At 48.5% G+C, this 118,564-nt stretch overlaps 1 protein-coding gene across 5 annotated transcripts; it reads left to right on the forward strand.

Annotated features, from left to right (window-relative positions):
• The first annotated feature begins 7,890 nt into the window (after nucleotides 1-7,890).
• Nucleotides 7,891-93,982, forward strand: CAPN13 (calpain 13). Of its 5 annotated transcripts, XM_066378586.1 has the most exons (23): nucleotides 35,963-36,069; nucleotides 36,379-36,611; nucleotides 44,805-44,883; nucleotides 46,859-46,974; nucleotides 54,372-54,508; nucleotides 58,769-58,943; nucleotides 59,837-59,911; nucleotides 64,545-64,630; nucleotides 68,986-69,060; nucleotides 70,140-70,285; nucleotides 71,449-71,591; nucleotides 73,655-73,666; nucleotides 75,869-76,071; nucleotides 76,977-77,013; nucleotides 77,382-77,438; nucleotides 80,599-80,656; nucleotides 80,754-80,812; nucleotides 82,114-82,182; nucleotides 84,279-84,354; nucleotides 86,566-86,694; nucleotides 87,768-87,823; nucleotides 88,372-88,426; nucleotides 93,540-93,982. In XM_066378586.1, the coding sequence occupies exons 1-22, from the start codon at nucleotides 36,018-36,020 to the stop codon at nucleotides 88,396-88,398; spliced, it is 2,100 nt and encodes a 699-aa protein (XP_066234683.1). In that variant the 5' UTR covers nucleotides 35,963-36,017; the 3' UTR covers nucleotides 88,399-88,426; nucleotides 93,540-93,982. The 5 variants fall into 5 exon arrangements, with proteins under 5 accessions (XP_066234685.1, XP_066234684.1, XP_066234683.1 ...); XM_066378588.1 differs by lacking the exons at nucleotides 35,963-36,069; nucleotides 73,655-73,666 and adding an exon at nucleotides 7,891-8,046 and having other exon boundaries at nucleotides 71,449-71,603; XM_066378587.1 differs by lacking the exon at nucleotides 73,655-73,666 and having other exon boundaries at nucleotides 35,961-36,069; nucleotides 71,452-71,603.
• The last annotated feature ends 24,582 nt before the right edge of the window (nucleotides 93,983-118,564 follow it).

Here is a 118,564-nt window from a genome sequence, read left to right on the forward strand (position 1 = left end):
CCTCTTTCTCCCCAAGGTCGGTTCACCACCAAGGTTGGTCACGGACTTTTCTGGGCAAGTGAAAATTTCCCCACCAGTTTACCAAACGTCCTTCTTCTGTCCTCAAGCCATTATGTACCAACTTTGAATATTCCTTATCTATAGCTTTCTCTACCCATTTGTCACCTTTCAGGAAGAACGAAGGGTTTTTCATAAGACCCCCTGGGTTAGCTAAAAGTGAGGGCGGGGTGTACGGAACATGCCAGCCCTCCCTAACTTACCACATGCATTAACTGACCTAAGCCTTCTTGCCTCAAATTCCTCAGAACTTGTTTATCAAAGAAGGAAGTAGGAATCAGAGTCCCATATCTTTTGTGTTTTTTGTTTTGTTTTGTTTTTAGTTTAGAAATTAAGTTTACTGGGGTGACATTGATCAACAAGAGTACATAGGTTTCAGGTAAACATTTCTGTAGTATTTAAACTATTGATTGCATTGTGTGCTCATTACTCAAAGTCAAATCATTATATGTCACCATATATCTGTCCCTCTTTACTCCCTTTCCCCCATATCTTACCACTTCACCCTTTGTAGTCAGTCCTAGGACAGAATATAGCCCTGACCCTTGGTGGTCAGTCCTAGGACAGAATATAGCCCTGACCCTTGGTAGTCAGTCCTAGGACAGAATATAGCCCTGACCCTTGGTGGTCAGTCCTAGGACAGAATATAGCCCTGACCCTTGGTAGTCAGTCCTAGGACGGAATATAGTCCTGACCTTGGTGGTCAGTCCCAGGACGGAATATAGTCCTGACCCTTGGTGGTCAGTCCCAGGACAGAATATAGTCCTGATCCTTTATAGTCAGTCCCAGGACGGAATATAGCCCTGACCCTTGGTGGTCAGTCCCAGGACGGAATATAGCCCTGACCCTTGGTGGTCAGTCCCAGGATGGAATATAGCCCTGACCCTTGGTGGTCAGTCCCAGGACGGAGTATAGCCCTGACCCTTGGTGGTCAGTCCCAGGACGGAGTATAGCCCTGACCCTTGGTGGTCAGTCCCAGGACGGAATATAGCCCTGACCCTTGGTGGTCAGTCCCAGGACGGAATATAGCCCTGACCCTTGGTGGTCAGTCCCAGGACGGAATATAGCCCTGACCCTTGGTGGTCAGTCCCAGGACAGAATATAGCCCTGACCCTTGGTGGTCAGTCCCAGGACGGAATATAGCCCTGACCCTTGGTGGTCAGTCCCAGGACAGAATATAGCCCTGACCCTTGGTGGTCAGTCCCAGGACAGAGTCTAGTCCTGACCCTTGGTGGTCAGTCCCAGGACAGAATATAGTCCTGACCCTTTATAATCAGTCCTAGGACGGAATATAGTCCTGACCCTTGGTGGTCAGTCCCAGGACGGAATATAGCCCTGACCCTTGGTGGTCAGTCCCAGGACAGAATATAGCCCTGACCCTTGGTGGTCAGTCCCAGGACAGAATATAGCCCTGACCCTTGGTGGTCAGTCCCAGGACAGAGTCTAGTCCTGACCCTTGGTGGTCAGTCCCAGGACAGAATATAGTCCTGACCCTTTATAATCAGTCCTAGGACGGAATATAGTCCTGACCCTTGGTGGTCAGTCCCAGGACGGAATATAGTCCTGACCCTTGGTGGTCAGTCCCAGGACAGAATATAGTCCTGACCCTTGGTGGTCAGTCCCAGGACAGAATATAGTCCTGACCCTTGGTGGTCAGTCCCAGGACAGAATATAGTCCTGACCCTTGGTGGTCAGTCCTAGGACAGAATATAGCCCTGACCCTTGGTGGTCAGTCCCAGGACAGAATATAGTCCTGACCCTTGGTAGTCAGTCCTAGGACAGAATATAGTCCTGATCCATGGCAACTCCTCAGGCTGCAATGACAGTGACCGCCCTCTGAGTGTGCTTTCATGGACCAGTGTGTCCACTGAAGGAGTTCACCCTGAGGGAAGCTGGAACATCCAAAGGGGCAGAGCAAGCCCCCAGGCGCCGTTCCCTGACACAGGCACACATCTCAGAGTGTTGGCTCCTTCAGCACACGCAGGACTTGGGTGTCTCCCGTCCCCCTCCACCACGGCCACCCCATCAGAAGACCCAGATGCGTTCATCTCCTTTCAGCCCACCTGTGACCAAGTTCCACATTAGTAGCAGAGCTCATTTCTCCTTGGCCAAATGCTTCCATCTTTCTCAGTTTAGCAATATGTGCCAGGCTCTAATGCCCTGGACTGGGTTATCACCTTTATCTTTTCTATTAGTGTCTGTGGTTTCCACCTTAGAAGTCCCAGCCTCTCTGCTAACCTGGTTCTCTTCAACATCTACTGATTAGGTATATGTCTGGCTTACTAAATCATAGCCACCATTTACTGAATAGTTACTAAGTACTAGGTTTAGTACTAAACAATGTATCTGCCTTTGTTTTTTGTTTTTTTTTTTTAATCTCATGATGCCTGATAAGTTAGATTAAAATGTTATGGTCAGGAGACCTGGCCCAAGGTCTGCCTAGGGCCAGCTGGTAGTGTATCAGTTCTTTTTTTTTTTTTTTTCTGAAGTTGGAAATGGGGAGGCAGTCAGACAGACTCCTGCATGCGCCTGACCGGGATCCACCTGGCATGCCCACCAGGGGGCGATGCTCTGCCCATCTGGGGTGTTGCTCTGTTGCAACCAGCACCTGAAGCAGAGGCCATAGAGCCTTCCTCAGTGCCCGGGCCAAAGTGTATCAGTTCTTTATGCAAGAAAATTTCATAACATGAGTCCAGGTGATCGTGAAAGTTTGTTACAGCTGGGGACCGTGAAACAAGGGCCTAGAATAGAAGAAACCTTATGGGAAGGAAATGAGCCTGCACTGGGGGGGCTCAGAGACAGGTCCCGGGGGACGAGCTGACACTGCGGCTCCCCACTGCTGCCCTGGTTGCAAGTCTCATGAGGAACCTTTAAGTTTAGGAATTATATGAGGGGAAGGAAGGCAGAAGAGTGGAAGAGAGAAGAATGGAAGGAGGAAGAGGGGAAGGAGAAGGGAAAGGTGTGGACATGCTCTCTGAAGGAGAGTATGCTTGGTTCTTTGTTTCAAGCGTCTTTAAAGACTGGGGCTCTAGGGGTGGTCTTAGGGAAGGATTCCAACAGAATTTTCATAAGTTGTATGCTGATGTGCCAACATGAGATTTATTCCCTTAACTTCATCCATCCTTAGGTGTGGTTGGCACAGATGGTACTAATTGGATTTCTGTTATCTCCATGAGTAGGGTGGTTTAATAGCTTAAACTTTAAACTATTTACCCTTTGGGTGGGGAGAAGAACCCCATTTACACTTGGTTACAGAAGACAGGATTTTGTGATTCAGTAGATGGCTGTGAACTGCTTGGCTGGCTGTTTAATTATCTGTCTCAGTTTTGCTATTTCCCTACTGTCCTTTCTCTGCGTCAGTGTGCCAGGCTCTAATGCCCTGGCCTAGGCCATCAGCTTCTCCATTCCATAAGTGTCTGTGGTTTCCACCTTAGAAGTCCCAGCCCCTCTCCTAAGCTGGTTCTCCTGAAATTCTACCAACCGGGTATATGTCTGGTTTACTACAATAAATCATAGCCCTCATTTATTGAATAGTTACTAAGTGCCAGGCTTAGTACCAAGCAATTTACTTGCCTTTGCTTTTTTAATTCTCACAATGCCTGATGAGTCAGGTTCCGTCAACATCACCATGTTGGCGTTGAGAAAGCAGGCTGAGGGTCAAGTGGCTTTTCCAGAACTCCCCAGTCTGTAGGGCGGGGGCACTTTGATTTGAAAACCTGTGCGATTATAATGCTTCTCCTGAAGGTAATGTTAGATTTTTGTCCTGTTTTTTTAATTTTTAAAATTTATTTATTCATTTTAATGAGGAGAGAGAGAGAGAGAGAGAGAGAGAGAGAGAAGTAGGGAGGAGCAGGAAGCATCAACTCCCATATGTGCCTTGACAGGGCAAGCCCAGGGTTTTGAACCAGTGACCTCAGTGTTCCAGGTCAATGCTTTACCAACCAAGCCACCACAGGTCAGGCTTGAAGGTAATGTTAGATTTGTCACCTATTGCTGCTCTGAGTCTGAGAATGTGACTTGGACAGTTTATTATCTGCAAACTCAAACTCAAGCTGGGAGAACCTCCATCACCTCATAGTTTTAGGCACTAACAAAAATCACCTCGCTTTGTTGACTTTGCTGCTCCACACACAGAGGAATGAAATCTGTTAGATGATCTGTTTATCTATGTGGCAAACACTGTGTACCCGCTTGCTCTGCCACAATAGTCCCTGTTGTTATATTTTGTGGGGACATTTGGTTTAATCTCTTGAATCAACACTGGGTTTGTTTTCTTATAAAGAAAAAGAGGATGGAGCCTATTACAACGAACAGGATTGGGGGCAACCTGGAGGACAGTGATGGGAGGGGGTTGCCAAAGGCGCTTTTTTCAGGTCCCAGTAATGCTGTGTGTTTTAACTGCGGGGCTGGTAACTTGGGTTTGACCTTGTGAAGGGTCATGAAGCTGTCCACCTGGGATGCGTTCTTTCTCACCACTCTCACTCCTGCCCGGACCACCGCCACCCCCATCCTCTCTTGGTGGGCTCCTCATCTGTCACTCCTCAGCAGGATTTCTCATGAGTCCTCAGTCAGGAAGGGGTCTCCTTGTTCGGGGTTCTCATAGGCCTGTAAACCCCTCCACAGCACTGATCACAAGTGAAATTATCCAGCTCTGTTTTTGGCTGTGGGTTTCATGTGTGTCTCTCACTAGACTCTAAGCCACCGGGCTGTCTGTGTCCACTGGCTCTGCTGTTCTGTCTTCCGGGCCTGGCTCAGGTGACCACTGTGCAATGGTTGGTAAGGAATGATGGAGGGGAGAGAAACAAAGCAGATGGGGAGACAAAATAGAGAGAGGGGGGGAAGAAGATGAGAAGAAGGCAAAGGGAGGCAGGGGGACAGATATGTCTCCCAGGATCTGGTATTTTGAGGCATGGCTGGAGGTTGGAAAAGGGGAGCACTGGTTAGTGTGTTAAATGAATGAGTAAAGAGTCGCCTGAGGCCTGATCAGGCAGTGGCGCAGTGGATAGAGCATCGGACTGGGATACGGAGGACCCAGGTTTGAGACCCCGAGGTCACCAGCTTGAGCACGGGCTCATCTGGTTTGAGCAAAGCTCACCAGCTTGGACCCAAGGTCACTGGCTCCAGCAAGGGGTTACTGGGTCTGCTGAAGGCCCACGGTCAAGGCACAAATGAGAAATCAATCAATGAACAACTAAGGTGTCGCAGTGAAAAACTAATGATTGATGCTTCTCATCTCTCTCTGTTCCTGTCTGTCTGTCCCTATCTATCCCTCTCTCTGACTCTCTGTCTCTGTAAAAAGTAATAATAATAATAATAAAGAGTCTCCTGAGGAAGAAGTCTTTTCAGCAGACGATAGAGTGACTGACTCACTGTGAACAAGCCTGGCTCAGGGACCACAGTCTACATTCATGCGGGAGGGCAAGGACCCTGAGCCCAGTCTAGCTCAGACTTTCTTTTGGTTCAGAGGACATTGCTGTGGGACAGAAGAGTTTTCCTCTGCCCTAAAGGTTCTTTTGGATGGTCTAGTAATCAAATAAACGTGAGGCAGATTAACAAGAGCAAATAAGCAGATTTAATACATACTGATATATGGGAACCCTGCACACATGAGAGACCTCACATGAATGAGAGGTTCAGAGATAGAAAGGGTGCAGGGGTACATAAGATATTCTGATCTGGGGATGAGGGATGGTGCCTTGGGGGCTTCAAAGAGTCCTTTCAGAATGATAAGAAGAGCATACGTTTAATAAGTCAAAGTTTGTTCTGCCCTATAGATAGGTCAAAAGAGGTTATCTCTGGTAATGTATTATGTTCAAGACCCCTAATTCAAGTCTTCTTTGTAGTTAAGGGAGGGCAGAAGTTTCTCTTGAGCTGTGCCTAACGTTGCCTTTAGCTCAAAACAGTCCGCATACCACAGAGGCACACAGAGACTCATTCTGAACCCCCACATTGCAAAAAACAGCAATTTCTCTGTGTTTCTGTGGCTCAGGAAACACAGAGCACAAGGCGTGAGCCATTGTTGCCGGTGGCAGCCTTGGGAACGGCCGTGATGCTGGCAGCACAAGTGTGGGGTTGGCCACAGCACAACGGTGATGACAGCATCTGCCGAGCACCTGAGGTGCAGCCCTGGTGGCCCAGGCTTGGACGGACACAGCAATTTCTGCACATTTGGCAGTGACAGTAGAGGCCTCAGCTGCCCTTGTGACACAGAGGCCATTGTATGCAGTGAAGGCAATCAAGCCTCGGTGGAAGGGGAGGTGAACCCCACCCGTCTCAGAGCTGATGCTGCCAGCCTCGGGGGGAAGGAATCTGAGGGGCATGCCGTACTTCCTTCAGACGCAGAGGAAGTCAGTCCACCTAGAAAATGTCGGCCAGAGGTTACACGGTTCCCAGCCCCAGGCTGGAACTCTCTAGAACCCCTAAACCACTGAGAGACAGCTTCTAAGGGGCACGTAGAGCCAATGAAGCCCCCAAAGTAAACAGCCCCTTGGGTTCATGAGCAGGTAGGTCTTCCTCACCAAAGCCATCTTACAGCATAACTATCACCCAGAGAACACTCCTTTGGGAGATATTCCCCCTTTTTAACTCAAGATTCCCAAAGACTGTGGTGGAGCAACAGCTGCTCTAAGAGGAAACTTTTTTCTGTGAAATGGGAGAAGACACAACCATCATCAGTAAGCAGGAAATTGGTTTTCCTTAGGCACTGTCTCAAGATATACTTATGTGGGTAGGGCTTTTGAAATCATTTTCACACCATTTTTTCCTGAAACTATGACTTTCAAACATTTTTCATTGCATACCCTATTAGTAAAGTCATTCTGAGCACATTCCACAAATATGTGTATTTATTCATTCATTATATTTATATGGTAGTGTGTTTATTGCTCACTGGATTTATAGCCAGTGTCCTAACAGAGTGTGGCCCCTGGGAAGGAGGTACCCCAGGAAACAAATGTGAGGAAGACAAGTCTAGCAATGTAATCTTCTTTTTACAGATTAGTAAACTGAGCTTCAGAGCGGGAGGGGCATGCTCAAGTCAGAGAGCCAAGAATTGTAGGCTTGAGATTAAAACCCCAATTTCAGTCACTGAATGACCCCTCCTCGCCCGTGGTCCTGCATCCCAGGGGTGTGGGAGCACTTCAAGCGCTCTGATTCTTCCTTCCCTGTTCCAAGTGCCATCTCTTCCCCCCCATCTCAGTCTGGGGACAGATCCATCCCATCTCTCCTAGGGGATGACCACATTCCTCTCACTGACCTCGTTCATCATTCTCTCCCGGAACAGAGGGTGAGCCTCTCCACCAGGGTCTGCAGTCAGGAAGCCGCTGCCTTCCACGCCTCATTTCTTTCTCCCCGAGCCTCCCCAGGCTTCAGGGGTTAATGTATTCAGCAATTATTTGGAGAAAGATGCTTTCTCCAGCAGAAAGATGTGAATTACTCTGAGTGGCCACTCTTGATCTGCAAACATGTGACAATGTCACTTCCTGTAGGAGAGAATGAAGCAGGTAGGGAGGTTGCTTCCCCAAGTGGTTTTGTAGAAACACCAATTCCCTGAAGTAAAATAAAGAAACTGAATATCTGCAAACACGGAGAAACCCAAAACCCAGGCAGCCAAGAAATCAGCAGCTGGGGGCTCCAGGAAGTGAGAAGGGGGGGAGGAATCAGGGGGAGACTGCCCTGGGGCAGAGTATGGGCAAGATCTTGCAGGCAAATCCAATATCCTCTCTGTGGGAGGGGCCCAATGCTTGCCGGTCGTTGTTTAACTAAGGTGGGGCAACACCTGGTGTGCCTATATAAGGAAGAGCCCAAGGGGAAGAAGCAAACAGGTCCCAGGGCTACCCGCACTTCCCCTCCACCCCTTCTCCAAAGAGACTGCCACTCTCCATGCCCCAGGCTGCTGCTCAGCGTGGGTCCTGCCCAGTCCTCTTCCGATCCCTGCAGGAATTCTGCTGACACCGACTGCTGCATCAGACCTACCTGTCTAGGAAGCAGGTAAGATGTGACTGGTGACCTAAAAGGGAGTGCTCAGTGAGTATGAATTTCCCCAGAGAGCATCTTAAAATTATGCAGATTTCTAGTCTCCACCCCCAGAAATGTGTATTCAGTAGCTCTGAAAACTGTGTGTTTCTGATGCAGTGGTCCAAGGATAAGCTTTAAGGAAACCCAGGGCAAAGGATGAGTTACTCCCTAAGAGAAGACAATCTAAACCGCACATTTCATACGGTGAGAGCCTCTCTCAGTCACTGAGTCCCCTTTGCTTTCTGCTCCTTCAAAGCCGCAACCGTGAGGGCTACAATAAACATAACTGATACCCCGATGGCAGGAATTGTGTCATCTTTGTCACTCCGGGTATAGTTTCTGACACATAGTGTTTGCTAAGTATTTGCTGAAGGGAGGAATGGTGCCCAGCCCTTGCCTTTTGTTTTCTAATGATCTAGCTTAATAATTATATGAACAAAGTTAAAGAATCTGGGTTGATCACAAAGACTGATGGCCACCACTGCAGAGGCTCAGATGCTCCTACACCCCTCTAGTGCTTCAGAGTCAACGCATGTGCCTCTAGGGCTGCTAGTCCTATGATCTCGGAGATGCAGTTCTGCTCCCAGGGAGCCAGAGCTCCAGGCTCTGGGTAGACCAGCTGCCCAGATTGGAATAGTGCAGATATTATCCCCCTGTAGTTCCAGTTGGGTTAGGACCTACCGACAGCCCTGTTTGCCCTGAAACACAAACAGAACTTTGCTGATCCCCATGTGGCATTAACTGGGTCTCCAGTCACTGTATCCGCCTGAATTGTCCCACCTGTACCCCTGCTGGACCCAAACTTTTTGTGTGTGTGTGGGTGACAGGTGCAAGAGGACTCAATTGTTAGCACATTGATTGATGACAATATAGTGATCTACCAATCATGTCACAAGGAAGAGTTATGTGGAACATGAGTTCATTATCCCCAATTCGTAGATGAAAAAAAAAATTTCCCTCATTTGTAAATGAGGTATCTGGCGAGTGACTTGCTCCTGAACTGATAACCAGATGCAAATGGCAGAGCTAGAGTTATATTGTTCCTGGTGTGCTGCCTTGTCCCCTGGTTAGTTGCTTATGTTTAGTGAGTGACTCACTTGGAAGAATGCCTTAGTAGAAAAGATGCTATCTAGAAATTAGCAATGGATGACCCACTACCGGCACCGAGGGCTTACTCTCTGACCAGCACTGTGCTTGCTTCTGTCATATGTGCTGCATGACACTACTGTCTGGGCGTTTTACGTGAGCTCTCTGGGTCCCAGTTTTCTCATCACTAAAATGTGGTAACAACCACATCTGCCTCATGCAATTATTGAAAAGATTAAATGAGATAATCCATGCAAAGTACTAGGCAGTGCCTGACACACAGTTAATGTTCCCCCAAATTTAGTTATTACTATTGATAACTAAAACAAAGCTTGGGGCAAAGCTTAAGTGCTCATGCCTCACTGGGAGGTGCAATGGAGGGCAGTGAGGGTGAGGGGAATGAGAAAGGAGGAGAATGGGAGGCAACACAAGGAGATGTGTCACCTTCACAAAAAGACATAGCCGGCCACTTGGCCAAAGCAGGACATCTGTGGACTAGCTCTGCAGAAACACCAGGCCTCAGGATAGTCCACCTGAAAGAGGTTGGGGAGGACGCGAGAGAGGTTCCATGCTGTCTCCTGTCTTCCACTGCATGAGAGTTAATTCTTCAAACCTCTGGTTTGTGCCATCTGGCCCCCTTGGCATCCACTGGGAAACTAATTCTGGAAGCTGTTGCTGGGAGCTCTTTGATACAAAGTTTCTATGATCAAACATGTGTGTGAGTGTTGCCTCCTGCTCTCCCCTCCTTGCGGAGTCGTGATTCAGACTGATTCAGTCATGATTCAGTTGCATATGAAGGCTCTGAGAAAGCCTAAACAAAAGCACTGGTCAAACTGAGTATGCCAGCACCTTCCTTACAGAACGGCTGTTGGAAGCACCACATCGGACCCTGGCGGCCCTGGGTTCAGTCTCTCTTCTCTCTGGATCCCTGAATTCTCAGTGGATTCTTTTCTACCATACACTGTGTTTTGCTTTCTGAACAAAAAATTTTGCTTTAATGTGAGGCCATGCATGCTTACCAGTCTGCAAAACTGGTTCCCCCAATAAACAACCAGAAAGCTTGACCAAACCTCATTTCCTCCATTTAATAATTAATATGTTGAACAAGGCGATCCCTAAGGGGCCTTTCAGCCCCTTGTAATCTGTGACACTCATGTTGAAAGGCAGCTGAAGGTCATCTCTTCCTGGTTCTGCATTGCCTCAAAGACGATCTATTTAGTTAATAAGGACACACAGTTTTAAAGAGAAGGCATAGGGGCGTAGAAGCCAAGGCTCGCCCACCTCCAGCAGCCTCCCCCCCCCCCAGTTGTGCTTAATGAGGGCAGTATCTTGTACTCAGGGAGTGGGCCCGAGCGCTGGGCTGCCTCAGTCCTGGGGCTGGAAGAGAGCCGGCCCTGCGGTCAACATGCTTGCTCGACCACATCAGCCTCAAGGGATCTTTAAAACTGAGAGTGGCCAGGACCTCTGTTTGATCTGTCTCTGAGAGGATGGTCCCTTGGGCGGTACTCTGGCCTCTGTTCACTGTCTGGGTCAGCCCTCTGTGCCCACCTCCCTGCTGGAGGATCAGGCCTCACCAGGACCTCCCATGCAGCTCAGAGAGCTGAGCAGCCCCCATCACAGCTGGCCGGTGGACAGAGACCCCGAGGGGCACATCTCCATCAGAACTGTCTGCACACCTGCCTTCAGGAGAGGCAGCTAGTGACCTACATCTGGATCCAGGTAGCTCTCACGTGCCTGGAGTAGGAGAGGTCAGAGGAACGTTCTCCTCGTTCTTAGCCAACTATTGTCTTCTCCCCACTCGAATCCATATCCTATGTGGCTGCCAAGCAACTGAGTGACATCATTCAATGCCATCCCTAGAAACTCCAGCTTCCTTTCAGAAACTAAAGTTAAGGGATTTGCTGGTGGTGTTGCCCAGGGGAGAGATTCAGGGCGGCGGACTTCAGGATGGGCTGGCTCCCGGGCCACCTCCACGGGCTCCTTCTACTCCGAGGCTGCCCTGATCCCGCGTCACCGTCTCCTGATGCGGTTCGCGAACCCTGTCTTCTCCCTTAGCCAGGTCACTTTATCCAGACACACGGGACTGCGCCCTGGCCCCTGCCTGCCTCACCCTTTCTGCCAGGTAGCCCAGGCAGCAGGAAGAAGGCAGAGGTTTTCTGTGGCAGCGTCTCCACTGTCTCAGGCAGGGGCTCTGCAGGCATGGTCCTCCCATCTCGCCTGCCCTTCCTGTCTCCTCCCCAGAGGCTCCCAGACCCCCTGCTCCTCTGTTACTTCCTCTCCTCTGACCCTAGCCCCCACCTCCAAATGCTCCCTCCTTCGCCTTTGGAGTTTTTAGGAGTGGGGGTGGGAAAGGATGACAGAAGGAGCAGGAATTCTCAGAGGCTTAGAAGCCCCCCACCAGCCTGCTTTTATCCACATCATTCACACGCACGCTCACACACACTTCTGTTCTGAGTTCATCCTTCTTCACGATGCTCTTCGACAGATGTAACTCAGAAAGCTCTTGTTTTGCAGAGACTTTCTCCTCCTGCAGGCCTCGCCCTGTCCCTAACCCCAGCCCCACAAGTGTGACCCCATTTGCCTGGGTGGCAGCTTGTTCTTAGAGAAGTCGCAGAGCTAGGAAGTCAGCCTGGGCCTTCTTGGGGCATAGCACCCTCCTACGTCCCCAGGCTGTTTGGAAAAGGGAGCGTGCCCCTTAGCCGAAGTGCTTGGCTGCCTGTGCTGCTGTGGCTCTCTGCTCCCCCCGCCCCCCCCCCCACCGTGGCGGGAGGGGCCACCACAGAGCCAGACCAGGCTCCCAGGGCAGGGATTCCCCTCTGCAGCCCCGCAGGCATGAGATGCCCAGAAATGGCCAGGCACAGACTGAGATGCCCTAAGTCTCTGGGCCAGAGGTCCAGCTGCTGGGGTCCTTTTCTCTCCCTGTGCCCTGGCTCTCACCCCTATCATGGCAGCAGGGATCTGCAGAGAGCCCCAGCAGGGGGTCTTGACCTTGGCACGGTTTCTAGGGGGTACCTGGCGGTTTCTAGGGGGTACCTGGTGAGCTCACATCTGAGGGGTCAGAGGCTCTGTGATATTTGGGCAGTTTCAGCACCAGAGGATGCTGGGCCGGCATGAAAAGGCCTTTCACTAGTGGATTTTGTCCTTCCCCCCCATCTGGGCTCTCTCATTCCTCCCTTTATTCCTCAAGAGCTCCACCTCCATTGACTGTCTCTGTCCATCTGTCTGTCTCTCTGCCCATCACTGCCTGAATCTCTCTGTCTCTCTCATCTGTTTTTCTCCATTTCTTTGTCTCATTTCATTGAAAACCTAAAAAAATAGGCCAAGAGGATATCCTTCAAGAATAAATTATCTAAATATAATATCAACTTCCAAAAAAAACTTTTAAAAAAAAAGGCACACTGTTTTTTTTAATTTTTTTTTTTTTTTTTTGTATTTTTCTGAAGCTGGAAACGGGGAGAGACAGTCAGACAGACTCCCGCATGCGCCCGACCGGGATCCACCCGGCACGCCCACCAGGGGCGGCGCTCTGCCCACCAGGGGGCGAAGCTCTGCCCCTCCCAGGCGTCGCTCTGTTGCGACCAGAGCCACTCTAGCGCCTGGGGCAGAGGCCAAGGAGCCATCCCCAGCGCCCGGGCCATCTTTGCTCCAATGGAGCCTCGGCTACAGGAGGGGAAGAGAGAGACAGAGAGGAAGGAGGGAGGGGTGGAGAAGCAAATGGGCGCTTCTCCTGTGTGCCCTGGCCAGGAATCGAACCCGGGTCCCCCGCACGCCAGGCCGACGCTCTACCGCTGAGCCAACCGGCCAGGGCCTAAATTTTTTTTATTTTTATAGACTTTATTTATTCATTTTAGAGAGGAGAGTAGTAGAGAGAGAGAGAGAGAGAGAGAGAGAGAGAGGGAAGGGGGGAGGAGCAGGAAGCATCAACTCCCATATGTGCCTTGACCAGGCAAGCCCAGGGTTTCAAACCAGTGACCTCAGCATTTCCAGGTTGACGCTTTATCCACTGCGCCACCACAGGTCAGGCAAAGGCATACTATTTTTAAAGATTTTTATTTATTGATTTTACCGGGTGGGGGAGGGAGAAGTGTCAACTCATAGTTGCTTCACCTTAGTCATTCCTTGTTTGCTTATTGAACTGTATGTGCCTTAACCGGGCAAGCCCAGGGTTTCAAACTAGTGATCTCAGCATTCCAGGTCGATGCTGTAGCCACTGTGCCACCACAGACCAGGCCCAAAAGAACCTTTTTTAAAAAAAAGGCCCTGCATCAGCAGGGTGAAAGGATTGAGGGGGGGAAAAAAGACAGAGAGAGAGAGAGAGAGAAAACTCATAGATGTGAACAACAACGGGTGATTGTGGGGCAAGGAGGTGGAAGAGGGTATGAGGGTCTAAATGCACAGAGACTTGATGAGGGGGATGTATACAATATGGCAGGGGTCCCCAAACTTTTTACACAGGGGCCAGTTCACTATCCCTCAGACTGTTGGAGGGTCAGACTATAAAAAAAACTATGAACAAATCCCTATGCACACTGCACATATCTTATTTTAAAGTAAAAAAACAAACGGGAACAAATACAATATTTAAAATAAAGTACGAGTAAATTTAAATCAACAAACTGACCAGTATTTCAATGGGAACTATGCTCCTCTCACTGACCACCAATGAAAGAGGTGCCCTTTCCGGAAGTGCGGTGGGGGCCGGATAAATGGCCTCAGGGGGCCGCATGCGGCCCGCGGGCCCGTAGTTTGGGGAACCCTGCAATATGGTGTACAGAGATGTGCTGTAGAATTGGACACCTGAAACTTGTATAATTTTGTTAACCAGTGTCACCCTAATAAATCAACTTTTAAAAATGAGAATTTAAGAGAAAAGGGCCTAACTCCACACCCCTGGCGCTTGCCTGAGCCCTCTCTGATTCGCGCCCTGGGAAGTGAGCAGTCTGGAGCCGGGGGCTCCCTGGGCTGTATCTCTTAGACCCACATCATAATTTGCTACTTAAGTTCCAACTTCCCAAATCCCCTTAATTTGCCTAAGAGGAAGCTTGAATTAGCTAAGTGGGGAAGCGCATCCTCTCTTCCTGGATGTAAACAAAAACCATTGCCAGAAGTCCAAGATCACTCTAAATATCACAGTGTTTCTGGGACACATACAGTTCTAGAACCCAGGAAGAACACTCTGCCTTGTCTGTCCCCAGAGTACAGCCACAGACAGTGCACTCAAACTCCCTAGGCCTCTTTTCGTAAGCAAATGACAGATCAAAGAACTTTGGGGACAAGAGAAGAGGATCCTTGCTTGCAAAGACACATTTCATTTGTTTGTGTTTGCACAGCATGAATCCACATTTAACGGAAAGGTCCCAGTGCTATCCATGATTTGAGGCCTCAGTTGCCCCTTCTGCAAAGTGAGCTCCGTGTAGCCTTTCTCTGAGGACCACTCTTCTAAGTCCACAAACCTCACTGGTGGCTTTCAAGCCTCCAAGGCATGAAAACTCGCTGAGATGATTCTGCAGTGGGGGCGCGACCTGTGGAAAGCGCTGGTCTAGGCATTACATTCTATTTTAAAACCTGATATTTATGTCATTCTCATCCTTAGGCCGCCTCACACCAGCTTTCTTTGAGAAGTAGTCACGAGTCCTGTCCTTCCCAACTCTCAACAGATTTGCACAGACAAAAATTACCTTTTTCTCTTTCTTCCTCCCTCCCTCTCCTCTCTCTCCTCCTTCTCTCCTTCCCTGCTTTTCTCTCTCCCTCTTTCCTGCCTGCATCTCTTCCTCTTTCTTCTTTGCTCTCTCTTTCTCTCCCTCCCCCTCTCTCCTTCTAAACCCCTCTCTCTCTCTCCCTCTCCCTCTCCCCCTATTCTCTCCCTTCCTCTACCTCCCCTTTCCCTGGTTCCCCCTTCTCTCTCTCCCTCCAAAGCCCTTGGGTGTGCCCAGGTGGCATATAGCTAAAAGTAGTTTGCATGGGGCTTTTTTTTTTCCACTAGAGAGCAGTTAAGTGCCTTATTTTCTCCACTTGGGTGGCTAAATTATTCTCAATGTGTTAAACAGTGTAATTAAACACATACACAGGCGAGTGCGCCGGCCCCTTCCCCCACCCTTCCTTGCTCCTTGTCAGCAGAGAGAGTGTCGGCCCCAGCCTTCAAGCTCTGTTAGTTTTAATTTGAGTTGTGGAATTAGTAATGGGTTTTGCCGGAACACTGCTGTGGGAAATAGATCGCTCCTCGTGCGGGACTTGGGCACCATTTTAAATGAGTATTTGTTAAGGGGAAACCATCCCTTGTCGTGTTCTACTACATTACATCAGATTTATTTCCATTGTTCTGCAAAACACCAGCCAGGGGAGGGCTGGGAGCACCACTCCTGGGCAGGCAGCAATGGAACAGTTGCTTCCCGTTTCTTAACTGATTGACAACAAAATGCAGATAGAACCAGCCTTTGTTCCCGGGATATACTCAGCTCGTCCTGGACGTGCCAGCAAGCCCTGCACCTGCCGCTGTGGGGTCTGGACAGCTGCTGTCCTTGTCCTATCAGATCACTGGCAGAAAGTGACTGGGTCCATTGGTGGTGAAAATACTATGTTGAAGAAAAACAGTTGAGTGGAGAGAACCCTACAGGTCACAGTTGAAGAGGATCTGCCCACTTTAAGGATGCTGTTATACCCCTTTTATAATCATCCAACCTCAGCTTGACTATTTTATTGAAGAGCATGCATGCCCTCCTTGGTCTGCGGTCATTCATCATAATAACAGCTGTTTTCCTCAGCATTGTCCAATAAGGCAGCCACTAGCAGTGTGGATATTTAAATTTCAATGAAAGTTAATTAAAATGAAATAAAATTGAAAATTCAGGTCCTTAGTTACCCTTGCTATATTTCAAGTGCACAATAGCCTCAGGTGGCTGGGTGGCTACTATATTGAACATAACAACTCTGGGTACCTGGAGAAACCTACTACTGGGAGTCCAGGCAATGATTAGCTGATGCCTGGGGTGTCTATCACCTGTTATAGGGCCCATGCCACTGGGCTCAAGTTCAAGGCCAGCTCACCTGGGGAGATTCTGACAGTGCAGGTCACAAGAGCTACCACATAGGGTTTTTGTTGTTGTTTTTAAGAGAGACAGACTGACAGACAGGAAGGGAGAAAGATGAGAAGCAACAACGCATAGTTGTGTCATTTTATTTTATTTTTTATTTTTTTATTCAGTGAGAGGAGGGGAGGCAGAGACAGATTTCTGCATGTGCCCTGATCAGGATCTACCTGGCAAGCCCACTAGAAGGCAATGCTCTGCCCATCTGGGGCATTGCTCCATTGTTCAGCACCTGAGCTCTTCTTAGTGCCTGAGGTGGAGGCCATGGAGCCCTCCTCAGAGCCCAGGACCAACTTGCTCCAGTTGAGCCATGGCTGCAGAAGAGGAAGAGAGAGAGCAAAAGAGAAGTGAGAAGGGGAGGGGAGTAGAAGCAGATGGGTGTTTCTGCTGTGTGCCCTGACTGGGAATCAAACTCGGGACATCCACACGCTGGGCCAACATTCTACCACTGAGCCAACCAGCCAGGGCTAGTTGCATCATTTTAGTTCATTGATTGCCTCTTATATGTGCCTTGACTGGAAGGCTTAAGTCAGTGACCTTGGACTCAAGCCAGCAATCTTGAGTTTTAAGCCGGTGACCTTTGGGCTCAAGCCAGAGACCATGGGATCATTTCAAAAATCCCACGCTCAAGCTGGCAACCCCCTGCTCAAGCTGGTGAGCCTGTGCTCAAGCTAAATGAGCCTGTGGTCAAGCCAACAACTTCCGGGTTTTAAACCTAGGACCTCAGCATCCCAGGTCAACGTTCTATCCATTGTGCCACCACTAGTCAGGCCCACATAGGTTTTACTATGTCCCATCCCAAGCCCTTTTCTAGAATCTTTTCATTTAATACTTATCTAGCGCTGTGAGTCTGGTTTTATTAACACCAGCAGCTTCCGGGGTCCAGCCCCGGGGGGAATCCAGGGGTCCCACAGGAAGAGACGGCATTGGCACGAATCGAGTGAGAGAGCCAAATTCTTTTTTTTCTCTTTATTCTCTTGTTAGCATTTACTGCCAGGTATCTCTGCCAATGGCTGGTCTAGCTTTATTTTTATACACACACACTAAGTTACAATCACAGGGTATTCAGAATACATTGATTAATCATTGTTTTTGTTTCACTATGGTTACATATTTCTAGGTAACAGTTAATTCATTTCTATAAGCTATAAATCAGGTGGTAAGTCATTCAAAGTGCAGTTATAGAATAACTTGAATAGCAATAACAATATTGGTACAAACTTCTAAAAGGTCAGTACTGATTAATAACTCTACCTCACCTAAGATTCTATTGTCTAGTCAAATTTTATTTATCTACTATATTCATAGACTAGTTAAGTTCTAACTTTATTCTTCTCAGAGTGTTCCACCACCTGCAGGTCAGGTATGCAAGAGGAAAGGAAAGTTTCTTTACTCTACCACATGAAAAGGCTGGGGAGGTAAAGTAATGAATTAAGTGAAGGCTGAAAGGTGCTTCTGTGTATAGTTACTGTTTCCTACCTATTCATAAGTCACAATCTATTTTTTCTAACATGATTAATAAGAAGAAATTCTCCTACAAACTTAACTTTTTAAGAGGGATATCATAGCCAGCCTCTTATTTCTCTGAGCCCAGGCCAAGGGGCTTAACAGGCTTTTCTGTAGAACTCACACCCTCTGTCTCATTTCCAAAGAAATTATTACGAATCTACAGGGAAAGCACGGTCCTATTATCCCTGTGCCATAAATGATAGCACACACCCAGAAAGGGGGGATATAAGGCCAGATTAATTCAAAAAGGTCAAAAGGGGAAGTATCGTTGTGCCTTTCCTCTGTGGTGACTTTGTCAACCAGCAGCCATTGGTCTTCACTGCGGTAGACTTTGTCAACCAGCAGCCATTGGTCTTCTCTGCTGTGACTTTGTCAACCAGCAGTTTTTGATCTTCTTCTGCTGTGACCTTGTCAGCCAGCAGTTGTGGATCTTCTTCTGCTGTGACCTTGTTAGCCAGCATTTGTGGATCGGCTCCCGACATCTCCCCCTTTTTTATTTTTTAAATAAAGCTTTTGTATTTTCACCGCTGTTTCCCTGAGACCGTTGTTTAAGAGTTGGAGGATGACTGGAAGGACAAGAAGAGCGATAATTACCACAGCTATTATTATGCCTATATCAGTAGCCAAAGAGGTCAGGCCATGCATAGAAAACATACTTTTTATATTTTCAACAAATTGATCAGCTACTTCTGAGGCAGAAACTAAAGAGCCTGAATGTCGTAAGTTTTGTATCTGCTGATGTAATTCCCTCAAATCTAAACTAATATCACTATTATTCCATACACCTAACAAATGATTCTGTATATTATTCCATGCTATGATAGACTGATTGTATTCTAAAGGAGTCACACATATCCACTTGAATCCTGCATGGCATCTAAGAGTCATTCTAGCCCTCATAGCTAACAGCTCAGTACCAATGTGAATAAAAGCCTCCTCTAAAACATTCATTTTTATTTCTAACTTTCTATCTATAGTCTCCTGTATTGCTAATGCAAGAGATATATTACGAGATAAACTATCTACATGATTTGCAGTATGAACCAATTGAGCTAAAGCAGTGGTGGAAGCAGCTACAGATTCTATAATAGCAATAAGAGCAGTAATTCCTAAAATTAATTCTGCAATAAATCGCTTTCCTCTATGGCGATCAAGCGCTTCAGAAGCAGCCTGTAGTGCATGCACCCTTGGTCATCATACCAAGGCTAAGACAGACTAACAGGTAACATCACATAAGGCGGCTGCTGCAAAATAAACATGACTTGAGCTTTGGTGTCATAAGATAGACAGTTTGTTAAAACACAGTGAGGGCAGGAAATGCTAAACATCTTTATTATATGTGGCTTAAGTGTCTGTTTGTCGCCGATAGCTTATTGGTTGCTTGCGTAACTGTACTAGCCAATGGGGTGAAGTTGCCACGGCTGAACGCAAATTGAGCGGGTCAGGGGGAAGGTGAACATTTGTTTGCATTGGCAGTCATCTGTTTTACATAAAAACTACGTCTTAACGTAATTTCTTTTAAGAATGCCTCCTAGAAAATACAGCACTGAAGAGGAGAGAAAAGGAGCTAAAGCTGCACAAAAACGGATTTCTAGACAAAAAGAAACCACTGAGCAGAGAAAGACAAGGCTTGCTTCAGTCGCAGAGCAAATGCGTCTTTCTCGGCAAAATGAGACTGATGAGCATAGAGAAACAAGGCTTGCCTCAGATGCAAGACAAAAAAGCCTGTCTCGACAAAATGAGTCCCTTGAACAAAGGCAGGAGAGAAATGCAAAAAAAAAGACAGAGTAATGCTGACCGAAACGCAAAAAGGATTAAAACAGTTTCAAACAGAGAAACTTTAATTTTTGCGTGTTGGCATTTTTTTTACCTGAGCCTGCATTTGGACATGGTCAACTTTATGTTGCCTGTTCAAGAGTTCGTGAAAGAACGGACGTAAAATTAAAAATAATTGATGGTCCTCTGCAAGGCGAGCTTAAAAATGATGGAAAGATCTACACAAGAAATGTTGTGTATAAAGAGATTTTTGACATGTGAATTAACATTTTATTATTTAAATCACCTTTATTTATTGAGCTAGCGGTGGCTCTTAAGAAATGTACCGCCAGTGGTTTCCTTCATTGCACTCTACTTTAAGCAATTAAGCAAGTAGAAGGGGGAAATCCCGTGGGGCACTAAGCAAAGGGGCATCCTCGCCGCCTGCCCTGGGTAATTCAGTTTGAATTAGCAGACACCTTTGCACAAATCATTTTAATTACAATTTATAATATCTAGAACAGTGGTCATTTCGTATGACCGCCGGGCTTTCTAGTAGAATTATAAGTGCTAATAGAAAGATTACTGTCCATAGTAGCAATCAAGAGTACATAATGAGTCTGTATACAAGCCTGAACAAAAATATTCTGAACAGGATAAGGGTGAGGCCTAACCATATAAGCAGGTGCAGCAGCTGCAATTAGCTGCCAAAGCTTTGTTTGATATCTGGTGGTTGATTTATCCTGGTAAGTCAGCTGTGCAGGTATTCATCCAGTAGACTGCCAACGTGTGATGATTTTATTTAAAGGATTATATTTATTTGACTAATTGTAAACGTCTTTTATTTCCTGCACTAATTTTCTATAATCATATTCAAAATAAGGACTAGACCAATCTTGCACAGTGAAATTAACAGCACATACAGTATAATTCATATAATTGGAATATGCACATTCTTGCCATGGGGGGGAAACCAAGTCTGTTCTCCACAGACCACCAGTAAGGCTCTTGAGTTGCCTTTTTTGGAGGATAAAGTTTACATGGGTGAAATCCCTTAGGAGGCAACATAACAGGATTACACTCATGGGGGTCAGGGCCTCCAGGCATTAAAATTATGAGAGACCATAAGTCTCTTGTAATGTGTCAAGGTTTATTACTTTTAGGAGAGTCAGTCAAAATAGTCTTAAGTGTAGTAGGAAAACATTCAGAAATCTTGCGAGTATTATTAAACATAAAACATATAGGTACATTATCCGTTTTTCTATGGAATGAGAAATTTGAATTAGTTTTATGCATAATAAAAGAACTAGATAATGCTCCCAAAAACTTAGTATGATTATTAAATACAGATATATCATCTCCTCCCCAAGTAACAGGCTTAACCAATGGTGGATTTGGAATATAAGCCCATTAAGATTGTTTTGTCCAATAGCCTCAACATTAAGTACCTGAATTGAAAGTACAGCTAGCATAGCAATAAATATATTAGCAGGGTTACGATATATGTTTTGTTGATGACAAATTAAATCAGCTCTTTCAGACAATGTCCTCAACTGGTTCCAGGTTGGTGGGTTGACAGTTTGAGTAGAGCAAGCCATCCGTTGACCATGATAGGGAGGTCGTCCAGCTTCCTGTAGTGACAATCGCTGCATCATTCGAGTAACAGGATCATACGGAGAGTTCCTTGATGGCCTTTGCTGGGAGGTCACTGGTGACATGGGTGGCACAGGAGTCTCCTCCGGGCTGGACGTATAAGGAGGATGGAGATGAAGAGGGGGCAGTGGCGGCAGCGGAGACCTCCAATGAGACATGGCAAATTAGCCGGTCTAGGATTCAGAGAGGCAAGCCAGCATCCCATGGAAATACACAAGCACACCCTCTCCCCCAGGTCAGAACCACATCTGGCCCCTTCCACCGACCTGTCAATAAATCCCTCCACTTTGCCACTGGCTCAGGCCCACCCAGATCCAGATTCCAGTGTCTCAACATGCGAGTGTGGCCTTGATAGTCTGAATTAAGATTGTTAATAACAAACAAAGCATGATTTAAAAGCTGATGTGGGGAACTATATTTTAATTCACCTTCCTGTAGTTTTTGAATTTGCATTTTCAGAGTCTGATGAGTCTTTTCTACTATATCTTATCTCTGTGGATGGTAAGGGATGCCAGTAATATGTGAAATGTTAAAAGTGTTACAAAACCTTTTAAAGGCAGGCTTTAGCTCAAATGACCTTTCTTTTCACTCTTGCTCAGATTTTGTTGAGAGGTTTGAGGCTTCTTATTTGTCTATATAAATCTTTTCTGTATATCTGGAGCTATTTGGAAAAAGACAAAACAGTGTTATTAGCTGGATCAAACAAAAGAGGGTAAAAGTTTGCAGGAGAAACAGGTTCAGCATCTCCTGTAGGATTCCAGAGTCTCTCAGCTGTTGAATAATCCTGTATATCAGCATTCAAAAGAAATTTTTTAAAGTAAGAAGCATGATAAAGAAGATTTGCAGGAGTTCCAGTATATGACTTTCCTATATTCATAAAAATATTTCTATTCCATTAATTAACAGGCAATTTAAAGAACACATTAAAGCTGGAAAATTCTAGTGTGACTTTTATTATTTTCCTATATTAAAAAAATCTACACCTTTGTTAGGTAAATCTACTCTGCTTCATGCTCTGCAGCAGCAGCAAGCAGCCTGAAGCTTGAAGCAGTTTAGTCAAAATTAACAAGTCTTTAGGATTCATATTTCATATTATTTAAATTTAAATGAGCGTGCTTTACTTGTTTCAATTAAAATTATAAATTTGTAGGGATGATATTTTTATAATATTAGAGCCAGCATATTCAATTTTTGCATGCAAGAACTTAAAAAAATCACATTTAGATAACATTAAACAAAGACCAAACACACACACAAAAAAAACAGACAAAGTAGACAAATCAGACAAATTAGAGAGAAATCCAGGATTTTAGAGATTAGAATATGGCCTGCTTGATTTTTACACAGGGCTATTTTGATTAGAACATTAAGGATAGAAACCAAACAGAACTCTCTCTCGAAAAGTTTCGAGAACGGCCGTTTATGAGATTCTGTTTAGCCACATCCAAACAGGTGTTCCCTTTACCCTTTTTTCAGGCATAGAACAGGAAAGAAATAAAATGAGTTTAGAGAAAGAGAAGAACAGAAAAAGCTGTAATTTTTCCAAACTCTTAAGTTCTTCTATTTACTAAAGAAAATCAGATAATAACACAACTTTAAAACTCATCTCAGTCTCTAATCAGTCTTAAATTCTAATAGCTGCTACAACCGGCAGCCGAAATCCCTCCATTTCAACCCCCACAAGAAGGCTTGCTTCTCATATTTTGCATTCCAAAGCAGGTAATTTTCTCCAGATAAACAGGCTTTAGCAACTTGTTTCCAATCATAAGGAGTTATCCAATCTCCATAAGGAGAAACTGTTTCCACCAAGGACGTATAAGGAAAGGTGGGTCCATATTGGCTGCAAGCCATTTTCAACTCTTTCAATAATTTATAAGGAAGCGGCTCCCATGTAGGAACCCCCTCATCATCAAATTCACCAGCTGAAGCCACAGGAAAACATAATGCCAAATCAGTTTCTCCTTGGTCGCAAGAAGCTTGAATTGCCTTCTGCAACCCTGTTAACCCTGATGATTTTTTCTTTTCATTAACAACTGGTGATTGTACTGGTAGAGGCAAAGACATTTTAATAACCTTATTTTTATCCTTTTTGTCAGTCTTGGGGGGATATAATATGGGCAAGACTGTTTTTGAATCCCAATCCTCATTATCCCTATTATATTTAGTTGCCTCATCTTCTAATTCAGCCTCATCAGATGGTGATAAATGATCTTCATTATCATCCTGATGTTTACTTAATTTTAAAGAGGCCATACCATAATCTGAACTATCTTGAGATTGCCTTCTATTTCTAATTAATGGAGTCTCTTCTTTTGGAGGAGCAGTTGCCTTAGAAAATTTATGCATCTCATGTTCTAGATCTAAGGCATCTTTAATCAAGCACCATAAAGCAAATGTATCAACTGGGACCCTTTCTGGTCCATGTATCTCATAATAAACTTTTAAATCTTCTCCAACCTTAGCCCATGTCTCGAGACTCAGCGTCCCCTCATCTGGCAACCATGGAGAACATTCTTGTGCAAAATGCAGAAAACAAGCTACTTGTTGAGGGGAAACACTAACTCCTTTTAGGTAAAGTGTATACTGAATGACTTCTGTAAAGAGTCTTCTTTCTTTAGACTCAGTATGGCCCATGACTTCTAAAAACTTAAGTTCTGTAATCCTCCACCTATCCTCACCCTGTCTTCCTTACAGGGGGGTCTGCAGCACCCTGAGTGGAGTCCTAGCTGTCCCGCAAAAACGAGGGGGGCCTACCTGTGGGTCCCTGTTCGGGTGCCAAATGTCGGGGTCCAGCCCTGGGGGGAATCCAGGGGTCCCACAGGAAGAGACGGCGTCGGCACGAATCGAGTGAGAGAGCCGAATTCTTTTTTTTCTCTTTATTCTCTCGTTAGCATTTACTGCCAGGCATCTCTGCCAATGGCTGGTCTAGCTTTATTTTTATACACACACACTAAGTTACAATCACAGGGTATTCAGAATACATTGATTAATCATTGTTTTTGTTTCACTATGGTTACATATTTCTAGGTAACAGTTAATTCATTTCTATAAGCTATAAATCAGGTGGTAAGTCATTCAAAGTGCAGTTATAGAATAACTTGAATAGCAATAACAATATTGGTACAAACTTCTAAAAGGTCAGTACTGATTAATAACTCTACCTCACCTAAGATTCTATTGTCTAGTCAAATTTTATTTATCTACTATATTCATAGACTAGTTAAGTTCTAACTTTATTCTTCTCAGAGTGTTCCACCACCTGCAGGTCAGGTATGCAAGAGGAAAGGAAAGTTTCTTTACTCTACCACATGAAAAGGCTAGGGAGGTAAAGTAATGAATTAAGTGAAGGCTGAAAGGTGCTTCTGTGTATAGTTACTGTTTCCTACCTATTCATAAGTCACAATCTATTTTTTCTAACATGATTAATAAGAAGAAATTCTCCTACAAACTTAACTTTTTAAGAGGGATATCATAGCCAGCCTCTTATTTCTCTGAGCCCAGGCCAAGGGGCTTAACAGGCTTTTCTGTGGAACTCACACCCTCTGTCTCATTTCTAAAGTAATTATTACGAATCTACAGGGAAAGCACGGTCCTATTATCCCTGTGCCATAAATGATAGCACACACCCAGAAAGGGGGGATATAAGGCCAGATTAATTCAAAAAGGTCAAAGGGGCAAGTATCGTTGTGCCTTTCCTCTGCGGTGACTTTGTCAACCAGCAGCCATTGGTCTTCATTGCGGTAGACTTTGTCAACCAGCAGCCATTGGTCTTCACTGCGGTAGACTTTGTCAACCAGCAGCCATTGGTCTTCTCTGCTGTGACTTTGTCATCCAGCAGTTTTTGATCTTCTGCTGTGACCTTGTCAGCCAGCAGTTGTGGATCTTCTTCTGCTGCGACCTTGTTAGCCAGCATTTGTGGATCGGCTCCCAACAAGCAGCCCATTTTATATGTAAGGAAAGGAGGCTCAGAGATATTAAGGTCATTGCTCAAGCTCATTCAGTCACTAAGCAATATCTGGATTTAAACAAGTTTCAACCTGATTCTACATGCTCTTGATCACCATTCTGTAAAGTCTTTTTTTTTTTAAGATACAAAATCATTTTCAAAACAAGAGCATAACCTTTGGGGTCAGAGAAGCAGCAAGGGGAGCCTCGTTGTGGGACTGGAGGTGGATAAGCCTCTGCTCTCTCAGACCAGGGTTATCCTGGAGGGCTGGGTAGCAGGACTCCAGGGCTGGGTCTTAATCTGTCTTTCTCCCATTAAACATTTCTAGATTTCCAACTTCTCAGGAAGTGATCTCTAGGTTCCTGGTGTGTTTATCCAATGGCATGTTTGTGCCAATTAGAAAATGTCCCCACCTTTTCCAGGTGGACTGTAACTGCATGCCCGGAAACCCCGTTTGTGAGCAGACAGCTTTCTGGCCAGGTGCCCCATGCTACTCTAACGCCCTTCTTTGGGTACCATTCGTAGTGTTGATGCACCTCTGGAAATGCAGCCTGAGAACTGAACACAGTGCGTTAGAGGTCCAGGTGGGGTCAAGAGCATCCGTGTACAGGGCTATGGCGTTATCCTATCTAGAGCAACACCTTCTTGCTGCCACAGCTCTTCACATTGTGTCAGATCTTTCACCAGCTTGCCTCGTTTAAAATAGGAAGTCAAGTAAGCTATCCAAAATACTTGTGAAATGAAATTTAACCAAGGCAGACTCATTATTTACTCTCAGAGTTAACTTTTCCATGTGAAGACAGATTTACAGTTTCCTTGGTTAAGTGCCATCTTTTTTGTTTTTAGATCTTTTTTATTTTGATTTTGCAATCTGCTTGGTTAATTATTCTTCCGTTCTATCATCAAAAATAATGAAAGAATTGAAATGTATCTTCAGTTTCATTTCAATATCTCTATCCAGGATCAAGATAAAAATGGTAAACAGGATGGGGCAAGGAACAGAGTTCTGTGACTATTACAGTACAATAATTTCCAGATAAACCAGAATCTCTCATCAGTGATCTCTGGTTAAAACTGTGAAGTCTATTTACTATCCCCTGCTATACTATATGCACTGTACTTCTGCTGTACAATACCTACCAGTCTAGCAGTCTAGTCTGGTTTCATCCTCTTATATATAGAGAATAAAGGGAGAGTTTATCAACTACTTTTTAAAAATCAAGATTTATATATATAATATATTACATATATTATATATTTCATATGTTATATATGATGTACATGTTAATATATATACATATACATATAAGCATATAGTACCATATATATCTATATGGCATTCTCCTGTTTCTCCAAAATAGGAACTCTATTTTTGGAAGGAAAAAAAAAAGAGAAAGGAAAGTTAATGGTTTTGGTAAGGCTATTTTTGCTTCTATATAGAAATACAAAATTTACTTCCTAAATACTCAAAGTGTTTCTTTGCAAGTGTATTTCAGAATTTGGCTATGAATATTGCACTTCTTTTTTTTTTTTTTTGTATTTTTCTGAAGCCTGAAATGGGGAGAGACAGTCAGACAGACTCCCGCATGCGCCCGACCGGGATCCACCCGGCACGCCCACCAGGGGCGACGCTCTGCCCACCAGGGGGCGATGCTCTGCCCCTCCAGGGCGTCGCTCTGCCGCGACCAGAGCCACTCTAGCGCCTGGGGCAGAGGCCAAGGAGCCATCCCCAGCGCCCGGGCCATCTTTGCTCCAATGGAGCCTTGGCTGCGGGAGGGGAAGAGAGAGACAGAGAGGAAGGAGGGGGTGGGGGGTGGAGAAGCAAATGGGCGCTTCTCCTATGTGCCCTGGCCGGGAATTGAACCCGGGTCCCCCGCATGCCAGGCCAACGCTCTACCGCTGAGCCAACCGGGCACTTCTTAAAAGTATTATAGAGCTACAAAAATTTTAAAAAATTAATGCTTTGGACAAATAAACTTACTGCCTTAAAAAAAAGAATCTCTCATAATTTCTTAAGTTCCCATAAGAATTAACATTTGGCTTAGTTTATAAAAATGAAACTTCTAAGCAAATATTCATAACACATTCATATTTATACAAAGTGAAGAATATCTGTGTTCATCAAAGACTGTCAAGAAAGTAAAAAGAGAAGCCACCAACTGGGAGAAGATTCTTGCCACACATATGACCACCAAAAGATGACTCCCCAGAGTAAATAAAGAATTCCTACAAATCAGTAAGAAAAAGACAACCCAACAGACAAATGGGCATAAGATATGAAAATTCATTTGCATAAGAGGGAATATGAATGAAGAATGAACATCTTGAAAGATGCTTTATCTTACCAGTAATGAGGGAACATAAATTAGGATTGCAGGGAGTTGCCACTATTTCCCCACCTAATGGGTACAAATAAGGAGCCTGCCAGTGCCAAGTGTCAGTGAGGATATAGAGCACTGGGAACTCTTTTACATTGTTATTGAGATTATAAATTGGTAAAAACCTTGGAAAATTGTTTGGCACATTTAGTGAGGTTGAAGCGTACATATCCTAAACCTAAGAATTCTTGGTGGTGTACCATTTTACATGTCCACCAATGATATGAAAGTTCTAGTTGTTCCATCTCCTCATCAACATGTAGTATAGTCAGTATTTTTTGTTTTACCCTTTCCAATGAGTGTGTGGTGCTATCTCATTGTAGTATTAATTTGCATTTTTCCGATGACCTATGATGTGGAACAATTTTTCATGTTGCCTGTTTTTATGTTTTTGGTAAAGCATTTGTTCAAATCTTCCAACTATTTAATGAGTTATCTTTCTATCATTGTTGATTTATAGGAGTTCTTTGTATATTCTGGATACAAATCCTTTGTCTGATATATGTTGCTAATTCATCTACCCCAAGTTTGCAAGTATTTTCCCCTGGGCTTTCTTCTAAACATATTTAACTTTTTTATTTCTAGGTTTATTATCTTTTTACTTGGTTTGGTGTCCAGGATATAAGGGTTCTGTATGTTTTTTTTATTTTCTATATGGATATCCTGTTGATATCCAGCAACATTTTTTGAAAGACATTTCTATTCCCATTGAATTACTTTGGAAACTTTGTCAAAATTAATTGACCATTTATTTATTGGTCTATTTCTGGATTCTCTACTCTGCTTCCTTGATCTATTTGCCTACAGATCTCTATTGATCTATCTTTTTGCCAATACTATAACTTTATAAGTAGTGTAGTCAGGTTGAGGAAGTCCTCCAAATTTTTAATTTTTAAATAATTCTTTTGTTATTCTAGGTCCTTTGCATTTAGGTGTAAATTTCAGAGTAAACTTTCCAATTTCTCAAAAAAAAAAGAATTTTTAGTTGGGATTGTATTGAATCTATGTATGAATTAGGGGAGAATTGCTGTATTGGCAACAGTAAGCCTTCCAATCAATGAACCTGATGTATCTCTCCAATTATTCAGGTCTTTAATTTATTTCAGCAATGGTTTGTAGTTTCTGATGTAGAGATCATGGATGTCTTTACTTAGATTTTTTTTCCCAAGTATTTTTTCTAGTACTGTTATTCTGTTGGATTTCCAGTACAATGTTAAACAAAAGTGTTGACAGTGAATACCTTTGCCTTAATGATGATCATCAGGGGAAAAAATATATACTTTTCTATTACTAAGATGATGTAAGCTGTAGATATTTCATAAATGCCCTTCATTAGTTTGAGGGTACTTACTTTTTCTAATGTCCTGAGAGTTTTTATCATAAATATGTTTTGAATTTTGTCAAATAATTTTAATTCAACTGTTTAATATATTAATTTCACTTGTTGATTTTTTTTAGTCTTAAACCAACCTTATATTTCTGAAATTTACCCAAGTTGGTCCTGATATATTGTTTTTTTCTTTCCTTCTTACATTACTGGATTTGATTTACTAAATTTTGTTATGGATCTTTACCATCTGTGCTCATGAGGGATGTTGATGTGTAATTTTTTTGGGGGGGAGCATGAAGATTCCTTTATGAGGTGCTATTGGGAGTGGGAGGCTGACCTGATAAAATTAGTTAGCAGTGTTTCCCTTCTGCTCTACTTTCCGAAGGAGTTTGTGAAAAATTAGTGTTTTGTTTGACCTTGAAGGTATAATTCCAGTGGAACTATCTGGGTCTGGGTTTCTTTGATATGGTTGGATTTATGTCTGTTTTTTAGTTTGTTTATTCATTGTTTTCCCTTTATTGACTTCTTTTGATTATTGAATATGTTTTAGTATTCCATTTTAGCATAACTATTGGTTTTCGACTATATTATTTTGTTAGTGGTTGTCTAGGGATTATACTATACATTCTTAACCTTTCTCACTCTATTTTACCACTTCATTACATACCCCTCAACCTCCTTTCACTTTTTTTATGTTATAGTTGTTATATGAATTACATATGCATACATTAAAACCTCTGTAGACAAAATGTTATAATTTTTGCTTTAAACATATACATGTAAATATTTTAAAAAATTAAAGAGGAGAAAATAGTCTTCTATATTTACTCAGGTATTTATATCATTCCTAAAAATTCAATTTTCTGTGTTATGATTGCTTTCAAATTGAAGAACTTCCTTTATCATTTCTTCTGAAGCATGTCTTTGCATGATGAATTCTCTTAGTTTCTCTTTGTCTGAAATGGCTTTATTCTGATTTTGTTCCTGAAATATATTTTCACTGAATATAGATTATCTGATAATTTCTACATCTAAATCATTGCAGAGTCGGCACCTGCCAATTGTGTTTTCTCTTGAGATTGGGTCACATGCTCTCAGTTATTTTTATTTTGAGTAGTTTGGGGTTATATTGGACAAAGTGAGTGTTCTGCTCTTTAGACTTTGTGTTCTGTGAGAATCTCTGGAGAATGTTGATTTTATTTTTTAATGTAGTTCAGTCAGTAGAACTAAGTTGTCTATGCACCCTAGCTCATCTTCTGTGGGCAGTGATAAAATCTCAGTTTATTTATTTTTTACTAGATAGAGAGAAAGAAACATTGATTTGGTGTTCCACTTATTTATGCATTCATTGGTTGATTCTCGTATGTGCCCTGACCATGGATCACACCCTCAACCTTGGCATAGTGAGATGATGCTTCAGCCAACTGAGTTACCTGACCAGGGCCTCTCAGTTCATTTCTTTTAGCCTTTGCCCTGTGGTTTGGATCTGTCCCACATGGCCATAGTACAGATGGGTTAGGCTGAGGTTCGTGCAAATTTATACCCAGAATTAGAAGATCCTATTTCCTAGCCCTCTTCCTTCTTGGCCTCTCACTGCCAGTTCCCAGTAGGACTGTGGCCTTATAAAGAGAGAGGGAAAGAAGTCTGTCACTCTCTCTGCCATGTGAGGACACAGAGAGAAGGAAACTATCTGTCGGCCAGGAAGAGTCCTCACTAAACCCTGACCGTGCCAGCATTCTGATCTTAGATCTTTAAAAAATTTTATTATTATTATTATTTTGTGTGTGTGTATTTTTCCGAAGTGAGAAGCGAAGGGGGGGGGGGAGGCAGACAGACAGACAGACTCCTGCATCGGCCCAACCGGGATCCACCTGGCAATCCCACTAGGGGGCGATGCTCAGCTGGGGCATTGCTCTGCTGTAATCTGAGCCATTATAGCGCCTGAGGCAGAGGCCATGGAGCCATCCTCAGCGCCCCGGGCCAGCTTTGCTCCAGTGGAGCCTTGGCTGCGGGAGGGGAAGAGATAAATAGAGAGAAGGGAGAGGGGGAAGGGTGGAGAAGCAGATGGGCGCTTCTCCTGTATGCCCTGGCCAGGAATCGAACCGGGGACTCCTGAATGCCAGGCAAACGCTCTACCGCTGAGCCAACTGGCCAGAGCCCTGATCTTAGATCTTTAGCTTCTGAAACTGTCAGGAAATGCATGCTTTCTGTTTAAGTTCCCAGTCTCTAGGTTTGTTTTGTTTTCTGTTTGGTTTTTATTTTTTCAGCCCAGGCAGACTGACACAGTCGCCCAGGTCAGCAGTAGGCACGAGAAGGACTGAATCAAGCTTGTTCCAAAAACACGGAGAGGAGCAGAACACGCTGCAGAGCCTCCAGCCGCACCTCTCTCCTTTGTGTCCTAGTTCTCAGTCCTGGTGCGTTAGCTTGCACCACTTCTTACATTAAGAACTTTTTATCAACTCTTCTTGCCATTTTTTTTTTTAGCTCTTCCTGTGTCATTTTTCTTATTCGACCCAAGAGATAACCCACCAGCAAGACAGATTTTTATCCTGAGTATCAGGTAGACCTTCCATCCCTCTCTTTCATTTTTTTTTTTTATTAAGGCAGCAGAGTCTTTTCCTGCCTTTGTTTATCTTGCAAAACGAGGCAAGTAGAATAGAGAAGATAAGAAATAAGCCAAAAAAAGCCCTCCCCAAAGTGACAGGCAGGAAAATTGGTTTGCCTTTTCTGCTGCACACAAAAGAGAAACATTTCATGTTCTGTAGGTCCTTCCTGCCTGAGAAAGGGAGTCTGCGTGGACACAGAGAACAGACCGACAGCCGCCAGAGCGGAGGGGTTTGAGAGGCTGGGCGGAGAAGGTGAAGGGATTAAGAAGTACAAATCGGTAGTTACAAAATAGTCACAGAGATGTTCAAGTACAGGACAGGGAATCTAGTCAGTCATATTGTAATAACTAGGTGTGGTGCCAAGCGGGTACTCAAATTATCATGCGGATCACTTTGTACATTCTATAAATGTCTAATCACGAAGCTGTACACCTGAAACTAATGTAAAATAATATTGAATGTCAACTGTAATTACAAAATTTTTAAGTGAGTCTACAAGCTGACAAAGCCATAAGCAACTGGGAGAGAAAAGTGAACCTCGTAGGCATGAAGTCTGCTCCTAATGGCGACTCTCCTCCTTCCTGCCTTCTTTTTCCTCATCAAGATTCTTCCCCTCCCAGAGCAGCGGGCCTCCTGCAGCATCAGACACCACGGGCTGCTGCCTGCCCCCGGAGCCCTCCCCCTTTCCCTCTCATTCCCCTCCCCTTCCCCTTTCCCCTCCCCTTCCCCTTCCCCTTCCTCTTCCCCTTCTCCTCCCCCTATCCCTCCCCTTCCCCTCCCCCTTTCCACTCCTCCCCCTCCCCCTCTCTTTCTCCCTTCCACCTAGCACTCTGCTCTATGGGTGAAGAGGTGACACACAGCTGAGGGCATGGATCTGATGCTTCTCCCCTGGTTTTTACCCTGCAGACCCCTCTGAGCCCAGCCTGCCATTCATACTAGCAAGTCCTCATGAGGGGGCTTCTGCCCAGTTCTCTCTCTGTGGTCACCATGATGACAGTCATACTAATAACCATCATTTACTGACCCCTTTCTATTTACCAGTCACAATGATAAGAATTGGACAAGCATGGTTTTATCCGAGTCTCACTCCTCCATGCTGTGCATGTTATCACCATATCTATTTACTTTACACATAAGGAAAGTGAGTCTTAAAATGGGATTCCTGAAGTCAGCCGGTTCACCGCCCAGTCAAAAGTGGGCAGTCAGGGCCCTGCAGACGGCTTGGGAACAGATCCCCCAATGTAGGACCTTTGCGAGATTCTGATGAAGTCAAGCCAAATTCTTTAGGCTCGTTTTTACATACTGTGAAGGGCTGCTTACTAGCCTTCCCATAATTGTGCCATTAAGGGTAATCACCATTTGGTTATCATAAACTAAAATGAGCTCACCGCCAGAGCTCAGCACACACTCTAATCCAATATTCTACTGAGAGGTGAGTGGCCTGGCAATGCTGTCTTAGCTCCACTGTCCCAGACATGTGCAGAGCTCAGAGACCCACAGTTTTCACAACTCTCCACCATCAGGTGTCACTGCTTTTGTCTTGAATTGACAGTCAAACTGAGTACTGGGTTTTTTTGTTCTTAAATGATACCTTACCATTATTTCAGTTTTATCACTATTTATATTATTTGTGTGGGCTCCCCTTTTAACCCTATCATGAGTGGTGAGGTATATTGACATATTTTCTTTTTAATTTTTTTTTAGATTTTATTTATTCATTTTAGAGAGAGGATACACAGAGAGAGAAGGGGGCAAGAGCAGGAAGCATCAACTCCCATATGTGCCTTGACCAGGCAAGCCCAGGGTTTTGAACCGGCAAGCTCAGCATTCCAGGTCAACGTTTTTACCCACTGAGCCACCATGGGTCAGGCTTTTTTTTTTTTTTTTTTTCAAATATTTCACTTTTTAAATTTTTTTTAGATTTTATTTATTGACTTTATATATATAGAGAAAGGCAGGGGGAAGAGCAAGGAAGCATCAACTCGTCATAGTTGATTCTCATATGTGCCTTCACCCAGCAAGCCCAGGGTTTCGAACTGGTGATGCCAGCATTCCAGGTCGACGCTTTATCTACTGCGTCCCCACAAGTCAGGCTATTGACATATTTTCACCTGTTATTTTTCAAGAACTCCACTGAAATATTATATTAAGCTAACCCAAATGAAATTGCCTATATTTAACCATCTTTACCTTAGGTTAAACCATATGAAACTGACTCTAGTTAAGTACTGTTGACCTACAAAAATGACAGTTTCATGTGGTTCAACCTAAGAATTCAAATATAAATTCTTACCTCATTTTCTGGACAACTGTGTGCGTCATTCCCTCCTAATATGTGGGTACAGTGCCACTTCACAGGCGATATTCACAGCCTTTGAATTTGTGCTATTTAAATAATTGATAACATACTATTATTTTAAGTTTGCATATTTTTTTTCCATGAGCTGTTTATTCATGTTCTCCTCTCGTTCTTTACCATCACCTGATTCCTTTTCACTATGAAGTGGGGATGGATAGGGCATGTGGACCTTGGGGTCTTTTGTGCCATCTAGACAGATGCTGGTCAAAGAAATTTAAGAGGTACATCTTCAAGGGCTGAGGGGGTTTTTCACATCCAACAACTAGTAAGTGTGGTTTCAGGATTCAGATGGAAGTCAGCTTGTCTCACTGATGGAGGAAACCATGCGTATTTCAGTAAATGGCAAAATTATACCTCTCTAGCTTCCTGAGCAGAAAAGCCCAGACTTCCTTCAGATCTCCTCAGGGCACCACCATTTATGGAGTGCCTACTGTATGCCAGTCACTCCGCTTGGTATGTTAGGTGAAACCTCATTTAATACCACAACAAACCTTAGGGCATAGGTATTATTAATCCGTACAGGAGAAGAAATAAGTTCACAGGCTTGAACGCTAACTCAGTGTTGGAGAACTGGTGATGGGTACAGGAAACAAACTTCAAAACGCATCTAAATGTTCGCCACACTGCTTTTTTTTTTTTTTTTTTGTATATTTCTGAAGCTAGAAACGGGGAGAGACAGATAGACTCCCGTATGCACCCCACCGGGATCCACCCGGCATGCCCACCAGGGGGCGATGCTTTGCCCACCAGGGGGCGATGGTCTGCCCCTCCGGGGCGTTGCTCTGCCTAGACCAGAGCCACTGCAGCGCCTGGGGCAGAGGCCAAGGAGCCATCCCCAGCACCCGGGCCATCCTTGCTCCAATGGAGCCTCGGCTGCAGGAGGGGAAGAGAGAGACAGAGAGGAAGGAGAGGGGGAGGGGTGGAGAAGCAGATGGGCGCTTCTCCTGTGTGCCCCAGCTGGGAATCGAACCTGGGACCTCTGCACGCCAGGCCGACGCTCTACCACTGAGCCAACCGGCCAGGGCCTGCCACGCTGCTTTTTGTTTTTTCTCTCCACCCTTTGCCCCCTATTCAATTCATCATCAAGTCCTGTTGGTTTGACTTATAAAATGGCTCTGGAATCTGTTTCTCAAACCATTTCACCAACAACGCTGGAACACTATCTCTCCCATGAACAAATACAGCAGTGTCTGAGCCTGCTCCCCGTCTCGGTCCTTACCCATCCTCCCACGTGGCCTCCAACTTGCTCCACAATTCTGTACACAGATCTGATCACAACCCATGTCTGCAGTGGCCCTGCAGTGCTTGCACAGTACAAAGCCGTTCACAGTCCAGTTTTCCAGCTGCGGAGGAGAGACTACTGTTCCGTGACATGACCGCTGCCTGTCCGGCGAGCGGGATCCGGGCCAGGAGGGAGGTTGCTCTCCACAAACCTCCCTTAGAGACTATCTGGTTGTAACTGCTGTTCGTTCTGATATAAATTAGCACCCCTCCACTGCCTCCCTCCTTGTGCTGGTTCCTGGAAGAGGTTGTTGTCCTGACCGGGTCAAGCAGTGTAATTTCCTGTTCCTGGTAGCAATCTGACACTAGGACCCATGACTAGCCCTCCTTTATCCTATATAAGTCTTTGGCTTCTGCCAAGTGGTGCAGGGGTCCATTTTATCTTGCAGCCTCTCAAGACATGCTTCATGTAAACTTCCCTTAATAAACTCTGTTAATAATTACCAGACTGGAGTGGACAGCCTCTTTCTTTGATCTTTCCCTGCTTTCTACTTACAGATGTAGATTTTCATTTCTAAAAACTTCCTCTGGGTCTATGTATACTAACACCCACCTACCTTCCTGGCCATTTCTGCCAACACTGCCTACCCCAGCCCCCACCCCACCAACCTGTCCAGCCCGTCCCATTGTCTCGAACACCCTTGACCTTTCTAATCTGGCTGCTGAGCCTCCTTGCACTTTCTTCTCAAGGGACCTGCAAGGACTTTTTTTTTTATACCTACCATTTCTCCTCCTGGCAAATTCTTCTTCCTTCAAGACCCAATTCAAAGGTTACTGCCCGTGGGAGAGTCATTCCAGACTGTCCTTGGCACTTCGTAGCTCCTTTATGTCAACAAGACTTTGCACACATTTTTTATTTAGACAGTTTCTGTTGAATGATAGAATGTTGAATGTTGTTATTGAAATGTCTGATCCATCTTTCCCATTTGATAATGAGCCCCTGAAGGATAAAGATCATGTTATATTTATCTTGGGATTGCCAGCATGCAGAAAAGCACCTGGCACAAGGTAAGTACTCAGTAAATATTCATCAATGTACAAATACCCTCGAAGTCTCTGGTGCACGAAGAGCACACTGAGGAGCTGGTCCGTACAGCGGGTGGAAAACCCAACTGAGAGGAGGGATAACTGAATTCAAGTCTGGGCTCGCCCAGCAGCTGGCTCTGTCTCCGGGGAGAGCTCTGATGTGGGTCTCAGCCCCTTACTTGTAAGGGGGTTGCATCTGAGAGCCCCTTCGGGGCTCGCATCGCATCCGATGATGCAGAGGGCTTGACGGCTCATCCCTAAAAATATCTTTTTTTTTTTTTTTCTCACCAGAAGGAAAAGACGTTGGAGGTCTTCCAAGGACAGTCATGGCACACAGTCATGAGCCTCTATCCAAGACCCCTGTCATCAAGTTCAAAGGCCAGGACTTTAACTCCTTGAGGGATCATTGCCTAAGCAGAGGTCTGCTGTTTGAGGATGAGGTCTTCCCCGCTGACGTTTCTTCTGTAGGCTGGCAGCTGCTCTCGGGTAAAGACCCCTACAGCCTCAGGTGGAAGCGCCCAAAGGTGAGAGAGTCCTCCAGGCACAAACCCAGCTCCTGGGCTCTCTGAGCCACCTGACATGGTCCTTCCCTCTAAAAGGAGGACGGGCCTTACACCTGGTTTTCAGAGGTGGCCCCAAGTCCAACAGGAAGGAGAATGAAATTCATCTGACCCCTGGGCTGCAGTGCTGTACCTCAGTGGGGTGAAAAAACCCTGTACCAGGACGCAGGACCCCTGAGGTCTAACCCAGTCCTAACTCTGAGCACATCGCTAGATTATACGCCCCAGTATGCTCATCTGAAAAACAAGACGTAGGCATAAAGGGTGTAGTAGTTGTTCTGGGGGCCTCTTCCGTCTCCATAATTGAGTCAATTTAGCATCACGCTTTATTCTCTTCTCTTCAACTATCATTGTCTTTAGCTTCTCATCTTCTTTTTTTCTGTTAGAATTTACTTAAAGGGAAGACACCATGCCAGCCACTTATATAATAGGATGAATTTAAACAACTGCCCCCCCATCTCATTTTTATTTGTATTTTCAATGTTTCCAAGACTTTATCACCTACAAAAGAATTCCAGACATCAGCTGTAATATTAGGAAGACATTTCAGGGTAACACTCAAACGCCCCTGAATCCCCTACCCCAGCAGCAGATGCCCACTAACTTCACCTTGCAGCAAGGTGAGCCTTGTTGGTTTTTATAGAACCATTCTAGTTTCGGGGCATGAAGCTCCAGAGGACATATAATACACGAGAAAATAATTTAATGTCTAGTAAGCTAATGATTATAATATCAGTAAGAGTTACTGAGCAAATGTTAAATGCCAAGCACTGTACTGAGCATTTTCAGTAAAGTCAAGTTAGGTTATACAGAAGAGGTATTTTCTGATGACATAGGACTCTGGAGGTGCCAACTCTTGCCTTACTCCGGACAGATTTGTAGCCTGGGGGAAGGGGAGGGCTAGTGGGGATCAGGTGGAGCTTGGATGCTGCTTAAAGAGAGGTGGAGTGCTTCAGCTTTTGGGAACCATCCTATTAGCCAGAGGCAACAAGTCCCTAACAATAGCTCTTTTCTCCTGGCCTTTACCTCCTAAGGACAACTGAACAGAGAACTCTAAAGTTTGGAAGGGTTAAATAATTTTTCCCCTTGGTTATTTTCAGAGACTGAGATTCTTTTTGAAAACGTTTTTTCTTTTTTTTCCAGAAGGTGCTAGGCAATAGATGCGAGACCATATTTATTTATTTTTGTTTGTTTGTTTTGTGTGACAGAGACAGAGACAGGGAGAGGGACAGATAGGGACAGACAGACAGGAACGGAGAGAGATGAGAAGCATCAATTCTTCGTTGCAACACCTTAGTTGTTCACTGATTGCTTTCTCATATGTGCCTTGACTGGGGAGCTACAGCAGACTGAGTGACTCCTTGCTCAAGCAAGCGACCTTGACCTCAAGCTGGTGAGCCTTGCTCAAACCAGATGAGCCCGCACTTAAGCTGGTGACCTCGGGGTTTCGAACCTCGATCCTCTGCATCCCAGTCTGATGCTGTATCCACTGCACCACTGCCTGGTCAGGCAAGACCATATTTATAGTGTTTAAGAATTTATAACATCTATTCAGAAAGGGTTGAGGGTTTCTCATTATCTTAGTTCTAGCAGCATCTTAACTTATGATGATGACTTTTGGGGTCAAGGAGAAACTGAGGGAAACAGAAGTGAAATGTCTTACCAGATTCATGCCAGCAGCCTGAAATAGAGGCACCAGGGGCCAAGTGCAGTCTGTTCCCTTTCCTCTTCTACCTGGGGGTCATTTTTTTATTCCAGCACTTTTTAAATGTGTATGTGGATATGTCATCTATCTTTGTGTCCCTTATCACAGCTGGCAGTGCTTACATTTGTATAGTACTTTCTAGAGCTCTCCATATGTCTTCTCTTACTTTGTTTCCTTTGTTATTTTCATTTCATGGGTAATAATGAGTCCCATTTATCATCCGTGTACACGTGCTAGGTATTAATCTAAGCCCTTTGCACATAACATTTCATTTAATTGCCATTGCAGTCCTGTGAGGTATAGATGATATCATCATCCCCATTCAGTAGGTCAGCGCTGTCCAACGGAACTTTCTGCAATGATGGAAAGGTTCAGTATAGTAGCCCCTGGTCACATGGCTTTTGAACATTTAGAATGTGGATAGTGTGACTGAGTGTCTGAAGTTTTAATTTTATTCAATTAAATTAATTTAATAGGGCTTATGGCTACCATATTGGAGATCACTGCAGAGTCACCAGTGTAGGTCAGCTTGAGGGATTAAAATTTCAGCCTTGTCCCCATTTTTTAGTGAAAAACATTTTTCACTTCTCAACTGCAGAATGGGCTATGGGCCTGAACCATATTGTTTGACAGGCGTTCAGAGCTCAGCATTCAGCCCCATGGTGGATTCTGGCCCGTGGCCATCCTAGAATGAAGTGTTTCCTACCTAGGCAACAACGTTCTTCTTCCCAGTAGCCAGAGCAGACTTTCTGAAAGGATCATTTGCTAGAAAAGATTCACCTTAAGACCAAAGTGAGTTCACAAGAAAAGGAAGTGGCTAACAAAGTGGAGATGGTAGAGACGTGGGTGTAAGTTGTGAAATCAACAAGTAACAGAAGGTGACAAAAAGTGAATATGCCAACAGCCAGTTGCCTGTGAGCCAAAGGACTTTGATGCCAATAAAGCCAATCTCTTTAGCAAAAGCAGAAAGGGAGTGACAGCGCTCCTGGCCCAGCCTGAACTCTGGTCACCCTCTGAAAGCACCTGTGTGTGAATGCCAGTATGCTGAACGTGGAGCTCCCTCGTGCAAGCGCGGCACACCATCTGGGGGAATGCATGGGCAGCCTTCGGAGGGAACGCAGAAATCACTGTTGAAAAATAGACCAAGTGCTGTCACAGTGGAGGAGACCCCTCCAGAACGATGCAGGAGAGTGCTGGCTTTGGAGCCACTCCAGGGAGGCTGTTTTCTAAGATTCCAGTAGCCTTTGGATTTCCAGCTAGCTTCTGGTCTTCCTAGTCTAACAGAGAGTGCCCCAGACTTCATATTGGAAAACAGCTCTACAATTCAGAACTACATTCTAAGATCATTTAGTCTGACTAGTGCTGGTGGCTTCTGTATTTGTCAGGGTTCTCAGAGAAACAGAACCAATAAGAGGAGTATATATCCTATGGTGTATAATTAATAGGAAATCTATAGATATGTCCTATTGATCTATTTACTACAAGGAATTGGCTCACATGACTATGGAGGCTGAGAGGTCCCACAGTCTGCCATCTGCAAGCTGGGGACCCAGGAGAGCCAGTGGTGTAGTTTAGTCTGAGTGGGAAGCCTGAGAATCAGGGGAGCAGATGGGGTGGCTCCCAACCCGAGGGCAGGAGAACACCAATGGCCCCCTCAGCAGTCTGCCAGAGGTGGGCAATTTTTCCCTTTCTCTCCCTTTTGTTCTATTTTGTTCTGTGGATTGGCTGAGGCTCATCCACATTGAGGAAGGCAACTGATTTACTGAGTCCAGGATTCAAATGCTAATGTCATCTAGAGAGAAGCACTGCTCACAGATTCACCTGGGAATAATGTTTAGCCAAATATCTGGGCAGCCAAGTTGACACATAAAAGCAACCATCACAGTTTCCTTCTGCACAAATGGATGTTTCAGTGCCATCAAAAGGCCAGTCTGTTGCCTGACCAGGAAGTGGCACAGTGGATAGAGCATCGGACTGGGATGCAGAGGACCCAGGTTCGAAACCCTAAGGTCGCCAGCTTGGTTGCGGGTTTATCTAGTTTGAGCAAAGCTCATCAGCTTGAGCCCAAGGTCGCTGGCTTGAGCAAGGTGTAACTTGGTCTGCTGTAGCCCCATGGTCAAGGCACAAGGCACATATAAGAAAGTGATCAATGAACAACTAAGGTGCCGCAACAAAGAAATGATGCTTCTCATCTCTCTCCTTTCCTGTCTGTCTGTCCGTATCTGTCCCCTTTCTGTCTCTCTCTCTGTCTCTGTCATAAAAAAAAAAAAAGGCCAGTCTGTCTCACAGAATTGGAAAACATTGAAGCTGAGAAGCCCCTTGGTGTGGCCCGTGGGGGAGAGCTGGGTGCTGTGGAAGCCGATTACCTTTCTCCTGACTGCTTCCTGTGGGCCCTGGAGCCAATTTCTGCTTCTCTCAGCATGCTCCCTCACCCTTGCTGGACCTCGGCATCCTCTGAGGAGCTGTGTAAATCCTGAGCTCCACTGCTAGATGACCTGCTAAATCCAAGTTGTAGGACAGGGGACCCAGCCATCTGCATCTCTGTGAAGCTCCTGGTGATTCTGAGTCACACTCTGGGTGGACACTTTGCCACTTACCAGTGACTCCGCTACCTTGGTCTCCCTGGCCCACCTGGCAACAAGGAATCTGCCCAAAGCCAAAACATTACTATCTTCCCAGCCATCTTTACCCATTTTCTCTGTGGTCCTTGTTTCAGGAAGTCAGCCTAACGGATGAAAACACTTCTGGGTATAATTCTGCCTTTCCATCTTTGAGACCCTCCAGCACCCCATGAAAGCAGGGTGGGGAAGGACCGGGCAGCTCAGAGGGCAGGGAACTTAGGTGTGGGTTTTGTGCCCAACTTTGATTGATGTTGACTCTTGACTTTGATTTGAAGTAATTGCCATTTGATATTCCTGACATTAATACATCTTTCTGTTGTTCCTAATTAGATAAAAGTTCTTTTCCTTCATTTTAATTTTTATTACCTGGGTAAATCAGAGATAGCTGTGCATTTATCAAATGCCTCCAAGGAAAGATATAAATTGTCTTCTCTTTGGCCCAGGTAAATGCTATATTATTAGATATCCTGATAGAAAACCACTCTGGCATCCTGAATTTTTATGGAAAACCCTTCTTGGTGGTAGTGGGTTAGTCTTATCATCTATTGTAAGTTCATTTGCTGGGTGTTTTGCCCTGGCTGGTTGGCTCAGTGGTACAGTGTCAGCCCAGCATTTGGAAGTCCCAGGTTGGATTTCCAGTCAGGGCATACAGGAGAAGTGCCCATCTGCTTCTCCACCCCTTCCCCTCTCGCTTCTCTGTCTTTCTCTCTCTTTCTCTCTCTCTTCCCTTCCTGCAGCCACGGCTTGATTTGAAGGAATTGGCCTTGGTCACTGAGGATGGCTCTATGGCCTTTGCCTCAGGTACTAAGAAGAGCTCTGTTGCTGAGCAATGGAGCAACACCTCAGATGTGCAGAACATCGCCGCCTAGTAGGCTTGCCTGGTGGATCGGGTTGAGGCACATGTGGGAGTCTGTTTCTCTGCCTCTCCTCCTCTCACTGAATAAAAACAACAACAACAACAACAACAAAATTTGCTGGGTGTTTAATTCCAGTGAGTTCCCATAAGTGAGATCAGTCTATAGTGTGAGTGTGCTTTTGTGTTGCCTCTCTCAGGCTGGGCTTCCAGGCTATGCTGGCTTCTTAGAATAAATGGTGGCAGTAGCCTTCTTTCTTTCTTTTTAAACACTGAAACTATAAGTGACACTGGAATTATCTGTTCCCTGAAAGTTTGAGACCACTCATTAGGAAGATCAAAGGTCCCTGGAAGCCTTGACAAGATATTGGAGAGATCTTTCTTGATCATTTGAAAAGACTATTCCAGGGTTATGGACCTTTTCAGGTTATGTGCTAACTTGAATGATTTGGGCAATGTTAATTTTCATCAGAAAATCATTGGTACTTTTGAATTGATTAGTATGGAATCTTACATCATGTTTTTATATTGCTAAAACCCCATTGCTACTTCTACTGTGGGTTTGCCTACCACATTTACCAAAGATTGGGTCCATATAAACCTTCTCCCTCCAAAAGCACACTTTATTTGCTTTATTGATTTTGCTAATTTTATTTTATAATTCCCTAATTGTGCTCTTTTATCACTTCTTTCCTCCTATATTTGCCAGGCTCTTTTTTTCTTTTTCTTTCTAACATCTGTGAGTCGACTGCTTAATTCATGATTTTATTCTATGTTGTTTAATAATGAATGGATTTGAGGTTCTGGGTTTTCCTATGAATATGGCTTTTTTTTTAATTCTGCAAATACTGCAGAAGGAGGGAATCAATAGTTATTGAACATATGCCCTGCCTGATGCTGTGCTAAATATTTTACATCCTTCCTCATTTGTAAAATGGAAGGGTCCTTGCTTTGCAAGGCTGTTGGGAGACAGCCCGTGAATAAAGCACCTAGCCCTCAGTAAGGGAATGATAGTGGCAGCAAGTGTCTTGATCGCTTTATCCCTGGAGTCTCCCATTTCACGCACGAGGAAACTGAGGCCCAGCAAAGGAAGGAAGTTGCTCAGGCTCACCCAGGAAGCAATGCAGAGCAGGATGCCAGGCCGGGTCTATCTGAACCAAGTGCGCGTGTACCCCTCCTCTACTGATCACTGGGGGGACCAGGAAAAAGCAGTGAAGAAGAGCTGCACTGGGTCAAGAAAGCTGAGCAACGTTGACCTTATTCCTGGTCCAATAGCCCCGTGACCTCCACCCTCATCTTTAATTCCCATGAGTGGAGTGTCTAGGCATCTGCTCACTGACTGCAGGCCTCCACTGGGACCTTTACTTCCTCTTTCTAGTAGAAGGGGAGGGGACAGTTAAAGTCATTGAAGAACCCCAGTTGTTTTGAAACTGGAAGAGTCACTCCCTCCATAGCTCTTTCCAGCCATGGGGACAGCAGAGGATTGGGCTTGATGCCTCCACCCCAAGGCCTGGGTCCAAGTGCCCCTCTCCTGCCATCCGGAGGACCTGTTATCTGTGGGAAGACAGTGGGAGGAGGTGCAGTGAGTGATTATCCGCCACGTGCCTGCTGGGCCTCCATGTCTGCAGGCAGACCTGTACGCCTTCATTTGCCCCTTGGCGGCTCCACCGGGAAACTGGTAGTTTACAAAGGGCTGGCACGTCTCACACGGGCCTCTGTACAGACGTGGCTGTTGAGCAAACGAATCTATTTCCACTTTGCAGCCCTGTTCTCCGGGGACTATTTGTCAATGTGAAAAGAAATAATACAGGCACAGTTACCAAATTCTGCAAATGTGTGCAATGGGAATCCAGGAAGAGCTGCCCAGAGGGGATGCTAAGGACAGCCCCGCAGGTCCTAACAGGGCAAACTAGAGGCTGCTTCGGCTGGGGCAGGAGCCAGGCGTGGTGTCAGTGTTCCCCCAAAGATCGTGGGAGTGCCTTCGGGAACTTTCACCATCCTCAAGTCTGCCGCAAGCTGCCAGGATTCTCCCAGACATCGCAGCACTGCAGAACCCTCTCACAACCCCTTCCTGTGGCCTGCAGGTGCTGTGTGTGTTGGAGCCTGTGGAAGAACTGGTCACTGAGTTACAGCACCAGAGATGCGGGGCCTGGGGTCTTCCAGAATCAGTCTGTGCGTTAGCCAGGGAGCCACCAAAGATCTGAGTGATACACATCCTGCATCCTGTACAGCAGTGGTCCCCAACCCCCAGGCCGTGGACCGGTACTGGTCCGTGGGCCATTTGGTACTGGTCCGCAGAGAAAGAATAAATAACTTACATTATTTCTGTTTTATTTATATTTAAGTCTGAATGATGTTTTATTTTTAAAAATGACCAGATTCCCTCTGTTACATCTGTCTAAGACTCACTCTTGACGCTTGTCTCGGTCACGTGATACATTTATCCATCCCATCCTAAAGGCCAGTCTGTGAAAATATTTTCTGACATTAAATCGGTCCGTGGCCCAAAAAAGGTTGGGGACCACTGCTGTACAGTACCTGGCTGCGCTTGAATCCGAAGTGCTGACTTCTAAGAGATGACACTTCACAAAGAAAGCTTTATTACGTTTATAAAAGTTTCTGCTAAGAAATATACTTGATTCTTTTTTTCTTCTTCTTGTTTATATCCTCTTAAAACACTGCTTGTTAGGACCAGAATGGCTGAATATTTGAAGTAAGGATCCTGAGACCTTCTGTATGTTCTCTTCATGCAGTTTGCTTATGCATTGATTGCCTGTCTGATCAGTTACATGTACACCCCTGTGACAGCCACCTTCCTGGTAGCAATAAAACCTGAAGAATGGGGCACGGGGAACTTCTAAGCACCTATTTAAGAATTAACCTCTACTTCTCAAAGACAAAGTGAGTGGTGTCTTGGGTACCACTCTGGGTCATAGAGGAAGGAAAGATGCTCATGGCTTTTCTTCCTCTTTCCTAAGGAGTTATTAATGGGTAGATCAGAGCCTCACTTCATCCTGGAAGGTGCGAGCAGATTTGACATCCAACAAGGAGAGACAGGTAAGAACACAACCTCTTCTCTTCTGGCTGTGGATCAGGGCAGGCTGCTCAAAGGCAGCCTCTGGATAGGAAGGGGAGGAAGGAGGGGAGGAGGGAGAGGAGGGGGATGGGGCCCACTCAGACTCTCAGAATTCTGCCCCCACTGCTGAGGGGACAAGGCCAGCCCCCTCAGGCCTACTGTGGACAGACTGCTTGGGCCCAGCTCTGCAGCCTGCGAGTCGGCTCAGCATGGGTGTGCAGAGCTATTTGGGGATGAGGCATTACCACAGAAAGGGAGCAAGTGGGCACACGGTGTCATCTGAGCACTGAGCAGAGAGAAGCAGCAGGAACATGGGAAGCTTCGAAGGAGAGACCGAGAATCTAGCAGCAAGCATTCGTTGAGTTTCTGTAGTGACTGCTGACATTTTGCACGTGCTATTTCCTTTATACCTTGTAACATCCCCATTCCATATACGTGGAAACAGAGGGTTCAGGAGACAAAATAATTTTCTTAATGTCACATATGCCGTAAGTGACAGAGTTGGGTTTGAATCCAGGGCTGTTTGACTTCCTCCCACCCATCAGACAGCCATGGGGCCAAGTTGTTGCTTAAAAGCTGAGCAGTGTGGACAGGAGAGAGGAGGGCTCGCCTTGAAGGAGGGCCAAGGGCAGTATCAGGACTCACTGAGAGAAACCCTGAGTGAGAAGCCCAGGGGTGGAGGGGTGGGCCTACTGGGAGGGCAAAGTGGACAGGGAGTTGGGAGAGAGCCACTCTTCTGAGAACAGACTCTATATCCTTAAGATGTCAATCTACAAGGTATGCCTGCACTTGGTCTTCACCTAATGGAATCTATGGTGTCTTAGGCTATGTTCATAGAAGCCTCCATGGCTGTGTTCAGTGTTGGGGAGAGCCCCCAGAAGCCAATACTCTTCCTGTTAGATCTTTAGTTAACTGATGACAGGACCTCTCTGAGGGCATCTTTGTGGCTTCTGCGCCTACCCCAGTGATGGACACAAAGTGACATTCAAGTAATTGATTATGTTGATGATAAAGGAGGGAATACTCCGGAGAAGGGGATGATTCTCATACTCAAAGGGCTCACTGTGACATCCAAAGAGAAAGTCAAGACCACATGTCCATCAAGAGAGAACCCCTGTGTGGGCTAGAGGGGTCCTGACACAGATAGGGGCTGAGCAAGTATTAGCAAGAAAAACACAAATCTGTTCTCTGAAATGTAGAGAGCAAGCACCATTGCCACCAATGCTGACAACAAAAGATGTTTTCACTTTAACTCTGGGCACTGCTGCAAAATGAGAATCAGAAGACAAGTTGAGGCCCTGGCCCAGTTGGCTCAGTGGATAGAGACTCAGCTGGACATATAGATGTCCTGGGTTCAATACCTAGTCAGGGCACACAAGAGAAACTACCATATGCTTCTTTCCTCTTCCCTCTCCTACTTCTCTCCCTCTTCCCCTCCCACAGTCAGTGGCTCAATTGGTTTGAGCATCAGCCCCAGATGCTGAGGATAGCTAAGTTGCTTTGAGCATGTCAGCCTCAGGCACTAAAAATAGCTTCGTACTCAAGCATCAGCCCCAGATGGGGTTGCCAGCAGATTCTGCTAAGGGTGCATGAGGGAATCTGTCTCACTATTTCCCCTCCTTTAACAAGAAGAAGAAGGAGAAGGAGAAGGAGAAGAAAAGTTGACCTATCAGCTCTTTCAAAAGCCTGCCTGGGGTTCTCCTGACTTCCCTAAAACCACCATCACTTCCACCATCACCACCAGCCCCTCCTTTATCTTGCTTAGAACTGGACCCATGAATCCTTCCTCCAATTCTCCCTCAAATAGAGTTGTTGGGGGTAGTTGCGAGGGGCAGGGAGTACATTTTTCAGAAGGATATATGTGGACTCTGGTAACAAAAACCTGTGAAATGCACAGGGTGGGGCTTCCACGTGTGTCCAATGGAGCTCTCACACTTGGCTTGTGTCCCCTCACAGGAGATTGCTGGTTCCTGGCAGCGCTGGGCTCCTTGACACAGAACCCACAGCATCTGCAGAAGATCCTGATGAACCAAAGTTTTTCCCATCAGTATGCAGGGATTTTCTGTTTCCGGGTACGTGGGCTGCTGGGATGCTCCTAGGTGGTATGAGCACAGGGAGGTGACTGTCCTGAATATTCTCTTGGTCTGACAGCCTGAGACGTGGAAGGGATGCTTACTGTTAGTTACACTGTGTAGCTCCAGAAAGGAAATTGAGCTCATGATCTGACAGCCCATGGGAAAGATGAGTTAACATGTTCTCATGTAAATTTTTGTTAAATGGCAGAAACAATCAGCAAAAAAAAAAAAAATGTCATTAATCAAGAGCCCTGTACATCACTGAGCGTTAGTTTATATCTATTCCTGTGCCATATCTTGCTATGTCGATTACAGTAGCTTTAGAGTAAGTTGTAACATCTGGTAAGATGATTTCTCCATCATTATTCATTACCCTTTTCTCAAAAATATCTTGGTAATTCTTGCACATTTGTTCTTCAACGAGAATTTAAAAATCATTGTGTCTAATTAAAAAGAAAAGCCATCGTGAGGTGGAGTGGAGCAGCATTAAATTTTTGTATTTATTTGGAAAAATTACACTTCTATTACGTTAATGATTCTTTCCAGAAACATAGTCTATCGTTCCATTTATTCAGAACTAGTTTTATGCCTTTCAATAAAATGTTACAGTTATATTTTCATATTGGTGCTGTATCCTTCCTGTTAAATATAGTTTCAACTATTTTACAGTTTTGTAGCTCGTGTGAATGAGATTTCCCACCTCATTTCTACCTAGGTGTTGCTGAAAAGAGAAAAACCACTCCTTATCACATATTAAATTCTATCTAGCCACCTTACCAAATTCCTTTATTTGTTCTAATTTTTTCTTTAATAGAATCTGGATTTTTTTAGTTATCTAATATTATCTACAAATAAAGATAATGTTGTCTCTTCTTTTAATATTTATAGCACTTATTTGCTTTTTCGCCTTGTCTTATTAGTTGAATCCTCACAATTTTCAGTAAGAATGATAAGAGCAAAATCCTGCCTTCTCTGGAGTTTAGTAATGTATTTTCCTGGTACATCATTCTTTAAATACACTGTTGATTGATTTATTTTTTTATTTTATTTTTTTATTTTTTTGTATTTTTCCGAAGTTAGAAGCAGGGAGGCAGAGACAGACTCCCACACGCACTTGACAGGGATCCACTGGGCATGCCCACCAGGGAGCGATGCTCTGCCCATCTGGGGTGTTGCTCCATTGTGGCCAGAGTCATTCTAGCACCTGAGGCAGAGGCCATGGAGCGGCCTCAGCACCTGGGCCAACTTTGCTCCAGTGGAGCCTTGGCTGCGGAAGGGGAAGAGAGAGATAGAAAGAAAGGAGAAGGGGAGGGGTGGAGAAGCAGATGGGTACTTCTCCTGTGTGCCCTGACAGGGAATTGAACCCAGAACTTCCACACACTAGGCTGATGCTCTACCCCTGAGCCAACCGGCCAGGGCCTATTATTTTATTTTTTTAAAGAATTTATTTATTTATTTATTTATTTTAGAGGGGCAGGGAGCAGGGAGCAGGAAGCATCAACTCCCGTATGTGCCTTGACCAGGCAACCCCAGGGTTTTGAACTGGTGACCTCAGCCATCAAGTTGATGCTTTATCCACTGTGCCACCAATACACTGTTGATTTAATTTGTTAAGAATTTTATTAGAATTGTTGCATCTATGTAGAATTGGAGTCTAGTTTTTTAATTATGTTTGAGTTATACTAACTTCTTAAGTGAACCCACTGAGCTCTATGCACTTTGATCTGAAATAATTTAAATCAGGGGTCCCTAAACTTTTTACACAGGGGGCCAGTTCACTGTCTCTCAGACCATTGGAGGTCCGGATTATAAAAAAAAACTATGAACAAATCCCTATGCACACTGCACATATCTTATTTTAAAGTAAAAAAAACAAAACGGGAACAAATACAATATTTAAAATAAAGAACAAGTAAATTTAAATCAACAAACTGACCAGTATTTCAATGGGAACTATGGGCCTGCTTTTGGCTAATGAGATGGTGGTGCCCCTTCTGGAAGTGCGGTGGGGGCCGGATAAACGGCCTCAGGGGGCTGCATGCGGCCTGCAGCCCAGCCTTAGTTTGGGGATTCCTGATTTAAATAATGATGTTAACCATTGGTTATCTTTTCTTTGAAAGTAAAACCTAATAGTTAGATCATCTGGATCTACTTTCTATTTAAATGTGATTTCTTCCAATGTGGTTAGTAACAGTTTATCTGCCTGGATGTCTTATTATTTTCTGGAGTTAATTCTTGAAATTCATGTTTTTTGCCAAGAAAACCAACTGTTCCCTCTATGGTGCCAAATTTATTGCCAAAAATTGCCTATATGATTTTCTAAAAATGCATTTAATTTCTTCTAATCAGTGTTTAAATAAACTTTATCAATCCCAATGCTATATATTTTTTTCTTAATTCAGCCAATCTATTGCACTGGTTTTTGAAACCAGAAAAAAATTAACTTTTAGTTTTCATTATTCTTTCTGTTATTTTTCTCTTGGGGCTTTCTATATAATTACTTTTAATTTATTTTCATTAATTCCTGTTTACTTTCTCTTGGTTAACTTTATTTTTTTAATTTTCTGAATCTTCACATTTAATAGTCTTAGTCTTTTTTTAATTATAAAAGCTTTAAGACAAAAATTTTCTTTGAGATCTTATTTGTATATATTAAGTTTTGATACAGATATCTTATTTTTTAATTTTAATATAATACATTTTAGTTTTGATTAAGTTCTGTAGAGGGTAATATTATGGTTACACAGTTTTAGATTTATTAAATTATGGTCAGAAAATGTAATTCATAAAACCTCTATGTTTGGGGAAATTATATATGTTTTATTGATGGCCAAATCCACCACAGTTTTCATAAATGCTTCATGGACATACAAGAAGAATATATATTATCCAAATCCACCACAGTTTTCATAAATGCTTCATGGACATACAAGAAGAATATATATTATCCAAAGATCATGAGTTTTATATATGGAATAAAGCCTTCTAACTGACAGATTGTATTACTTGCAATCATCTCTCTCTTTTTTTAAATTTTTTTTTTAATTTTTATTTTTTCAGAGACAGAGAATGTCAGAGAGATGGATAGATAGGGACAGACAGACAGGAACGGAGAGAGATGAGAAGCATCAATCATTAGTTTTTTGTTACGACACCTTAGTTGTTCATTGATTGCTTTCTCATATGTGCCTTGACCATCGGGCTTGACCCTTGCTCGAGCCAGCGACCTTGGGTCCAAGCTGGTGAGCTTTGCTCAAACCAGATGAGGCCGCGCTCAAGCCGGCGACCTCGGGGTCCTGAACCTGGGTCCTCTGCATCCCAGTCCGACGCTCTATCCACTGTGCCACCACCTGGTCAGGCTCTCTCTTTTTTTAAAAAATAGAAATTTATTGGCCCTGGCCAGTGGCTCAGTGGATAGAGTGTCTGCCCAGTATATGGGCATCCTGGGTTTGATTCCTAGTCAGAGCACACAGGAGAAGCAACCACCTACTTCTCCCTGCCTTCCTCCTTCTCTCCCCTCTACCACTCCCGAAGAAGCCAGTGGCTCAATTGGTTCAAGTGTGTCTTAAGGCACTAAGGATAGCTCTGTTGGAGCACATCGGCCTCAGGCACTAAAAATAGCTCGGTATTTGAGCATCATCCCCAGATGGGGTTGCTGGGTGGATCCTGGTTGGGGAGCATGCAGTAGTCTGCCTCTTTATCTCCCCTCCTCTCATTTAAAAAAAAATTATTTTCTTACAATTCTGGTGGCTAGAAGTCTGAGATTAAGATATTGGCAGGGTTGGTTTCTTCTGGTCTCTCTCATTTACTTGTATTTTATTTTAGTGAGAGAGAGAGAGGAAGGGAGAGAGATAAGAAGCATCAACTTGTAGTTGTGTCATTTTTAGTTTTTCATTGATTGCTTCTCATATGTGCTTTGACCTGGGGCTCAAGCCAAGCCAATGACCTTTGGGTTCATGCCGGCAACCTTTGGGCTCAAACCAGGAACTATGAGATCATGTTGATGATCATATGCTCAAGCTGGTGACCCCGCGCCCAAGCCGGCTAGCCTGCACTCAAGTCAGATGAGCCGGCACTCAAGCCAACGATCTTGGGATTTCAAACCTGGGACCTCAGCATCCCAGCTTGATGCTCTATCCACTGCACCACCACCAATCAGGCAACAATCATCTCTTTTATATTGGATTATTTTTTTGTCTGTGTGATTTGTCAAATTCTAAAAGAGGTGAAATCCCCCAAAGTTATGGTTTGGAGGGTTCCCCTTACGTTCTCAGATGTTCTGGCTTTGTATTTTTCCTGCTGTATTCATCAGTGCCCAAAGGATTATGTTCTTATTATCTGGTTGTTGGAATCAAGGTCACAAATGGAATCAAGGCCTTTTGTTACATGTAACACTTTGGGCCTGGAATTCCTCTTTACCAGATATGCCTGCTGCTATTCCAGCTTCCTATTATTGACATTTCCCTGTTATAGCTTTGCTCATCCCTTCAGTACCAGTTTCCTTTTCACCATTTTATGTTTTTATATAAAACATATTGAAAGCTCATTGCTCACCATTGTTTCTTTCACCCTTCATGTCCCCTTATCTGGAGACTTTTGTTCTAATTTCATCCTCATTAAGTAGGAGTAGTTCCTTGAATAATTTCCTCATATTATATGACTGTTTTTTATTTGCACTTTCTTAAGAATGGTACTTCAGTTGGACTTAGGATCACACTGAGGAATGAGATAGAAGATGTAGAATTCAGCTGTGTCTGAGATGCCTCGGGGCTAAAAGTGTTGGTTGAGTGACAGGGGGTTAGGAGAACTTGAGGCCCAGGCAGGACATGCTCTGCCCTTCTGGGTGTTGAAGAAAGGCCCACAGCAGGCAGGACATGCTCTGCCCTTCTGGGTGTTGAAGAAAGGCCCACAGCAGGCAGGACATGCTCTGCCCTTCTGGGTGTTGAAGAAAGGCCCACAGCGGGCAGGACATGCTCTGCCCTTCTGGGTGTTGAAGAAAGGCCCACAGCGGGGAGGACATGCTCTGCCCTTCTGGGTGTTGAAGGAAGGCCCACAGCAGGCAGGACATGCTCTGCCCTTCTGGGTGTTGAAGAAAGGCCCACAGCGGGCAGGACATGCTCTGCCCTTCTGGGTGTTGAAGAAAGGCCCACAGTTGCCCCGAGTCAGCTGTAGTGCTGACCTCTCTTCATCCCTTCTCATCACTCTGACCTGGGCACTGCTTTCTGGAAAGGACCCAGTGCCCAGGCAGCTTGGGTGCTTTTCCAAACACTTCTGGTTTTCCTCAGACACTTGGGTGTTGGCATAATGGCACCAGCATGTGTCTTGGTGGGTATAGACGTTCCAGATGCCAGCTTGCCTTACCCAGAGAGGGGAATCCAGAGATACTGGTCGGTGGCCTCATTCTTGACCACCAGTTAGGCCATTTGCCTCCTGTCTGGGAACTGTGACCATATCTGATGTTCCCTTTGTACAGGGAGAGCACGTTTGGTCTCCGTTACCAGTACAGGGAGATGGGGTGAGGGTGACTTATTGGGGACCACCACGGGAGCACATTCAAGCCAGGACTTGCTCATTCTGGATGACCTGCCTTGCTCCTGGGTACTGTCCTACCTGAACGAACCGCTATTGAAAAATAGTTTCTGCTTTTTAAAAAAAAAGTTGGTTTTTTTCCTCATTGATTTGAGGAAGAGAGAAAGGAAAGAGGTGAGAGAGCCGGGGGAAGGGAGAGAAAGAGAAAGAGAAAGAGAAAGAGAAAGAGAAAGAGAAAGAGAAAGGGAGAAGTATCAACTCGTGTTCCACTTAGTTGCTTCTCATATGTGCCCTGACTAAGAATTGAACCCATGACCTCAGTGTGCTGCAACCACACTCTATCCACTGAACCACCCAGCCAGGGCCTACAGTTTCTATTTTCGAAACTATGATCTCACTTTCACAATCTCATCTGATCCCAATCACGGCTCTACGAGGCAGTTCTTAGTCTTACACACACCCCCCCTTTGACAGATAAATTGAGTCACAGAGAATTGTCTTACCCTATGTCTATTGGTCAGATAACTAAAGGCAAAAACCAGGACTGAAACAGTTTCACTGACTGGATACTGTCTACTACACTTTGCTGTCCCATTAAACCCAGATCCAGATAGGACTGTCCTTCCAGCACCCCCTTCTAGGAGCTGGGATTAGCTTTTCCTGGTGCTTCAGCCACGTTTGATGATCTCCCTCTGATAACATCCCAGCAAGCTCTTGACCTCACCCACTGAGGCATCTCATTGCAACAGGGACATGATTCCACACTGTGCCAGAGCCAGCTGCAGAGCAGGGTTCATTAGTGACTGTGAAAACATCTCCTTTCTTTGTATCCACTGACATCTCGGTCTTGGTCTTCATCTCTGCTTTGAAAGCATGTTCTCAGCTGGATGCAACAGCCCAATATCTGGGACATCCAGCTGTGGAAGAGGCCATGTGGATGGCTTCCTGTCTCTGCTGAGCAGATGACAGATCTCTCCCACCTTGCTTTACATCGAGTCCGCCTGTCGGAGACTTGCCTTCATCAAGGCTTGGGCCTGACGCTGGCAGTCCTGCTGCTTATCCAGCACGGGGGAGACCAGCAAAGAAACTCCAAAAGACTGGCTTTATTATGGACTGTCCTCATTTGGCGATGTCCTGGGTGAACCATGAAGAGTTGAATGCTGAAGATGAAAACAGTCTGTTCTGGAGAGGAACATCTGCTTCGCTTGTGCTCTTAGCAGTAGCCACGCCAGCCAGCTTCATTTCTGCGGCTCGGATGGCGGGTCCGAGCGGGGCTGTAACTGCTGCGAAGTCCTCCTGAGCGCTCATCGCTCAGCCTCGGCCTCGGCCCGCGCTGTCCCTGCCACCTGGCATGCCTTCCCCACCTCCTCTCCACCTGCTCAAACGCTGCCTCCTCCCGCAAGCCGCCAGCCCCGGCGGGCTCTCCTTCCCCGCCTCCTCCCGCAAGCCGCCAGCTCCCGCGGGCTCTCCTTCCCCACGACGGCATCTGCACCTGCCGCTCTCCTTTGTCCTTCTGCGTGTGCTCCCCCACCACCACTTTGTGCCCAGCTGTGCCTGGAGAGTCTCATGTATGGAGCTCACAAAGGACTTGCCAAAGCGAGGCCAGAGTGAGGAGCAAAGTTGAACTAGACCCTCAGTCTCCTTCCTCTCTGCTTGTATTTTCCTTGACTAACGATCCCCAGCCGCCAGGAGAGGTGAGATGCCCATCCCTTGTCCATCAGCATGTGCTGAGATTTGTTCTGGACGGAGCTCTTTTTTGTGTGTGGAGATCACATGGTGACAGGGATTGTCTTTGACACAGTTTGAGGGTCCAGGAGCTCCCTTTCGCCCCAACTTTCCTGAGATCTATACTATCTCTCTTGCAGTTCTGGCAGTGCGGCCAGTGGGTGGAAGTGGTGGTTGATGACCGCCTGCCTGTCCTGAACAATCAGTACCTCTTTGTGCATCCTTTCCGAAACAACCAAGAGTTTTGGCCCTGCCTGCTGGAGAAAGCCTACGCCAAGTAAGAGTGGGCGCACCCCCGAGCCCAGGCCTTGACGCTGGCCCCACCTGTGCAGCTGCTGACCCCACCTGTGCAGCTGCTGGCCCCGCCTGTGCCGCTGCTGGCCCCGCCTGTGCCACTGCTGGCCCCGACAGGTGCTTCCCACCAGCCAGCAGCTTTGCTGAATGCAAGTGATGCCCCAGGGAGTGTCAGAGCCTTTGCACCTAGGGGGCACCCTCCACAGATGTTCACTGTGTGCAAGGCTGTGTTGGAGCCCTTGGGAGGGACCCAGAGGCACATAGCAAGGGGTGGGCAGGGCAGGACTGGACAGAGATATGCATTGACAATGTTGTTATTGCATGGGCCTGTATAAGGCCCAAATAAAATACACTATCCTGGTCATAGTCTGCTGAGGGGGCAGAAGAGAGAGAAAACGATTCTGACCTTGGACTCACAGACAGTCAGTCTGAGGCTATACAGAGGAGGTAGAATTTTAGCAGGGAAGGGAGGGGAATATGAGAGATGCATCCCCAACCATAGGAATAATTCCACCAGAGAGCTAGGGATGAGAGAGTTCAGAGTGAGGTCAGGACGGTGGGGGCCTGGTGTGGTCACTGTGAGACTGCCTTTATGCGGGGGCAGGGGGGGGGGTATGGTCCAAACACCGTGATTCAGGGGCTATCTTCTGGGGTCGACAAGCTCAATGACTTACAAACACCCCAGTTCACTTGTTTTACTTAGATTTTGGGGGGGTTCTTTTTATGCAACAGATGTTCTCAGAGGTTTAACCATAGGCGAGGCACCGTGCTTGGCACAGGGGTGCCTCTCAGACTGGCTCGGGTATGTGTGCGCGAGCGTGTCTGTGTGTGTGACGTCACTTTCTAAAGACCCACACAGGTGAGGGACACATTAACCCTGGAAATCAACACTAGGAGACAAAAGGACAGAGGACCACAGCGGTAGTAGAGAGTGTTACCAAATCAGGCTTCCTGAAGGTCATCCTGACCAGCCCCTCATTTTATAAGCGGAGAAGCCAAGGCTCTGACTCGGATGTGATGGCCGGTGTGAGGAGCGAGACTGACCGGCTGAGGTCTTCAGAGCAAGACTAGCCCCTGCCCAATCCCACCGGGGCCCTGAGGAATGGGGCAACCCTCCAGCCCCTGTCCTTCTGGAGGTCACAATCTAAACAGCAAGACATCTCAAGATCTTTTTTTTTTTTTTCATTCTTCTTTTTGAGCCAATTTGTAAAAGAAGTAAAGCAGTTGTTCTTTCCAGTGTCAAGAAGAATGGCCCATTAGGATTTGAGAACAAAGCCCAGATCACAGTCAAGGTTGTTGAACCAATTCATATGTTTGGAGAGGTTAATGCTCATCTAAGCTACTTACACAACACTGCGGTTATCTTTGCAGGATGGAGTCAGGCCTCACCACTCCAGGGCTGTGTTGTCTGTTAGGTAATGGGCGGGGGCGTTGGGAGGGCTGGCAGTTCACTGGGAGAATTAGAAAGCTTGACCCCATTTTGTTAACAGCTGACCTAAAGCAATCATTCAGTTTGAAAAGAAATGGGATACTGGACCCAGAACCCACGTTTCACTGCCTAAAGAAATCTAGCAGAGGATAAAATGCTTCAAACTATTAAGCTGTTTAAAAGCTTTCCCCTCCATCCAAAGAAGGAAGTTATAGAATGGAGGGGTGAGTCAAATAGAATTACAGGGTATCAGAGCTGAAAGTGACTGCGGTCAGCACCAGGCCCTGCCTTCTTTGAGATATGAAGCAACAGGCTCAGAGAGGTGCAAGGACTTGCCCAAGGTCACAGCATGTTTGAGGCCACGCTGCAACGAAGAGAAGACTGTTCTCTCTAGTCACATGCCTTCCATCATCCCTTTATACTGTCAGTCCGATAGAAAAGGATTTGTCCTTTAGCTTCTTTGGAACTTAGTGTCTGGCACACTAAGATCTCTTGCTCAGAGATCACAGCACAAACACAGAGAATCCTCCTGTCCAGATAGGAATGGCCTGCTTGCCCTCCAGGGTATAGGCACTGACAAGTGAATGTGTGGGCTCCAAACTTTCCACTCTCCTTGTGGCTGGGAAGTGTGGAAATGCATTAGTCAAGGCAGCCGATGTAGGGGGAGGGTCTATGTGTGCAGGTTTTTCCTCCCGAAGGTTATAAAATAGAGAGGAGATTAGAGGGCAAGATCAGGTAGACTGCATATGGTCCCTTCTAGAATCCCTGCAGTTAAGAATAATAGCATTTCAACATCCTTGCTGGCTCTTATTTAGATATCTGAATTCTTCCCTCTTTCATATCATTTCTGGAAAGATAGACATGTCCCCAAAATGAGGCTGAAGCGGAGGGATAAGAACAAGGCTCTCTCAAAATTCCTGGGTTCCGGTGACAAGGCATAGTGACAGGCGCGGTGAGCACAGTTCTTGCTGTCTTCCCTTTCTATCTCCTGTCAGCAAAGGGGGCTAAGAATAGCTACCATGTTCCCGAAGCATCCGCAGGATCTGTGAGCTTGTGTTTGTGAAGCAGAGAGAGCTCCTTGTCAGACAGGCAGCCGCCGCTGGGACAGGCTTTGTAGGCATCATAGACAGACAGTGAGACAAGGGCGTGGAAGAAACCGAGAAGGGGGCTGCTGGCCGCGGGTCCTGTCTGCTGCTTTGGGTGTCTCTGTGGTGACTGCAGAATGGTGTGGGTGCCAGACATCAGATGAGGCCTCCGGCCTCTGAGGACCTGGGCCTGAAGTGACAGGCTTTCTGAGTGACTCTGGCGCAGCCCTCTTTGCAGCCAGGGAGCCCCCCCCCAACCCCACCCCCCCGTGCATTGCCAGGAAAGGTTGCAGCACAGGAGGTCACGCTGGTGGACTCAGAAATGGGTTCCAGAACCCGTCTCTGTGCACTCAGGTACCCTCAGCAAAGCCCTCAATCTAAGATCAGGAGCCTGAGTACCGTGGGAAATCAGGAGAGGCAGACATGCAGACCCAGCCGGGCGGAGTCATGGTCAAAGGCAAGCTTTGCGGTTGACTAAGCAAACACCTCAGAGATAAGAGGCTGGTACTGGGCATTCCGCTGGGTTGGAGAGAGGGAGAGAGAGATAAGAGTTAGAATCAGTTTGATAACAAGGTGACGGTTACATGGTTGTTCCTATAGAATGGCCATTTTGTTCTGTGTATCCTTAGCTTTCTTTAATAAAAGACTTCCTAAGCCATTCATGGCATTTGCGCCTGGGATGATGTCCTGCTTATAGTGGCTGCTTACTATATATTTGCTGAGGTGAACTTGTGTGAGTTCTGGGTGATGCCCAGGAGAAGAGAATGGCAGAGTCGAAGACAGGGTAAGAAACGAGAGTCTGAGGAGCTCCCAGACCTGATCCGGCCAACTGCACCTTTCCTGGTGAAAGGCTGCGGACTGGGAGGGAGAGGCTGGTCCAGGGTCCCGGGCTCCATTAGAGGCAGCCACAGGGAGGAGACTCAGGCCCCTGATCCCTGGGTGACTTTGCTTTACCAGAGAGAAGGCTGTGGTAGGACTGTCTCCATAGCCGCTGGCCCGTGAAGCGCTTTGCGTCTTCACCGCTGCCACCTGTGTTGTCTCCCTGACGGTGCTGGTGTGATGAATCTGAGAACGGGAATGGGAAGCCTGGATCGAGGTTTGGACAGAGTGAGAGCGGAGGCTGCTTGTGGCCACAGCAGGCATCAGGGTTAGTGACTGTGAGCTCAGTCACCACAGCAGGCATCAGGGTTAGTGACTGTGAGCTCTCGAGGGCAGGAATGGGGTCTCATTCATCTCCGAATGCTCAGCGCCCGGCACAATACCCCTCATACGGTAAGCACTTGGCACCACTGTTCAGCAGAACAGGAAATAGTGAATCCTCATCATAACACCATCCAATATTTATGATGGGCTCATCATGAGCCAGGCTCTATGCTAAGCCAGCCCCACGAGGTTAAGTAACTTGTCCAAACCAAGGTCAAGTAGCCAAATACATGGTGAGGGTGGGATATGGCTCCCGGCCTGCGGCTCCAGCACCTGCATTCCCGACCTCTACACAATAACGCCGCTTGTGGGGCTGCCCAGACCTGGGAGACCAGGGAAAGGATGGGGCTCAGGTGGCTCGTGGCTAGAATCTCCATCCAGGCGACTGGAAGGTGGGTGGGTGTGGTCCGCCCCTCCGCCCCTTCCTTTACCTGGGAAACATGCAGTGGTCAGGAGTGCAGCCTCTCTTCTCAGAGTATCTCCCTGGAGGCACCACAGGGGTTCTGGTCTGACTTTCCCCTCCCAGGTTTCACGGATCCTACCTCCGCCTGCACTACGGCTACCTCCCTGATGCCCTGGTGGACCTCACGGGAGGGGTGGTCACCAGCATCGACCTGCACTCCTCCCCTTCGGACCTGGTGAAGGTGGTGAAGACAGCTGCCAGGGCGGAATCCCTGATAACCTGTGCCACCCCGGCCGGGGTGAGTGAGCCAGAAACCCCTCTGCCTGGGCCGAGCCGTTTCCCGCCCGGGAGTGTTCAGCCACTGGCTCCTTCAGCTCGGGAGGGAAACGGTCAGAGCCATCAGGGATCACTGATGCTGTGCTTTACCGAGGTCACGTTGTTTAATCCTCGGGACAGCTCTCCCTCTGAGAGAGGGATCGCAGGATTCACGTACAGAAGATGAAATGGGCTCAGAGAGGCCAAGGGGACTGCTCCCCATCACACAGCCAGTAAGTGGCTGCGCAGGGGTTCAGACATTGCTCTCTGACTCCAAAGCCTCAGCCTAGTATTTCCCCGTGACCAGGAGCAATGGGTCCAGAGCGACTGGCAGGAGCCCTTTGACTCTCACAGTTTCTAAAGGCAGCCTCCCAGAGGCAGCATGTCGCACTTGGAAAAGTCTGGACGACTCTCCAAATTGAGTTCGTTCTGAGATGCTTCCTTCATTCACTCTTTAAACATGTAGGCTTTGAGTCACACGTTTCTAATCTGAAATGCCACCCCAAAACTAAGATGCACTTTAAACCCCAATTACACCAGGTGGCAGGCGGGAATGGGGGTTGTCCAGCAGACATGGTTCGTGCTGTCTCATTGATGCTGTGTGACTGGAGGAGCAGGCAGCCCAGGTCCCCAGGACTCTGTGGGACTCTTATCAGTAATGGGGTGTTCTCTTGAGGTATGAAGTGTCAGTGGCCTCAGCCACTCAGCAGCCTTCAAACTCTGCCTCTCTCGAGTCCCAGGAACACGTGCCATTCCACTGTGAGTCAGTGGGCACTTTCCATCCAGCCACGGCTCAGCAGCCGATGAACTGTGCTTTTCTGTTTCTTTGAAGAACCTGTGGAAGTTTAATGCATGATCTGCCTTTCTCCTTTGAAGCCGACAGGGATGGCCTCGGAAATGGACAACGGCCTGGTGAGCCAGCATGCCTACACCGTGACTGGCGCTGAGCAGGTAAGCCTCCCGTGGTTGGGCCCCTGTGTTCTTGCTCCTCGAAGCGGGAGTCAGAGTCACGTGCCTTCAGCAAGCCCGGCAGAGCTGAACCAAGTGCTTCGCACCCTTCTTCCATGGTGGTGCCCGTCATGGACTGCTCATTCCTTCTGTACAGGTGCCCAGTGCCCTCGTTCCCAGGGACCCACCAGGGGTCCTGCTATCCTTGAGGTGCTCTCAGACAGGGTGTCTAGCTAGACAGGGGGGGATTACCCCAAAAGAAAAACAGACTGAATTAGCCAGTTGGCTCTGTGGGAAGTTTTGCCCTGAAAGAGTTTTATTTGCAGCATAGCAACCAAACTGCTGTAACAAAGACATTCCAAAATACAGGGCTCAAACAACATCAAGTTCATTTTCCTCTCAGGTAAGCAGGTGATTCGAAAGCTCGTAGGTGGCCCTGCCACCCACAACTTTGGTCTTTGTCCCTGGGAGCCCAGGGCAGCTGCTCCAGGCCCCCTCGCCTCCTAGCCAGGGGAGGACAAAGACACCAGGGCAGACTCGTACATCCTTTTAGGAATACATCGGGAAGGCACACACCATTTCCTCTCAGATCCCATTCCTCAGAACCTCCACATGTGGCCGCGCTGAGGCCCAGAGGACTCTGGGAAATGTACCAGGTCACTGGGCCACTACGTGCCCAGCTGAAACTTTATCCCCATGGAAGAGGGAGGATGACCACAGGGGGACAGTCTTTCCCTTCATACAGAATGGACTTTGGGTGCACAAGGATGTATGTGATTGCTGTGTGCAGTATCATTTGGTCTGGAAAAGTCTACTAAAGTCCAGCTTCCTCCACCATAAATGAAGAAGCTGCAGCCTGAGAGGGGAAGGTCTCCACAAGGTCACCAGCTGCTGGAAATGTCGAGGCTGGACCCCTCGGCCCCTCAGTTCCCATCTACGCTATCATGCCGCCATGTGGTGACAGCACTTTCCGGCTTTATGATGACTTCCCACTAATGTTCCCCCATCTCTGTATTCCCCACAAACCTTGAGGTCTTCTAAAGTCAGCTAGGCCCTAAGTAATGGCATTCCAAACTCCGGGGAACAGTTTTCACAGGCATTTATGGGCCCGGGAAAGCAGAGTGTCAGGATCTGTTTCTAGCATGCCTTCCCCTGTGTGCCTTCCCTCTCTCTGTATCAATCTGTCTCTCCTGTCCATTGACCTAAGGGCCATTACTCCATTGTTTTGTGTTTTGGTGAGTGTTCCAACCCACAAAACAGAAACAGTATCTTCTGCCTCCTGCCTGTCTCCCTAAAGAAATCAATAATAAAATGCTTCCTTTGCACAGAACCTGGGAAATAGGAGGCACTTAAAATGGTTGTTGGATCAATGGAGGGGTGCACTTGCATGAGCGAATAAAGGCATTTGTCCTTGGCCTATGAAGATGACATCACTGATCCTTCATCATAGATCATATGTGATAAGATCAAAAGACATTTCCCATAAGCAAGGAAGAGGCTACCCTGATAAACCCAAGCCAGAGGAGAGCCCAGTCGCTGTGGCTCCAGACTCCCTTCCTCTGACTTCTCCCAAGCCCTTCTCTGAATTCTCAGTGGGCCCAGCTCTCACGCTTGGCTATGTACAGACAGGGCTCCCCACACTCCTGACCCAGATGTGGACAAGGGTAGGCTAGAGACAGCAAACCGGTGTTCTTCTGTGTCAGACTTTGATCACTTGGCAATGCTGCCTGGGTTGCTGTATTGACAAGACTTTGGCACTGCTTCAGCTTTGTGGAAAAGGAGCTTTTGATCAGTGGTTAATGTCTGTGCTGGGCACGGAATGAAAGAACCATGGTGCCTGCATCAGTGGTTTTCAACCACTGGGCCAGTGATTATAGATTCTGCAACCTTCATACAATATCAGGGTGGTTAACTCTTTCACGGACGGGCACAAAATTTCTGGTGGACCTGCACTGGTCTGTGGACCAGTGGTTGAAAACCACTGATCTGCATGAGGTATCTGCCACTCCTGGACATGGCCCTTGTACACTGAGACAGCCTTGGTTTCTCCTCTGAACACGGGGGAGAAGGGACTTGTATTGAGAGGTCCAGAGGGTCAAAGGATATGAGTCCTGACAGAGGCTGGGCGTGGAGATGGCAGTGACTGTCAGGGTGTAGAGCAGCCATGGAAACACCAAGGACCGAGGGAACGAAGGCGGGGCAGGTGAACTCAGGACTTGGTCTGTGGGCTCAGCTGGCGGTTGGGCTTCTGATGACTCCTTTCATATCTTGAATATTTGCTCCCCCACGGGACACACTTTGAGCTGTTCTTTTATAATAAGGGGTCTGAACAGGGCACCTCCTCTGTGAAGGCAGGTGATCAAAACTTCGTGTTCTGCACGGTCTGTTTTGCCATTCTGTGGCTGCTGACAGTTCCCAGCTGTGCTCTGTGGCGCACCGGCCCAATGAGTCCACTGTGAAGCTCACCATATCCTGTCCTTCGAGATTCACAGTGGACATGAACCTCTTAAAGGTGCTGAGAAGGCCTGTGTTAACCAGACAAGTACAGCTTAATTTTACTCAACCATGAAACCTTTGCTATTATTCCTTCTAGGAATAAGTATTAACAGCCTAGGAAAGTACCATTTGAGAGACTACATTTTAAGGAAATGTAATCCTCAGATAGATAACCTGGATTACCTTGCATCTCAGTTGGACTCCTGAGCCATCTGACCGCAGTCTGTATGATCCCCAGCCGGGCACTGACAGAAAAGGAGAGGCACAGTCAGACGAGGGCCCAAGAACTTGACTTGGTTAAAAATTTCTCCTCTAGAAAGAGGAGGTTATAACTCTCTGCAAGTGCTGATTAAACCAGCCCATAAATGCCGTGAGCCTTTTAATCTGCTCATCCTCCCTCTGGGGTGGGACACAGACAGGAAGATAAATGAAATTGGCATTTTTTATTATGTACCTAGCTTGGTCCGTGACTCCCCTGGGCAAGGGGGTGAGTGTTTATCTGCATGCCTCATTTAGCCCTGCGCCAGCCCCTTCCAGTCACTGGCCACTCTTCTCCCCTGTGCCCAGCTGAGCCCCCGATTGTCCGTTAGGCACTGAGGGTGGCTCATTAAGTTCTTCAGGCCACCGGGCGACCATTACTCATGTCCTGCTTTGTGGGCTCCACCAGGTGCTGGCAGTTAAAACATTGTGTGCAAAGCCTGGAGTGCCCCTGGGTAGGGCAGGAAACCTGGGTTTGTGCCAGGAGCCCACCCCCGTCCTGTGTGGCATTTAAAGCCAGAGCACCTTCCCCTGCAATGGCAGCCTGAGCTAGAAGGAGACAAGGAAAAGCCGTAGAAAAGAACCTTATCCAAGCCAGGTTCTTGGGCCCTCGTCTGACTGCATGGTTCCTTTGTGGTAGGTAGTGCCTGATTGGTGATCACACGGCCCTTGGCCAGGTGTTTTAAGGTTCTCTACAGGGTCAGGTTCGCAGCCACATCAGAGAATGGGCTGGGCACCAGAGTAGCTAACCCTCTATCCACCTCCAGTCCCGAAATGAAGAGCCTGAGCTTTGGAGACTGACAGTGGCTAGGGGCAGGATTCTGCTTCTGCCACTTCCTCTGTGGCCCTGGGAGAGCTGCTTAACCTCTCTGATATGCAATTTTCTCCTCTGCAAGACAGGAATTGTATAAAGATCTCCCTGGAGGATCAAAGAACATAACTCCCACGAGCACTCGGCTGGCGCCCGGTTCCAACCCCTGCCTCCACCCAGGGGTTCTTTTCCATGTGCTGATATTCCACTCGGCCTCCTCTGACCTGGAGTCGTGGAGCACGTCCGCCCCCTCCCTCACCCTCCAGGCCTCTGTCTCCACAGTCAACATTAGCACAGATCAATATCTCAGCGACAACTCAATCATACTTTAATTCCTCTCGCCAGACTGAGGGCTGCTGGATCGGCGACTGTAGGTTCACGGGGGTGCCATTGTTTCATTGTAATTTTTCAATAGTCTTGCCCTCTGGCCTCGGTGATCTGAAGGAGAAAAGGTACCAACCTCTCTCTCTGGGAGAGGAAGGGGAAGTCCCAGCCTTCGAGGTGCCCCGCTAGGCAGCAGTGGCAGGGGAGCAGGATGAGGCCGGCTCGTCCTGGACATCTGGCTTCCCAGGTTGTCCCGTCTTGCTCAGATCAGCCTCCTTACTCAGGACAGCACTGTGGAGGCCCAGCACAGCTCCTAGTACGTGACTGGCAGGGAAGCAGCTATATCTGGAATAGAGGTGTCGGCTATGACAGGGACTAGAGGAGGCGAGGAACCCATAAAGTTCTCCCCTCTGCAGGCCGGGGCAACATCCCATGCTATTTACCTGCTGTTAAATCTCAGCTCACCCAAGTCCTGGGGTGCAGCTGTTCGGAATGATGAAGTTGCACCTGCCCTGTGAGGTGTTGAGCCGAAAGGGGCCATTTTCTCCTCTATCTCATTCCAATCCATACAGGCAGCAGACATTGATTTTTTTTTTCCTTTCAATTTTTTTTTATTCTGGCTGCAGCCAAATGAGGTCAGAAGTTAAATTAGTCCTTGGAGGTAAAAAGCAGCTTGCATTCATATCCCCTTTCTGCTGACTTTTGCTGGAGAGCTCTGACAGTTTCCTTTCCTGTTCTTCTTTACAGATCCAGTACGGGAGGGGCTGGGAAGATCTCATCCGCCTGTGGAACCCCTGGGGCAACACGGAGTGGCGAGGGCGCTGGAGAGACGGGTACAGTATCTGAGAAAACTCTGTCACCGAGACCAGTGTTCAGGGAGCACCCTGGCCAGGACGGTGGCGTCTGTCTCCCCTGCCGTGATCTCACTGCGGGCTCTTCCAGTTCACACCTGTGTGTCTGTCAGGCTGGCTCATACTCCCATGATGCCATTCAGAACATCCACTCTGTTCTTTCTGTACTAAGGACAATGTCAGGTGGGTGCTGTGGGGGTGCATACAGATGACAAGACCCAGTGTCTATCCTCTAGAAGGTCATGGTCTAAAGCTTTGGACTTCCATACTCAGAATTAGTTTTCTTTAAAAAAAGAAAAGAAAAAACAGTGGGAGGCAGAGCAGGGGCCAAGTTCCGCCTGGCAGAGAGCTACAGAGATGGTGCCTTGTCCCATAAATGGATCTTATGGGATTCTGGTCCTGATGTCACTATGTCCTCAGGATGGAAAAGACCGTCTCAGGGGGCTAAGGGAACTGAGGCAAAGATCTGGATGATCATTTTACTCAATTCAGTTGGGTCCGTGTCCTGCCCTACTGACCCAGACTCATGTGTAAACAGTGCCCGGGCCAGCCCCCTGCTCACCGTACAAGTGAAGGGAACTCAGCGGGTGGCAGATGCCCCGTGACCATGTTCCCTCAGATCCAGCTGACCGGGGGCACCTGGCTGTGTGGTCAGAGGTTCCCGGGCTGGCACTGCCCAGCTCCCAGGAGCACTCGTCCCTGATCCCTAGCCCCTTGGGGACTAGGAATGAGATGGTGGTCCTGAGAGGGCCGGAGGGCTGGTGACAGATACTTGCTCTCTGGGCAGCCAGTGGGGCCCAGGCCTGTCACGTTTCTGAGGGCCATGCAGATCCATGCAAAGCGTTGAACCACAGCGGAGGCCACAACAGTATTGCTGGGGACTGGGGGTGGGGAGGATGTGTGGGGAGAAGGCGGGGTGGGAAAGAGAACATGACTGGAAAGGAACTGCAAAGCACTGTGACAAACAGGAGAACAGGCCCCAACAAGCAGTGGGAATGAGTCAGTGAAGAGTTCTAGAAGGCAAATGCCGCGTTGGCCAGTGCTCCAGTCCCCATTTTTGGCCACCCAGAATGTGGTTCAGCGCCTCAGGCTAATCTGTGACCAGGACCTCTCCCATCCTTGGTGAGCCCGACAACGGATGGGAACCTGCATGAGGGGGCCCTCAGCAAACAGGAGATGGGAATACGACTGGGGTGGAGGGTAGGGAAGCAAGGGAGAGAGGGAAGAGGGAGGAAACGAGCAACATTAATTCATAGCATAAAGCTGGGTATGACCTCAGATGGCCCCTGGGCAACTAGGCAGCCAATCCCCTCCACAGAAGGGGGATGAATTTGTAAAACTGGGAACCACTGGGCAATGTTTTTACTCAGTGGCCTTTTCTCCATTTTCTTGCCGCTATTCTTCCTTCCTTCCTTCCTGGGCTACCCTTTGTCCTTTCCATTGTAAATCTTAACAACTGCAGGCCCTTTCCAATTCTCCTTTTCTTTTTTTTTTTTTTTTTTTGTATTTTTCCGAAGCTGGAAACGGGGAGGCAGTCAGACAGACTCCCACATGTGCCCGACCGGGATCCACCCAGCATGCCCACCAGGGGGCGATGCTCTGCCCATCTGGGGTGTTGCTCTGTTGCAACCAGAGCCATTTTAGCACCTGAGGCAGAGGCCACAGAGCCATGCTCAGCGCCCAGGCCAACTTTGCTCCAATGGAGCCTTGGCTACGGGAGGGGAAGAGCGAGACAGAGAGGAAGGAGAGGGGTAGGGGTGGAGAAGCAGATGGGCGCTTCTCCTGTGTGCCCTGGCCGGGAATCAAACCTGGGACTCCCGCACACCAGGCCGACGCTCTACCACTGAGCCAACCGGCCAGGGCCCAATTCTCCTTTTCAATCATCACCCCAAGCTGCCCAGGGAAGGAAGGGGCGATACAATTAGCCAGAATTGCTGATTCCGGGTTGGTTGTTGGGCTAGGACTAGAGGAGGGGTAGATGTCAATGACGCATCCCTGAGGTAGGAGGACAGGCCTTAAATTCATGAGCTGATATTTTGCCCACGTCTCCCATGCTACATATGAGCAGGGAAGGCAGCAGGGACAAGGAGATCAGGGAAGGGAAGCCTCTGGTGGGCTGGCACGTGTTCAGGGAAAGCTTTTTGGATGGGGGTGAACTTGAGTTCAACCTCAAAAGAAAGAAGTATGACTCACTTCGGAAGAGATCACGTGTAGGCAGGCACATGTAGGTCACTGGCTGAGCCAGGAACGTTTATGGTGTGTCCAAGGCCAACAAGCTGGCCTGCGGCAGCCAAGCTGGGGAGAGAGCTGGGGCTGAGCCCAGTGCCCGCTTGGAAGCTTGGATTTCCACCCTCCGGGTCCGTGAGGGCCTCCGAGCAGGGGACAGGTGTGTGCACAGCGGGGCCTGGGGAATGGGCCTGGCAGTACCTATGCTGAGGGTCAGGCATTTTGGCTGAATGTTGAAGTTCACCATTTCCCACCAGAAACCAGGCTGGAAAGAAGCCGCAGGGCTGCATAACCCCCTGTCTCGATGCCGGTGGTCGATTTCTTCCCTACTTTTTAAAGAATGGGGATGGATGGAGAGAGCCGGATGGTCTCATCTCAGCCATAATGGAAATTTCAGTCGCACACACTTAAAGTCAAACTTGCATGAATCAATAGCATATTGATTTACACTACATTTATTTTCCCTTACACACTGCAGAAAATGTAATTATCGCTTAATTATAAAATTGCCGTTTTACAATAGCACATCCAACTGGCTCAGCCTGCAGCCAGGAACCCAAGGGGTGGTCCCTGCCTTGCTCCCCAGCGCGAGGGCGACCCCGGCCCTCAATGCAAGCCACTCGCAGAGATAGATCTCATTACACTCTGGGCCTCCGGGGCCCATTGCCTCTGAGCACGCGTCCACTTTGAGGAGTGGCCTAGGGAGGGGGCAACTGTTCCCTCTGCCCGTGAGGGTCTCCTCCTTCACCACAGACCCTCGGACCAGCTTCGGGAGCACCTTACCCCAATGAAGTGGATAATTTTAATTAGTAATAAAGCAAGCAAAAAAAAAATTATTGCATGCCTGCCATGTGCCAAGGCAGTGGGTTAATCCCCTGGGATGATATTATTGCTATGGTGATGAGGCTCATTGACCTCGTGGAACTTGAAGGCTAGCGAGGGGAGGCAGTAATGCTGGGAAAGCTAGAAGGCAGCAGGAAAGGGGAGGACCAGATATGAGGGACTGACCCCACAAAAGGCGTAGCCATGAGTCTACAGGAGCTGGGCAAGGCTGTGCAGAACAGGACACTCTGGAACATCACTCCTAAGGTGGCCAGGAGTCAGAGCTGACTCAGCATCAAGTAAGACGCATATAGTAACAAGTAAGACAGGGTACCAGGTGCTGAGACAGAAGTGGTACAGGGTGCCGTGGAGCTCAAAGGAGGGGCATTGACTCTGGAGGTCGAAGGTGGAGTGGGGATGCCAGAGGGGAACAAGCAAAGGGGAGGAGAGATGAGGAAACGTTACCAGACGGAAAGGAAGAAGAGTATTCCAGGCAGAGAGAACATCATGGTGAAGGTTAGGAGGTGGGGGAGTGGAGAGGACACAGGTGTTTCTAAGGAAGTGAAGACAGTTATTATTGCTGGGGTGTGGCATTCCTGGTGGGGGGGGGGAGTTGGGGGGACTACTTGGGTAAAGCTGGAGAGGTAGGCTGAGGCCCAAGTACTGTTTTAGGAGTTTGAACTTCATCCTGAGAGTAAAAGGGAACCACTGATGTGTTTTAAGCAGGAAAATACCGTAATCAGATTTCTCATTTACAAAGATCATTTTGATGTCAGTGTGAAGAATGGATGGGACAGGGGGCAGGATTGAGTTCAGGGAAACCAGTGTAAGTCCAAGAGGGAGGGGAGGGTTCCTGAACTAGGAAAACAGCCACAGGGATGGCAATAAGTGGATGGTTTGGAGAGGGGTTTAGGATCTGAAATCAACAAGCCATTATTGTGGGTGATTGTTTGAATGTGAGAGTGTGTGAGAGAGAATGACTCATGTTCTCGCTCAGGCAACAAGAGGAGGCAGAGGATGAGTACAGTTTGGGGCGAGTTGGTTGGAAGGTCACTGTGGGACTGGTGGAGACGTGGGCTGGACTAGAGCATTATTCTTCGAGAGCTCAGGAAGGAGGATCGGGCTGGGGACAGTTTAGAAACCATCGGCATGTCACTAAGTAGAATGACACTCTCTGCTCGTACCAGGAACTAGTGGAGGCCTGTGCAAAGGGCCCCTGTTGGGCCATCTGTGGTTGAGGGGAAACACTCAGGGAGATCTCACCCTGTTTTCTGTCTGTCCATGCTCAGGTCTCTGGAGTGGCAGGAAACCCACGACCCACGGAAAAGCCAGCTGTATGAGAATAAGGATGATGGCGAGTTTTGGTATTTACTCCTTTTTTAAATTACATTTTAAATCTTTAACAATGGCCCATACCCCTGATAGTTCCCCTTTCCCTAAAGTTTTGTGAGTCTAGGCATTAACTTTGCAGAGACCCGTGTAGAGGGAACCTTTTTTTTCTCAACCAATGCAGAAATGCTTTGAATGGGAAGTTACTTGTGTGCTCTCTCTTTGGATGAAAGTTATTTCATCTCTGAAATACTGGAACTTCCAGGAAATGTTCATGGCAAAGGGGAATATTGGCACTAAAGCTGTGAAACCAAGTTTCCTGGAAACTGGGATGCATGATTTTCACACCTGTCTCTCCGCGCTTCTTGTGGGGGTGCTGGAGCTCAGTGGTCCTTGGCGTGAACTCCAAACGCATAAGCTCGGTGTTCGTCTCCCAGCCCTGATCCCAGAGTCCTCAGTGAGACATCGGTGTCATCACCCAGCAGCGATGCAGGACTAGCTGTTTTTGAAAACATGTTTCTGGCTGTTTGCGCTCATCTGAAAGGATAAGATGGACTTTTAGCATATGGGAAAAGGAGGCTGGGTCTAAGTAAGTAAGAATCAGAGGGACAAATGTAAATTGGAAGGAAAAATATTTCCAATGTCTCTACTTTAATCACAGCATGAGGTGGTTATTGTAGATGCTGAATTCATTTTATTCTGATAAAAACCTCAACATTGAACTTGGCGAAGGACCCCAGGGAGAGGCGATTTTCCTCACAGCATGGAGGACTCATAGCAGAAAGACTGGCAGACAGCCTTCTGGTCATGAGCAGACTCACATTTGATCACTAGGTCAAGGAGGTGATAGTTAATGATAAAGCCTTTGCCAGGGGACATGCCAATCCCAGAATTTGATTCTGTCCTTGTCTTCTGAACCTCTGGAGGGGACAGAATTGTGCTGGACAGTACTTGACATTCTTATTCCCAGCATGAGAATGAGGCTCTGGTCTCTGGGTAGGACAGTGGTCAGGCAGGGACTACTGTTGGCAGGCAAAGGTACAGTGAAGTGATGGGAACCCTCATCCTGGCGACAAAACCAGTGCCCATTAAGCAATGTGTATCTTTTTAACAGGATGTCATGTCAAGATTTCCAAGAGAACTTCTCCTGCCTGTATGTATGCAACCAATTTCCTGTCGACCTGGACCGTGGAAATGTGCCCCGTGAAAGATGGTCCCAGGTGATGTTTAAGGACCGCGTGGTTCCAGGAAATACCACAGGTAGTTATGACATTGGCAATGACTCCGCCAGATGGGAAGCTGCCAGCCTTGGCCTCATCCTGGTGTCAGGTCTCAGTGGCTCTTGGTTCTGAACCATCAGCCCGAAGTTGGAAGGAGAGGGATTTGTCAGCTTCAAGGGACAGCTCTGCTTTTCCAAGGGAACTGGCTGCTGGTTGCGGGTGGGCAGGGGAATCTCAGATGTGCTTCCCTGCCCTTTGCTCTCCTGCTGTCCTAATGCTGACCTCCACCAGCCTCCAGGAGCAGGACAGGACCACTGCTCTCCAGGAGTTTCCGGACGGTGCGAGGGCGTGGAAACAACACTGGACAAAAGTCGAGGCTGGGTTAAGCCCTTGTCCTTGCCACATATTGGCTTTGTGACTCTGGGAATATAGCTGGGGTCTCTGTCCTCGGCCTCCCCACCTGTGAACAGTGGAATCGGTAATCCCTGTCTGTTCCTCGAAACCACAGGTGCCACCCGGAGAGAAGGGAGAACAATACCCCGCAGCAGTGCGAGGAGCCCCCCTGAGATAAATCATGTTGGTGGTGCCTTTGGGAGCATCCCATATTCTCACTGCACCTCCACTCCCCATGTGGGACAGGACCCGTGAGATAGGTCCCTGTGAAGATGAACCTGAGTACGCTTATGTATTACATACCCTGGATAGGACAGGCTGTGTGTGTGTGTGTGTGTGTGTGTGTGTGTGTGTGTGTGTGTGTGAGAGAGAGAGAGAGAGAGAGAGAGAGAGAGAGAAAGAGAGAGAGAGAGGGAGAGAGAGAGAGAAGGGGGGGGGGGACTTGTACGCTCCCTCTCCTTGGCACCTGCCTGTCTTGGATGGCTCCCTTGAAAGACTCCATCCCCCAGAATAACCCCCTTTCAACCTCCAGGCTCCTCCCTCTGCTGGTCCTCCTCTTTGTAGTTTAAGAAACATTTTCACCTAGTAGTAAATATATTCCTCCTTCTTATTTTTAAAAGGGGACACGGAGGCTCACAAAATAAAGAGCTTGTTTTACAGCTAGTAACTGTGGGCTCTGGGACCTGGGCCTTAGGTCTCCAAATCCATAGTTTCTAAACCACCCCAGCCCCAGGGTCTCTGAACTGGACACAGCCCCACCCAGAGTCCTAGGAGCCGAGCTGAGCTCAGTAACCGTTCTTCTTCTTACAGAAGGACCCCAGAGGAACACACAGTACACCTTCTCTGTGCCAGAGAGCATGGAAGGCAACAATGTCATCGTGTCTATCAACATTATGCCACAAAATTTAAAGGAAAAAGATGACAAATTTCCACTAAACTTCCAGGTGTTCAAGGTAAGGCAGCCTGTTTCAAGCCTTGCACACACACACACACACACACACACACACACACACACACACACATACACACACACACATACACACACTCTCTCAGTTACTTTGGGCTTTGGCTCCTGAAGAAGTAATCAAAAGAGGTAGGACCAGCTGAGGAATTATTTGCAGCAAATCTCTGGCCCAGCAGCAGCAACGTGGGCATATCGTGTGGTGGTCTTCAGCCATCCAAGCTGCATGCTCTAGACTTCCTATTGACTGTGAGCTGGCCTTCCCATATATAACTTTCTGCTCACTTCACCCTGGGTTGCTTTCCCTCCTTTCAGCCAATAATGACAACTGATTTAGGTTCCTTCTAAGAGGACCCTCATCCTCAGAGATCCTCAACTCTGACCTCTGAGAAGAGGAAAGGAATTGGGTCAGGCGAGGAAGGAATTTGGGGCATCTGGTCTACCCAGCCAGGCTTCAACAGTTCAGGGCACCAGACAAAACTGTTGAAACTATTTCAGCCAACGCTTCTCCTTCCTGATGAGAAGCAGAAGCTCAAAGAGGCTGTGAGGCCTAGTGCACAAGAACTGGGGGTGCTGTTTGCAATGTCCTCTATGAATCTGGTGCCCCAGAGCGGAGCAACTCAGCAGCCTTGTGTTCACTGATTTGCCCAAAGTCTTTATAGTTCAGGAGCCCTAGTAAGATTATAATCATGTCAGTTTTTTTAATGCTGCCAAGCTCATTTCTCTACTTTTCAGTCAGAGATGCATTTTTTTCCTCAGCTGCCCACTGTGCTCAGGGGGCACTCAGACCCCAGATCCCCTCAGCTCCCTGGAGATCCCAATAGATCTTGCAGGATCCTGATTGAGTTAAACACTAAAGAACTGTTCAGTCCTTGACAAAGCAAGAGACACTTGGGTTCCTTTCACAGTCACCTGAAAAACAGGCCATGTTAGTGCCAGCAGCCAGGCTCTCAGAAGTCGCCAGGGCTCTTGTGGTGGCTGTGGGTCCAGTGCTGCCCCGGTGACAGCTACATGTGGTGCCCTGGGCCTGGCGTGGCCGGTGCTATGGAAGCACTGCTCTGCCTGGCGGCAAACTGAGTGTGGGTGGTTTCTGAATAGGCGGGGAGAAGACAGGACAGAGAAAAAGGACAAGAGTGGACAGGACAGTTTATCTTCACCCCAAAGCTCCTTCCCCAAGCTGGGACTTTCTACTTCCCTCCCCCCTCACCCCTGTCTGCAAGAAGTTGGCCTGGGAAAATCACGTGGTCTGTACTCATAGTGAGGCTCACAAGCAGCCATGAAAAAGAACTGAAAGCCATACCAGCTACACCAACCTATGCCTGGTGGGGGTTTTATTACAAAGGAAGCAACACCACTTCTGCATTCTCACCTCTACTCCTTGGACTGTTGAGGCCCAGTTTCCACATCCATAACATAAGAAGCCCAGCATCTGCTTGCAGGATCACTGTGACAATCTCGCACATTACGTAGAAGTGCTTTGCAAATTGGAGTGGCTTAAAAATGGTCTGCATGCTCCGTGCTTCCTTCGGCCACATGCAAAATCTGGAACGTGGGCATTTCCCTATCTATATACACACACCCATTCTCAACAAACTCCAGAAGTCTAGAACACATTCCCATCACGTTTAACAGTGGTCTGATGGGATAAAAGAAGTACATCTCATTGGAACTCTGATGTTGGAGCATTTACTTTTGGTCCAGATTTTGTCTTACCTCCGGCCCCCATCAACAGTTTGCTTTTCCTCCCAATTTTTCTTCATACTGTGATGAGTAACCACAGCTGGCTGAGTGACAAAGGGCGAGTCTTGTCCACTCAGGTGCCTTCCTCCCTTCCTCCGCGTCCTTCCTCTTCATGCTCCCTACAATAGATTTGGTTTCCATTTTTGCAGCTCCACACCAGTACTGTGCAGTGTCCTCGCTCATGCTGGGTGTGCCAGGGAACAGGTGACCATGCAAGAAGAAGGAGTGCAATGCGTGAGCCAGGCTGCTGGGAGCTGCTTGGCTTTGTGTATTGCTTCGTGTTCCTGAACCTGCCTTTCTTCTTCTTCCCCGCAGGTCGACTCTCAGGTACGGCTCACCACCTACCTCACTGGGCTTCTCACACCTCTGTTGCTGTCCATTGGTGAAGTGTTAATGCCTCTTTCAACACCCATGGTCTTGACACCTCTCTTGCTGTTTGGTGGCTGCAAATTTGGTCTTGCTACATTCTGTAATAGCTACAAGCTTAGAATCTCCAAACAAGTCAATGAGGGACATATTTTAGCTGTGCCGATCTAAAGGTTGGACCCCCTGAGCTGTTCTCTGGTTGAGAGAGGCTGCAACAATGAAACCATCCTCAAGCATTTGGCTTCTAATGGATAAGGCTAATGAGGCCAGTTCATTTTTATTTCAGATGAGAGGCAGGGCTGTTGGGGGTTCCTTGGGGGGGGGGGGATCTTTAGCCTCTCAAATTCTTTGTCAGCCCCCAAGCCCACCACAAATGGGATGCATGCTATGCAAATGCAACATCAAGGCACATTCTCTAGCTCTTCTTACAACCAAATCGTCACTCATCCTAAGTAAATATATTCTGGCTTGGCATTGGTGAAAGGTGGTTTAAAATGTGAGTAAAGGTGGAGAAGGACAGATAGAGTTTAGAAAACCTAGCTCGCAGGCACTCAGACTCTTTACATGGATGTGGGCTCTGCAGCACACACAGCTGCTGCCAGGGGCGGCCTTTGCCTGGGGCCTGAGGGTGGAAGAGAGGAGGGATGTAGCCACAGCCAATGGGTAGCGACTATAGCAGGCGAGGCTGACGGGTCCAGGGAAGCCCCCATAGGCCTCCCAGGGATGTCACAACAAGTAAATGGAGACCTGACAGGACATACCCAAGTTGGGACTCTCAGAACCCTAGGCACAAAGCAAGCAGCAAGGAGGCCTGTCACAGCAGGGGCCCTGCCACAGAGCTGGGTTTGGGAGATGACTCTGACCCCTAGCACCCCAGTCAAAGAAGCAGAACTTCCAGACAGTCTTCAAGGGAACAGACAGGTGCCAGGAACAGGTCCGTGTCCCCAGAGCTGGGGACTAGCGTGGAGACCTGATCCAGGAAGAGGCACAGGCCCCATCCCTAGAACTACAGGGTCAGGTCTGTGTGTGACTAGCATCCAGCCCTTTGTTGACTTGATGCCGGGTCCTCTGAGCCCTAGTCCGAGAGCCCCCATCACACCCCACACTCACACTTCTGCCATTGAGCAAGTCTGTGCTGCAGGATCAGGACCCTGGACAGGGCAACAGGGTTCAGTGGAGGATGGCGGGCGGAAGAACAGGGAAGACCTGATCTAGGGGACACCATGCCCACACACGTGTACATGTGTGTACACACACATACACACATGCATGCTCACACACAGAGCCACAGGACAGTGTTGACTCTGGAGAAGAGCTGATCTCATTACTTTTGCCAGGGGGGCTCAAGCCAATCAGACTCCAAACCCACTGGGGCTCCTGTGAATGTCAACAGAATCACTAGGGAGAGCCCACGCAGAACCCTGCTGCATTCCTGGGACAGTGGCCCGTCTCTTGTCTCATCTTGTACCCCAGTCCTGCCTCTACCCCCTGGGGAAAAAAAAACCAAACTCTCCCCTTCTCTCTGTTTTTCCCCAAGGCAGAGCTCACAAACAGTCATTTCATGCAGCATAACCATTCCAAATGGAATGCCCATGCTTGACTGTATTGGGAGAAATTTATTTAGTAAGGGGTTTTTATTATGTAATATGTATGTGACATCCAGTAATAGGAACTGCATTATATTTATTGTTTTATCTCTAAGAAAATATTGAAATAAAAGGAAAGTGATCAGGGCCTATTATTCTCCAGTGGGAAGGAATCTCAGGGCTCCGCGGGAAAGATGGACGGCAGGGAGGGAGCTCTGCCAGACGTGCAGGACAGAGGGGGCTGTGGGCGCTCCAAAAGCAATTCAGTGCTCAAACAGTCTCATTAGTTTTCATGGAATTCTTTATATATAAGTAGGGAGCTAAACCCGGAAACCTAGGATGTTGTCAGATTTAATGAGGTAAAACTGTGTGTCATGTTTCTTTGCATTCATTGTAGCATTAACATCTGTATTAAATAAGTCTGAACCCTATCGCATTTTGAGGTCGGGCGAGCACCGTCTCCCCTTTTAGGGCTGGTTTTGGTATATGGAGAGCAGTCTGGAAGACAGTGGGTCTCTCCTGGTGGCTGGGACGCATGCGCACGGCGGCTTTCTTACCATCCCCATGGTTCCTCCAGTTTCAGCGCTTCGAGGACAGGCTGCCATCCACCTTTTTTTCCCAATTCAGAAATGCTGAAAATGGTAGAGTGACTAAAACCAAGTGCAACCTCACAAAGCGTTTCACTTTAACCCTGGGGACCTATGTGGCAGTTGTGTCTGCAGGCAGAGAAGCCATTGAGTTCTTGCTCCGAATCTTCCTGAAAACGCCAGTCACAGACAGGTAAGAACGTCTGGGATGCTAAATAGAAAGTCTATCTAATTTTATAAAAACACATTGTGGAAGGTATTTAATACCAAGTCAATAGTCAAGACTGGGATCAATAAGTATACACCCGGCTGGGCACCTCATCCCCACTTGGACCCAAGGCAGACCTCACTGTCATCTCGGCATTTTTTTTTTTTGTATTTTTCCGAAGTTAGAAGTGGGGAGGCAGTCAGACTCCCGCATGCGCCGACCGGGATCCACCCAGCATACCACCAGGGGGCGATGCTCTGCCCATCTGGAGTGTTGCTCTGTTGCGGCTGGAGCCATTCTAGTGCCTAAGGTGGAGGCCATGGAGCCATCCTCAGTGCTGGGACCAACTTTGCTCCTATGGAACCTAGGCTGCAGGAGGGGAAGAGAGAGATAGAGAGGAAGGAGAGGGGGAGGGGTGGAGAAGCAGATGGGCACTTCTCCTGTGTGCCCTGACTGGGAATTGAACCTGGGACTTCCATGTACCAGCTGACTGAGCCAACTGGCCAGGGCCTCATCTTGGCAGTCTTTACAGTGGAGCATGATAAGGCCTTGCCCATCTAGTGTACTGATAGCTTCTGTGCCACCAATCAGAGTTGGAACATGAGACAAAGCTTATCTGCCATTCTGGCAGCTGGGGTTACCATACATTTGTACCTTGTTGTGAAAGGAACCACTTACTAAATGGTTAAGGGCCAAATGACACAAAAGACTGGACACAAGGTCATGATGTGCATCTGTCTGCTGTCATGGCTCCCCACTTCATATTCTGCTGTGCTGAGGGTTTTCCACTCACGTCCCTGGCATAAATGCCACTTAGGGTGCCCTCCATATGCAAGCCTCCTTTGAATAGTGAGCTGATCATTCTTGTCACCATCCCCCTGATTTTCTAGGAACCTGAGCAACAATTTCAACCTCAGAACACTGAAGGTAGGTGTGCGGCAAGGTAGTTGGTAGATTTCATTGGCCACGTTCAATTCCCAAGGGCTTCTAAGTTCTTCTTTCTCGCCTGACCACTGATGAATAGAAACAGAGACACCATAATGGGCTGATGACGACTCAAAGGGGCAGGGCAGAGGGGAGAAGAGCAACCTCTAAGGCCAGGCTGGAACCAACCATCTTCTCTGCACAAAATTCCATTTTCTCACTTTCCAAATAGTTTTACCTAATTGCTAGATGAAGCATCTGTCTCAGATCCAGGTGGTGGGTTGGGGGGGTGGTTCTTGTGCCCTTACTGTTCCAGGCAGGTGCCCTCCTTCCCCAGAAATTTGATATTGGCTATTTCCCCTTTATTCCAGGAAAGTCTTCCAGAAACTGGCTCCCAACAAAGCATTTTCTACAAGTATGCTCAGCAGGTATAGTACTTAGCGCAGGGGCAGGTGATGGAGGGACCAGAGGGAAGGAAATCTTTCCCCGGCTTTTATCAGGACACAAAGAGGAAAAGTGACTTGATAGGTTAATCTCATCAGTCTCCTTCCTTGGACTTCTCCAGAACTGATCTGGCTACCAAACCCTGGAGAGAAGTGAGGCCCCACCTGGGGGACATCTGGGATGGAATGGAGAACTTGGAAAGAGAAGGGTTCATAACGGGGTGTGTGTGTACTTTTTAAATCTTTAAACAAGCAACCGGCAACACCCCTTGAAATCTTTCCTTCTCCCACTCTGCCAGCTCCCACCAGCCTTGGCATCATTCCTCCCAGGAGCTGGCCAGCTGCAAAAAGCACCAACAGCACTCTTCCTGCCAAGCAAGCCACCTGTGTGTACAGGGGGTTTTCTTAATGGTTTTATAAACCATTATAAAGAACTCCTTGACTTGTCAGGATAAGAACAGCTGCCAAGGGCTCTGCACGATGGGCTTTTTACCATTAATAATCATGTTGATGTGGAAGGTGATGCAGATGATTGTGTGCATGGTGCCAGCCTCAGGCCAGGCAGAGGCCAAGGATGGGAAGGGTGCCAGGCATTCAGACAGCTAATAGGGCAGTGGTGAGCAGGAGGCAGGGAAATCATTCAGGTATCCTGGGCTCAGAGGCAAACATGAGGAGAAATGAAGAATGTGGCTGGCAGGCAGGGTTTATGTTGCAAGGAGGAGCTCAGTATGTAGCTCCTTGAAATCAATATGGGCCCAGGAGTCAGGTCCACATCTGGGCTGATTCAAAAGGCCCTGCACTTGGTGCAAGGTGGTGGTCCTGGTCTGTGAGCTCCTGAAGGCAGGGATGACATCACATGCATCCCTTGTCCCTAAGGCCTATCATGGCCCTTGGCACAGAGAAGGTGGTCAATTATATTGCATTGAATTACGGCAGATTAGCTTCCCTAGAGCAGATGCCCAAGCTTGGGTCACTGCCCCAAGGTGATCAGCAGGATCGGATTAGGATACCGAGCTTCCTTCAGGGGTAGGTGGCAAAATCCGCAAAACTGTCGACATGGCCCATGCACTGCACATCTGAAATAAAAATGATCATTTGTGATGTTATCAATGTTACAGATTCCCTAATTAGGACTTTCCCAAATAACAACCAAATGTCTCTCATAGCGGGTAACTGGAGCCCAGATGGACCTTTATAGAAATGAGGCACAGATGCAGCTTTGTGTCGAGATGCACAGCTGGGAAGTAGAACCCAGACTGGGCTCCAGCCCCTGCTCATTCCTCTCCTGGGCACCCTTGAGCAGGACCCACCTGGCATCATTCTGCTAAACCTGCAGACTATGCTCAGAGGTTGTACCCTCCAAGAAGAGTTGAAAGAGAAATATCTGTCCATGAGCTCGCTGGGTCCTCTCTCCTGATCTCTTTTATCTGTTTAGCCTTAAATGACTTTCTAGTACTGTTACCACCACCTTGAGTCACCTTCATAACCCACTGGCTGTCTGTAGGCAAGCAAGGACACAGCTGGCCTCTGGGACAGGACAGGTCCATCCATCCATCATTTACTCAGTTTGCAAACGTTTCCAAATACCGAGTACATTTCAAGTACCACGCTAAGCTTTGGGAAGGCGGGTCAGTCCTCGGGGCTCTTATGTTGAGGTGGTAGAGACAGCATGCGATTCTCTGGGGATGCACTGAGGCAAACTTCATCTCCATTTCTATCCTCACCTCCACAGTTTGGTGGGTCCTGGGTCCAGGTCAGGGGCTGTGTTGGGAGATTGGGGGACGTGTAGAAGGAGGGCTATTTGATCCATGCCCCAAAGATGCTTATATTCTTGTTGGTTAGAGTTCCTCACCAACGTGTCAACTGCAAAGCAAGGTACCATGATTCTTTTGGGGGAAAATCTCAGTTGAAGGTAGGCATACCACATAACCACCCATGAGACCTTGCAGGGACCATTGCAGACTGGCAGAAGGTGTTTCTCTGGGGGCATCGTGAGGGGTCATCCTTCTAGTTAAGGTGCTGCTATAAGGACAGGCTGGAGGATTGTTTTTGCTTTCGGTTCTGTGGGAGGAGGCCAACCCTGAGGACAGCATATTTCTCATCTGTGGGGCACTGGTTCTCAGAAGCCCCCACAGAGGTACCTTCATCCACCTGACCTGGTGCGACTCCCCACAGAGAGTTGCTGGGAGCCCTCACTCTGACTTCTCCCCCATGTGGCAGCCTGTGCGGGTGTTGCTGTCACATCGTCCCCTCGGCTTTTACCAGGCTGGTGGGAGACACAGCCGCAGGTAGGGCAGCTCTTCCTCTCTGCACAGTTGTCGTGGAGGACACTGCCCGGAAAGCTGCTCAGTGTGCCCGATAGAAAATTGAATGCCATTGCCTGACCTGTGGTGGCGCAGTGGATAAAGCGACGACCTGGAAATGCTGAGGTCGCCGGTTCGAAACTCTGGGCTTGCCTGGTCAAGGCACATATGGGAGTTGATGCTTCCAGCTCCTCCCCCCTTCTCTCTCTCTGTCTCTCTCTCCTCTGTCTCTCTCCTCTCTAAAAATGAATAAATAAAATAAAAAAAATTAAAAAAAAAAAAAAAAAAAAAAAAAGAAAATTGAATGCCATTAAGGCCTCCAGAAGTTCAGACCAGAAAATGCTTCTCTCCCTTTCACCTCAGTTGCTTTTTGTGTTTAATCCAAGGGAAACCGTGATGTCTCCCTTTCTGTTTCAGTGTCTGGGAAGGCTACTGCTAAGTAATGTGCTTAGTTAGAGCACCTGCTCTTAGCCTAGGTTCCCAGCTTTTAAATCTCCTCTCACTGGATTGATCCATTCGGCAATACCTCTCCCGAGGGGCCCCCAGTGCCACGCGTAGTGGGGAGAACACAAACACGGCTTTCAGTCCAATAATGAATGAAGAGATAAATGCAAGGTACCTACAGAAGGTCGCAATCGTCAGGGGCGATCAGCACTATAACAGCTCGGGGGAGGGAGTGATCACCATGGCCTGCAGCCATCAGGAAAGGCTTCTTGTCCAAGGTAGATGGCACTGGCGGGCACTGGGATTAGAACTCTGCGTGCTCTCACAGAGCCAGGCAGGGGCGTCCCTCGGTTCCTGGGCGCTGGGTAATTCCTGTCTTCCTCCCTGGTTTGCATCAGGCACTAAACATTGATGCCACCCAGCTTCAGAGCCTTCTCAACCAGGAATTCTTGAAAGGTAAGAACTGACCGTCCCCAACCTCATCCCCACTGCCGAGCCAGTCCAATGTCACCCTCCCTGACATTTCTGTCCCTCCTGTTCTTCCCCATCGCAGGGCCTCCAGGGGACATGTTCTCTTTGGATGAGTGCCGGAGCATCGTGGCTCTGATGGATGTATCCTTTGCCGTCACCTCCCACGCCTTCCCCTTCTGCTCTGTGGGCTTCCCCAGGAGTCTAACCCCTGTGATAAGTATTATCATACAGTGAAAACAGGGCTTCAGAGAGGTTAAGTAATTTGCCCAGATCACAGAGCTAGTCCAAGTTTGTGTCTGGATTTCGGCCTCCTTGTAGCACCAATGGGAGCTATTCCACCCCTTCCCTTGCCACCGATGGAGCCTTCACCAGTTAAGTATCTTACTCAGCAAGTCCCTGCAGAGATAAAAGCCACTGAAACTTGCAGAGAAATCCTCAGTCTGTACAGCAGTTGTAACCCATGTGCAGATGGGGAGACAGGGTTGGGGCCATCCAGTGATGTGTCCAAGTTCCACATGTGGCAGAGCTGGGAATTGAACCCAGGTTTCCTGACTCCCCTCCTGGCTGCTTTCTCCAATGAGTCATTTGACCGCACCTCCTGACAGACAGGAAGGACTCGCTCTGTGTGTGCATAACCCCGAGCTGCTGCCTGTAGTTCTTCCCTGGGCGTGGGCTCTCTCCTGGGAGCAAGACAGATCTATCTGTTCTTTCACTCGTAACAAGACTTGATTGGGAATGTGAAGCCCGTCATTGTCAAACAAGAGGGCTTCTTGATGAAATCATAAATCAGACCCTGTCTCTGCCAGCAGTGGTTTTGAATCACTGAGTGGAGACAATGCCCATCCCCGCAGAGGAATCAAAACGGCCGCAGTCTGGGGCAGGGTGCCCCAGGAGAGTCACGTCCCTGTGAAGTGGAGAGGGCCTTTCTACCCTTCCTCCTCCTCACACTCCAGGCCCTCAGAGATCCAATCTCGTCTTTTCATTAGTTCTCACGACATCTATCGTGAGGCATGACTAGGGCTGGCTTTACCACGCGAGATGCATCCCATCTGCTGAAACGCGCACCTGGCCCGCATTGACTTCTCATATGCTTCAGGTGCTGCCGTGACCCCCTCTCTCTCCTCCCCACTCTCCCCTGCCAGGGGCCCCACTCCCACTGGTGAAGGCTGTGTTTGGGGCTGTCTTCCCTGGGATACAAGAAATGTTGCCCCGTCTTTCTCAAGGCTTTCTTCTCCTTCCAACTCGCTATTTTCCCTTGTAAATTCAATGTAAGCCGGGTCCCTTCCAGACCCAGCAGGAGCCAGCTGGCATGAGGTATGGCCCCATCTGGGTGATGCTGGACCAACCGTGTCACTAGCTGATGGATGGAGGGCTTGACGGTAGGACCTACAGCCCCTTTGCTCACCGCCCACTGGACTGGTTAACTCTTTAACTCCTCATAGCTGAAAGTGAACGGGCAGCTCGACCAAGAGGAGTTCTCAAGGCTGTGGAGCCGTCTTGTCTGTTGCCAGGTACCGGCCTGTTTTCTCTGGACCACCACTCCTGCTCCATCCCGTTTAGCAGATGTCACTGGGTGCCTGGCCCTGCACCAGGGTTACGAGTACAAAAGACAAGGAACCTCACCCAGGCCCGCAAGGAGAACCCCCACTGTGTTTGGGGAGCTGTACAGACACCACCAGAAGGCAATGCCCGGTCGAGTGGCAGGCTGAGGAATGCTCTCGGAGGTGGAGGAGGAAGGAGTCACTGCAGATTGTAGCTAACACCAGCAGCCAGCCTCGCCCCCAGCTGCACCCCCAGGCTGCTAGTTCACCTCATTCCCTTCCCCTCCGTGTGCTGGAAGATACATGAAAACCACAGATGTGGTCTCTGGCCTCCCCACAGGGCAAGCTCGTGCAGGGCAAGAGCTGTGCATGAGATCCTCCGACTTGGGACCCTCCTTTAGGGTCCAGGAGAGGCCCGTTCACCCATCCCACCTGTTCCCGCAGATCCCACTCTGAGAGTCCTCACTGTTCCCTTTCTGCACTCCCAGCCTGGCCAGTGCCTGCCCGCCCACCCTTAAAGCCCAGCCTCAAACATGCCTCCCCTGGGGGTCGTGCCCACCCCGAGGCCCGGGTAGCTCCCCCCGGGGGTCGCGCCCACCCCGAGGCCCGGGTAGCTCCCCCCGGGGGTCGCGCCCACCCCGAGGCCCGGGTAGTTCCCCCCGGGGGTCGTGCCCACCCCGAGGCCCGGGTCGTTCCCCCCGGGGGTCGTGCCCACCCCGAGGCCCGGGTAGTTCCCCCCGGGGGTCGCGCCCACCCCGAGGCCCGGGTCGTTCCCCCTGGGGGCCACGCCCACCCCGAGGCCCAGGTAGTTCCCCCCTTAGCCCCTAACACTTGAACTCACAACAATAAAACTCTGTGTGTGTGGCTATCCCAGGGTATATTACCTAATCCCTGGTTTGGGGTTATTTGGTTTCTCACAGGACACTGCAGTGGCTGACATGCCCCCTGTTAGATTTTGGGGTCCCCCAGGGTCCCTTAGTCATCTTCCTTCCCCAGCATCTGGCGCAGCAGGTGCTCAGAACTGCTGAACAAATGACCAAACTAACAAATTGCTGAATGAGTGAGCGAACACCTCATTGGGACCACTATATTTGGTGGCCAGACTCACCGGCAGCCAGGTGAGGCCAGGAAAGGTGCTGAAGAGGCTCCTTCACAAGAATTGTCCCCAGAAGTCAGCCTCAGTCACACACCTGCTGGGGGGCTGTTCTGCCTTGGAGCGGCTCCGGTGGGCAGCTGTGCAGAGGTCACAATTAGGAGTCCCGCGGTCCGTTCCATGATGCTCATGTGCTTACTCGGAGGCAATCACCCCCTGCCTATGCATCAGTTTGCTCACCTGTGTAGTGTGCTGATCATCAGGGTTACTGTGCGAACCAGGGAGAGGAGGAAAGTGCTGGGTACGTGGAGAGCCGCTCTGCACCGAACTGAGGTGATAGGGTTGCTGTCGTCTGCCGCTGTGCTAGGTCCTGGGTCCGGCCCTCAGCCGCATGCTTCCTCCACAGCACACACTACTGTGCGAGGCATCCTCCTAGCACTTTGTAAATATCCGCTCATTTACTCCTTGCTACAAACCTAGGAGCTGGGTAATTGGCCCTGTGTTACAGATGGGGTAACAGGCCTGGAAGGATTAAATAACTGCCCAAGTTTGCAGAGCCCGGACGTAAACCTGGCGATTGGGTTGTCAAGTCTGTGCTCTTAACCATCATCCTATACAAGCTCTTTAGAGAGCTCTCCACCTCCCTGGGAAGCAGTGACCTGCCTTGAGCATCAGGAGCCCGGTATAGGGGGGTGAGGAAGAGGAGAGGGCGGGTTGGGAGGGGGGGAGGTGGGGAAGGAGAGGAACCCCAACCCCGCAGCTGGAGGTCAGGGTGGCGGCTTTCTCAGGCAGGACCCGCCCCTGCCTTCCTCAGGGGGGCTGTCCTGCCTCCTCTCACCTGAGCCCACTCCAGTTTTAGTGAAGCAGCTTCCAGGGATGGAAAAGGGATTTCCGGGACCTCGCTCTACCCAGGACACTCTCATCAAGGTGGCTGCTGGGGCTCACACAGGCTTCTTGCTTCTTTTCCTATCAGGGTGTTTTCCAGAACATCCAGAGGAACGCTGGCGTTTTCCTGAGCTCGGATTTGTGGAAAGCCATATGCAATACAGGTAAAGCAGGGGACCCCCTGAGCCGCGATGACCGAGGGAGGCGGCGGTGTGTGGGTGCATCCGTGTGTGTGTGTGTGTGTGTGCATCCGTGTGTGTGTGTGTGTGTGTGTGTGCATCCGTGTGTGTGTGTGTGTATCCGTGTGTGTATCCGTGTGTGTGTGTGCATGTGTGTGTGTGCATCCGTGTGTGTGTGTGTGTATCCGTGTGTGTGTGTGCGTGTGCATGACGCACACCCCAGCCCGCCCCAGGCGAGGCCAGTGCAGCAGTGCAGGGCCGTCAGCACAGAGCAGAGCTGTGGCTTCCCTGTCTGCTCCTGATTCACACCAGCCTCCGCGGGCCTCCGGGCTCTGGACTCACACCCTGTCTTCCTTTGCCTGAGTTCTCATGAGTCGATGTTGCCAACTGCCCTTCTCCCCAGCGCAGCTCTAATTGTGAGAAAGTAACCCCACACGACTGATCCCCGACCAGAAACCAAGCTCCCTGTGGAGACGCTGCCACCTCAGCATCCGGCCCTCAGGGTTAAACACCCACCAGCAGGCTGATGCGCTCTCTTCACAGAGGGTTTGGGGCTAAACGACATCAGTGGCATCCGTCTGCTTCAGGGAGGCCGGAGCTTTCAGTCCCGGGCTGATGACAGTAACACCCGAGGGTGCAGGAGTCCCTCCGAGTTCAGCAAGGACTTGTACTCCTGTCATCTCGTGTGATTGTCTCCACTACTCTGGACCTGGGATGGGCAGGAGCCATGATCTCCGCTGTACCAATGGGGGAAATGGGTCACAGAAAGGTTAAGTCAGGAAATAGCACCTTCCTTGATAAAACGTAAAATCAGATTCCCCCAGGTTACAACAGTCTTCCCAGCTGTCCGCCCTGGCCTGGAGAGAGGGTGGACACATGGGCTGCTTCTGCCCACTGAGCATAGATCCTCCCCTTAATTCTTCCTGGCAGAGAGTTACCGCTCTCAAACTCGACTGTGCTTGTTAGAACACAGACGAAAAGGGCTCATCGCCTACCCGAAGAAGTTCCTGATTCCGGAGGGCCAGGGTGGGGCTCAAGAACCTGCTTTTCTGCAGCATAATCAAATGTCAAAATAACCTAGAGATGTCTTCTCTGAACATATGTACCCTGATTTATCAATGTCACCCCATTAAAATTAATAATAATAATAAAAAAGAACCTGCTTTTCTAACAAGTCCCCAGGTGAGGTCACACTCCTAGTCTGAGATGACACTTTGAAACCACTGAACAGCCAATGAAAGATGAAATTCTTAAAGGGGACCACCTCACTAATGACTCCAGAATAATAAAAGGAAGGAAGGAAGAAAGAAAGAAAGAAAATAGTTAGAATTTAACTCAAGCCTTCAGGGACCTTGGAGTTCATAACTAGACATCCCAGACGACGAGACCCAAAGAGGGCAAGCCCCCGGGTCCTGGCCACCTGCTGAGTTGTGGTCTCCCTGCTGAGGCCCAGTCTCTTTCCTGGATGGCCAGTTCAGGACTGAGCCCCCCTTTTCCAGGAACCACACTGACCCACAGTAACAGCACCACATGTAAAACCCGCATGTCATCCTGGGGTGGGGGAGGAAGATGGTTTCACAGGGTCACCAGCAGAGAGAGGTCTGGCAGAGGCTGGGTTGGGAGCAAACCCCAGCTGTCCTGCAGCTCCCATCTCGCATGGGAGTTATCAGGTGATGATGAGGCTGAGGTGTCCCCAGGAGAGTCAGGGTCTTGAGGATCTTGAGTTGACCTCTGGCCAAACTCCAGAATAGTGTGGAGTTTGGGGCCCAGGAGCCACCAAGAAAGAGGCAACTTGCCTGACCTGTGGTGGCGCAGTGGATAAAGTGTCGACCTGGAAATTCTGAGGTCGCCGGTTCGAAACCCTGGGCTTGCCTGGTCAAGGCACATATGGGAGTTGATGCTTCCTGCTCCTCCCCCTTCTCTCTCTCTGTTTCTCTCTCTCTCCCTCTCTCTCTCCTTTCTAAAATGAATAAATAAAATTAAAAACTAAAAGAAACAGGTGGAATTAATTAAAAAAAAAAAAGAAAGAGGCAACTAGAGAATCATGAAAATGCCAGAGAGGAGTAGACTGGCCACCGAGCGGGCTGAGTAGGAAGTGCTGGGGGAAGGTCGCTGGAGCCTGTGAACAGGTTCCTCAGGCCTTGCACGCAGAGGACCCCCGCCCGGCTTCCCGCTCACTGGCTCACTGTCTTCCAGACTTCCTCGTCGGGGTCTCCGTCAGCAGCGAGCTGCTGGACCTCATGGCCCTCAGGTACAGCGACAGCGCCGGCAGGGTCAGCTTCCCCAGCCTGGTCTGCTTCCTGATACGACTGGAAGCCATGGCAAGTAAGTGTCACCTGGGGGACATGCTGGAGACCTTCTCGGTGACCGGGAACACAGGAGAGGACCGGGAATGCACTCCCGCCCCAGCCTGTGCAAGCGGTGGTCTGGGGACCTGCGTGAGGGGCTGTTGCCCTGAGAGATGGAGCCCATGGCAGCCTGTGTCGTGGTGTCGCTGGCTTGTGTCCCCAGCCTCCCTTCTGCACCCTCTTCTCCCCAAGGGATTACCCTGTCCCGGGTCTATCTTCTCCTCCTCACTCTGTATATTCAGCGCTTCTTCCAGGGTCAAGGTGAAATCACCGGGTCCCTCACCGGGTTGTGTTTGTGGTTTAAACCCATTCTGTAGTCATGCAGTGAATGGTGTGGGTCCCTCACCGGGTTGTGTTTGTGGTTTAAACCCACTCTGTAGTCATGCAGTGAATGGTGTGGGTCTCTGCACGCAGTAGCACGTAGCTGGGGGCAGGAAGAGGTCTTTCCTCAGGCTTCAGAAACCCAACAAGCAGTTTGACATTTTTTAGCAGCTTACTCCTTTGTTTTCAATGAAATCTTATGTGAAAGCCCAAGCCATAAAATAGCTTAAAACGGAGCAGTTGCGGTTGAGGTTAGCAGTGGGATCTGGCCTCCACTCGAATCCTTGCACCATCCTTGCCTCGTGGCATCCCGGCACCTCAATAAACCCTGCCACTCTGAGCCCCATGATTCATAGGGAGGTCATGAGAACAGAGCTGGGAGAATAAATGGGGAGCCTGAGGCGTAAACCTCGCTCCAGCAAGTTCACCGCTGGACAAGGAAGGTTCCCCAAATGGTGCCCCTGAAATACATACTTCCTAAGACAAGCCCACACCGCCCCGGGCCAAGTGTGGAGATGCACCATGGTGGGAGACAAAGAGGGGGAGAGGCTTGTGGGCCAGAGCAGTCAGAGCGGTAATTTGAAACCAGCCTGGAACTGTCCTGGGGTGCAGAGTTCGGCTGGAGAGAGAGGAGGGGCAGGGCCAGCACACCTGTGGGGAGGGAGAGTGTTTTATACGAAACCACTGCATTTGCTCTGGTATCTGCCTGATTCCTCCTGTTTCCTGTAGAGACTTTCCAGCACCTCACCAAGGACGGGAAGGGACTCTACCTGACAGAAATGGAGGTGAGCTGCCTTGCCCTCGCAGAGACGGGGCACGCCCCAGGCCACCTCCCCCCACCCTGATTCCAGGGGACATTTCTCTCCCTGAGGATATTGAACAGTCTGTCAAAGGCCAGCCAAGCTGCCGGCCCCCCTGCCTCCAATTACTCCCTTTATATATTGCTGGCTGCCAAGGCTGCTTTAGGATCTCGGTAGACAGATTTTATTTTTTTTCCAATAGCTTAATAAAGCAGAGGATTATGTGGGAGTCATAAATCCAAGAGGGAACTGAACAACACCTGCTGAGCTCACTGTACATTAAACTCACTCCCATTGAGTTTTAGAAAGAGCTCCTGGCCCAGCCAGCTGGTCGACCACAGCTTTCCCTCCCACTGCCTGGCTGTCCAGGGAGTCACAGAACATGTGAGATGCCTTACTTGGGTTGGAATTAACCAGAATGGATTGATGAGACAAGACTGAGATCTTTTAAGGGAGGAGGGTACCATTTGCCCTGATCTGTGTTGAGTTAATATGTTTAAAAACTGGTTGTAATGATAATGTTTATTTCTTAGTGGATGAACCTGGTCATGTACAACTGAAGCAAGTTCAGCAGACCCCAGAGCCCAGGTAAGACATGGTGGCTCTTGAATCATTTCCTCCTAGGTGCACAGTTACCCGACAGCTCCCCTCACCTGCTCGCCAGGTTCTCTCCCCAGAAGCAGCCTCCCAAGAGGTTCCAGAGCCTTATTTGTGTGAGTCAAAGCTCAGCAGCTTCGAGGGGCCCTGAGTGTGAAGGCCAGTGATGCAGATTGGAGCCATGGAGACCAGCGGGCAGTCATGAAAGAGAGGGCCTGAAAGTCATGAGTGAGGGAGATAGAATTCTGTTTTTAAAATTAGTTTTTTATTAATATATAATTGATTTTTTTTTTTAGAGGCAGCAAGAGAAAGAGAGAGAGAGACAGGAAGGGAGAGAGATGAGAAGCATCAACTCGTAGTTGTGTCACTTTAATTGTTCATTGCTTGCTTCTCATACGTGCTTGACTGGAAGCCTCCAGCCGAGCCAGTGACCCCTTGCTCAAGCCAGTGGCCTTGGACTCAAGTCAGCGACCCTGGGATCATGTCTATGATCTCATGCTCAAGCTATATGAGCCTGCACTCAAGCTGGCGACCTTGAGGTTTTGAACCGGGGTCTTCAGCGCCCCGCCCCAGGTTGATGCTCTATCCATTGCGCCACCACTGGTTAGGCTCTTTTGTCTTTTTGATAATAGCTATTCTAACAGATGTGAGGTGATATCTTACTGTGACTTTGATTTGCATTTCCCTGATGATGAGTAATGTTGAGCAACTTTTCGTGTACCCATTGGCCATTTGTATGTCTTCTTTGGAAAAATATCTATTCATATTATCTGCTCATTTTTAAATCAAAATTTTTGTTGTTGTTTTTTGCTACTGAGTTGTATGAGTTCTTTGCTTTTTGGGGGTATTAACCCCTTATCAGATATATGATTTGCAAATATTTTCTCCCATTCATTAGGTCTTTTTATTTTGTTGATTTCCTTTGCCTGTACAGAAGCTTTTTAGTTTGATCTCGTCTCGGTTGTTTATTTTTCCTTTTATTGCTTTTGCTTTTGGTGTCAAATCCAACAACTCATTGTTAAGACCAATTTCAAGGAGATTACCCCCTAACTTTTCTTCTAGGAATTTTATGGCTTAAATTCTTATATTTAAGTCTTTAATCTATTTTGAATTGATTTTTGTGTATGATATAAAATAAGGGTCCAGTTTTATTTTAGAATTATTAATTGAAGTTCCAAAGAGTAAAAGCAATCACTCATCACAGGAAAGGTTAATGTGTGGAGCAACAGAAATGATCAGACATTGGGAAAATGAAAGTTGGGTCCAGTCCTAGATCTACCATTGCCTCACTGTGTAGCTCTGGACACATCAGACATCCTGTAGGCATCAGCATCTATACCTCTAGCATAAGTGTGCTGAAGAATTAATACTCATGTCATATTCTTCCACATGTTTGACTTTCATGGAACAGAACCTACATATACATGGTCCGTACCCCACCCTATAATAGCAGAAACCCATGCACAGTCTGCTAGAATCCTCTAGGATTGGGGAGCTCAATATTTTGTGCTCCCATTGTTGGACATCTTCAGGTATTAGGTATTCTTTATCTGGAAGCAGCAATCTATTTCCCTGGAGCTTTCTATCTAAACTTCTAGCTCTACTCTATGGACCACTGTAGAAAAAAGGACTGGACATGCCAGACCTTTAGATACTTGAAGATAGCTTTGCTGCCTAACCCAGAGCCTCTCTTCTTTAGTTATCTGTGGTGGTTCTCATCTAGGACCTACTGGTGACCATTCTCTCTATGCCAGTGTCCCTTTGGAGTGTACAGGTCTCCAATGCAGCAGTCCTGTGATCAGCACATTCTGGGGTCCTTCTGTTTTTGTAAACAGCATTTGTCTAATCTCCCAATCATGTACCTTGAAATCAAGGCACAGACACTGTCTCCATAAAGGAATGTTTTAGCATAAATACTTCCTGATGAACACTTTGCACCTTCTCATAAACACAAGTTGCCAAACATTGCAGAGATTCAAGTTAATTGGATTCAACTATAGTTTCCTGAATTCCCCTTATATTCCTTTTTAAAAATAGAACATTTGGGCCTGACCTGTGGTGGCGCAGTGGCATAAAGCATCGACCTGTAACACTGAGGTCGCCGGTTCGAAACCTTGGGCTTGCCTGGTCAAGGCACATATGGGAGTTGATGCTTCCTGCTCCTCCCCCTTCTCTCTCTCTCTGTTTCTCTCTCTCACTTCTCTCTCTCTAAAAAATCAATAAATAAAATATTTAAAAAAAAAAAATAGAACATTTGCTCATTTCCAATTTCCAATCAGCCTGATTTTTTATTTCATTCTGCATGATTTCTAATGTCAGGAATGATTCTTCAATTGTATCTTTAAGCTCATTTTGCATTTAGGACCCAAAGCTTAAACTTTTGAAATAACTGGACTCTCATTATCCTTTCTTCTATAAAGGATCTCAATTCTCTCTCTTTCTCTCTCTTTTTTATGGCAGAGACAGAGAGAGTCAGAGAGAGGGACAGATAAAGATAGACAGACAGGAAGGGAGAGATGAGAAACATCAATTCTTTGTTGCAGTTCCTTAGTTATTCATTGATTGATTTCTCATATGTGCCTTGATCGTGGGGCTCCAGGAGACCGAGTGACCCCTTGCTTGAGCCAGCGACCTCGGGGTCAAGCTGGTGAGCTTTGCTCAAACCAGATGAGCCCGCGCTCAAGCTGGCAACCTCAGGGTCTCGAACCTAGGTCCTCTGCGTCCCAGTCTGACTCTCTATCCACTGCGCCACTGCCTGGTCAGGCTCAGTTCTCTCTTAACTAGTTTTTCCACACTTCCTGTTGCTTAAGATTATGTCAGGAAGAAGTATAATATAAGTTTCATGGTGTGTCTCTTTCAGTAATGCCTATCATCATCTCTAAGAGTACTCCCCTGACTTCCTCATTAATCACCATCCTCTGATACCACGTTATTAAAGCATATCCACTCACTCTTGGCTCATGGGTTGTTCTGCAGATTGGAGTCAGAGGTTGAATAAGTTCTGCCTCCAAATCTACAAACCCACTTGCATCTGCAGTCATTTTCCACCTTCCTCCCGCTATGCTAGAGGGCACATCCCTCTGAGGATGTCCTGGATCTAATTACCTTCTACTTTCGCAAGGGCTTGATTGAATGAATTCTCTCCTCTGACTTCTGAATACTAACTCTCTCTCTCTTTTCTGTAGCCTTCTAGTTCCCATTTAAAATGCTTACCTTTTCAATTTCCTTCATCTCAAATTCCCTTCCAGCTACAACTCACATCTCTTTTCTTCCTTTACAACAAAACTTCATCAGGAGCTAATTGTCTCCCACATCTTTACCTCCCACTTTCTCCTAAAATTAGTTCAGATTTCTCAGACATTGGCTTCCTCTCTGATTTTCCTATATCAACCCATATCCCTTAAATCAATTTCCTGCAGTTTGAGCACACGTTTAAAAAATGTGCAGCCAATCATTGCACTCCCCGTGTTAAAATCCTCCAATGTCCCCCTGTTGCTACTCAGGAAAAGTACGAAGTGGTGAACGTGGTCTGCATCGTCCGGCCGCTGACCACCTACCTGGCCACACCTTGTGTCTCTCCTCCTCCCTGCACTATACTCCCACCACATCAGCATTACCTTTATTTCCTTGAATGTTTTTATTCTTTTTCCAGCCTCAGGTCCTTTGCCCGACTTCTGCTCAGCCCTGGGATTAGTGACCTAACTCCTGAGCGTTCACATCTTAACCCTATTAGGTTCCCATATTATTATTTACCTGTTGATGACCAGGCAGCTTTCAAACCCAGGGAGTCCAGCCTTCCAGAGCTGGCTTTTAAAGAGACATGTATCCAACTAGGAAAATGACATGAACACTCCATGGGCATAAACCGAGAAGGAGTGAGCGGGAATCCAGGAAGAAGGAGAGGTAGCTGTTTAAGGACTAGAGCTGTGCAGCCGAGCGAGCGAGAGAGCAGGCGGCCAGTGGGGAGCAGGAAGAGGGATAAAGGAACCTGTGGTTTTATCTGATCGCTTACTCAAGGGGAAAAGGGTGGATTTCAAAAGGCTACTGGGTACAAATTATTAGGATGATGACAGAGATGAAGCAGACTTTTTACATGAGGTAATTATTCATTCCTGGAAGAACAAAGAATTACAGAAGAAAGGGAACGTGATCCCAGAGTATTTCTTTACTCGGCAGTGAGCCGTGCATACATACTTGTAATAAAATAAAAATGGAATATTGATTGAACAGAAAATGTGACATAAATCTATTAGAGAGCAGAGAGAGCGGAGATACAGGTGTGAAAGTGGGCTAGGAGCACCCAGCCCCATCTTCCATCATAAGCCAAAAGGCATTGCACACTGATGAGCCAAAGTTAACCACGTGAGCATATTACTCAGAAATATGGAGGTCCACATCAGAAGAAGAGTTGGGAGGGAGGAAGTTAGGAGGTATGGAACAGGGACTGCCGCTTTTCCTTCATGCCTTGTCATACTAGTGGAGTTTTTAAATTATCTACTTGGGCTGGATTTTTATGAATAATAAATTAGCGAACCTGCAAATAGTTTGAGACTCAAGAGAAAAGAAGAGAGAGAAAGGTCAAGGCTGCTCTACCACATGGGCAGAAAAGTGGACTGATGATCGTTGGAGAGAACATGTTTATATAAGAATGTCATTTTAATCCAAGAAATGTACACATGGAAAAAGCCACTCTTCCACAGGAGTCCACAGCCAGCAGATCACAGCTCAGCTGGGACAGAGGACAGAGCTGTGGTCATCGTGGCTCTGGTCTCAGCCCTTCCAGCCGACCCAGGGTGGGGGCCGAGGACCATCTGCTGCCCATCTTTCTCCCCACTTTGCTGTAGGTGCTCAGGTGCCAAGTCGGCTGCGGTTTGCACTCAGAGAGGGCCGAGGTGGCGGGTGGGGTGCCTCTGAGGAATTTTAAAGAATGAGATGGAGACATCCCCATCCACTGGGGAGCCATGGCGTGATGGAGGTGGTCAGCCGTGCCAGCAGGTGGTCTGTATGGGAAAGGGGGGGTGCTCTCAGAAGTCACTCACAGGAAGGAAAAGCTTCTTTGCCCTCCCTGGGCCTTCTGCATTTGAGCATCTGTGTCTTTCTCTAGGACAAGCTCCCGGTGATGAGTCAAGAACCTGCTCTCGTTCCAACTGGTTGCGCTGCCCCCGTGACTGTGCTGTAAATGACACTGCCCTGCTGGAAATGTAGTCAGAGTCACCTTGCAGGAGCCGGGACTGGGTCCTCAGCTGGGTCAGGCTCCAGTAATCCTGAGGTCCCAGAGCAGTCACCTGACTTTGGAACACCAGCCTGGCCTCTCCTGGAAGATGACACGGGATGTTCCATTGTGGGACAGAAGGGGAGATGCTGCATCTCAGGCCCCTCCCACCGGTCCAGTCCATTCCTCAGAAGAGCCAGAGTGAGCCCATCTGCCTACCCACAAGGTGCTGTGGGCGACCCAGGAACAGTCCACTGGGTGTTTGGAGAATAATCATACTCTCCAGCCTCTGAATCCTGAATGTTTCTCAGCCAAGTGATGAAATAAAACATGATTCCCATTAAAGTCTTGGACTCCGTGACAAGTAGGATCCCGGTTCTGGATGAAAAATACATTTGGGAAAGGAGAAATCCAGCCAGCAAAGCAGGCACCTCCCTCCCTCCTTATCCCTCATGTTGTCATCATGTCTCTCCAGAAGATCAGAGCCCACTGGTTCCTCCGATGACCAGGCCAGACCCACTGCAGAGAGTCTGTGGTTAGAGAACTCATTCTTGGAAGCATCTCCCCAGTGGGGAGGTGGGGACCTTCCTGAGTGTGACCTTTCTGACCGGATACCATCAGGAGGCAGATGGCATGAGTAGGGAAGGGTATACCATTATGCAAAATCTCACGCTTGGGAACAAGGTCAGCATTCAGAAGTAACACATCCTTGTACAAGGGACAACACACAGCAAACTAACCTGCAGCCCACAGGGACTGTTGCAAAGCGTCATAATCATTTCAGTGGTACAGCAGCATCAGACACACAGCAAAGCCTGGGCCAGGTCATTTGGTCTCCTGGCCCTGTGTTTGGCTGACCAGGAGTGATGGCCATGCTTATCAGCGTGGGCCTTGGAGACAGACAGAACCTGAAGACCCGGGGTCCTAAGCGATCATGCTGCCTGTTACGTAAGATTTTCTGCCCACAAAGCACTGGTACTAACAGTCGACATAGTCTCTGCTAACAAGGGCAAGCCTAGAACAAATGAGCCATTTTTGGCAGGACTCAGAAATGACCGTCACCTGAGTGCCCAGGTAGAAAGTCCAAACACCTGCACACTTTGCTGCCCCAACTACAAGTCACACCAGGCTCCTTCCGGGCCTGCTTGGGCCCCAGAGACAAGAAGGGCAGAATTTACAGACCTGGGGTCTTCAGTGAGCAGCCCAGGGGTGCCTGTGCCCCCCTCCACACTGGCTGGATTGGTGTCCACGGGATGCAGAGTAGTGTCCACCTCACAGGGATGAGCTCAGGAACCAAAGCTTGATTTTCTCCTTAAACCAACAGGGTAGAAAAGGAGTGATTACTCAGTTATTTAAAAAGCTGACTCACAGCTGCACTGTGGCCAGAGCGCTCAGGGAGGCTCTGCGTGGCCACGGCAGAGGGCCCCGGCCTCTCCGTTTGGGGCTGTGCTGGCGCGTGTCTCTGTCCCCGGTGGGAGAGAAGGCCTGGATACTCGGCCCCAGCACAGGGCCAGCCAGCCAGCTTGTCCCTAGGCTGTACCTTCTCAGGGCTCCCCACATCTTCACTGAGGTCCAGAGAGGCCTCCAAAGCCGGGCTGAAGACTCAGCCCCGGCCCTGCCAGCTCCTCACCTGGGGCTCTGGGAGCAGGCTGTGTCATCTCCGGGAAATAGGACGAGCTGTCCAGCGGGCACCAGACAGGGTGGGGAGGGGCAGGCCCTCAAAGAAGGCCCTTCTTGCCACTTCACAGAGGAGATCCTGAGGCCCAGAGAAGAGATGGTTACCCCATTAGAAGTGACAGGTACTGAGCTGAAAGTCAAGTCCCTGGACTCAGGGACTGTGACCTCTGGCTGTAGCAAAGCTGGCCCTGGGCAGAGGAGAGGCCCACTTCCCCAGAGCGGAGGGTCACCTCGGAGAGGGGGCGCATCTGAAAGCGCACACACACACCCAGAGAAGCCAAGACCTAGAAGCCGCTCCGTGTGCATACGCAGTGGTTTAGGGGTAACATCAGCTTTGTTTCTCCCCAGAACAGAAGTGGGCCCCTTTGCCCGACTTGGTTCTTGCCACCTCCAGGCCCGGGGGCAAAAGCAGAATTTGCAGGAGGAAGCCACAGAGGGCTTGTCAGACCTATGCCCTCCCTCTGTCTTCCCCTCCCCTCCGCCCCATCAAGGGCCCTGGCCTCCTAGAACAGAATCCAGAGTCAATTCGGCTCAGTGGGGTTTGTAACAACATATAACTTTACCAAAACTAAACATTTAAAACCTTCAGTTCCATATATTAACTGGTGTGGGGGGAGGGTAAGAAAAGGGAGAGAGTGTGGAATAGGAGACAGCGTGAGGGGGCGGGAAGAACAGTGCGTCAGGCAGGAAAACAGACCACTAGGTTTCTCAAGACAGACGGATTTGATGGAGTGGGTTGAGGTGCTCACCAAGCTGCTGGATCGGCTGGAAGAGCAAAGGTCAGGGAGGTTACCACTGGCTCCCGGGTGCACCGTTAGCTTTTAGCACCAAGAAGCTGCGGCCACCGCCACCCTCCACCCTCTCCAGACACTGCAGAGAACTGCCAGAAACGGTCACGACTGCCTGCAGCCCGCAGGCAGGTGAGTTGCAGGGCAAAGCCTCACATCCGCTGGAGCCTCCACGTCTGCCCACCTGCTGGAGGCAGAGTGGCAAGGCTCTGCCCTCTTCTTCTCCCAGATGCCACATGGCACATCTCTGCTGGGACGTACAGTGTGTTCAGACCTCTTTGGGCAGGCGGTTCTCGGGCTTCTGGCTCCTGGCAGACCGGAGAGAATATACCAGGGGGTGGATAGGTGTCGGGTGCCAACAGACAATAGCACAGAGAGAGAGGAGAATGGAGGGAAGGAAGGACAATCAGAAGGAGAGGAAGAGCTGTGGGAGGGGGAAGATTCAGACCAAGATGCAGACAGACAATGCATGGTGGGGAGCAAGACAGACAAAATGAGGCGGGAGAGCCGAGGACAGGGCAGAAATCGGGGTTAAAGCAGAAGGAAGGGGACGTGTTAAGTCTGGGTGGGAGCGTTGGCTGAAAAGCCCAATCATTTGAAATCTGCTGCCCGGGGAAATGTTGACTTAAGCAGCACCAGTCAGGGCTGTCACTGTGATTCTCAAACATCCGAGCCTAAAAATAGCTGGGAATAACTTATTTTTTAAAAAAGCTCAAGATTCGGACCCAGAAAGGCAGTGGCTTGGGGTGGGAATCTGCATTTTTAAAGCTCTTCAAGTAATGCCTGTGGTCCTTGAATGACATTTTGGGAATCATCCTGCTTCTGTGACTTCACTGAGCGGTGGAAGCTGCAGCACTTCCGGGAAGCAGCATGGTGGTGGTGGTGGTGGGGGGGGGGGGTGGGGGTGGAATGCCCAATGAATTCAAGCTCAAGGCCTGCAATGGTCAGAGGCCTCCCACCCGCCCCGACCCCAACCACACTGCTGCCTGGGGCATCTTCAAGATCTCTTCCTATGCGCGTCCAGTTCCCTCCGCCCCTTCCAGCTCCCAGAGAACTGATGTCCTACTTGATTTTTACCTCTAAACAAGCTAATTAAGCAATAATCCTAGTAAAATCCATCACTTTGACAAGGTTGTTGATTAACCATCCCCCAGCCTAGCTGAAAGTGCTCAACGTCCCAGCAGAATGGTCAATATGAGTACGGCAGCAGCTGCAGCCAGGTGATGTCCGTGCCTGGGCATCCAGGGCAGCCTGCGTCCCTGGACCCTACCTCACAGCCTGGTGGCGGGCAGGGCAGAGCAAGGCCGGCCGGCTTGAGGCTGCACAGGTTGGCATATTTTTAACCAGATTCTAGATTGCTCTTTCTGAGACCATCCAATGCTCCGAGAGAGTTTCTAAGGTTCTGATCAACTCTGGACCAGGAGAGAAGGGCCACATGAAAGGGGGCTGGACACGGAGACATAATTCTCCAACTTGACAGCTGTGTCGACTCTCTAGCTGCGGAGTGAGAGGAGAGACGGGCTGGAGGAGGAAATGACTGCCTCTGAGAGATCAATTTCAAGTCCGGACCCATCTATCTTTTTCCTTCTCACACTTAGACTGTTATCTTAAACACCCCTGTTCCTTAAAAGATTTACTTTCTTTGTCGGTGCTAGGAAAATTGTCCCTTTGACCAAGCAGGGTATGATAAAACACTGCCCTCTGCTGGTCACAGTTGTTGAAGCTTTGAAACGTCTACCTTCCAAAGGTTCCTTCCCACGTGGAGTATCCAGCGTGGGCCCAGAGGTAGGAGCCTCCAGCCAGCCCTGCTGCACGGCACCCTCTGAGCTGCCGTCTCTGTGACTTGCCCATCATCTGTCTGACTCCATCTGACTGAATGCTGGTCTTGTTTCTGCTCTTCTCCCTAAAGAGGAGATGACACTGGCAAATACTCTGGATCAAGGACAAAGAAACTGACCCCAGCTGTGCCCCCCTGACTTGGTCATTGGCATGCCCTGTCATCTTACGTTTTTAAGTTTCCAATTGTGCTTGGCCACAAAGAAAAGAAAAAAAAGAAAAGAAAAGGGAATATAGTCAGTGCTCAAATTGTGTTAGGAGGAGTGACTGAACCTATGGAGCGTGAGGGCAGGGAGAACGGTGGAGGGCCTGGAGCCCTGAGCCAGGGCTCAGCAGCTGCGGGTTCAAGTCCCGCTTCTGCCTCCATCTCACTGTGTGAGCTTCAGGGAATGGCCTTCCCTTTCTGTGCCTCCTTCTCTAAAATGAAGAAGCTGAACTTGAAGATCTCGAAGGTCCCTCTCATGTCACACCCTTGGAGAGCCAGGCCCCAAGGATTCTAATCCACAATCATCATGAAGGGGCAGCAATTAGCCAGGAGAGGAGCCCCTAGCATTACAGCAACGGCAGCTCTTACTGAGACCTCCTCTCTGGGGAAGGAGATCAAACAGTGCTCTCCTCCCTCACTCAGCCTGAGAGTTGCTGCTCCTTTTATGATGTTTGTGACCATGGAAATTCAAAAGCCCCTTTACTCACCCCAAGCTGGCCAATAGCATTGACATGGCCTTGGGGAGGTGGAACCAGGCCACAGTGCAGCTGCAAATGGTGACCAGACAGTGACACCTAGAGGCCATTTCTACTAATCACAGTGCTTTTCAGCACTTGCCTGTCTCCCTTGTTCCCCACGGCAAAATGGGCAGCATTAACCCACAGTGTGGGTAATGCAGGGTCCTGAGCTGTAATCTCTGTCTTGCAAACTGCTTCTCTGTCTGACCTTAGTTTTTTCATATAGGATTTTGACCTTTAAGTCCTTCCCTGTTCTCTGTGACTCTGGCGTGGCTTATGGTGAATAGTCAGGAATCCTAGGCCCACGTGGCGGGCAGGATGTCCCTACCAGGAAGGCGTAGCACAAAGTTCACGTGGGCTTCCCTAGGGCGTACAGCCCTGCCACACATTTGCCTCCGCGCGGTTGTGAGACAGGACCCCAGAGCTTCATTGACTGGTGTCCCTGCCAGGGCCTACCTCCATCCCTGCTGCCCGAGGCTGCCACCGAGAAAAGTGACAGGACCAGCCAGAAGGAAGCTGGAAGCTTCGTCAAGTAGCTTTGTGTTCATCTGGTGTCACCCACTTTGGGGACCAGAATCTTGCCCTATTGGTGGGAGCCATAGGATCCATTGTTCCCTAAAGAACAATGCAGATGAGTTCTTTTTAACACACTTGACTCCAAATACCGACACACCACATCCACAAAGAGTGGAAAGGAGTCATGTGCTGAGGCTTCAGAACCCCTGCAGTGCCCGGTGCCTACCCTATTGTGTCCTGGCTGCGGACACAGCCTGAGTTTGTTGGGTTTCTCCTGAGTCCCACAGTAATCTTACTCTGGGAGAACTGCGCTCCGCCTCTTTTAGTCTGTGTTTGTTAGTCTGTCTCAAAGTATAATCTTTGAGTGCTGGTGCTTTCCAGTATGCAAACTGCAGAAATGCTGGATGAGGCTGTTTGTGTGACTTTTACTACTCACAGCTTCCCCTGGACCACCCCCAAGAAGTCTACAGTGGTGATGCTCCGGAGACCCTTGAAGAAGGGAGTCGTGCGTTCAGGTTGAGGGTGAAGTTCTAGAGTTGCCATAACACCTGGTGCTGTGTGGTCATTGTTTCCTTGTCCTTAAATGGTGTCTGTAAAAATACTTTTTTGGAGATGGAGATCAGGTGAATGATCATTTTAAAACACATGTCTTAGTCAAAGTCCAGTCAGGAGACGAAGATCAAACCAGCTGTTTGCATGGGGAAATTTTAATATGAAGAATTATTACTAGTTAAAGGTAGCTAACTTCTCAAAGGGGCAATATAGGACTGTGAGGAATACAGGCATAGAAATTTCTGGAAGCAGCTGCTACCTCTGGGGCTGAGGGAGATTACCCAAAGGAGCAAAGAACTGCAGTGAGATTTCAGACCACCTTGGAGAGTTCTCGAATGTGGCTGCGGCCCATTGGATAGTGGAGCTCACTGGAACACCAGCAGAGGGAGCTGGAGCACAGGAGGCCCCCTTGCTGGGTGGAGGGGTGGGAGGGAACTCACTGGGAAGCATCCCTGGGTGGGAGAGGCCAGAAACAGATGTCATGCTGTAGGAAGAAAAAGGGCACTCTGGAGCCAGGAGGGGGCGCTCTTCCCTATACACAGTGTGATGTCCCTCTCGTACCCTCTACTGACAAAGCCTAACATTATTACAACAGATGGCAAAGGAGAACTTTTTAACAGCACTCTGCACCGGCATTACAAGGCCAGGCAAAGAAGGGTGGACTTGGTGTTGGGAGGCAACACACTGATAACAGGCACACCTGCTCTGCGCCTGGCCTTGAGTTATGCATTTCACTCACGAATCTCTTATAATCTCAAGCAATATTTCATGCGATAGATGATAGAATTTCCATTTAATGTTGAGAAGACACAAAAAGCCGGGAGAAGTATCCTGAGAAGGTTATGCAGTTACTATACATTACATGGCCAAGCTGGGTCCGACCTTGTGTGTGTGTGTGTGTGTGTGTGTGTGTGTGAGAGAGAGAGAGAGAGAGAGAGAGAGAGAGAGAGAGGAAGAGAGAGAGAGGCTCTAGTGTCTGGGTTCTACACCAAGCTAACAGCACCTCTCTCTGTAAAGGATAAAAGACAGTAGGAGTTTGTGTTTTCTCCTGCCCTCGTCCCCCCTCCATGAGCTCACATCACTTCTTGCCTTGTCCTGGGAGAGGATCACGGTGGGCGATGCCCCGTGGGCGCTCTAAGGCAGTGATTTCCCGAACCAGAGTCACTGGCAGAGCTCGGTGAAAACAGAGGCTCCTGGGCCGACCTCTGCCGATTCCAATTTAGGATATTGGGGAGAGGGGGCTGGAATCTGCATCTAACGAGCTCCCTGGAAGTCCGGATGCGCCCCAGGAGGGGAGCATGCGCCTCCCCCGGGGTAGAAGTGGAGAGGGAGGAGCTGCCTGCCTGTGATGGGGGAGGGACACTGCATGCTAACAAGCTCCTCTCAGCCCCAGCGCCCCGTTGGAAAGGTCAATATTTATACCTCGTTTCTGAAATGAAAATCAAACAGGGCACATGGATCTGCTTTATGGGTGATGAGATTGCAATGGCTCGAACAGAGGCAGAATGGATTCCTATTTGTCAGCTGGATAATTGGAGGATGGACTCTGGGAATCCCAGCCCCCCTCGACTGGCAGCCCTGCTAGGCCTGTTCTCTGGACAGGAGGTACTTCAGAGCTACAGCGTGCCAGAGGTCATCCCTGCTGGCTCAGGCTTTCGAGCGCCTACCATGTGCCAGAAACTATGTCCCATTGTCTCCAATCTTGAAAGCCTCTTGTAAGGATTAACACTACTCTCGGACAGGAAACTGAGGGTGTTGCCCAAGGCCACACAGATTCAAGGGGCAGAGTGGGAATTCAGGTGCAGGTGGGTCTCTTTCCAGGGGCCCACATGGTCCGGGGGAGGAACCAGCTCCTGGCTCAGGACTCCTGCCAGGGGAGAGCCAGGCTGGTCCCTAGGGGGGGCTGACGGTCTGCTGCCCTGGGTTCAGCACAGCCTAGCAGGAGGGCCAGAACTTGGGCCAAGAGCCCCCATATGTGCCTCAGTGGGGAGGCAGGGATGCTGACCCTACCCAGGTATGAGATGAGGGGGGCTGAGGGGAAGCCAGGGATGTGACCATTTTAAAGAACAGTAATCCAGTTCACCAGTAATTAGGGTCCCAGTGAGGTTACAATATCTGCTCAGTTCTCCCAAGTCACTGTAGAAATGGCCTCCTGTAAACTTACATCCTGGAAGAGGGAAACTTCAAAAATGTCTCAAGTGCCAGCCTGTTTAATCCTACAAAAAAGTGAGAACAGCTTAAACACTTCATGTGACACAGCCCAGCCAATGCCAGATGTGAGGAAGCTCAGTGTGGCTGACCTGGGCCTCGTGACGACAAAGCAGAAACTAGCTGAGAGGCATGTGACCCCGCCAGCTCTACCCGCTCAGAGTCCTGGGCTAGGATGACGTGTCATCGATTATAAGGAATGACTCTGGGACGGAATGCTGATGGTGCGGAAAGCTGAGCCTGTGTGGGACGGGGGGTGTGGGAGCTCGCTGCTGTCCCCTCAATTGTTCTGTGAACCTGAAGCTGCTCTAAAATAACCAATCTATTTAAAAGAGAAAAATATCCACTGGCTCTTAAGGTTGTTGTGAGAATTAAATAAGATAATGTTGTTCAAAGGGCCTACCTCTGTTTGGGCACACAGGGGGTCCATGGTAGCCAAATGCGGGGGAGGGTCACCTCATAAGCATGGCACAGACCTGGGAGGACCAGACAGTCAAGTGGCGTGATGCTCATGCATCACTGCCTCATCTCTCTTGGGGAGCTCTTGGGTTGGGGGCAGGCGTAAGACCAGACTGGACCAAGTACCTTGTTAATAAGTCAGGAGAAAGAACAGCCAATATGGCCCAGGGCTGAATAGAATTAATACCAGGCCCAGGTCTAGCCTTTGTAAGAGCAGTTCCTCCCTCCCTCCCTCTCTCCAGACAAGCCAGCAGAAGGAAGGGAAAGGACTTGGCTATTTGGCAACAGCACATATCTGCCTGGCCACTCCCCTGCTCTGAAACCCTCACTTGCTCCCCAGTGCCTTTGCTGGCACACGGGTCTTCCCTCCACTCGCCCAACCCTCCAGCCACTCTGCATGCGTACCATTTGGGGGAGCAGGAAGAGAACAGGTGTGGGCCTGGAGATCCACACCTTAGACCCAGCTCTGTGGTAGCTGTGTGACCTTGAGAATCTCTCTCCCACTCTCTGTGCCTCCGTTTTCCCAGACCAGATTCCTCCCATTTATCACTGAATACTCTGTTCAGTGCTGACTATGAGCCAGGCAATCTCTAAGGTCCTTCCTACTGTGATATTGCTTTCATACGAGGCAGTTTAAATGCCCTGGAAGACATATAACACATGCACACACACACACACAAACTCAAGCATAAAGACGAAAATGAAAAGGTTTCCTTAATCACAGTTCCTGGAGATGGTGTTTCCTCCCAGCTCCACCATTTGAATCTACATTTCTGTGCCCAGCTTCGTGGGGCGGGACGTTTGTTTGGAAAGTGCTTGGATAACTTGGAAGAAGACTCCAGGGCTTTGACCTTGAACTCAGTATCTATCCCGAGCTGATCCAGGACAAGAGTGGATGTTTCCTGATTCCCCTGAGCTTCCCCCATCATCCTCCTGGCCTCCCTGCCAGACCCCCTCCCAACCCCCTCACCCCAATGGGAGAGTTCACAACTTCTCTGCGGGAAGCAGTGATGCTCAGACAAGTGTGAACTTGGCTCCAAACAGAAACAGTTCCAATTCTAGTGCTGCCGTTTCTTGCTGTGTGACCTTGGGAAGTTACTTAACATCTCTGAACCTTCCTAGCCTCTATTGGGCAGAAAAACGAACTCTACCTAATAGGATTGTTATTAGGATGAAGTAAAATGACCCAAGTAATGTTTCTGGCCACATGATAGCAATAGCATTCTATTTAATATAAAACATTAGGTACCTCGTCCTTAAATAAAATAATCTCCATAAAGCACTAAGTGCCTCGGTGAAAACCCCACATCTAATACCTGTTATCATCATCCTCATTTTCATCACCTTCTTCAATCGGTTTCCTTTCTTTCCCTCTGACCACCAGGTGGCAGCATAGGGCTATGGAACCAGAGTCCTCTTTCCCGTTAGGCTGTCACCTCACAAAGTGCTGGCAAGGCTTTGGTGACAATAACCACACGGCTGTTTATTGAGCTCTTACCACACGAGGTGCATGGGGAGCACTTAACAAACACTTTGTAAGGACGTTAGGAGGGAAGTACAGCTCTCCACCTTGAACAGGGGAGGAAAAGTGGGCTCAGGCAGGGAGAAAGCTAATGGGGCAGAGCCAGGAATCAGCCCCAGTCCCCTCTGCCAGGGCCCCAGGCACCTGCCCGCTGAGCGAGGTGGCCTCCTGGGGGCTCCTGGGATGTCCTGGGATCTTCACTTGGATGAGGACAGTGAGGCCCTGGGAGAGAAGGCACTGGAAGTCAGGGCCCGATCCCAGGAAGGTGTCCTTCCCCACACGGCCTGGGTCCAGGGAGTATACTGTCAGTCAAGTATGCACCATCCTGGGGCTCAGCCTGGGTTCTCTGTGGGACAGTGAGGACCCCAGGAAAGCCGACGCCCCATGTCTCCTTGTCTCTTCCCCACTGAAGACGCAGTGATTGGTGGGAGACCTCCTCCAAATCCCAGCTACTCCCTTTGACTGAATTCCTCAGCAGCTGTATTTTCTGCTGGGCGGTTTCTAATCCCTTTGGACCCAGATGTTCCTGGGAAGGCACACGTGCAGATATGTGTCCTGCTGGGGTCTCAGCCAGGTGTTCTGAGCCAGGGTCCTGAGACTACCAGCTTGACCCTCTCAGTGCCTGCCCTCTTTTCTTCCCCCTCGGAGTCTCACGACAGCAGCCAAGGAGCCCAGACTGCCTGCCCAGCCACCCTGAGTGGCCCTCAGAGGGGCACCCTTGTTTGAAGTTAGGGCCTCAGCTTCCTCCTCTCTAAATGGGGGTAAAACTAGTCCTGCCTCTTTGGGATGCTTATGCGATAGACTAAGGTGAGAGAAGAGGTTAAAGTCGAATCTGGACTGCGACACACAACCAGACCTTGGTGACCGAGAGTGCGTGCCTGCCGCCCCCAGCCCTCCGTGGCTACCAGGTCCCCCTCTTTCCCATCGCTGGAGGCGAGGACCCCAAGGGATGGCAGCTCCTCACCGAGGCCGAGAGGGGCGATGGAGGGGGAGCCCACTGTGGGCGTGCAGGGCTGGGGCGTCTGTGCATCAGCAGTTCTGGCTGGGGACAGGCCTGGGGGCCTGCGGCTCTGAGGCGCATGGCGAGGTTTGGGGCTCAGTCTGTTGAGAGAGGAAGGAATTGAGGGTGAGGGAGGAGGCGGGCTGGGCAGGGGCAGCCCCCGGGCCCCAGGCAGGAATGCGCAGCCCCAGCAGACTGGGAGGTCCTGGCAGCGCCCAGGCAGGGAGAGAATGCTGGGAGATGCTGCAGGTGGCAGCTCCGTGACCGGGACAAAATTACTTAATCATCAAGGCCCAGTTATAGGACCTTCTGTAACCGCCCCAGCAGGTCCTCCTGCCCCTCAGCAGGAGCTAAGACTGGCTCACATTTCTTGTGGGAGTTCTTCTCCCTCCTGGGAGTTGTGCTCCTGCCCTGACCTCTGGGCTTGCAGCTGTCCCTCACCTCCTCCCAGGTGTGGGCTTCACCACGGGTCCTGTGTCCTCTCCTATGTCTGTGCCACACTGAAAACCAGGAAGAAAAACAGCTGCTGCACACTCTCCAGAGTGGAGGGTTCACGGCCTTTCCGGGGGGGGCATGCCTTGCTCGGCCCGAAGCACAGGAGCCTCGGCCAGCGAGGGGCTGCTCCTCCGCAGAAGACCCGCCCTCCCCTCTCCAGCTGACGTGGAGGCGGGCTGGTGCCCCAGCCCGGAGGCCACAGCGGGAACCGCCGCTGCCTGGCTCTGCTGCCGCGTGTCAGACACACGGCCACGGCGGCACGTGCCTCACGAGGGGTCTCCCTGAGTGCCGGCCACCTCCGTCCCCGCTCAGGAGGTCTTTGTTCCTCAAAACTGCATGGCAGTCAGTCAATAGTTTCCTTTTTTAACGTTACAGAAACATTTTTCTCACAATTGAACTTCAGACAGGAACCCTAGCACCTGTAAAACAGTAAAAACCGAACTGCGGGCTGAATGTGGAGGAGGCAGAGGGGATGAGAGCCCCTCGCGCTGGGCCGGAGCCCACCACCAGCCCCACCGCAACTCACAGCGAGCCGAGGCACCAGGGCCCCGGAGGCAGAAAGGGAAACGAAAATCCCTCTTTAACCAACGTAAGGGCCTTCAGTTTAACTCTTAGTAAGATAAATGCAAATTAAAACTGCACCGAGATCCTGTTTTGCTCACTCAGGTTAGCAAAGATCCTAAAGATTGCAAACGCTCCATTTTGGCAAAGGTGTCGGAAACAGGCAGGTTTTTATGCGTTGTGGTGAGGACCTGAGCTGACGGGACACCTGTGAGGGCAGTCTGGCAACATCTGAAATGCAGATGCACGTAACCCGAGACCCAGATGTCCCATGGGCAGGGGTTGATGCTACAGTTCATCTCTGCATCTAAGGAAAGTGACCTTCAGCCTTGTTTGTGAGCAAACTCCATGTCCATCAGCGGGGAGGGTTCACTAAATGGTTTGCCCGTTCAACGGCACACTCCAGATCCGCTAAAATCAGAAAACTTTTATATTGATCAGGAAACGATCTTCCCAAACACATGTTAAACAAACAAACAAACAAACAAACACTTTCATAGCCGAAAGCTTTTCTAAAAGAAAGGGTTTTTTGAGCCAAATGCTAGCTGAGAAAGGACCGGTTCCCGGGGCACACAGTCTGGACCCCGGCAGCAGAGCCAGGGAGGAAAGACAAACATGTCCCGGAGCCTATCCTGGAGTTAACGGGCTCTTAAATTATATACACTGCTCACAAAAAGTAGGGGATGTTTCAAAATGAAAATGAAGCTATAAAATATCCCTAATTTTTGTAAGCAGCATGTTATATTCGGGGAGGAAAGAGGTCATGTGTTTTGAAAGAATTACATTGGCTACCAATAGGGGGCCAATAAGGGAGACTGTAAGGGTGGGGCAGCTCTATGATAGGTGCGCAGTCTGTGAGGAAGAAATCCGTACTTACTTTTGATTGGATACAGGCAACAGCCGACTGTGTTCGTGTGTATGGGGAATGCAGTGGCCCCCATGGTTGCTGCAGAAGTTGACTCAAAGCTCCATCATCCATTCAGGACCTAGAGCAGGTGATTGTTAGCTAGCCCCCAGCCATTAACTGGTTAACTAACTATCTTAGCTCTTTCTCTCACTCTCCTGGCAGCTGTCATTTAATTTAGGGCATCTCAGAAATTTCCTCTTTTCACACATATGGCTAGGTGAAAAAGGCAAATAGAACAGTATGCAAAGTATGCTGCCATCTGTGTGAAAGTAAGTGGGGGAGGAATCCGGAGGTATTTTCTTGTGATTGCATAAAGTATTTCTAAATGGATACCAAGAAACTTCACTGCTGGCTTTCTGTAGGGAGAAGGAGGCAGTGAGGGGAGGGGGGTGGAGGAAGACTTTCATTGTCTGCCCCTTGGAATTTTGAACCATGTGATCATATATCCTATGTAAAACTTAAATTTAAAAATACAGAACAATAAACAGAAAGAAAACAGGTGCATGAGATAAAAACTCTTGCTTTCACTGTAGCTAGAGTGATTTGTACTCTTAAAGAATCCAAAGTCAAGATACAAATTCTATTTTTAAATATTTCCTAACATTGCTCAATAAATATGCTTCTAGACTTCTAAGTTCAAAGTGTTCCTGCTCAGGGTACAGTACTCTTGCAAAGAGCATTGTTCCCATCCTTACAAAAAAAAAAAAAAAAAGTCGAGTAATCTATAAAATGACTCTTTTCTTGAACTCATCAGAGAGCTGAGACTGAAGTCTATAAACCAGCGGGAACCTCACAGGAGAGACGGGACACAGGTACTCACCTACCTGCTAGAGATGTTGTATTTCGTACAAACCCAAAAGAATTCTACCAAAGTTTTAATGAATTGCTATTTTTAATGAATGTTAAAATAGGCCAAGTAGGGGGCTTGCACAAATGTGCAGACCCCTTGGGAGCCGAAGACACAAGGGAAACACACACACACACTTGCTCTCTGCTTCGTGGACCACACCGGATGCTCACAAGAAAGGGTGGCGGCAGGGCGAGGGTCCTGAGAAGACCCCTTTTGGTTCAGGCGGGGGAGACCAGGGCTTCAGGAAATGCATGAAGTTCCACATGGCTCCTTAGCCCTATGTGCCCTGTGGAAAAATAAATGCACCTTTGGGGAAAGAGCAGCGAAGCATGTTGTCCTTAGGGCACAGGAGACGACCAAGGGCAGCTGGGACCAGAGGAGAGTGAAACCCTCCACCCCTGGGGGAGGGGGAAGTGCATGCAGACGGGAAGCCTCCTACAGACGAGGGGAAGTGGGAGGATTGCGGAAATACTCCCTGCTCCAGGACACAGGGACCTGGCACCTGCCTCGGGAAGGCTGACTGCCCCCACCTCCACCCCGTCCCCAACGCCTGGCTGACCAGCATCAAACAGCACTAGCAGCGCTCTGGTGCTAGCAGAAGACCGGCAGCATGAGGGACATTTTCTCTAAGATACAGGCTTAAAGGGAAGCCCTGAAGGGAGGGCTTCTTAAGATGCCAGGTCACCCCAGATTGATCCGTACGTTTCATGCAACTGCAGTAAAACTCCTTGCAAAATTTTAAATAGAAATTAATGAGCTAATGCTAACATTTACATGGAAAGGCAGAGGAAGTTGAATAGTCAAACCGGTTTTGAAAAAGAAGAGCAAAGTTGGAGGAGCTGCATTATCTGATTTTAAGACTTACTACAATAATGAATCAGTGTGGTTTCGGAGGAAAAAATATATTTATGCATATAAAATTCAGTGGTACATAATAGAGTCCAGAAATAGATCCACACATATACAGTTCAAGGGAGAAAGGATGTTCTTTCTAAATAAGTGATGCGGAAACAATTGAATATCCATATGCAGAAAGAGAAGAGCCAGCTTCAAGCCATCCCCCATCTTCTACAGTTCCCTCGGACCGGATCAGCACCAACAAGTAAAACTGAAAATTACTGAACTTGTAGAACAGCGGTTCTCAACCTGTGGGCCGCGACCCCGGCGGGGGTCGAATGACCAAAACACAAGGGTCGCCTAAAGCCATTTTCCGATGTGAAAACCTGTGACTTCTCTGTCTGGGGGCCATGTGGGAATCCATCCATGATCTAGCTATGGAGGCCCGGAGACGGCTGGCCCCCGGCCCTGGCAGGGGCCCCTGGGGCCCGCTCCCCCGCCCTTGCCCAGTGTCCCTCATACCCAGTGGGTGCTCAGTGAAGTTGGAAGTTACAAATCAGTACATGACCTAACCCGCAGTCTTCTTGGTGCTTTTCTCTCTATTCCATCTGTCTGTCTGCCGTTCTGTCTGTCTGTCTGTCCCATGTGCTGGGTAGGCCTGAGTCAACCTCACAGCCCTGGTTGTTGTTGAACTCAGGTGTCTGCCTTCCTGCATGAGTGTGTGCATGTGTGCCTGCGTGTATACATGTGTGCACACACGTGTGTATGCAGGGGTATGCGAGTGTGTGTGCATGTGTATATACATGTGTGCACGTGCTTATGGCAGAAGAAGAAATGAGTGGGAATGAGAAATTCTTTTCCTGGAGGGAAAGAGCCAGAAATGACAACTGTTCAGAAACATCCTGCCTCTCTCACAGATAAATATAGCGACATGAGTAGACACGTCACTGAGCGATTCTTTCAAAACAAATCCGGGAAGAGTCACTTGAAGAGGCGTTCACTGCTGGCTCCCCCCGCTGCTCTCTGTCCCCGCATCCCCAGACAACCGTCAGGAGGAAGAGCGTGAGGAGACCCGTGCTCCCCCTCCCCGGCATTCTGGCAAGGGGGAGGAGTAGCAGGAGCAATGGTGCCCCTTAAAGGCCTGCTGGCCAGAGGTGCAGGTCCCCAGATGTCGCCCCCTCTCCAGGAGAGAGCACTAGATGTCACTTCTCTCTGTCTCAGGGGAATGAGCACTCAGAACAGGAGGGCAGCCCTGCAGAGGCGTACCTATCAGGTGTGGTGGCTGGAGCAGGTCATCTGAGTGAAGGACACATGACTTGAACCCAAGGGTGCCATTAAAATCATTTGGCCACCAGTACAGCCGAGGCGCCTACCAGCCAGAAAATGGACTCCAGCCCTTGACAAAGGAGAGGTATGCAGCCACGGCACATCAATCCAGCTGAGACTCGCTCCTCTTAGCCCCACATGCAATCCATCCTCCCAGCAGCCCTGTGAGTACTGTCATCCCATTTTTCAGATGGGTAGACTGAGAACAGGAGGGATTCAGTGATTTATGCAGGGTCCCACAGGTAGACATGGCAGAGCTGGGGTTTGCCTCTTCAGAGAGGGTCAGGGAAAGGCCCTTTGGCTTGTAGCTCCTCCACATGAAGAGGGGTGAAGATCTGCTGACACCCCCATTCAACCCTGATTGTCAGGAGAAGGCATGGCTAGAAGTGGTAACCAAAGGGGCAGCACCTGGTCCGAATTCCTGTGGGAACAGTCATCACAGGTCCTCTAGGAGGACGCCACTGGGGCCTTTCTGTAGTTGTGAGGTCTTCCAAGTCTCACACCTCCCTCACCCCGACTCAGCCTGGACCCCCCTCCAGTGTCTAACCTCCAGTTAGTGTCTCTAACATCTGTCCCTCCAACTCTACTGCAGGCCTGGGACGCCTACCTACCTAAGCAACAGCACCTTCAAAGGGCTCCAAGCTCTGATGAAAAGTCTCTTGGCATCTTTTGGACCCATAGAGACAGACCTGGGTTCAAATCCTACCTCTGTCACTCCTCACCTCTGTGCCTTGGGAAATCCATGCCCTCTCTACTCGTTTCCTATCTCTGCTAAAGCAAACTACCACAAACTTGGTGCCCGAAGCAACAGCTCTGGGAGAAAGGCCAGAATCAGCCTTGCTTTTTTGACATCAAGGATCTGTAGGATGGCACTCCTTCCGGCTGCAGGAGGGAATCCACTTCCTCATCTTTCCCTGGGCTCCTTGGCTCAGGGCCCCATATCTCTAAGACATCTTCTTTCATTATTGCATCTCTCCCTGACTCTGGTCCTTCTGCCTCCCTCTAAGAAGGACCCCTGTGATTACATTGCTCCATCTGGATAATCTCCCCACCCCCAAATCCTAAATCATATATGCAAAACCCTTTTGGCCATGTATGGGAACGTATTCACAGGTTTTGGAGAGTCAGACATGTACATCTTTAGCCCACCGCACCTCAATTTCCTCACCTGTCAAATGCGGATGATAATCGGAAACTCACAGTTCTGGGAGAGTGAATTACATTACACAGTGCCCAGCCGTACCCGCACAGAGTTAAAAATGGGGTCATGAAAAGGTGGTCTCTGCCCTTCTGCCCTTCTCTGTTGCTCTCTCTGGAATCCCTGGTGCCTGTCCCCAGACCTGGCTCGCGGAGGGATTTAAAGAATCTGTCCTGAAACAAGACGCCAGTGGTGATGGATGTCTCTGACCTCCCAAATGCCGGGGCAGGGCTGTTTGCAAACTGAAAGGCTTCTAGGCAGCAGTGGGTGGAATTTGAGCAAAAACATGGAACGGTATGTTCAGGGACATAAATTCCAAGTGACTTTTGTTGGGAAAGCTGACCGGAAAATCATTCTGTCTGTGCTGCCGGCAGTGGAGCTGCTCTCTCCCAGGTGGGCTCAGCTGGGACTCATTCCAACAGCCCAGCACCTGTCCCTGGAGGCAGATGTGAGGCCCTCTGCGAGGGAGCTGGGCAGCCTGAGCCCCGTGTCTCCAGAGAAGTTATTCCTGCCCTCTGCCCAGGCCTGGGAAGGTGAGGGCTCCAGGTGACGGGGGCTAGAGCAGCAGATGGCTAGTCCCAGAGCACAGATGGGAAGATGTTCTCTTCTGGGAAGAGAGTCAGCACACGGGGTCCTTATTGTGCGAGGCCTGGGGCAGGCGGGGAGCCAGACCGCCTCCTGATACGCCACCTACTGGATGGCTCTCACAGGCACAGTTTAAACTCCTCGTTTTAATCCAGTCCACGTATTTGTAAAACATCTTTCAGCACACCCTCCAATAATGCAGATTTATTTTTAAATTATGTGGCATACATTACTCTAGAGCTACATTATACACATTAAAAGTTTCAAAAAATATAAACACAGTAAAGTAAAAAGTATAAATAATCATAAATAGAAGATCAGTAGTTCGATCCTGCATTGGAACCAATGAGTGGGTGGACACACCCCACTTTGAAGCCTCTGGTGGTAAAAAAAACAAAACAAAACAAAAAAAACTACACTTGCACTCATTGCTTGTCTGTTTTCTTGAATCTTGGTTCTTCGTGTATTCAGTTCAGTGAGCACCTCTCCTGCCAAGCATGGTTGGAGTCTTGTTTCTCCGCCTGGCTTATAAAGTTGCCCAAAACAAAGAGCGTTTATACTTTAGATAGTACAAAGTGCATGGTACACAGCCAACGCCTAAGTCATTCAGTAAATATGTATTTTCTGAACACATACTTTGAGTCCATCTTTGTGGAAGACTCTGGGGGTTTAAGGAGCAAGACATGGCCCCACCCTTATGGAGGGAGCTCCACAGGGTGGCAGGGGTTTGGGCTTGGGGGTGGCTGGGTCATTTGAGGCAGATGAGCAGAAGAAAGTTGAACTGAGGAGGAGCAAATGCAAAGGCCCAGTGGCCTGCAGGAGCCTGATGTGTTTCAGGTGTGATCACCAGGTAGCTATGACTGGAACTCAGGAGGGAATGGAAAGGAATGGTGAAAAGGCTGGTGCCGGGCAGGAGGTGGGTCACGGAGGTTCTAGGTTGGACAGATTTGTGGTCAGTCCTGCCTCTGTGGCTTTCCCACCATTGGGGTCCACTCAGCATGCCCTTTCTCCATGCATCTTCAGCACAAGGGTAAGAAGGTGACCAGAGGGCTGGCAAGGAGGCACCACAAACTGTTTAGGAAAAGAGAGGCTCTCTCAGCCCTCTTCCTTCTCCAATGAGAAGGATGCAGACCGAAGCCAGAGGATCTGAGATCTGAGTTTTATTCATTGACAGGCTCACCTCCCTCACCAAGGCTTCACTAACTGCCTTGTGAAGCCACTGGGGGTCCAGGATTGAGTGAGGGGCTTCTAATGGCTCTTGAATGAGACTCCCACCTGGATGCTCTGTGTGAGAAGCCTGCTTCCGGGCCAGCAACCCCCACCCCACTCTCTGCTGAGTCCGTGGCTCCCATCCCCTTCCCCTGCCTCTGATGGAGGGGCTTCTTTTAGCTTCAGGCTCAGATCTCTGGGAAGTCCCCCGGAGCTGGGAGAGTCCAAGCTGAGCTGGCCACGTTTGCTTTGAGTGCAGGAGCTGTAAATGATCTCATAGGGGTGAATCTCAGGCCAGGGGAGGGACCCTGTGAAGATGCTGGACCCTGAGGCTGGGGCGGGGCTGCCCACAGGGAGAATGTCCATAAAGAGGGGGACAAGGGCCCCAGACAATGCCCCTGATGGACCTGGGCCTTGGGCCTAGAGAACTTGCCACCCAACCATCTGTGTTGGGCCCCAGACCTCAGTAGTTTAAGCCTCTGGGTGGGAGCATGTGGATGGGAACAGGGCATAGGACATCAGATTTGGAGAAGTTGAGAGAAAAGTTGTTTACTGTTTCTTTCCAGATCAATAAGAGCAAGGCACATGGACAGGCAGGAGGGACACCTCAGAGGAACCAGCTGGGGCTGGGTCACAATGAGCAGTGGCTCTGTGTCTTCAGGAAGCTGCAGAGAGCAGACATGCAGACGTTTGCAGGTGGCTCATCGGGTTGGAGAAGGAGTATCGTGTGTAAGAGAAACTTGGAGCAAGGGTCGGTGTGATCTATTGAAGAGCACAGGGTGGAGGGGCCTTGCCAGTCCACTTCAGAATGCCCCGACCCGTAAAACCCCAGGGCAAACCCCCCCTGGGGGGAGGCCTATTTCTGTGCACTGGCTCTGGTTGGTGCTGGGCCCCTAGCACCACTGCAGGACTAAGGTCACTCAAACGAGGGCAGAGGCAACTGCTGTGGGAAGGCCTGTGGGTGGGGACTCTGTGGTCCCTGGTCCAGAGACTCAGAGGCAGGAGCTCTGAAGGCTCACAGATGCTTCAGGGATGGGAGCCACCCACGGAGAGGACGGGGTCAGGCTGAGGGAAGGGAATTAAGGCGGCCACTGTTGGCTCTGCCCGTGATCTGCTGGGACCCGGCTCTGGGCCCCTGACCTGGGCAATGTGGAGGATGGGCTGCCTGCCCTCTGGGATCTCCCCTCCCAGGTCTGACGTCCTTGGCTCTCTCTGGACTCATCCAGGCCCTGCCTGCCTTTTCCATCTTCCAGCCTGACCCGAGAGCCCACCAAACAGTGGGCCACCTGAGAGGTGCCTGGGCACCAGGGCGGAGGTGTGCTGAACCCTGTCCCCCACCCCGCCCTCTGTAGGTGCAGGGAGACAGCGCCACCCTCTCGTCAGCTCGGAGGCCTCCTTGGGGGACTTGTGGGGACTTCATGAATGAGTTTGAAGCAAACCATCAGAGGGAGGGAAAACAAGCCCCCATCCCAAAATAGCTCTCTGGAGCTCTGCGGCTGCCTGACCCTATGCCTTTGGGACAGACAGTCGTTGGTGTGACAGAGCCCAGCAGGCCACCTGAGGGACCCTTCTGTATCTCTCCTGTGCAGAGTGTGCGCTCATGAGGACTGGTTGGGATCCACGGACCCGGGATGGAACATTGTACTCTTCCTTTTGTAGCTGTCCCTGGGGGAGGGACAGGTTATGGCCCTCAGATCATAATCCAGGGAGAAAGATGCGGAGAAACATTCTTCTTGGCTGGTCACCAGGACTTAGACAAGCAGAGAATGAGCGCAAAGGAGTTCGGCTGAGCCAGGCCATGGTGCCCACTGCTCCCGAGGGACGGTCACTGGGGGTGAGAACTCATACGGCTAAGATGTACTGTGCCGACGGATTTACACGACAGCCTGGGGGGCCCGTGGGCAGAATTCAAGGGGTCTGTGAACTTGGGTGGGAAAAAAGTTCACATCTTATTTTCATTAGCCTTCAACTGAAACTTAGCACTTCCTGCTGTTATGAATGTAGGCAACTGACCTCAGGCGTTTTAGCAGCGTCTGTGATGTGTCACGAGGAGAAACCACAGACACTTTTCTTATCACAGTGCAGTGGATGCAGATACCTTACATTACTGTTTAAACTCATCACGGCTTTGGAATTATTGGTGGTTGTTAGACCTGTTACTAGACTCTGCTGAATGTGTTAACAAAGCACGTGGAATACAATGTGACAAATTTGAGGGTTTAAAAATTATTTTGGTAATTGCATTTCAGTGTAATTCCTCTCCTTTGTAGTCCTATGTATCTCCCTTTTATGCATTTAAAAATATTGCTCTGAGGAGGGGTTCACGGCTTCGCCAGGCTGCATCACCAGGCATCGTACTCCAACCCACCCAGCCAGTGTGTTGGGTGTAGGGCTGTGGAGACCATATGGTCTTGCAAACATTTCTGGAGAGCACCGATAGCTCTGTCCAAACAAAAGTGTATCAGGAACCCTGGCCCATCGTATGGAGGTGGGGCTGCTCTGGTTAGATTTGGCAGTGCAGGTTTCTCAGAGCCACCTACCCTTCCACACATGCCTCCCCATCAGCTGTCCCCCTCCCCTTACACACACCCCCAGGAAAGCTCTATGGACTTCTGAGTTTCCACAGAGCACATCTGCAAATCATCAACCTAATGCAACCCCTTCCTAGAGGAGCAGCGCTCAGCTCTCACCCTGGTGGTGGCGCACTCTCCCAGCCGGCCTTGCCCAGGGAAGTCCTGGCTGCAGGCAGGTCTGGAATGGGGTCAGCGACATATCAGTTATCCACTCAAGGTGAGGCTTCCTGCGTGTGCTTGAAATAAAGCAGGAGAGAGAAGGTATCCCAGCCCAGGGTGCTCTACACCATGAGCTTAGGGTTCAAATACTGGTTCCGCTCCTTACTAACTGTGTGGCCTCAGTCTCATCTGTTCATTTGTAATAATAGCCCCACCTTAAAAGGGTGTTTGGGGGACTTAAGGAACTAATGCATGTAGAGAGCTTAGCTGGCTCAGTAAACTCCTTCTGCAGCCTGATCCTTGTCTCTGGGGGAGAGACGGACACCTGCCATGGCCTCCGCCACACACTCCCTTCCCGAGCTCGGTCTCTGAAGCATCTCTCTGGCAGAGGCGACCTGGAGCTTGTTTTCACCATTCAGGCCTGAAACACTTAGTCCTTCCCATCTTTCCAAACATGTCACTTGGCATTCACGGGGTGTTTTGGTAGCAGCAGCAGCAGCTAACCCAGACAGCACACACTGTAGCTATTGTCTAATCATCTAATAATTAGCCTGACATTTATAAAGGGCCTCGAGGGCCTTGGGATGACAGTGCTATTTTCAAATGCAAGGATTCTGTGATCCTGCACCTGTGCCGGGCAAGATGCCAGCAGACGGGGAAAGCAATCCAAGGCTCTGCGTGCCCTCAACAGTCCTCAGTGTGCTTGGGCAGAAGCAGATCGGGGAGCTAATGGAGCACGATCTTCGGGGTCCCTCAGTGGCACAGTCCTTTGATTTCTGTGAAATTTGTGAAAATAGTATATGTTTGCATATGTTTTCCTATAGATGCTTCCAAAATTTTGTATACTTTACAAGACCTAATCCATGCCTGGATTTAAAACCAAAGTTGGCTCTTGGGTCTGCTTTGTCTGGAAGCCAACCTGGTCCATTATTGCCGTTTAGAACTGGCAAGTAGATTTGGGGGAGTTCAAGTCATAGAGGGTTGCACTGTGGGCTAAAGCAGTGGTCCCCAACCCCTGGGCCGCAGACCGCTACTGGTCCATGGGCCATTTGGTACTGGTCCGCAGAGAAAGAATAAATAACTTACATTATTTCTGTTTTATTTATATTTAAGTCTAAACGATGTTTTATTTTTTAAAAATGACCAGATTCCCTCTGTTACATCCGTCTAATACTCACTCTTGACGCTTGTCTCAGTCACGTGATACATTTATCTGTCCCACCCTAAAGGCCGGTCCGTGAAAATATTTTCTGACATTAAACCAGTCTGTGGCCCAAAAGAGGTTGGGGACCACTGGGCTAAAGGATTTGGTGATTTATTGGAGCAGAAAGGAACCTGGGACTCGGGGTCCTCAAGGAGTCAGAATTCACCAGAAAATGAAAACACTGATTCAAAAGATAAATGCCCCCGTATGTTCATTGCAGCACTATTTATAATAGCCAAGATTTGGAAGCAACCTAGGTATCCACTGATCGATGTGCTGAGAATGCGTTGTCAGTGGTGATTGCATTTTAAATGCCTTCATTTTTTATGTCGCTTCCATGTGGGAGATTTGGAGAAGCATCGGTCTCCTGAGTGTCCCTTTCTGCCCACTCAGACCCATCCTAGGCACGGCGGTCAGATTCATCTTTGTGGAGTCCAACTACAGTAGTACAAGTTTGCCTTCAGAGTGGCCAGCAAGAGTCTCTGCAATAGGAAAGTTACTGAAAGCTACAAGGACAGCAAGAGGACTCTACCCCAGGGTCTTTCTCACAGTGTGGGTTGAGGAGGTGTGCAGAGAAAGACAGCCCTGGCGGACATCTGGGGTGCTGGTTCTCAGACTCTCTAGTATACAAGTACCACCTGCTATGCCTGTGGGAAATGCAGCTTCCAAGGCCTCCTCCTGTCCCACCAAAAGGTTCAATCAGTGCGTTTGAAGCAGACCCAGCATTTTTAGGAAGCAGGCTAATTGCAGGCTTGGGTATTGCACAGACCTTACTTTGCTAAATAGCACCCTGCCCTGGCCAGCTCAGTGGATAAAACATCAACTGAGCACACCAGAGGTCACGGGTTTGAACCCTACCACCCCCGTCAAGGCCTGTGAAGAAGCAATCAATGAGTGCATAACTAAATGGAACAACTAAATGGAACAATGAGTTGATGCTTCTCTCTCTTTCTCTCTCATAACCTCATGACCCGATGACCTCAGCTAACCAGCAAACTTCACCCAGTTCCTAAAATGAAACAATCACATATCGGAAGGAGATTGTATATCGGAAGGAGATTGTGGCAAAAAGCTATGTTTTAGCCTAAATCCTCAACTCAAACATATTACATATATATATATATGGAATCCTTAAAATATGGAAAGTGGTTGAAAGGAAGACCATCTGGGAGAACCAAAGTGACTATCTCCAAGAACATTCCCCAGAAAAGGCAAACTGCATGGAAAATACAAAATGCAATCTTAAAGAAAGTCTCCAAATCCTGGAAAGAAATGGTTTCTAATCTATAGCTAAGGCGGCGCATCGGGCAGACAAGCCCAGCAACGGCTCTCTAAAACGAGCCAAGACGGTAGTTACACTGAAATGTGAAATTACGTGTGTGGCCAAGTGCTGACTGGCCAGGGCCTGCGTGTGCGCTCTTTGAGCTTCCCAGAGTGGAGAGGTGGAGAGAATGTATTTGATGGCGTTCATACCTGCGGTGGGGGGGGGGGGGGGGGGAGCTGAGGAGGGGGAGGATGCCTCAGCAGCGATTCCAGCTGGCTCAGAGACCTGTGCCCTTACTCAGCCCGGTGGCTGCACAGGAAGACCATGAATACATCAGACAGATGGCATCGGACATTTGAAATCGTCACATTTGAAAATATGGATCACCCATTCACCATGATTTGGGGGGGATGTTTGCCTCTTCCAGTTGGAGATGTCGACCAACCCTGTGGATTCTTCCTCCTCTGC

This window comes from Saccopteryx leptura, chromosome 3 (assembly GCF_036850995.1).
Source record: "Saccopteryx leptura isolate mSacLep1 chromosome 3, mSacLep1_pri_phased_curated, whole genome shotgun sequence".
NCBI lineage: Eukaryota > Metazoa > Chordata > Mammalia > Chiroptera > Emballonuridae > Saccopteryx > Saccopteryx leptura.

What these genes read in the sequence shown, in the direction of transcription:
- CAPN13 (XM_066378585.1), top strand. Translation starts at nt 36,018, where the DNA reads ATGTTATATTTATCTTGGGATTGCCAGCATGCAGAAAAGCACCTGGCA. An exon ending in TCAACCTCAGAACACTGAAG is followed by an intron (nt 77,014 to 77,381) that starts GTAGGTGTGCGG and finishes CCTTTATTCCAG; the next exon opens with GAAAGTCTTCCAGAAACTGG. An exon ending in TCTACCTGACAGAAATGGAG is followed by an intron (nt 87,824 to 88,371) that starts GTGAGCTGCCTT and finishes TTTATTTCTTAG; the next exon opens with TGGATGAACCTGGTCATGTA.